Source organism: Rhineura floridana, chromosome 2 (genome assembly GCF_030035675.1).
Source record: "Rhineura floridana isolate rRhiFlo1 chromosome 2, rRhiFlo1.hap2, whole genome shotgun sequence".
Classification (NCBI taxonomy): Eukaryota; Metazoa; Chordata; class Lepidosauria; order Squamata; family Rhineuridae; genus Rhineura; species Rhineura floridana.
In genome coordinates, this window is record NC_084481.1 from 234771233 (window position 1) to 234913113 (window position 141881).

At 46.1% G+C, this 141881-nt stretch overlaps 6 protein-coding genes across 9 annotated transcripts; 3 read left to right on the forward strand and 3 right to left on the reverse strand.

Annotated features, from left to right (window-relative positions):
- Positions 1–6966: 6966 nt before the first annotated feature.
- Positions 6967–48657, forward strand: DNAAF2 (dynein axonemal assembly factor 2). Of its 2 annotated transcripts, XM_061612624.1 has the most exons (4): positions 6967–9198; positions 9304–9447; positions 43935–44081; positions 47359–48657. In XM_061612624.1, exons 1-4 carry the CDS (start codon positions 7093–7095, stop codon positions 47881–47883), a joined length of 2922 nt encoding a protein of 973 aa, XP_061468608.1. In that variant the 5' UTR covers positions 6967–7092; the 3' UTR covers positions 47884–48657. The 2 variants fall into 2 exon arrangements, with proteins under 2 accessions (XP_061468608.1, XP_061468606.1); XM_061612622.1 differs by having other exon boundaries at positions 6969–9447.
- A 1885-nt stretch (positions 48658–50542) lies between these two features.
- On the reverse strand, positions 50543–52702 carry MGAT2 (alpha-1,6-mannosyl-glycoprotein 2-beta-N-acetylglucosaminyltransferase). Its single transcript, XM_061612625.1, has one exon. It carries the CDS (start codon positions 52499–52501, stop codon positions 51152–51154), a length of 1350 nt encoding a protein of 449 aa, XP_061468609.1. The 5' UTR covers positions 52502–52702; the 3' UTR covers positions 50543–51151.
- Positions 52703–55684: 2982 nt separating this feature from the next.
- Positions 55685–64684, reverse strand: LRR1 (leucine rich repeat protein 1). The gene is made up of 4 exons (XM_061612626.1): positions 64104–64684; positions 59421–59519; positions 57998–58725; positions 55685–56672 (listed from the first exon to the last, which is right to left on the reverse strand). Exons 1-4 carry the CDS (start codon positions 64284–64286, stop codon positions 56432–56434), a joined length of 1251 nt encoding a protein of 416 aa, XP_061468610.1. The 5' UTR covers positions 64287–64684; the 3' UTR covers positions 55685–56431.
- Positions 64685–71010: 6326 nt separating this feature from the next.
- Positions 71011–72366, forward strand: LOC133377853 (small ribosomal subunit protein uS14). Its single transcript, XM_061612627.1, has 3 exons — positions 71011–71151; positions 71398–71497; positions 72228–72366. The coding sequence occupies exons 1-3, from the start codon at positions 71090–71092 to the stop codon at positions 72234–72236; spliced, it is 171 nt and encodes a 56-aa protein (XP_061468611.1). The 5' UTR covers positions 71011–71089; the 3' UTR covers positions 72237–72366.
- Positions 72367–76790: 4424 nt separating this feature from the next.
- On the forward strand, positions 76791–84901 carry LOC133377854 (zinc finger and SCAN domain-containing protein 23-like). Of its 3 annotated transcripts, XR_009760801.1 has the most exons (5): positions 76791–77104; positions 78528–79426; positions 80521–80635; positions 81761–82686; positions 84883–84901. XR_009760801.1 is itself a non-coding variant. In XM_061612628.1 (4 exons), the coding sequence occupies exons 2-4, from the start codon at positions 78626–78628 to the stop codon at positions 82465–82467; spliced, it is 1623 nt and encodes a 540-aa protein (XP_061468612.1). In that variant the 5' UTR covers positions 76791–77104; positions 78528–78625; the 3' UTR covers positions 82468–84876. The 3 variants fall into 3 exon arrangements, 2 of the variants coding, with proteins under 2 accessions (XP_061468612.1, XP_061468613.1); XM_061612628.1 differs by lacking the exon at positions 84883–84901 and having other exon boundaries at positions 81761–84876; XM_061612629.1 differs by lacking the exon at positions 84883–84901 and having other exon boundaries at positions 81764–84876.
- Positions 84902–90787: 5886 nt separating this feature from the next.
- On the reverse strand, positions 90788–92217 carry LOC133377855 (small ribosomal subunit protein uS14-like). The gene is made up of 3 exons (XM_061612630.1): positions 91994–92217; positions 91657–91756; positions 90788–90926 (listed from the first exon to the last, which is right to left on the reverse strand). The coding sequence occupies exons 1-3, from the start codon at positions 92200–92202 to the stop codon at positions 90918–90920; spliced, it is 318 nt and encodes a 105-aa protein (XP_061468614.1). The 5' UTR covers positions 92203–92217; the 3' UTR covers positions 90788–90917.
- Between the last annotated feature and the right edge of the window lie 49664 nt (positions 92218–141881).

Here is a 141881-nt window from a genome sequence, read left to right on the forward strand (position 1 = left end):
TTATCATCTTAGGAAACTATGAATATGACTCCTGAGAACCTTACTGATTCCAGTGGCGAAGGGACCAGTGGAAATATCCTCAGGACAAATATCTTCAAATCAGAAGAATATCCAAACAAATATGCTGCTTTTATGATACACACTGCAAACAATATATGTTAACAATCACTGCAAACCAAACAAATTAAAAGATAATATGCCTGAGAGGATGAAATCAGAATTCCTTTCACAATTAGAAAAGATAATAATCCTTGGAAAAACAGAAGTAAAAAAAGAGGAAGGCCAAACAAGAGATGGATTGATTCCATGAAGGAAGCCACAGACCTGAACTTACAAGATCTGAACAGGGTGGTTCATGTCCGATGCTCTTGAAGGTCGCTGATTCATAGGGTCGCCATAAGTCGTAGTCGACTTGGAGGCACATAACAACAGAGTGGTAAGGAGGTAGATGGGACTTGTCCCTGGCCCCTCTTTTGCTACCCAGAGGTGACGGACGACAGCTTCTCTGGAGGCAATCAGGCAGGATGTAGCTGGGAGGTGTCCCAGGTCCCTGTGTTCCCTCAGGGGGATGGTGCGTTCCATCAAGCCAGCTCTCCCTTTCTTCAATAGGATCAGGGTGGGAGGTAGCCGGGAAGCCACCCAGGACCCCCTCCGTTCCCTCGTAGCGGAGGCAACTCAGCTGCTAGCTGTGGCACCATGTGACACTTCACAGGGTGAGTTGACCCAGCAGTTCCAGGTTGACCAGATGTCCCATGAGTGGCCAGGCTATTTTTGTGTGTGGGGGGTGTTTTCTCCCCCCCCCGCCTTGTCAGCCCTTCTCAGCAGGGCAATCGCCAGGTCTGGGGGGAAAGGTGTTTTCCCACCATCGCCAATCTGTCTCAGAGGCCATACCTGTTCTAGAGCCCATGTGGCTAACCTACTGGTCTATATAAAATGTAAATGTACTGTCTTCAACTCGATTCCGTCTTATGGTGACCCACTTACAAGATCTGAACAGGGTGGTTCATGAGCATGACAGATGCTCTTGGAGGTCACTGATTCATAGGGTCGCCATAAGTCGTAGTCGATTTGGAGGCACATAACAACAACAACATGAGCTCTGGAGCTCGCTTTGCTCCCTGGTACACCAGGGACTTGCAAGTGATGAAACAGGGTAGCGTCATGGAAAGATCCAGATAATGGCTTAAAATATGCATATAATGTGCTGAAATCATTTACACATACTTATAAATAGGGTTTTCATGGTAAGCGCTATTCAGAGGGGGTTTACCATTGCCTTCCTCTTAGAGGCAGTGACTGGCCCAAGGTCACCCAGTGAGCTTCATGGCTGTCCAGGGATTTGAACCCTGGTCTCCCAGGTCGTAGTCCAACACCTTAACCAGTTATAGCAGAAGGAAGTAGGCTTGGTGGGAACATCGCTTAGGTTCTACACAACTGACAATTGGTACTTTTTAAAACCAAGTGAGTGCGTGCCCTTTTAAAAAATACCAACAACTGCCGAGTGCTCACTGTAATATGTGAGCTAGTTCACTGTTCTGAATCATTTGTTCAATTTCTTTATGGGACCAGTGTTGTTGACAGTTACTAATCATATACTCTGAATTTGCTGCCCCAAGTGCTTAAGTACTTTCAAGTGTGCTTATACTAAAATAGCACTTAAAACTAAGCCAGCAGGGCCGGGTGTGGAAGTTTAGCCCTACAACTGAAGTTAACAGAGGTAGTAAACTTAAAATAATAATTGGTTTAGGTCTTGCTGCTACTGCCCTTTCACTTCTAAATTAAATTGTGCACTGCTAAAAGTTCAAACTCTTATGGCTTTATGTCTACCTTACATATGCTTTAGTAATCCATACCCACAGAGGATAGTTATCTAGGACACAACCTTCAGAAAGAACTTCTGTTCACAGTAGAAATCTGAGTGGATTTCAAATGTTAATGACTGGGAAGGCTGCCCTCAGTACACAAGCTTTGTGGGAGACGGGGAAATAATGTGGTTACACTTGAAACTTCCTTGCAAACAAACGCTTACTCAGTGGGGGCTATGAGATTATTGTCCCATGTAAATGCTATACGTGAAGAACAAAGACCATTTTTGTGTAGATTTTTATGTAGCATCCACAGAAGAAGGAGGCATCATTACCTGAGAATTGTTGAAACAGAACATTAAAAGAAAAACCTAAAAAATCCAAACAGCCTAAGGGAAGACCATGCTGAGTGGGCAGAACAGAAAATAAAATAATAGAGTGTTAATCTCCCTGCTCTGTTCATAGGCGGATAAAAGAAAAATCAACTCATTTGAAATGTGGTGTTGGAGGAGAGCTTTGCAGACACCATGAACCGCAAATAAGACAAATAATTGGGTGTTAGAGCAAATTAAACCAGAACTATCATCAGAAGCTAAAATGATGAAACTGAGATTATCATACTTTGGAGACATCATGAGAAGACATGATTCATTATGTTGAAGGAAAAACTTTCCAGACCAAAGACTGTGGTCCAAAGGACAGAGGTTTATTGATCAATAATACAGATATGCCAGTGGCGCCAGTGGGAGAGGGGGTCCTTTCGAACCACACTAGATTCACTAGAAAAGACAACGATGCTGGGAAAAACAGAAGGGAGTAGAAAAAGAGGAAGGCCAAACAAGAGATGGATTGATTCCATAAAGGAAGCCACAGACCTGAACTTACAAGATCTGAACAGGGCGGTTCATGACAGATGAACTTGGAGGTCGCTGATTCATAGGGCTGCCATAAGTCATAATCGACTTGAAGGCACATAACAACAGCAATCTCCCTGCTCCAAAGCAGACCACAGAGGCACAACTGAGGAAAAAAGGCGACTTGGTTTAGCATCATCTCTATCCTGCCTGTCCTAGGCAACCCCCACTCCAAGAAACATTTGTTTAATCTCTCTGCTGCCTTCCAAGAATATGATTTTTACCAGCATGCTTCACATGACATATCAAAGTATAGTAAAATACAATAAATATTATTTGAAAGCAATAATTATGATAATATAATCCTGTATTATTAGAACTAGCAACACATCACAGCAACAGACCTAATCATGCTGAACTTCATTTTCATGGCAGTGTGGTTCTAAAAATGCTTAGTAAGGCTGGTGGGGAAAAAAATCAACTGAAGATCAAAAGCCATTTATTCAAGGTGGTGGTGGTGGCAGCACCCAATGGCTTAATATTACACCGCAGCTATGCATGATGGTAGTCCAGAAGCCTTTTCTCTGTAGCAGAGTGCCACCCAGGAAGATGGGAGAAGGGGGCCTTACTTTCCTTTGCCAGTCATTTTCTGCCTTAAGACTCCCCTCCTTCGCCTCAGCAGTATTCTGAATTGTGTTTGTGAAGATGGGAGTGGTAAAAGTAGCTGACAAAGGGCAAAGCACAACCTTGTCCCCCCCCCCCGCCCCAGTTCCAATGTTGCTTCACAACAGATAATGCGGCTTCTGTTCAACATGGCTGCAGCTGCAGGATAATATGCACCCTGTCCCTAAGCATTCCAAGCAGAATCTATGATGGTCCAGTGACTGAAGTTCCCTGAGATAAGAAACTCAAATTATGTGATGCTTAAAGGAGTTCTCTTTAAAGTTCAGCTGACTAGAGCAGGGATGGCTAACGTTTTTCAGGTTGAGGGATGCACTGATCCATGGTGAAGATGCTGGGGGCTGCATAGTCAATTTTGTTTTAAAAGTGCATTTTAGGGTCACAAAAACCTTTGGCATCATCAAATCACATCAGGGGATCTGTGGGAATGGTCAGTCATTTTTTAAAAAAATGGAAGTATTTTGGGAAGAGGGCGGCGTATGCAGGCCATGGGATGGTCATCCCAGCACTAGATATATATTAGTCATCCTCATTATAGGCATTCAGACATCAAATAAAGGCATTTTTATTTTACTCAGGATTGTATAGTTTGATAATGGTACATTTCATCTTTAGCAGCAATATTTGAATTAGTGTTTTACTGAGCTTTTCTTTTTACTGTTTGTTTGCTGTACATTGTCCTCCTTGGAAGGAAGGTGATTTATAAATATCCTAAATAAATAAATATCTATGGATAATTTGATATTGTGACTGGGAGGTCTGGTGTCAGTAGTTGGAATGGTCAGGCAGCTGCCACGGCTCAGTATGTCAGTGCCAACCAACTACTGCTGAGCTTTTAATATATATTATTGTAATTGCTCTTCCATCATATTCCCACATTCCTCTACTGGTCATAAAGTGGCAAAGAGTGAAAGCCTGGACATCCAAGTATGTTTATATCGCCCTTCAGTTATGTTCCGGGAGGCAGTTCACAAAAAACACACACAAATCCTAAAAGCAACAAATGCAGCACACAATAGGCAGCAGGATTAAAGTTGCATCTAAGAACTTTGGAAATGTTTTTAAAAGGTCTTTGCCCAGTTTCAAAAGATGCAAACCTCTGTTGACAGTTTTCTACAATTGGGGGGGCGGGCGCATCATTTTGAAGGCCCACTCTCTGGAAGCCAGCACATGCCTTGCCAATGATGGTGTGAGTACCCAGAGAATGTCCTCCACTGAAGATCTTAATGTACAGATAGGCACATAGGGAGGCAGGTGGTCCTTCAAAGGCCCTGGTCCTAAGCTATGAAGGGCTTTAAAAGGTCAAAACCACAAGTTTGAACTGGGCCTTGAAACAGACCAGGAGCAAGTGCTCTTGGTATAACAGACACACAATATCACAATGTCATTAATAATTTAGCAGTTGTGTTCTGCACTAACTGCAGTTTGAGTCTTCAAAGGGAGTTTCCACATAACATTTTATTGTGGTCAACCAACCATTTAAAAGTACACAACTGGATAAATACATAATCATAAAATCAAAAGAACAAAGGTGAGGATTTAAGAATCACTGAATGCCTAAGAGATATTACTACATTGAAAAATATTGCTACTTGATCAGTAATGAATTTATTGGATCCCTCAAGGAAAATGCTCAGAAGAGTCTCTAAGGACTGACTGGGAAACTACCTCATAAGGGGTTAGATTATACTTCTCTGACCCCTTGATAAAATCTACAATAAAAAAGTTCCAGCTGATTACATGGACAGCACCTATCCTTAACAGGAACTTTGGCAAATCTGCCCTCTTAACATCTTTGAGGGTAAAATGTGAAAACATGCCAGCAGAACAGCTCTTCTATACTTAGGTATTGTTAAAAAGTGTAGGTATGGCATACATTGATTAGAAGCAGATCAAGTGAGGCCCAGTGAGTCTAGTGAACAAGACCCATTTGGTAAGGCACGTAGCTCTTGGTTATTCATATCTCTTATTCTCTATTTAACAATGGATTTAGCTTGCATTGGGACCAAGGGCAAGAGATAAGGAGACAAACCAAGAGTACTCATTTTACCAATTAGCTCTCTTCCAAGCAGACATAAAAGAATCAAGTGGCACCTGATAAACCAGAGACAATGGAGAAGTGGAAGAACAATAATGAACAGAATATGTCCATGCTAAGCTGATGAATGAATTGAGTCCAGCTTCCAAACTGAGGGTAGCGTTAGCAACATCTTTGTGTGTACCCCATGTAGCTCTAAGAAAAAGGGACTGAGTTCCTTCTAGAAAAAATTTAAGCCCAGGGAACCAGATTGAGGCTCCATACAGAATCTGGCTGGTAACTTTTGCTTTATACACTTGTAAAGCCACTGGAACATACTTGCCTCCTTTTGTATAGAAAAACCTAAGGATTGCTTCGCCTGTGCGCTCAGCCTTTGCTAATTTAACGTGCACAGTACACTTGGAAAATGAAAAAAACCGAATCCCAATATATTTGTAAGAGTTTTAACTTGTGTCCACTCATGGACCGGGAGTATTTCATCTTCTTTTTGGAAAACATTGACCTTTGTTTATGCAGTTTATCTTTAGACATTCTTGCCTACAGTAATCTGTGAATCCTGTGAGCAGTCATCTAAGACCTATCCAAGCTTGTGACATTAAAATTGCATTGTCTGCACATAATAGGATACATACTTTGAAGAAGTTTTATTTAGGAGGATGAGCAGTTATGGAGCTCAAATTAATGGGCAGAAATGTATAAATTAAACAGTGGGGGCTAAGATGCAACCTGTGGAAGACACTATCTCACATAAATGACTGCTGTTGCTGCATTGCACCTGACCCAATGTACTTTGATACAAACTTTGGATCAGGAACAGCAGTCTCCTGTTCAGGGTCAACTGCTTCAGTTTGCTCCATAATCTTTCATGTGAGATCAGATCAAAAGCTGATTTTAAGTCTACAAAGTCTGTAAACAGCTTGCCTTTTTTCATTCTGTGTATTTCTCTACTAAGTGCAACAATACTAAACAGCAATCTAGAGTAGAACATCCTGATTAAACCCAATTTGTTTTTCCACCAGAATATTATCATCTCCATGTAAATGAGTGGTGGTTGCAAAAAAATGGCCACTACTGTCTTATGCAGGGGTTGCCAATTCTGGAGACGGGTTGAGTGCATGAGTGGGTAAGAGCATAAGAGCCCTCTGGATCAGGCCAATGTCGAGCATCCTGTTCACACAGTGGCCAACCAGACAGTGGGCAAAGATTCCCGCACTCGCTCTCGCTGGGCAGTGCCATGGAGCCCAATGCTCCACACCAGACCTCCCAGAGAAGGAGAAGCCACTAGTACAGTATTGCTCTGCCTCGGGAGGGCTGTGGGGAAGACTGGGGCAAGGAAGGCCCCAGGAGCATTGTGCCAACATGGAACTGGCCCTGATGACGGGAGAAGCCAAGGCAGAGCAAGGCCCCTACTCCAAGAACTTAGTAGACTGCTACAGGACTCGCCTTTTCAATTCTTGCGGGCAGGGAAGAGGCGCCGTTCTCTTGGGCCTAACATCTCCATGGCAACCAGACACGCAGCCGCCATCTTGTTAGGAACGTTTCTGTAGCAACAACCCCCACCCCCATCCCGGACGCTCGGAGGCCGCCGTTTGACTCCGTCTCCATAGCGACCGGCCGGCCATCCCTTTCCCTAAAACGGTGTTGAGGGGTCGCGGCGGCCCGACTCCCCTTTTTCTGTACCCGCCTCTGCGCGGCGTCTCTCGCCCCGGGAGCCATGACGGGCCGTACGAGCCTTGAGGACCTGCAGCTGACAGGGGATGAGGTGGAGCGCCTGACCAAGGCCTTCCAGGACGAAGGCTTCCGCAGCCTCTTCGCCGAGTACGCGGCCGAGCTGAACGACCCGGCTCAGCGGGCCATCTACGAGGCCGAGGTGGCGGCCCTGGAGCGCCAGCGGGGCGTCGAGGCCCGCTTTATCCACCCGGAGCCCGGCTGGGTGCTGCGGACGAGCCAGGCGGGCACCCGCCGGTGCTACCTCAACGTCTGCAGCAACCCGCAGGTGGGGCGGCCCGAGTCTCGGCCGGAGCCCGGCGGCAGCCGCTGGTCCCTTCCGCACTGCCTGGCGCCGGGTAGGGAGGAGCTGGGTCGTCGCCGCGACGGCCAGCGCGGGCCTCACCGCCTGGTCTACGACGTGGTCTTCCACCCGGAGGCCCTCCGCTTGGCGGCCCGCTCGCCCCGCTTCCGCCGCCTGGTGGACGACACGGCCCTGGAGGCGGTGGAGAATCACTTCTCGCCCGGCCTGGACCGCGCCAACGCCGTCCCTCTCCGCGGCACCAAGTACAAGGGCGTCCCGCACGCCACGCTGCTCCGGACGCCGCTCCCCGGGGGCGCCCAGGAGCCGCCAGACGGGGGAGAAGGAGACTCCCCGCTTCCCGCTTTCCCCACCCCGTACAGCTACCCGCCGCCCAAGCCGGCGAGCGAAGCGGCCCCCCCCTCGCGACCGCCGCCGCCCGCTGCCGCCACCACGCCGCGCTGGACCCTCCAGCACCGCTCTTACGTAGACCTGCAGGACTATCGCTACAGCCGAGACTCGGCGCCCAGCCCGGTGCCTCGCGAGCTGGTGGTGACCGTCGAGCTGCCCTTGCTCAGCTCCGCTGCCCAGGCCCAGCTGGAGATCCGCGAGCAGGAGCTGCAGCTGGACTCGCAGCGCCCCGCCGCCTACCGCCTGCGCCTCCCCTTGCCCTACGCGGTGGACGAGGGCAGCGGCCGGGCCACCTTCAACAAAGCCAGAAAGCAGCTGGTGGTGACGCTGCCCGTCCTGAGGAAGCCCGGCCCGGCATATCTCCCCAGCGACGAGGCCTCGCTAGAGAAAGAGGAGGAGGAGCAAGAGGAACCGGCGCCCTCGTCGGAAAGCGGCAGTTCAAATTCTTGCAAAGTTATGCAGGAAGACGCTGCCTCGATCCAGGCTGTGGAGAGCGCGGGCCTTCTCCAGGATACCGAGCAAGCGTCTCCTGTTACCCACGTGGAGGTATCGCCGGTGTGTGCCGTAAAAATAGCTCCGACCACTCCTGCGGCCGTTGCCTCAACGCGTCCGGGTGATACTTCCGATGTGCCCCAGTGTCCTGCTATGAGCAGCCCGGCGCCTCCTGAAGGCCACGTGCGGGCGGGCTCTAACACCTCCGAGCTTCCGCTGTGTGCTGTGGAAATCGTCCCGGCGGGTCCCTGCGTTGCTAACTGTAGCGCCGCTCCTCCAGTGTGCAAAGAGAATAGTCCTCCAGATGTTCCGCCATGTGCCAACGTTGGCAGTAGTAGTGCCCTGGATGTATCTGTTCGGCATGAAGGTATCGATTCGGTGTCCCCTGCTCCTTCCGTGCGTATTGACACCAAGGTAGAGCTTCCCGAACACTCCAGCACAACCGACCCTGCTACAGGAGTAAGTCAGATGCTTTCCTGCACCGACATGGATCTTAATAAAGGCCCCGATTTCACCAGCGCCGTGCCCCCACCATGCCCCAGCGACACCATGGCACCATGTGTGGACCTCTGCGACAGCATGGATCACTCTGTGGCAACCGCGTTGTGCCTTGACTGTTCTAATATAGATCAGAGGCCAGAGTTCTCTACAGGAAGGGACCTTACTGTGCCACTTGTGTCCCCCAATACCATCAGCCATGTGGAAGATTCTGTGCCTGCTCCACCGTGCCCCAGAAACAGAACCTCAGATTCTCCTCTGTTGTCCACCACAGGCCTCAGCCTTGACACAGATGCTCTCACAACCTCTGCTAGCTTCCTGGACTCTCCTGTGCGTGCTGCAAGCACAGCTCCCTTGTGCCCTCCTTTTCACTGCACTCAGGATGACAAGTCCTTGACCCTGCTGTTAGAGGTACCAGGCATTGTTCCCCAGAGCCTCATGGGGGAGGTAGGAACAAATTACTACAGGGTTAGTTTTTCCAGCAGAGACTCTGCTTCTTACATGTTCCTCTTGCAGTTTCCTCCAGAAAATAAACTGAGTCCTCCTGAGTTTGAACTTGACGTGTCCCTCAGTAATGCTGTCATCTCCCTCACCAAGTCTCCTGAGACCACTGGACTTTGGACAAAGTTGTACTTTGGCTCAAATGCTGATTCCTTGCAGGTAATTTACATTTCATATCACCCACCTGCAGAGTATAGCAGAATCCTTGTAAATGGTTATATTTCTGGTGTACTATTTATTTTGTTTTTATTTTGCTCTTCTACAGAACTTGGGGCACTGTATGCTCACTTGTTTTCCCATAATTTTATTCCCACAACAACACCTTGATCCAGTAAATTCAGTGACCTTCAGAATTCAGATCCAGTGACCTTCATGGCTGAGCAGGATTTGAATCTGGGTCTATGGAATTTGCTGCCACAAGTTGTAGTGATGGTCAGCAACTTGGACAGCTTTGAAAGAAGATTAGACAAATTCATGTTATCAATGGCTACTACTTATGGCTGTCTTTAGAGCCACTGTTGGGGCAGTGTGTCTCTGTATCCCAGTTTCTGGAAACCACAGGAGGGGAGAGTGTTTTTGTGCTCGGCAGGCCTGTAGTTGGGGAGGTGCTGGGGGACCCACCCCCCTAAAATACCCCCAATCGCCTGTCAAATTAATCATTAAATTTATTACAGGAGCCCCCCCCCCATCCCTCCCCCAACTTTTAGGCTGGCTGCATGCCTGGTACTCAAGTCCTGCTTGTGGGTCTCCCATTGGGACATCTGGTTGGCCTCTGTGAGAACAGGATTGTGGACTAGGTGGGCCACTGGCCTGATCCAGCAGGCTGTTCTTGCACCTGATGCTGAGGTTGAAGTGCTGTGGTGGTTTTCTTATTGTTCATAGCTATTACTTGTGGATGGCTCTTTGGGACCAAAATGTGTTGGGATGGGGTGATGATAAAAATTGCCCCCTCCCTTGGCTACGTATTGATGGCTACCTACACAACTCTTTTGGGGCTAATAGCTGCTGTTAAAGACAGTTTTTGTCAGGACTGCTGCAGGGCAGGAAAAAGTTAATCCCTTTATACCACAGCCCTTACAAAAATAGATGTTGGTGGTGGCCTGCGGCAGCTATTAAAAATAAATGTCTTATCTTCTTTTATATCTATCTCTTCTGGTTTGGCCCTAAGATTTTTGAGCAGGGGCTCTCCTGTTTTCATCTGATGTGCATCCCCATGAAGGTTAGAAACATGTAAGACAAACAAGCCTTTCAGCTTAGAGCATCTTCAGATTGTCAGTATTTTGTGGGAGGGATTTAAGTGCATGCTGGGAAATTTAGATTTGTGACAAAGTAGATTAAAGTGCTCTGTTGCCCCAGTGCAAGAAAACCACTTTATGAAAGAGCCACAAAAAGTCCATTTAGGAAAGTGACAGGGAAATGCATTGAAAAGTGTGGGGTGGATGAATGACTAACAGAAAGCCATATAAATGCCCCACAAGCAAATCAGGATGAATGCTTGTTGTTGTATAAGCTCCTTGCAAACGAATCAGAACAAGTGCTCAGTAAAGACTAGCTATAATCATTTGCTTAAGCTGTGTGCAAGAAAATTGGGATGAATGTGCAATAAATAGATCATATGGAGGAGCCCTTTGTGTTCACATTCTTGTCCTCTTGTCCCCAAAAAGGAGAGAATAGGATTGACTATTATGTTTATGTATTGCAGAGATTTAATATCCCACTAGCAGTTGTAAGACTGTCAGAGCTGCTTATAGTAATTAAAATATGCGAATAACAATAAAATTAATACAGGCGGGCCCTGCTTTACAAAGCGTTGCCTTTTGGCGTTCCACTAATGCGGCGGCTTTCAGTTAGGGAAAGTCCCCGCTTTAGGGTGCTTGTTCTGCTTTTACAGTGGTTTTTGCTCATCGCGCGCCATTTTCACGTCATTTTTGCGCAACGTGCACCATTATCTTCAATGGGTTCCGCTTTTCGGCAGTTTCCACTTTTCGGCAGCAGTCTGGAACGGAACCTGCCGTATAAGTGGGGCCCGCCTGTACTAAATTATTTTTTAAAAACCAGCAGCACCAACAACAGTCTCAGCATAAAATAAGTAAGAAACATCATTTAAAAAATGTCTTCACCTGACTCTGAAAGAGATAAATCTCTTGATCCCTGTCCATCATGGTTGGTAAAACCTAATAGGAGGGAATTGACTGAATGGGTCCAGGGAGTGGTCAGTGCCTCACTATGGGAAGGAATTATGCCCACTTCCTTAAAAGAGGCAGTGGTGTGGTCCCTCTTGAAGAGGTCCTCCCTGGATTCAGAGGTTTTGGAAAACTACAGTCCAGTCTTTAATATCCCCTTCCTGGGCAAGGTGATCAAGAGGGTGGTGGCTGGCCAGCTGCAGGAAGCTTATTATTATTATTTTTATCATTAATTTTTATTCAAATTTTCAAAAACAAAACAAAACAAAACAAAAATAATTAAACAATAAAATAAAATGTTGACTTCCGATTTGTCGCAGATCAGTTATACAATATATAACAATCCTGTCTCTTAATTTATATTACAAAATCACTTTCCTCCAGTAGTTATCTTAATTAATCATCAAATCTCATAAACATTACTTTATCCTTTCCACAAAAAGTCAAAGAGAGGTTTCAATTCCTTGAGAAATATATCTATCAATTTTTCTCCAAATAAACATGTCGATTAATCCATCTCATCAAATCTATTAGGTCCAATAATTTCAATAGCCATTCTTCCATTATCAATGTTAATTCCATCTTCCATCTTCAATAATCCTGTTAAGTCCAATAATTTCAGTAGCCATTCTTCCATTATCAATATCCCATAATAATCTTGCTGTCATAGCCATAGTCATATAATAAGAGTCTGATGGGAATTTCCTTTATCACAAATATTTCCTTGCCATCAATTCTGAATGTGTTGCTGAAATATTGTTGTAAAGTCATATCTCTGTTCTTCTTTTTTACGAAATGCACTGGCACATCTCTTGAGAGTTTTTCCATGGTCACATATCTGTAATTAATTCCATAGATTTTTTCTGTGTCAAGCTCCATCACATCATTCCAGTCCAGAAATTTATCCAAGACATTGATAGCTTTATCTCTAATATCTTCATTAATTTCTTCAGAGACAACGTTGAATTCCAAACAATAAATTTTATCTCTAATATCCATAAACTCCAAGTCTTTTTCTAGTTCCACATTTGTTCCAATCTCCAGGGCTTGCATCTTCCCTTTAATTTTTCTTTTTTTTTCATCTTCTAATGCTTGTCCAGTTGTATCTCTGATCTCATCAACCTCCTCTCTCACAAGATCCCCTATTTCTTTAAGCTCCTGCTTCATTTTGCCAAATTCAATTTTCATCTCCTGTCTACCCTGTCTCAGGGTTTGTTTCGTTATCTCAATCTCATCCATTATTTTCTGAAGCATAGTTACTTCCAGGATCTCAGCCACTTTCTTGATTGCCATTCTTAAAACCACGAAGAAAAACAACAACCACTTCTTATTCCAGCAACAATTGGGTTAATATTCCAAGCCTGATGACATCACAGTGTAGACAGCACAGCCTGCCTTATCTCTTATATGTTCAGGAATGCAAAACAAATTTAGTTCACAGCATCAAAACAGTTAGTGGCATCGTGAACAAGCAGATTCGTCAAAATGAAATAGACCAAAAAAAAATAGTCCCAGACATATAATACTCCAAAAGTTTATAAATCAGATTTATTTATTTTTTTTCTCCTCGGAATAGAAATCCCTCATCCGTTTGTATCTTTAAAATGCACAAATTCCAGGCCAGCTTTTTGCAATAATAACAAAGATAAGGTTTTTCAATTTCTTTCCTCCTTAATTTCGTGAATGAAAGAGAAGAGTTATAACTCACCCAGGGATTCTTTATAGCTGATTCATTGACAAATCTCTTTTTGCTGCAACAATTTAAACCAGATGATAAAAATAGAAAGAAGGATGCTTGCCTGTTAAAATCCGTTTTCCTTTGAAGAAAAGATAAACGTGTCGCTTAACCAGTTAGAGCTTGTTTGGAAGTCCGTCCGGCACTGCTGGCTGAACCTTCTCTCATAAACTAATGAAATCCAGTCCTCCCAACAAACACAGGCTTTTGTGGTTAATCTCTACGTTTCTCCCTGCCCGGGAGAAAGTCTTTACCAGTCAGAAAAAAAGTTCTGACTGATTTTAAAACTGAAAAAGCTTCCTCTGAGACGAGAGCTCGTCTCAAAGGCAGGCACAGCCGAACTCACCCTTCCCGGAAGTGCAGGAAGCTTATTATCTAGATCATTCCAGTCTGGTTTCTGGCCTTGTTTCGACATCAAAACAGCCTTGGTGGCCCTACTTGTTTACTTTTATTGGGAGAGAGGCAGGGGCAATGTGATCCTGTTGGTTCTCCTTGACCTCTCAGCAGCTTTTGACACCATTGACCATGGCATTCTTTTGGAGAGACTGAAGGAGGTGACAGTTGGAGGCACTGTATTACAGTGGTTCCGCTCTTACCTGCAGGGCCGCTATCCTGTAGAAAGTAGTACTGGGAGATTGTTGCTCAGCTCCATGGCTTTTGGGCTGTGGGGTCCCATAAGGATCCATTCTGTCTCCTATGTTATTTTACATCTGTCTGAAACCATTGAGAGCTGTCATCTGGGGATTTGGAGCATGGTGTCCTCAGTGTGTTGTTGACACGCAGCTCTGTCTCTCCATTCCATCTGAATTGGGAGAAGCTATGAAGGTTTTGGACAACTGTGTAGAAGCAGCAATGGACTGGATGACAGGCAATAAACTGAGGTGAATCCCGATGAGACAGAAGTGCTGTGGATGGGTGGTTCCAGTGTCTGGGAATTAAGTGTATAACCACTTCTGGAAGGGGTTGTACTTCCCTGAAGGAACAGGTTCATAGTCTGGAAGTACTCTTGGGATTCCAGCTTGTCACTAGAGCCCCAAGTGGCTTCTGTCGCTAGACATGTTTATGGCCAGCTCAGGCTGATTTTGCCAGCTATGGCCATTCCTGGACTGGGATAGTCTGGCCTCAGTTGGTCATGCTGTGGTGATTTTCAGTCTGGATTAATGTAATGCACTGTGTGTGGGGCTGCCCTTGAATACAGTCCAGAAGCAGCAGCTAGTACAGAATGTGGCTGCTAGGTTGGTAAGTGGGGCAGCCCAATGGGACATGTCACTGGTCCTGAAAGTGCTGCACTGGCTGCCAGTGAGCTACCGGGCCCAATTCAAGGTGTCAGTATTAGCATATAAACTGCTAAATGGATTGGGACCCAAGTACCTAAAAGAGCGCCTTCCACAGTTCAGCCATCTTGGACCCTCCAATTGGTAGATGAGGCCTTGTTGGTGGTGCTGCCTGGTCGGTGGTGACCTGTGACAGGGCCTTTTCAGTGGTGGCTTTCCAATTGTGGAATGCCCTCCCTAGTGAGTTGCATCTGTCTCCATCATTACTGAGTTTTAGGAAGAACTTTAAAACATACCTGTTTACTCAGGCATTGTTTGGCTGAAGGAGACTGTTCCTGGCAACCTGGAGGTCACAGTATGAAAGAAACTGGTGTTAGATATTTTCGTTGTTGTTCAGTTGTTTTGCTGATGTGTTTGCTGTCTTGGGCTCCTTCAGGAGGAAGGGTGGGATGTACATCTAATAAATAATAATAAATTACATAGGTGCCTTATAGAGAGCTTTCCATAAACAAGATGCCACCACAGAAAATACCTAAACCCTGAGCACTCTCCTCCCATCCTGCTCACCTCTGAAGGCAGGGGGACTCGGGGAAGGACCTCTGAGGATGATGTAATAGTTGAGCAAGCGTGTGTGGGAGAAAGGAAATTCCTCAGGAACCCAGGCTCAGGGCTTTACATCAGGAGTACATTTGATCTCCTTTGGACTGAGTTGGAGAATCATGGTCCCTGTTTCTGTCAAAACAGAAGCACTTCAGAGTCCTATATTGCATGCCTAACCCTAACTCCTTAAAGCAGCCTTTCCCAACCAGTGTGCCTCCAGATGCTGTTGGACCACAACTCCCATCAGCCTCAGCCAGCATTGCCAATGGCCAGGAAAGATGGGAATTGTGGTCCAATTACATCGGGAGGCACACTGGTTGGGAAAGGCTGCCTTAAAGAATGTCTTGCAGTAAGCCTTGTCCCTGAAGCTGCATTGCTACTGATGTAATCTGCTATAAAGTTTTTCTTCTCGAGGTCAACAGCAGAAGGTGTCCTCCCATTCCTGACACCTGTGTTGTCGTTTGGAGTTTCGTTGTCATGTTTGTCCGGAAACTGAGAAGTAACATAAAATGTGCCCCTTATCTGCTTTGACAGTCAGACTAGCTCAGTTTTCACTTTGTTCCTGGAAGGCAGCATTTCCTGTTATTACCAGCACCTTTGTGAAGAATCTTAGCAGCCTGAAAGCTCATGGAATCCGTAGACTGATTCTCTGTGGAGTTCTGATGCCTAGAACGTTACTTTGCATTGGGGGGAAAGCTAGTGTTAAAATTGCAGAGGAGAGACCGGATACAGGTTTAGCTTCCTTGCTAACCCCTATTGCTATACTTTTTTCCTTCTTGAAGAAAAATTCCCTTCCTTTTTCTACCACTCAGTCTGATCGTTGGGTCATTTCTTTTCCTTATAGGGTACTGATAGAACTATTCTGGATTGTAGGAGCCCTGAGTGCCTTCTGGCGAGGCAGAATCCACATTTGTCAGGACCCTGTGGCTCCAAAATACCACTTGCATTGCCATATAATGTAATATTTATGTGAGCGTTTGAATAAAGCATGACAATAGTAACTCAAATAAACCCTGTACTTTATATAGGGCTGTTTAGCAGGACACTTTCCCCTGTCAAGCTTGGCCTGCGAGGGTTGAGGGAGATAACAGTCTGGCCCACCAGTCTAGGAAACTAAGTCCTATCCAGTGCTTGGAATTGGTCTTGGAACCGCCAGTCAAGCTATTGTAATAAGGGAGCCACATGTTCCTCTTAATTGGCTCTAGTCAACAGTCTGGCCACACCTTTCTGGACCGGCCGAGGCTTCCAAACACTTTTCAAAGGCTAGTCCAGTTGCCGTGTAAGATGTGGGGTACCTTGAGCAGATCTGACCTCTCTAGGATGAGGTGCAGCTGGAATGTCAGGTGACGTTTGGCAAAGCCAACACCTGAACATCCAGGTTCAGAGCTGGATCTAGGAGCACCCCCAGAGTGCAAACCTGAGCTTTCAAGGAGAGTGAGACCTCATCCAAGACAGGCTGCTGCTTGCTTTTGATTTGACTGAGAGTGAAGTGACCAAATGAAGCCAGTGTTGTAAACTAGTAGAAGACAAGCAGAATAAGAATTTCTAAGCACATCGCCACCTATGAGCACACACCCAGAGCACACCCCCTTGTGGTGCTGCTCTGCACCATGTAAGAGTGCTGTTTATTATGTCACATTTGTTGTTGTTGTTTGGGCTTCTGTCTTGTTTCTGGCAGCAGACACCTATATTATTCTTACTCTGGTGTTTCTCTTGTGGCCTTGAACGATTCTCTCCCATGTTGGAGTTTAGCCCAGCATACTGTGGAGGGTCTTATCTTGTGGTGGGGTGTTCGTTGACCTTCTTTCTATTCTTGTCCTGTCTGCCTCTCCAACTGGGAAATTGTTTTGTGATTGAGCCCTCAATATGGAGTTTCCCCACTGCTATAGGCTGCGTCTTTTAGAGAGGCAATGTGACCTTTTATTCAGAGGTTACTTAAAGGCCAGGAGTTTGTTAAATAGGGTTTCAACAGATCATATGCCCTTTTGAGTAAAAATGTTTAAATTTTATTATCTCATCTAGTATGGATCATTGATGACAGGGAGGTAAAAAATAACTTTGGCATTTCTCTCAGAGGCTGGTGAAAGGTCATTAATCTAATGGTTTACAGAAACCATTAACTCCTTATGTCAGGCATTGCTGCAGGGTGTGAGGAGGACTACAAACTGGAGAAGATAAAATTGCAGATGACTGGTTTCAGTTCATCACATTTTTCAGCCAAGTAGTGCAACAAGCAAAGCAATTCTTTATTGAACAGACCATCTTCTACGTGAAGGCCCAGTGAGCAAGGACTGTGCAACGGTGACTCAGCTGTGCTCATGAATCTTTGCCTTCCATAGCCAGTGATGGGACGTGGGTCCTTATGTGAGTCGCTGGACCGGTTCTTGACGTGGTATTTATGGTTGCCATACATTTCAAAATAGCTGCATTTATTGGCTCTTATCACTTCTCTTCTGTGCTAAATATTTATTCAGCTAGTCTGCTCAGAACTTTTTTGTTGTTGAATTTTTAAGTAACTAATCTGTTGCCTCAAAGAAATCCTACTAATCTTTCTTTCCATGTTGGGGAATAATTGAAGTGAGAGGAGGCAGAGTCTTTGTTGTTGTTGTTGTTGTTATGTGCCTTCAAGTCGATTATGACTTATGGCAACCCTATGAATCAGCGACCTCGAAGAGCATCTGTCATGAACCACCCTGTTCAGATCTTGTAAGTTCAGGTCTGTGGCTTCTTTTATGGAATCAATCCATCTCCTGTTTGGCCTTCCTCTTTTTCTACTACCTTCTGTTTTTCTCAGCATTATTGTCTTTTCTAGTGAATAAGGTCTTCTCATTATGTGTCCAAAGTATGATGACCTCAGTTTCATAATTTTAGCTTCTAGTGACAGTACTGGTTTAAGACCTTAAAAATAATGCAGTGGCATCACTGTTGGAATCTATATAGGTGATACTGGTCATTCTTCCTCTGGGCCGCAGCCTTTCCCAACTAGTGGGCCACCAGATGTTGTTGGACCACAACTCCCATCAGCCTCAGCCAGCATTGCCAATGGTCAGGAAAGATGGGAATTGTGGTCCAACAACATCCGGTGGCCCACTAGTTGGGAAACGCTGCAGGAATACAAGCTTGTAGAAACACAGACAAGCAGAGTCCAAACATGAAGCCTTCAAGTAATGGTGCATTTTTAGAAGAAAAGCAAGGGTTTATTGAGTGACATTCTCACAGAGGAATGAGAGATTCAAGATTATCCATCTCTTGGTTGAAGAAACCAGGCACCTTTCTTGTTATAGTATAAATAATTCCAACAACAACTCTTCCCTTCTCTAGTCTCACCTCCAGCTGTCATATGGCAACTGGAAATGCTTCTTATGTTGGAGAACATATAGCACAGTGGGGAGGAGAGCCTGGCTGGGAGTCCAGAGTCTGTGAGTTCAAATCCCCGCTTGTGTCTCCTGGTGTCAAGGGCCAACTAAAGATCACCCCACAGTGAGTGGCTCAGGGGTTACGTGCCCTGCCACCTGTGCAGCCGTGGGCAAGCTGCATAGTCCCAAGGAGCCCAGTTGCCCCCCAGCTGGCAATTGCGGACAAGGAAGGGGCTGGCTTGTGCAGCTGTGGCAAGCTGAGCAGGCCCTAGCCAGCTGGGGAGGACTAGCCTCAGAGGGAGGCAATGGGAAACCCCCTCTGAATACCGCTTACCATGAAATCCCTATCCATAGGGTCTCCATAAGTCGGGATCGACTTGAATGCTGGCATTGCCCCAGCTGTTTTTTTTAAAAAAAAAAACCTTTGGGAAAGACTGCTTGGCCAATAGAACTCTGCTTGAATGTATTGGTGACTTCTGAAGTCAGCCTTCCCCAACCTGGTTTGGACTGCAATTTCCATCAGCCCCTAGTCAGCACCAGTAGTTCCTGGACACTGCAGATCTCTTCCAATTGCTGTTGCGCGTGAGCAGCTGAGAATTGTTGAAGAATGTGTTGGAGGTAGTTGTAATGAATACCAACCCTTGCAAAAAGGGATTAATAACACTAATTATTTAATGCAGAAATGGGAACTTGTTCAGTTTGATGATGACTCTTGGGAAAATTAGTCTGTATCATTGTATCTTTATTCCATAATTACTGTTGTTATTATTAGTTGATATGTGTATAAATTCCATATTTGCTGCTGTTGTTCTCTGACTGTCACCATTGCCCAATTCTTACTTTTTGGGAGAAGAGCTATTGGCAGGGTTCTGTCAGTATATGTTTATAGCTTTGTTTTTTGGTGGGAGTGTGGTGGTGTGGCGCGTGATGAGAGTATATGTGTCTGTGAATTGCGTGTGTGCTTAAGGTTTTATATTATGTGCCTGGGTGAGAGGTTTCAGGGTCAAGTGGGGAGATCTGTGGGGGCCCCAATTGGCGTGGTGACGGGTAGAGGGAGATATGGCGTTGTGAGGAAGTCTTGCCAGGTGAGGGGAACTCGGCCCAGGCAGTTAACGACTGTGCCTTGTTCCGGTCTTCCTCGCACCCACAGGTTTTTTGGTTGTCCTATCAGCCAGCTCTCAGATCTTCGGATGCTGCTCTTAAATGCCAGATCGGTACAAAATAAGATCTCCCTCAAACACGATTTAATTGTGGATGAGGGAGCCGATCTGACATGCATTACAGAGACCTGGGTGGGTGAGCAGGGAGGAGTTAGTCTCTCCCAGCTGTGCCCCCCGGGGTATCTGGTTCAGCATCAGGGTAGATCTGAGGGTCGGGGAGGGGTGGTGGCTGTGGTCTATAGGAGTTCCATCTCCCTCTCCAAGCACCCTGTCCATGTGGCTACTGGTTTGGAGTGCTTGCATCTTGTGTTGGGACAACGTGACAGATTGGGGATTCTGTTGGTGTACTGCCCACCCAGCTGCCCAACGGACTCCCTAACTGAGCTGACGGAGGTGGTCTCGGATGTAATGCTGAGATCCCCTAGACTTTTGGTGCTGGGGGATGTCAACATTCATGCCGAAGCCACCTTGTCTGGGGCGGCTCAGGACTTCATGGCTTCCATGACAACCATGGGGCTGTCTCAATATGCTGTTGGCCCAACACATACAGCAGGACACACTCTGGATTTAATTTTTGCCACTGGACAGGGAGATGGTGATCTGAATGTAGGGAACTTTACATCGGTCCCTTTGTCATGGACAGATCACCGCTTGTTGAGGTTTAGACTTACAGCGACCTCTTCCCTCTGCAAGGGTGGGGGACCCATTAAGATGGTCCGCCCCCAGAGACTAATGATTCCTGAGGATTTTCAAAGGGCTCTGGGGAGTTTTTCGGTCGAAAAGGCTGGTGCTCCTGTCGAAGCCCTGGTGGAACTGTGGAATGCAGAAATGACCCCGGCGGTTGACACGATCGCCCCTGTGCGCCCTCTTCGGTGTAGAGCTCATGCAGCTCCATGGCATACTTTGGAGCTGAGAGCGATGAAACAGCATAGGAGACGGCTTGAGTGCAGATGGAGGCAAACTCCTGATGGATGCAATCATGCACTGGTAAGTGCCTATACTTAGTTGTACTTGGGGGCAGTGAAGGCAGCAAAGAAGCAACACTTTGCTGCCACCATTAAATCATCTATCTGCCGTCCAGCGGAGCTTTTTAAAATTGTCCGAGGGCTATTACATTCTGGCCCTACGGACATGATGGAGTCATCGCAAGCGCGCTGTAATGAATTTGCTAGGCACTTCCAGGATAAAATCTCTTGCATCCGCCAGGACTTAGACTCCAATGTTGTAGCAGTAGAATTGAATGAGGTGTCCAGCACACAGTCTTGTCCTAATTTTTTGGATGAGTTTCAGTTGGTACAGCTTGAGGACGTTGACAGGGTGCTTGGACTGGTGCGTGCAACCACTTCTAGGTTGGATCCTTGCCCTTCTTGGCTAATAAAAGCTAGCAGGAATGGAACAGCCGGCTGGGCCAGGGCAGTGATTAATGCTTCATTGAGGGAGGGAGTGGTCCCTAGCCTCCTGAAAGAGGCAATAGTAAGACCACTTCTGAAGAAATCGTTCCTGGACCCAGAAAATCTTCACAACTATAGGCCGGTAGCTAATGTTCTGTTCCTGGGCAAGGTCCTGGAACGAGTGGTTGCCGACCAGCTCCAGACACTTTTGGATGAAACCGATTATCTGGATCCATTTCAGTTGGGTTTTAGACCCGGTTTTGGCACGGAGACAGCCTTGGTCGCCCTGTATGATGACCTTTGTCGGGAGACAGACAGGGGGAGTGTGACCCTGCTGATTCTCCTTGATCTCTCAGCGGCTTTTGATACCATCGACCATGGTATCCTTCTGGGACGACTCTCTGATCTGGGAGTGGGCGGTACTGTGTGGCAGTGGTTCCGCTCCTACTTGGTGGGTCGTCTCCAGAGAGTAGTACTTGGGGAGCACTGCTCGAAGCCCTGGGACCTCCAGTATGGAGTCCTGCAGGGGTCAGTTCTGTCCCCATGCTTTTTAATATCTATATGAAGCCTCTGGGTGCGGTCATCAGGAGTTTTGGAGTGCGTTGCCATCAGTACGCTGATGACACGCAGCTCTACTTCTCCTTTTCATCTTTTTCAGGTGAGTCTGTCGACTTGCTGAACCGATGTCTAGCTGCGACAATGGACTGGATGAGAGCTAACAAACTGAGGCTTAATCCAGACAAGACTGAGATGCTGCTGGTGGGTGGTTCTCCTGACAGAATGGTGGATGTTCGACCTGTTCTGGATGGGGTTACACTCCCCCTGAATGAACAGGTTCGTAGCTTGGGAGTCCTTTTAGACCCATCCCTGTCACTTGAGACTCAGATAGCCTCGGTGGCTCAGGGTGCTTTTTACCAACTTCGGCTGGTGGCCCAGCTATGCCCCTATCTGGACAGAGAGAACCTCGCTTCAGTAGTTCATGTGCTAGTAACCTCGAAATTAGATTACTGCAATGCACTCTACGTGGGGCTGCCTCTGAAGACGGTCCGGAAACTGCAGCTTGTGCAGAATGCAGCGGCCAGACTATTAACGGGGACCAGACGGTCCAACCATATAACACTGATTCTGGCCCGCCTGCACTGGCTGCCTATTTGTTTCCGGGCCCGGTTCAAAGTGCTGGTTTTAACCTACAAAGCCCTACACGGCACTGAACCACAATACCTGTTGGAACGCCTTCCCCGATATGAACCTGCCCGTACACTACGCTCATCATCAAAGACCCTCCTCTGAGTTCCTACATATAGGGAAGCTCGGAGGGTGGCAACGCGGAAAAGGGCTTTTTCTGTGGTGGCCCCCGAACTGTGGAACGACCTCCCAGAGGAGATACGCCTGGCGCCAACATTACTGTCTTTTCGGCGCCTGGTTAAAACTTTCCTCTTTGCCCAGGCATTTTAATACGTTTAGTATGCGCTGACATTGTTTTAATCTTTTTAACATTTTAAATTTTTAATGTGTTTTATATTGTTACATATTTATTGTATTTTTGATGTTTTCTTGTTCTTGTGAACCGCCCAGAGAGCTTCGGCTATGGGGCGGTCTATAAGTTTAATGAAATAAATAAATAAATAAATATGTGGAATTTGGAGGGGAAAGGATTCTACTCCCTACAAAAAAGATAATAACTAAGCCCCAGGCAGCCTACATTTTAAGGAGTGTTTTCAACATTTCTTAGGGTGTCAATTAAATGTCCCTTAGCTTAAAAGAAGGCCAGAGTCTTTGACACAGATAATGAGCAGAAAGTACCAAAGGACTATCACATTTTCTCCCAGGACATTATGTGCTATGCTATCCATAGATTAGTTGAAATGGTGAGCAGATGCTCTTTTAATGACTGGATAACCTAATTCTCCCAAGAAAATCATAGTCTTTTGGATCATTTGGAACTCATCCAGTCTCCTGCCCAAATGCAATACTATCCAACTGTAAGTCCTTCACCTATCAGAAAACAATGTGTCACAATGGCCTTGTTTGTACATAACAGTTAGGGATGAAGCTTGAACTCACAAACTCCACCCCCTTCCCTCCCGCAGTGTTGTTTTGAGGAGGAGATCAGAAGCGTAAGCTTCTTTTTTTGACTAGCTGCAGTTTGCAGAACCTGGACAAACCATGGTTAGCCTTAACCATAGTTTAATCGAGGGGTTGCCGTTGTGGTGGTCATGGGTGCCATTGGAGGCAGTAAGTCTCTGAATACCAGTTGCTGGGAATCACAGGTGGGGAGAATGTTGTTGCACTCAGGTCCTGCTTTCAGACTTCCCACTGGGCACCTAGCTGGCCGCTGTGAGAACAGAATGCTGGACTACATGGGCCACTGGCTTGATCCAGCAGGTGCTTCTGATGTTCACGTGCATAGAGGTCCCCACCCCTGCTGAAATTAGACTTGAAAGAAGCATTCTATGGTCAGTAGAATAGGTTGAGTTATGTGTTTGGTTGTAGTGTGTATGTGGTGCTCAGAAGTTTCTCCAGTTTGCAGATATGCCCACAAGCCCAGAAAGGTTTAATCCAACAAGCTAATTTCAGAACTTGGGTTATGAAGCAGACTGCGGTGGGGAAGAATACAAGCCCTAGTTTTATTCCAGTAGTTTAGGCAGCATACAGACAATCATGTCTTTGCTTATTAAGCTGAGGTACGTATGAACTTTTTGCCTGCACACACAGCCCCCTGTGATGTATGGCACTCACGCTAGAAATCTAATTAACCAGGGTTTTTTATTTTGTCTGAACTGAGAAACTACGGCTTTGGAACAAGCCAGGACACCAACCCATCTCCAAATCATGGCTTAAGACCCTGGCTTGTTCTGAAGTTGGTAATCATAATGGGAAGCTATGGTTAATTAGAGTCTTCCTGGTTTAATTTCCACTTGTGGAGAAGGAGAAGCAAAGGGGCTTTGTGCATAGGGAAAAGGCTTGTGCTTATCTTGGCTTTATATCTGTGCCATTGAGTTTTGCAAGAGGTGCTTGCTTACAGAGCAAGAGAGCCAATCCCCCATCTGGAAGGGGAAGACTAAAAATTCTTCTGTTTTAAACTTCTTTATTTCTTTTCTGTATTATACAAGAATTATGACTGCACATGAACAAGGAAATACAGATTCACTAAAACAACAAGTTTGTGCTCATCTACATGAAAACCTTTCACAAATAATCCAAGAAAAAAACCCACCCTCTTCTTACATAACCCAAATTGTGGCTTGCAGTTTTATCTAGCACATGTCTTTAGTAATATTAAAATAAATATATAAATACCATTATACTCATTTAACTTGCATGTTATAGAGTGGTGCACATGGCAACCCAAAATATTTTGGTTTTCCCTGTGCCTTGCTATGTTTCTGTGGTGTGAGAGTTTTTCCGTGATCATTGGCTTCTGTATTGGGTGCTCCATAGATTACATGCTAGCCTAGTTGTTTCTTTCCAAAACTGAGCAATTTCAAGTTTTGCTGGTAACAGCAAAAATGCCAAATCTTGGTGGTTTCCAAATGAGTGGAGAAATGCCAGCTGGATTGATGTTGGCACTTGGATGTTTAAGGGATTCTCCATGGTGAAACATGATTTATTCTTAAAAAAGAGAAAAAAGTGTTGCTCTTGTTATCACCACCACATAGGCAATGAAGTTACTCGCTCTGTATATTCTCTCCAGCAAGCATGGGTTGATTTTTAGGGATGTGAGAGGCATTGTGCATAAATATTTTAAAGGATGATTCCTTTTCATTTACACATGGTGGCACTGGGACCATGTGTCAGTCTTCAGCTGTGTGGAGTTCCTCTGTGTTTACTTTTCAAGCTCCAGCTGAACCAGGCATACATTTAAGGGTACAGTGAACCCGATCTTTCATGTACCAAACCTTTAGAATGCCAGTTGGAAGATCAGAGAGAGAGAGAGAGAGAGAATCATAGAGTTGGAAGGGGCCTATAAGCCCATCAAGTCCAACCCGCTGCTCAATGCAGGAATCCAAACTAAAGCATACCCAACAGGTGTCTGTTCAGCTGCCTCTTGAATGTCTCCAGTGTTGGAAAGCCCACCACCTCCCTAGGTCATTGGTTCCATTGTTGTACCGCTGTAACAGTTAGGAAGTTTTTCCTGATGTTCAGCCAAAATCTGGCTTCCTGCAACGTGAGCCCATTATTCCATGTCCTGCACTCTGGGATGATCAAGAACAGATCCTGGCCCTCCTGTGTGTGTGGCAACCTTTCAAATACTTGAAGAGTGCTAGAATATCTCCCCTCAGTTTTCTCTTCCCAAGGTTAAACATGCCCAGTTCTTTCAGTCTCTCCTCATAGGGCTTTGTTTCTAGTTCCTTGATCATCCTTATTGCCCTCCTCTGAACCTGACCCAGTTTGTCTTCATCCTTCTTAAAGGGTGGTGTCCAGAACTGGACTCCGGATGAGGCCTAACCTGTGCCAAATAGAGGAGAACCAATACTTCTGTTAATGCAGCCTAAAATAGCATTTGCCATTTTTGCAGCCACAATCACATTGTTGGCTCATGTTCAGCTTGTGATCAACAACAATCTCAAGATTGTTCTCTCATGTCGTATTGCTGAGCCAAGTATCTCCCATCTTATAACTATGTATTTGGTTTCTTTTTCCTAGGTGTAGTACTTTGCACTTTTTCCTGTTAAATTTAATTCTGTTGTTTTCAGCCCAGTGCTTCAGCCTATGAAGATCCCTTTTTTGTAGCTATCCCTTCCAATTTTATATCAATTGCAAATCTGAAAAGGGTTCCCTGCACTTCCTCATCCAAGTCATTAATGAAAATGTGGTAGAGCGTTGGACTGAGGACCGAGCCATGTGGTACCCCACTTGTTACTTCCCCCCAGTTTGCCAAGGAACCCTTGATAAGCACTCTTTGAGTACGATTCTGGAGCCAACTGTGGATCCACCTGATAGTTGTTCCATCCAGCCCACATTTAGCTAGCTTGCTAATCAGAATATCATGGGGCACTTTGTCAAAAGCTTTGCTAAAGCTGAAATATATTTTCCAAAATAATAGTCAGTGGTTCCAAGAGTTCTTCAGTCAGTTCCTTCAATACCCTAGGATGAGTTCATCAGGCCCTGTATATTTGAACTCGTTCAAAGTGATTGGGTATTCCTTGACCATATGTCTATCAAGCTCAAGTTACAATCCTGCCCCTTCAACTTTGCATTTCCCAGGAGGGTCATAGACCTTCTTTTGGGAGAAGACTGAGCCAAAGTAGGAATTGAGCACTGCTGCCTTTTCTTTGTCATCTGTTGTTATTTTGCCATCCTCATTGAGTACCTCTACCAGCGTTTCTTTTCTCTGTCTTTTACTATAGACGTACCAGAAGAATGCTTTTTTGTTGCTTTTAGCATCGCTAGCCTCAGCTCATTCTCAGCTTTAGCCTTCCTGACTCCATCTTTGCAATTCCATGCTACCTCTCTGTACTCTTCCTTTGTGGCCCGACCTTCCTTCCACTTTCTGTATGTGTCCTTTTTCTCCAGGTCATTTCTAAGCTTTCTGTGAAGCCACGCTGGCTTCTTCTTCTGTCTTCCCCCTTTTTTCCTTGATGGAATTGTTTGCCATTGTGCCTTTAGAATTTCCTCTTTTAGAAACTCCCACCCATCTTGGACTCCTTTTCTCATTAAGGTCACTTACCATGGAACCTTATCATAGTTCTGAGTTTATTAAAATCAGCTTTCCTGAAGTCCAGGGTATGTGTATGGCTACCTCAGCTTTTGCTTCCTTTAAAATCAAGAACTCTCATATAGCATGGTCACTTTCTCCCAGAGTTTCTGTAACTGCCACTCATCCACCAAGTCATCTCTGTTGGTTAGAATCAAGTCAAGGATAGCTGATTCTCTGGTTGCTTCCTCCACTTTCTGTAGGAGAAAGTTAACTCCAACACAAGTCATGAATTTCTTGGAGGGGCCGTGTTTGGCAGAATTTGTCTTCCAACAGATTTTGGAGTAATTGAAGTCCCCCATCATGCCTCCTTGTAACGTTGGCAATTTGCCTTGCAAAAGTTTCATCTTGTCTTGGTTGGGTGGTTGGTAATAGACTCCAACCACCATGTTCCTTTTATTCTTTCCCCATTTATTTTAATCCAGATACTCTTGGTGGAGGTACCAAGCTCATCATCCTGTATTTCTGTGCAGGGATATATATTTTTAAGATATAGAGCGACTCTGCCTCCTTTTCTATTCCTTCTGTTCTTTTTGAACAAGTTATATCCTTCAATCGCTGTGTTCCAGTCATGGGAGTCATGCCACCAAGTTTTAGTTTTACCTATCAAGGCATATTTACTTTCCTGTATTAAGAGTTCAAGTTCGTCCTGTTTGTTTCCCATAGGCATTAGTATACACACACATTCTTCCCAGTCCTTGTGAGGTGCAACCCATCACTTGCCAGCAATCCATTTTCCAGGAAACACAGCCCATGGTCCCAGAATCCAAATCTCTCACGTCAGCACCACCTTCGTAGCCAGTCATTCACCCGGAGTATTTTTCTTTCCGTTTCCACTCCTAAGTACCAGAAGGATGGATGAGAAAACTATCTGGACTCCAAAGTGGTTGAGTTTCCTTCCCAGAGCTTCAAAGTCTGCTGTGATTTCTTTGTAGCTCTGCTTGGCAGTATCATTCTTTCCCACATGGAAGAGCAGAAAGGGATATCTGTCAGTGGGTCTTATGAGTGATGGCAACCCTTCCATCACATCTCTAATTTGTCCTCCAGGAAGGCAGCATACCTGGTGAGTCCATGGATCTTCTAGGCATAGTTGGTTTCCAATCCCATGCAGTAGGAAGTCTCTCACCAGTATTACTCTTCTTTTTGTCGTGGGGCATGGTTTCATTGCCTCTGCTTGACTGAGCTTTAGCCTCTCATGTGCTATTGTGTGGGGTTTCCTGTAATTCTTCCACTGCAGACTGGCCTCTAGTCTCATCCTCAAGTGCCTGGAAGCGGTTCTGTAGTTCCACTGGTGTTGGATGTCTTGTCGCTCTTCTGCTCCTCACTGTCACCCTTTTCCATGGAGTTTCCTCCACTTCATTGTAGCTCTCCACAACAGTCTCCTCTTCCACTTCAACATGCTGTTGGCCTTCCACCTCCTGTACTTCTCTTTGCTGTTGTTGTTCCATCATTCTATCTAAGAACTCTTAATCTCATGCTCTTCAGTGTGGCCTCCTGCCATTCCAGGCCCCTCAACTTTTTCTTACAATAGTGCCACCAGCTTGCACTTGTTGCACATGTACGCCATGTTGTTCTCAGGCAAGAAAGCAAACATTGCACACCTTGCAGGTCACCACCACCACCACCCGTCCATAGTCGCTACTGCCTTTTCTTTCTCTCTTCCTACTTGTATTGGAATGGCCTGTGCTTTGTCCTGCCCTTCTTCAGGGTAAATAGGAGAGTCCTACTGGTATATGGTGCACCATACAAGTGAAAAAATGTTAGGGACCTGCCCCTTAACCTCCGCTGTCAAACTCCTGTTAACTCTCTCTGTTCGCTCACTTCCTGAAAGCTGGCTTGCTTGTATATCCTGTGGACCAGCTGGCACAGCTCCCTCTGCGCTGCTCAGGAGTCAGGAAACAGAATGAAAATTCGCAGCCCACATGGCTGCGCCTAGTTGCACACAACAGCTGTCAGGCCATGCCCCTTCCAATCAAACTGCTGTGGATCCCTCAGAATACACGACCACAGTATACAGCTTCAGAGCCCTCTTTCTCTGTCTCTTCCTCCCTACAACTCTTCTGCCAAACTCTGCCAGATATTTAAATTGATTCAAAAGCAGATGGTCCTTCCATGTATTTGTATTTCAACAATGATGTAATAGACAAGTGGGTTCCAAGCCATTTGGAAGCTGGGGTGTATAAGCAATGAATCCTCCTTGGTTAAGTAATGCCCAGGTTGTTGTTTTTTAAAATAAACTACATCCACAGCGTTTAATCATTTTTAATACCCACTGTCCCAAATCAGCATTAGTAATCTGAATGGATTTACAGTGGGCTGTTAGGATGGTCATATTTGATGCTAGGTTTGCTCTGCAGCTATTCTGTACTTTGGATAACAATAATGTTAGACTCCTGAGTAAGCTTAGTTGTCAGGAGAGGTCCTCTTACAGGTCAGTAACCGGTTAGGAGTAGGAATAAATGGACTGTTCTCCCACTGGAGGGAGAAAGTGGAAATCCCCCAAGGATGGGTATCTGTTCCCATACTTTTCCCCCCAATGGGCCACGTCAAAACTGCTGAGGGTTTTGGCAGATTTGTGCCTGTTGTCTCAGTTACAGTGCACTGTGCTAGATGCTGCACAACTTTTAATTGTATTTTTGCTGTATTGTATTTTACTGCATTCCATAGAATTCAGATAGTAATGCAGTAAAATATAATATACGAAATAAGAGGCAATAAAATACTGTTAATAAAATACTATTAAAAATAAATAGAAATCTTTAATGCAGACATCCCGTGGACCACCTGAATAAAGCTTGTGGACCACTGATGATCCACGGACCACAGTTTAGGAACCACTGATCTAGAGTTAGCGGTGAGCAGTGAGATAGCTAAGCTTGCTGATGACACCAGATTGTTCAAACGAAAAGGATTGTAAGGAGCTGCAAAAGAATATCTCCAAACCAGGTGAATGGGCAGTAAAATGGCAAATGCAACTCATTGTAAGCAAGTGTAAAGTTATGCACATTGGGGCAAAAAAAATAAAAATAAAATTCACATAGGCTAATGGGGTGTGAACCAGTGGTGACTAACCAGAAACGAAATCTTGCAGTGGATAGCTCAATGAAGATGCCAGCCTAGTGTGCAGAGGCTTTGAAAAAGGGACATTCCATGTTAGGGATAATTAGGAAAGGGATTAAAAGACAACTGTCAATTATCATAATCTCCTTATACACATCTTTGTTCCACCCACACTTGGAATACTGTGTACGGTTCTAGTCACCTCATCTCCAAAAGGATGTTGTAGGTCTGGAAAAGGTTCAGGAAGAAGCAACCGGAAAGATCAAAGGGATGGAGCAACTCCCCTATGAGGAAAGATTGCAGCATTTGGGGCTTTTTAGTTTAGTTTAGAGAAAAGGGTAGTAAGGGGGGGCGTAATAGAGGTGCATAATAGTCATGATGTGTTTTTCACCCTCTCTCATAATACCAGAATCTGGGGCCATCCAGTGATGTTGAATGTTAGAAGTTTCAGAAAAGAATGTACTCCTTCACGCAGCACATTTGCTGCCTCAAGATGTAGTGATGGTTGTCAGCTTGATGTCTTTTAAAAGAGGACTAGACAGATTCATGGAAGAGCAGGCTCTCAGTGGCTAACGGTGCCAATAACCATGTTCTGCCTCCACTGTTGGAGGTAATATGCCTCTGTACAGTACAGTAGGGCCCCGCTTATATGGCGGGCTCCGTTCCGGACCCCCGCCGTAAAGCAGAAAACGCTGTAAAGCGGAACCCCATTGACTTTAATGGGCCGCGTTGCGCGAAAATGACGTGAAAACGTCGCAAAACGTCGCAAAAGGGGAAAAAAAACCTTTAAAATTGAAAACGAAAGGCGCCGCATCAGCGGGACGCTGTAAAGCAGGGCCCTACTGTATACCAATTGCTGGGAATCTCAAATAGGGAGAATGCTGCTGCACGCTGGTTCTGCTTAAGGGCCTCCCATAGGGGCATCTGTCTAGTGCGCCACTGTGAGAATACGATGCTGGGCTAGATGGGTCTTTGGTGTGATCCTGCAGGGCTTATGCTGCTGCCTTTGTGGGTTTCATTAAAAGCTGTTTCATTTGGAATGCCATAGAAAATAGTCTACAACATGAATGCCTAATACTTAGTTCTCAACATTGATTCACCTTTTCTCAGCGTTTGTTTCTTTGTGACATCCACTGTCATTCTGAATTGTGTCACTGCAGAACTCGAAGACAGCGGTACAGCCAGAACCCCTTTTCTAATTGCTTTCTACATTGTAGTTGCACTCAGTTGTGGCTTTTTATTGTGCCAGATAAACGTGCTAATAAGCGTTTTGCCGTTCTTTTATGCCTTTTATCTGATAAAGTTAGTGGGAGGCTAGAATTAAGAAGTTTAATCTTGGTCACATATTGCTTTTAATGGTGGCAGTCTGTCCGTACCAAGAAAGAACATGTTTCCTCATCCTTTCATGTTCTTTTTTTTGAAAATGCATTAAGCAGTGGCAAGCAGTTTAGCAGGCATATTTTTCCAGCACTTATTTATTTATAACAAAGAAATTATACTACTTAATATTAGAAAAATCCCTAAGTGGTTCACATAAAAACAGTAAAAATACAGCAATAACAGTCGACAAAATTTCCTTAAAAGCAAAACAACAGTATATATTACAAATAAAACTGAGCAATATACAATATAGAGAATTAAAAAAAATTGATTGTTTGCATAAACGTTTATGTTTCTAGGGAAATTTAAAAGTCATAACTGTCTCCACCTCATGAATTAACTGAAGGAGGTCATTCTGTAGGACAGGTGTTATCACTGAGAAGGTCTACTCTTGTGTTGCTACCAAATGACAATCTGCTGGTCAGTGAACAACCAGCAAGGTCTCCTGAGAAGTTCATAAATGCTAGCTTGCTCTGTGCTAGGGATGGTGGTCTGCTGGTATCCTGGTAGGATATTATATGTCAACAACAAGACATTGACCTTTTTGCTCAGTAAGTAATAGCCAGCTGGTGCAGATTTTTCAGCACTATAGACAACACACTGCAGACCTTTCAACACTTATGACTACTGGTTTGGGTTAGGTTTTTGATTATTTCCCCCCTTTCTTTCTTAATCTAACTTTAATACCAGTCATTGGTGACTTTGCATGAATAATATATGAAAATGTCAAAGAGTGATGGTCATTTTTGCAGCTCCAGAATGAAGTTATTACTATTAAGCAAGGGAGAACCAATTGATGACCTCTGCACTCTTGCATGTGTGCTCTCTCTTGTTCTTTATGTCAAAATAGATTTTTGTGTTGCTTGCTGACACACTTGTTCTGCATATTTTTCTATCTAGCCTGGAGATTCTCAGGCCTGTACATTCCTTAGCTAATTCTTTTGATCTGAGGTGTTCCAGAAGATATTAGAGTTCTGAGCCATAAAGAGCTCAAGTCAAATCCAGCACTTCGAATTGGGCTTAGAAATGTACAGGCAGCTACTGTAGCAGAATTGGTGTTACATGATCTGTTCACCTCGAACCTGTCAACAGTTGGGCAGTGTATTATGCACCAATTGAAGCTTCTGAACCATTCTCACAGGCAGCCCCACATAACACAGATATCAATAGTCCAATCTTGAGGTTACCAGGGCATAGATAGGTGTAGCCAAGTTATTCCTATCCAGATAGAGTTGTAGTTGGGCCACCAGCCGGCGCTGCATGCCACTGAGGCCACCTGTGCCTCAAGGGACAGCAGTGGATCTAGGAGAACCGTCAGACGACATGTGACTCCATTTAGAGCAGGCCACACACCACTCAGCCAGACAGAGGAACCACCTCCTAACAGCATCTCAGCCTTGTCTGGATTAAACTTCAGTTTATTGGCCACTCATCCAGTACATAATTGCAAGCAAGGACTGTCTCAGCCATCCACTGCCTCACCTGCCGAAGATCAGAAGGAGAAATAGACTTGCATGCCATCAGCATACTGATGACAACACACTCCAAAACTCCATATGACCTCACTCAGCGCTCTCGTGTAGATGTTAAACAACATGGGGGACAGAACCCACCCCCCTGGGACCCCATACTGGAGATCTGAACCACCTTTTGGAACCAGCCTTCCAAGTAGGAGCAGAACCACTGCAATGTGGTGCTCCTAATACCCAACTCACATAATTGCGCCAGAAGGATACCATGGTTAATGGTACCATAAGCCATTGAAAGATCATAGAGGATCAACAGTCGCACTGCCTTGTCTCCCGTCCCAGGTCATCTAACAGGGTGACCAGTTTCCATACCAAAGCCAGGCCTGAATCCCAGTGGAAATGGATCTACAAAATCTGTCTCCTTCAAGAATACCTGGATCTGGTTAGGAACATTTGCTGCTGGTCTAAAGTTGTTAAGATCTTCTGAAGTAATATTGGAGTGACATTAACAACACTGGATTGGGACAATCATGTGCAACTTTTTAAAAGCTCCATTTAAATCTGTTTAAAGTGTTTATAAATCTGTTCCCCCCTCCTATTTTTTATATAGCAAATTAGTTTAAAAAGGAAAAAACAGACTCTAGACAATCAAAAAGCAGAAAACACGTTAGAGTAACAATGCCTCTCTGATAGCTGTTTTGAGCATGAGCATGCCTCTTTCCCCAAATAAATCTATTTGTCTAGCTGGTATCCTCCCTAATGTGGATCAGAGTAGCCATTTCTTCTATTTTGTATGCTGGAATTTCCCTGATGAAATTAAATTCACATTTCCACATTTTGCCATCAAATTTTATTTATTTAGTTTATTTCAAAGCACTTTTATCCTGCCTTTTTATTTTATTTATTCAAAGCAGCCAACAAAAAACTGACATTAGCACATAAAACTGTTTAAAACACATTGTAAAATGCAAAACAGCTGTTTTAAAACATTGGCACAAACAAACCAGAGATAAAAGTCAGAAAAACAGTCCCAGCATGCTGTTACTAATTATTTTCAGTGTGTTATAATTTTTCTTTTAAGTAGTTGACCTTTGCTTTGGATGTTTGCTGTAGTACATTGTTCTCCCTGTTTATTTTGCTGCAGCAGACCTAACATAGCTTCCCTGCTGGAAATGCTGTGGTTTGTAAATCTATTTAATCTAAACATATTTGTCAAAGCACAGAGGTAACAAAGATATAATTGGGAATAGAATATTTATTGTAACATTATATTAGAAAATGGGAATGACAGGATTAAATAAATCTTGGATAATTGCAAGGCATTTTGCCATTTGGATACATTGCAGAAACTAGAATAAAGAACAGAAAATAATTTTTTGGGGGGGAAAAACCCCTCTCCATTATTTTTTTTCTGATTTAATTGCTGATAAAAAGCAACCCCATTTGCCATCTTTCTTGTATAGGAACCTTGTGTCACAGATTAAGCTGCTGAAAGCCTTTCTGGAGTTATCTAAATTCTGGCCATTGCTAATACCTCAAACATAGAAGACTCACACACACACTTGACTTTTGTACTATCATGGAGACTTTAGCTGATTTCTGCTGCTCTAGGATTTGAGAAAAAGCCAAGGAGGTTTTGAGATATGTAGATCTAGGTTTCTGTTGAACCTGCTGCATGAATTCTCCATAAAGGGACCGTCACTTAATTTACATCCCGCACATGGCCTACTTTTAAAATGCCTGCAGTTTCCTTGAGTGAAGCTTTCAATTCTAATAACTTGGCACTGGATTTTATTCATAAAAGGGGCAAATATGGTTTTGTTGGCTTTGCAAGAGCAGCAGCAGCAGCAGCTTATTTACAGTTGGTGGTGATGCACAAAGATACTTCCTCCTCCAAAGACTACTGTGAACCTGAAATATGCTTTATTAGCGGTTTTATTTAATGTCTACTGAGCAACAATATTAAACCATTTGGTGTTATAGTGGCTTTTGTCCAATGTTCTCCATATGCCCAATAAACCCAGTTGTTTTCAGTGGCTTGCTTCTGAGTGATATTTCATCTCTTCATTGGGCTCCATGTGGCTGATGGATTTGTTAATATTATGTGTTATTTCTGGGCTGGATATGCATTTATTTTTGCTGGTTTTATTAAAGTAACTATATTAGACCTGTGGTTCCCAAACGTTTTTCTCTCACAGACCACTTGAAAATTGCTTAGGGTCTTGGAGGACCACTTCATGATTTTTCTACCTGTTACAGCAATTGTAATTTCAAAGAATTCAAATTACAGTTCCGTAAAATACAGTACAGAAAATAAAAGCAGCAATCAAAATCAAAATCATTATGAATATTTGGTGCAGTGGATGTGCCATGTCTCATCTTCAGCCACAATCCAGACACACTGTGGACCACCTGAATGAAGCTTGCGGAGCACTGATGGTCCACGGACCACTGTCTGGGAACCCCTGTATTAGACACGTTATTACTAAGTATCTTATTACTGTTGAAGGTTGTGTTTTTATTAGTGTGTAAGCCACCTTGAAAGAGTTCTGCTCATAAAATAAATAAAAAATAAAATAAAATAAAATAAAATAATACATTGGAGTGACATGTTCCAAGGGCACACGTGTGGGTTTTGTTAACTCTTCAACTTGGGCAACGGTGGTTTAATGTTACGAGATGAGTCTGGGCAAGCCTTGGAGTCGTGTGCTCTTCTCTCCTCCGGAGCAGTCGTGAGGAGATTGGAAGCTCTTGCTTTTGTTTTCAGCTAGCTGGAATCACTCATCTTGTTTGAACTGAAATCTGTGATTACGGAAACTAGCCAGAACCATAAATTGTGTGTTGAAAGAGGCTTGTTTCCCTGAACTGTAGTTAATACCATGGCCCATTTGTTTGGCTTTGGACAAACCAAGTAACCATGGTTATTTGCAAACAGAAGTAAATGTTTCTTGATTTCCTCCTCATGTCTGCACTGGAGGAAGAGAGGGAAGGGGTGCACATGAGCCCTCAGGTTTGTGCCTGTCACGGTAAACTATAGTGTTAGCATAATGCATGAACTAGGCCAGCATGTGACCCATCTCTTCCACTGTTGTGCAGAGAGAGCATGGTCCCAAATAAAGATAGTGTGAATAACTTCTGTGTAGTTTGCTTCATCAGTGAACCTGGGTGCTTTACTTTAGCTTCAAAGGCCAGGTTCCAAAAAACTCCTTGGTGCCTCTGTTGGGCATTGCTGTGTTTGATCTTCTAGCTGGAACTCTGTGGTCTTCATCCGAGGCATCTGTCAACAGTGTCCTTAGCTTGAGGAAGTGCGAAGCCCTAAGGCCCTTGGACTCCAGGCCAAAGCATACGTTTATCTGTAATTCAGAAAACACCTCTTCACCTTTGGATGCCATGAATTTGCACATTTTCATTGCTAAAACGTTCAGAATTCATTATACATTAGCAAAGCAATACAATCCGATTTCCAGTTTTGTGTTTGGGAGGTGAGGTCCAGCTTTGGGTGTCAGTCAGGCAATAAGCCCATGTGAACAACCAATTGCACTTGTGCAACATTTTAAGCTGCTGTTGTTTTAATGTATTAGTCCATTCAAAAAACAATTATTTGATATATTGTATTTATTGGTTGTTTTTTGTAGCACACCTTGTGAGGGGTTATAGCTTATAAGATGAGCATTTTTACATTGGGTTTTAAATTGTTTTTAAAAGATGTGTTTTAAATTTGTATATTTGTTTTTAATGTTTTTAGTTACTGTAAACCGCCCAGAGAGCTTCGACTATGGGGTGGTATAGAAAGAAAGAAAGAAAGAAAGAAAGAAAGAAAGAAAGAAAAGTGGGACTGCCAACAAAGTCTTGTACCATGGAGGGCTCCTGTTCAGTTTTCTAGCCAGGAGTAAGATTATCTAGATCCATTTCAGTCTGGCTTCAGGCTGGGTATGGGATGGAGACAGAGACAGCTTTGGTTGCCTTGGTGGACAACCTATGCCAAGAACTGGACATGGGGAGTGTGTCTTTGTTGGTTCTGCTGGATCTCGCAGCAGCTTTCAATACCATCAACCACAGTATCCTTCTGGGCTGCCTCAGTGGGATGGGATTTGGGGGCACTGTTTTACAGTGGCTCCATTCCTTTCTGGAGGGGTGAGCCTGGAAGGTGGTGCTGGGGGATTCCTGTTCGACGCCTTAGCTGCTGGCCTGTGGAATCCCTCAGGGTTCTGTCCAGTCCCCCATGCTATTTAACATATGCATGAAACCGCTGGAAGAGGTTGTCTGGACTGTAGGGTCCTGTGCCACCAGCATGCTGATGACACCCAGCTCTATTTCTCTTTTCCACCTAAAGCCAAGTAAGCTGTTTCAGTTCTAAACCAGTGTCTGTTAGCTGTTATTATTCTTGAGCTGAGGGCGGCAAACAAAAACACTAAAAACATTCTAAAACATCTTAAAAACAGACATTAAAACATATCAAGCAAAGCATCTTTAAAAACATGGTTTAAAAAAAACTTTAAAAAATCTTAAAAAGCAATTCCAACACAGATGCAGACTGGATTGGATGAGGGCAAACAAACTGACGCTTAATCCAGACAAGACAGAGGTGTTCCTGGTCAGTGGGAAGGCAGAACAGGGAATGGGGATTAAACATATTCTGGATGGGGTTACACTCCCCCTGAAAACATAGGCTCGCAGTTTGGGTGTACTCCTGGACTCATTCCTGGTTTCCACAGTGGCCAAGAGTGCATTTGCACAGTTAAAACTAGTGTGCCAACTGTGCCATGCCTGGAGGTGTCTGATCTAGCCACAGTGATACATGCCTTAGTCACATCCTGTTTGGCTTACTCTAACGCACTGTACGTGGGGATGCCGTTGAAGAATGTTCAGAAACTTCATCTGGTCAAACGAGCCACAGCCAGGTTGCTAACTGGGGCTGGTTACAGTGAGCACATGTCTCCCTTGTTACAGCAGCTCCACTGGCTACTGGTCTGTTTCTGAGCAAAATTCGAAGTACTGGTTATGCTCTGTAAAGCCCTATACTGCTTGGGTCCAGGCTATCTGAAGGACTGCGTTCCCGTATGAGCCTGTCTGAGCCCTGAAATTGTTGGGAGAGGCCTGTCTCTTGGTGCCGCCACCCTCCCAGGCATGTCTTTTTTTTTTTTTTTTTACAATAATTTTTATTCAAATTTTCATAAAACATACAAGACAAAATCATAAAACATTCAAAGACAAAAAACAAAACAAAACAAAAATGATTAAACAAAAAATAAAATAAAATGTTGACTTCCCATTTGTCACAGATCAAATCAGTTATAGGTCTACAATATATAACAATCCTGTCTCTTAAATTATATTATAAAATCACTTTCCTCCAGTAGTTATCTTAATTAATCATCAAATCTCATAAACATTTCTTTATTCTTTCCACAAAAAGTCAAAGAGAGGTTTCAATTCTTTAAGAAATATATCTATCAATTTTCCTCCAAATAAACATGTCGATTAATCCATCTCGTTAATAATAATAATAATCTTATTGTCATAACCATAGTCCAAATAAACATTTCGATTAATCCATCTCATCAAAATCTGTTAGGTCCAATAATTTCAATAGCCATTATTCCATTATCCCTATTAATTCCATCTTCCATCTTCAGTAGTCCTGTTAAGTCCAGTAATTTCAGTGTCCAATCTTCCATTATCAGTATTCCATAATAATCTTGCTGTCATAGCCATAGTCATATAATAAGAGTCTGATGGGAATTTCCTCTATCCCAAATATTTCCTTGCCATCAATTCTGAATAAGTTGCTGAAATATTGTTGTAAAGTCATATCTCTGTTCTTCTTTTTTACAAAATGCACTGGCTCATCTCTTGAGAGTTTTTCCATTGTCACATGGCTGCAGTTAATTCCATAGATTTTCTCTATATCAAACTCCATCACGTCATTCCAGTCCAGAAGATTATCCAAACAGTAGATTTTATTTCTAATATCCATAAACTCCAGATCTTTTTCCAATTCCACATTTATTCCAATCTCCAGAGCTTGTATCTTCCCTTTATTTTTTCTTTTCTTCTCATCTCTGTTCTCATTCTCCTCTCTCACAGGATCCCCTATTTCTTTAAGCTCCTGCGTCATTTTGCTCAGTTCAATTTTCAGCTCCTTACTGCCCTGTCGCAGGGTTTGTTTCGTTATCTCAATCTCATCCATTATTTTCTGAAACATAATTACTTCCAGATTCTCAGCCACTTTCTTGATTGCCATTTTTAAAACCACGAAAACAAAGCAAAACAAAAATAAAGAAGAACCACTTCTTATTTCAGCAACAATTGGATTAATATTCCAGGCTTGATGACATCACAGTATGAACAGAGCAGCCTGCCTTATCTCTCTATGTTCAAGAATACAAAACAAATTTAGTTCCCAGCATCAAAACAGTTAGTGGCGTCGTGAAGAAGCAGATTCGTCAAAATAAAATAGACCAAAAAGAGAATAGTCCCAGACAATATAATGTTCCTCGGAATAGAAATCCCTCTTCTGTTTATATCTTTAGAATGCACATCCAGGACAGCTTTTTGCAACAAAAACAGAGATAAGCTGTTAATTTCGTGAGTAACAGAGAAGAGTTATAGCTCACCCAGAAGTTCTCCAAAGCCGATCAATCTGACAAATCTCCTTTTGCTGCAACAATTTAAACCAAGTAAAGAAAATAATAGAAAGAAGGGTGCTTGCCTGTTAGTCTGTTTTCTCTTTGAAGAAAAGATAAACGTATCGCATTAAACAGATAGAGCATGTTCGGAAGTCCGTCCGGCATTGCTGGCTGGACCTTTTTTCATAAATTAATGAAATCCAGTCCTCCCAACAAAAACAGGCTTTTGAGGTTGATCTCTACGTTTCTCCCTGCCCAGGAGAAATTTCATCAGTCAAAAAAAAAAAAGTTCTGACTGATTTATATCTGAATAAGCTTCTTTTGAGGCGGGAGCCCGTCTCAAAAGCAGGCACAAGCGAAGTCACCCTTCCCGGAAGTCGTCCCTCCCAGGCATGTCTGATGGGAACGCAGGAGAGGGCCTTCTCGGTGACTTCCCCCAGGCTCTGGAACTCCCTTTCTAGTGAGGTTAGACTGACTGCCTCCCAGTTGCCTTGTCAGCAGGTGAAGACTTTTCAATTCCAACAGGCTTTTGGGAACTGACTGCAAGGGCTATTAAGAGGGTGCTGCTTTATTGATTTTGTTTTTAATCACTACGTTTTAAATGGTTTAAATTCTGAGGTTTACTTACATTTTAATTTTCTAAATGTTTTACTTATATGTTTTTAGCTGTATTTAATTTTTGTAAGCCGCCTTGAGTCCCAATTCTGGGGAAAAGATGGGATATAAATAAATAACAAGGCATGCTTTCTGTCAGGATACTGTGTCCCATTCCCCCTCCCACCTCGTTTTCCCTTTTGTTCCTCTCTCCTTTCACGGTTGGTCAGCATTCCTCATTGGGCTGTTTTTGGTGTTCCTCCCTCCCCCTTTTAGGATTTTTTCCTAAAGGTTTTTTAATATCCCCGCAAACCTTGGGGTTCCTCCCCAGCCTGGTGACATCTTCCTCTCATGCATGGATGGTACTCTTTTGGTTACGTAAGAATCTACACTTGGAGGATGACTTTCCTCTTGGTATACATCAGGGGTGGGGAACCTTTGGCCCTTGAGATGATGCTGAACTGCAACTCCCCTCAGGTCCAGCAAGCGTGGCCAGTGGCCAGGGATGATGAGAGTTGTACATCAGCAACATCTGGAGGGCCAAAGGTCCCCTACACCTGGTATAAATAATGCAACATATTTTCCAGTCCATAAGTGGTTTGTCTTTACTATGTTGTGAAGAGGAAGCTGGCATCCTTAAAACACAGCTGAAAGGGTTTTCATTGGTTATTCATGGAAGCAACAAGCAGGTACCTTAATGGAAATTAGTTTAAGCTGCTAGAACATGCACCCTTGACTAGCTAGATTCTCAAGGAAACAATTAAAGGGTGGGAGGGTGTTCTGTTATCCCCATTTTACAGAAGGACTTGAGGGGAAGTTACTCTGCTGGGGCATTATGCAGATGAAGACCTCCTTCTTACCCTTACGGTCCTAAAATAATGTAACACCCACTCTTTTTTTGTGCCATGCCTTAAGCTGAGAGTTTTATTGCTTTTTTGGTTTCAAAACGGAGGGAAACCATCTGCCTTCAGCCAGTGTGAGCGTTGTGGATAGGAGTGACGTTGGTCCAATTCCTTGCTCAGTGTTGGAGCTCATGGGGTGGCCTTAGTGGAGAGACTGACTTGCCCAAGTGACCCCCTGGGCTTGTTTGCAAGGCTGAAAAATAATTCCAAATGTCTCGGAGGAAGAAGAATGGGGCATAAATGTAAGTGTGGAGGGAGATTTCCTTTGGATGTAGATGTGGTCTAGCTGAAGCAGTAGAGTGGGAGGTGCCTGAGCTCTTGTGGTTAGAGGTGTTGCAGCTGGAAAAGCTTCACAGCTTGAAGTAGTCCTTTTGTTTTAGAATTGTTAGGTGCATATTCACTTCTAGGATTGCCAGCCACATTCCCTGATAGAGGTTCTGTCTCATTAAGAGCAATCAGTTAATTTATATTTCTGTCCCACTGTTCAGACAGAAAATGACTCCCAGGGCAGCTCGCAGCAATTAAAATTGAATAGGCATTGCTGCTTGCAAGCACTCTGTGTAAATGAAAAATGAGAGAAATAAGGGTTAAAGATGAGATACAAGAGGGAAGAGCAACAAAAGAGGCAACAACTGTATTATCGCATGTAAGCTTTTGTGGACCAGAGTCCACTTCATCAGATGTGCGAAGTATTACCCTGACGGGAAGTGGGGGACGTGGAGGTCCCAGATAATGCCAGAACAAACAAGTGAGCTCCTGACAAGCATTTTTGCCTCCATTTGGAGTTAGGCTGCTATTCCCTTGTTGGTGTTTCTGCTGAGATGGAGGTGGTGCAGACACAGGCCCATAGCCAAGGGGGGCTGCCCCCCTAAAATATTTCTCCCCCACCTAAATCTTTTTACAAAAAATAAATAATTAAATATATTACAGATTTTTTTCTCCCCCCCTACTTTTTGGGGGGGGGTTGCCCCCCCCCCAGGAACTTTTAGCCTGTGCAGCCAGCTACCCTGCAGCTTTTGGTCGTTTTGCCAGAAGTAGAGGCCAGACTGACCTACATGCCCCCTCTACAGTTGCAGGCTAGCTGACTGTGCAGTAGTAATCCCACTTCCAGGCAGGTGGAGCTTTTTGGGACGTGGGGATGTAGCGACTGGGAAAGCAGCTGCACTTTTACATCTTTCAAAGGCACTAAGCTGCTGCCAGGGGTGCAGTGACGAACCGATTTCCCCCTGCACGAGTGCCCAGCCGCTTTTTGCTCAAGAGGGCAAGCAGCGCACGGCAAAAGAAGGCAGCGTAAATCTTGTCTCCTGCTGGTAAAATCCATCATCGCGCACAAAACCATCTTAGTCCAACCGACAAAAGTTGCTTCTGCAATAGCCCATATTGGGCTGATGGTTTCATCTGCTTCCCCCACCCCCTGGTGCCAAAAAATGTATTTGTGAAACAGAAAAATCCTTAGGTTTCCAAAGGATGAAATAGGGTGCGTGGTTGTGTGCATGTATGTCAGATACATATTCTGGATCCAACTCATTGCTAAGGGTGGCTCATTTATAAGAGCTGTAGCCATAGTTTTTGCAATGCAAGAAACGTCAGATTAACAACCTTAAAGACACATTGCGTGTACCCTACAGAGGCCTTCTCTTCCTGTTTATCTAATGGGGTGTGTTCTCACTCCCTTCAGCATTTGAAATACTTGTACTAATTTCTGACAGAGCAGTTTTAATCATATATATTTTAGAATAACAACTCTAGAAGAAATGTTCCTGAAATTTGAAGCCTCAGCTGAACTAGAGTTACAGTCCATGAGGTGTCGGTAAATTTCCAGTGAAAAACCTGTAGCAATGAAGACCTTTTCAGAGTAGACCTGGAAACTCGCAGTTCAGCTGGCAATCCGCTGGTCGTCTTTGGCAAGTTGCTGTCTCTTGCCCAAAGGGTTGCCAATTTCTGTTTCTGACAAGAGCTCCTGTGTCTTGAATAACTATGTGACAAGCAGAAATTCACCTCATGTACTCCATGTACAAAAGCTTCATCTGTGGACTTTGTCTTTGCCACACAGTTGTAAAAGGCACAGCAGTTAAGTCAGAGGGAAAAAAGTTGACAAGTCTTCATGGCCTCTATTTTTGCTGTGTTTAATTGCTAGTAAATATATTTTGGGGCCGAGTTAGCACAGTGCTTTTACTTCCTAAGTCTTGCTTAGAGGCCTTTAAAAATTTATACAACCTAGAATAGAATTGGCCTTTTTAAAATCGACAATATTTTAATACCCTTCTTCAATTATTTAAATAACAATAAATCTTTTCATAGGAGGGGGGGAGTTGGATGTGCTCTTTTGCTGTAATTTCAGGTTTTTACCTTTGTTCCTACCCTTGTTTTTAATGTTTGTTTTTGTAAGTCGCTTTGAGTTCACCTTTTTGGGGGGGAAAAGTGTGGCTAATGAATATAATAATTAAACCATTCTATTTAGAATTTCAAGGCTGTGAACAATTAGCTGTATCACAGCATAAATACAATAATAAAACAGATAAAATTCTTAATCATGAACACTTACACAGAATTAACATGCCTGAGTGAGCAAAAATGTTTTAGTCTCGTGCCAAAACGATTGTGATGTGGAGGGAGGGCATTCCAGAGTTCAGGTGGCACTGCCAAGAAAGCCTTTTCTTTTGTTGTTGTCACATGGCATCCCTCTGACAGAGGCATCTGAAGAAAGGCCTTGGCAAAAAGATCTTAATGGCAGAAAAAGGAAAACAAACAATCCATCCTGGCCTGCCCTGGTGCTGCTGAAGCTTTCGCTAGCGTAAGGAACACCATCATCTGACAAGGTCTTCATACATCACGTTGCTGGTTTCAAGGAGCTGCTGGAGAAGCTGGCAACCCTGTTCTGTTTTGTTTAAGTATATGTTGCTTTGAAAAAAATGTTTGAAAAGTGGGGCAGAAATAATTTAAATAAATAAAGCATCACTTTGTTGACTAATGCCAAGTCTGTTAGCTCATGATGATGTCCGCATCTTCTTTCTGGGTCACTGATCCAATTGGCCATCCCTTACGTTCTGGTAAAGGGCACCGTAGCTGAAAGTCTGAGCCTTTTCCTTTGCCTTTTTTAAAGGGAAGGAGGGCACTGGTGATTGGAGTAGCTTTGATGTGCCTCAGGACTGGCGTTTTTGTTTTTTTAATCTGAAGGGAAGGTTTAATTGTTGCATTTGTCTGTTCCCCCCCAGGAAAGGTGGTTCGTCACTGAAGACAATGTGGATGCATTTCTGGGCAGCCTTCCGAGCATGTCTTGTTCCAGCCAGTCCGAGATGGAACATCAGCCATTAATTGAGGTGTTGGATGTCTCAGAGGGCAAAAGTCAGATCAGATTAAAGGTAAAACATTGTTCAGCAGGCCTGCCTTATCATCCACGTATAACAGTGGAGCAACCAGTCACTATGGTGGCTGTCTCCAGTTCCATTTGCCCAACGCCTTGTTTGGATATTTTTTCAAATTTGTTCCGTTTGATGAGCATGCACACTGATTTTGAGAGCTGTACACACAATGTGTCACACGTTCTGTGTCTCAGTAAGATCACCATGCTTCTGTTAAAAATTTAACAGTTTAGCTTCAACTCAATTGAGGACCAGCAGCACTGAGTTTAGACTGCATAGACTTGAAGGCACACGTGCACACAAGCACACACACCTAGGGAGATTTAGGTTAAGCATGAGAGAGAGTTCCTAAGTGCCCCTACACTTGGTTATGAAACAGATCATTGTGTACTTGGAGAAAGATCTTCTGCACATCTAAGGTCAGACTTTGGTTGTCTTCTTGTGGGTCTAGGAAAATGGTAGTGATTTGTGAAGCTCTTTTGGAGAGTGTAGACTTACTGTCCTCTACTATACTTGCAAAGAAAAAAAGTCCAAAATTGAATATAAAGAGAGACAGCAAAGTAGCATCTGGCTGGAGTGATGCCTGATTTTTAACATAGATTATTTAAGAATTACATGGTCCTGTGTGGAGGTATCTCAATAGTTGTTTTGAGGTAGCTGCTATAGCAAATGGGTTCAACGTGTTTGGCCCCAGATAGGTCCGTTTCCCATTACAGCACGAGGGTTTTTAGGGCGTCGCTCTCGGATCCTGACCGCCTCCCAACTTAGTCTGAGGAGCTATCACAACATCTTCACAATTTGTAAATAAGTTTTTTTAAAAAAATTATAGGACATACATAAACCCAATAAGAAACTATTAAAAATGGCAGAGAATCAGTTCTAATCTCTCCTTGAAAAAGCCCAAGCACTGTGTGACTCTGAACATTACACTTGCAAATATTACTTAAATCATCATGTGTCTCAGCCAGCTTTTATCTCTGATCAGACTCTGAAAGTTCAGGGCTGCAGTGTGGACTTTGCTCCTGGGGGTGGTGTGGGAGGTGCACTCAGTTTAATTGCCTGCATGTAATGAAGTGAAAGGTAGAGCAAACCTCCCTATTTGGAGCCTAGCTCTGCTTTCAAATTCCACGTGGATGGTTTCTGATTCTCCTACTGCATATTAAAATAATGTCTCACGCTTTGTGTGTGTTATGCTGTCAATATGTAGCTTCCATGTAAAGGCTCATAAGCTGTACTGCATTTATACCTTCTCTCATTTCTTGGTCTGGTATCTGGTATTTGTTAGCTGGTGAAAATTTGCCAACTGCAGTGAATGTCAATATTTGGTATTTTAATAACTGAAAGGAGAAATCTTTTGAATGGCAAATATAGCCTATACCAGAACTTCGTTGTTGGTATCAAGGTGGTGTACTTGCCCTTATTTTTGCCAGTCCTCTTCTGGACCGAGGACAGATTTCCATAAACAGGTACAAATGTTCAGGCAGAAGCATGGATTTACTCCCCAGTTGTATGTTCCTTTGGGATGACTTGGTGGATAGAGGCCACACACTGTTGACTCTGGCCAAGTCACATCTTTGGGGTTGGCAATGTTGGCTCATGACTTGAGGAGGATTAGCCTTTCTCTGTGGAATAGCAGCTTGGCTGCCTTGCTTGAGTCAGCTAGAGCTACGTATTCAGGGGACATCTTCTGTGGTGCACCTCTTCTCCACATGTGGCGCTCTGGGTTCTGGGTTGCAGATGGCCCTTTCATGTGGGACAAGGGTTTTAGATGCTTCTTCCTCTCTCCCTGCTGAAGCAGAGGCTTCTGCACAAGGCGGTATAAAGGCCCTTCAGCTGGGAGAGGAAGACAAGCAAGGAAGGGAAATGGGCAGATTTAGTGTCGACATCAGTTGCAGATGGCACTGTATCCTGGATTGCACAAAGCCAGAAATATCAGGGAAGATGGCCACTTGGGGCTCATTTCCTGGCTCCTCTGCAGATTTGTTCCTTGCACTGTGTCTTAGAGGACTGTTGTCATGAGCCTCGTGGAAAACTCTTGGCAGGGCTAGTCTGAAGTGGCGGTGGCTGGGGATTCAGGGGAGGGGCTCAGTGGTCTGGACACGGTGGATGAGGATGTAGGAGTGGAGCCCAGTAGTCTGCCCATTGACAACCCCTCCCCTGAGGTAGATGTTGCCCTTAGAGGCCGATCGGCAGCTGAGCCCGCCTCATGAGGCAGGTCTGCTTGCAGCTCAGGAGGGAAGGCTGGAGGCGCTGCACCTGTCACCATGGATGTGTTGTTGGTGGTGCAGGCACAAAAACAGAGCCCATTAGACAACCTACCTGTGGGAGTGCCCACCTGCTGGCCCAGTCCCGAGCTGAGAGAAAAGGCCCGCAGAAGGAGCGCCCACCCAGTCCTTTCTTGAGGGGATTCAGGAGGCGTGCCAAATGATGCGTCTTTGCCCGAGTAGCCCTGCCACTTTGTGCCTTGTAGTCATGCTAGATCTTGTAAGCTGAGGACAATTGCTTTATTTGGTTATGAAAATGAGAGCAGATCTGAAGTCTCTTGAACAGTACAGACCTTGGCCTGGCCTGCTGCAACGGGTAGCCTTGGAGGACGACAGACACAGGGACCTGGCCTGACCCTGATTGGCGGCTTGCGGGCTTTGGCAGGGAGGGATCTTTGAGGATTTCGACCCAACCCTTCTCCTCAACAGTAAGGTGCCGAGACTTAAAACATCCCCATGCCCTAGTGAGTCTATCAAAATATCCACCAAATAATTAAATAGTAATTAAAAAGAACCAGTTAGTGCAGCGCTTAGGAAAGGCCAGGCACACCTACAGCTTCCTGGCTACTATTTATTATTTACTGAATTTATAGCCCAGGGCAGCTAGACCCACAACTCTTCCCAGAAGCATGCAGAGTCCACGTGAGCCCCAGGCGTTGGGTAAACACAGCTCTGTGACAAGCACCAGGCATTTTGCACAGCCCAGCCAGAATCCTTTCCCCCTGGTTCAAGCACACAGTGTGCAGCATCAGCCCCCTGGCAGGCCTCCTGCAGCCTGGCCTCTCAGCAAGTCTCCGGTGCTTTGTTGACCAGCTTCTGCCGTGTGGCTTGTGAAAGCCTCCCAAAACTGTGTACAGGAAACACGGCAGCAAGGCATGAAGACAGGGACACCCGTTTGGGAGGAAACCCTAGTTGTTCCTGTTTGCTGGCTGAGCCTGCTGTCAGCAGTAGTTTTCTACCTTTAGCCTACAGCCGTAACAAATTCCCCTCTGCCCTCCTTTTTATTTTAACAGGCACAGGAGCAGAACAGCTTTAAACGTGACAAAATAGAAGGAAGAGTTAATCCCCAGAGAGAGGATGGTGGACAAGAAAACGGCAGTGAACTCTCAACAGATGCAGAAAGCTGCCCCATGCAAGGTGAAACAGCTTCACACTCGCTGATATCCATGGAAACAATGGGCCAAGTTGGCGGGGGATTGGGCCATTGTTTGGAGCTTGACCCCAGCGACCCCAACTTGGCAAGGCCTGAGAAAGTGCAGATAAGAGGGTTTCATGAGTCAGAACTTGCTTTCACAACCAGCAAAAGAGCCACATCCACAGCACATGCTGAGCTTCATTGCGGGGACCCTGCCCAAACCGGAGGGGGAGAGGATGCACGTTCAGAGTCAGCACAGAACAATCATGACCTGGGCAGTAGGCCGGCTCCCCCTGTGTTAAAGGAAACAGACATGCAGAATGGAAGTGTGCAGTATATTCGCCATCACACAACGCACTGTGTGGTCACCTTTGAGAATACTTTGTTGTATGAACTGGATTAATGCATCCATGCTAAGCTCTTGGCTCTGCAGCTACCAAAAAATTGTTTCATGTTTTGCATTTCCTCTAAAGAGCACAGGAAAGAAAAGATGTTGCAGAAAGCCATCCATGAGTCGAGGCATCCCACGTGCTCATTCACTGCTATTTTGGAGATTTCAAAGGTTTAGAGCGGGGTAGCCAACATGGTGCCCTCCACGCGTTGTTGGACTGTAGTTCCCATTACCCCCAGCCAGTGGTCAGGAATAATGGGAGATGTCATCCGGCATCATCTGAAGGCACCGTGTTAGCTACCCTTGGTTTAGTGTTCAGTTTGTTGCTGAATTTCAAAAAGAAACGAGCCATTAAGTCAAGCAGACTTTACAGTCAAGCACAAAATTCTGTTCTGGTGAGTAGGTAGAAGAGATGGGCTGTGGGTAGGCTGCATCTTCATCTGTGGAGATATGAAGAAGCCTTTTGCGTGGACACATAACCATGATTAAACCAGGAAGTCTCTTAATCCATTTCTCATTTCATATTTACTAGGAAACTACAATTACCAGCTTTAGAATGAGGCAGGATCCTAAACCAGGGTTTGAAGTTTGTTTAAAACCCTAGCTTGTTCTGAAGCCCGTAGTTTGTTTCCTGGTTCAGATTCTGAAATGGGGAACCATTGTTAAGAAACTTCTTGCACCACTAAGAAAGGAGCGAAGAGGTTGAATGCATGGGCACAAATGCTGAATAATCTCGTCTTAATAAACTGAGCCATGCTCCTGAGCAAGGCCTAGTCACGCTTTCAAGGTTTGTGTGGGTGATATTTCATAGTGCTTTCATTCTAACTTTCCCTCCAGCATTTCCACCTCTTCTCAACTGATTGGGAAACAGAATCCGACCATTTCAAGTGTCCCTCTCAAAAGCCTCTGGAAGCTACCTTGCATGGTACAGAGGCTTGTGCTGCCACCATTACTTTCAGGTGTGAATTTATATTGCTCATCTTTTGGGAGCCCCTTTCACACTTCCTGCAGCCAGGTAGGAGGGAAAAAAATAGCAGCACCAACGGTGCAAAAACTTTTTTTCTTGGTGGATGCTGAAATCTACTTTCTCCACCTTATGTGTACACTTAAGTGTCATCTGGTCTTCAAAACCCATTTAATGCTCCAGGAAGCTGCAATGTGTTGCAACTATCTTGGGAAATCCCTTACATGCTTGTGGAGAGACTTATCAAAGCACTCAAGTCTTCCTAAAACTCATGCAACTTCCACACCATCTATTGTGTCATAGTCAGATTGTAAATTGCATTCACTGGAAGTGAATCCCATTCATTTTAATGGAATTGATTTCAAAGTAGACATGCCTTAAGTGGTCCACCTACGCAGTCCCATTCTCATCATGTGACACACAATAGCCAGCACCACAAACAGCTATGAGGATCTGTTCCTGCCAATTATTGAATTTGAAGGTAACAAAATTAAAGCTGTCCAACTTTAAACCAAGCTGCTCTAAGTTTCAATGTAGAAACATCTGTTTTCTGTCAACCAAACTCTTTTTCACAGTTCAAAGCCTATTCTACAACTTCTGTTAAATTTGCATACCATAGCTAGCCTGGGGGCCTTTTGAATTGTTTGCACTTTATAGGGATATTTAATTAACAGGTACCATGAAGCTACTATTAAGCACTATGTTTTATTGTTTTAAATGGTCCCCCGTCGAACGGTGTCAGCCCTGACAGCTCCTCACATTTGGCTGGATTGTACCTGTTTTCTCAGTCCAACAGATTTCAGGAGAATTCTCAATTAAGACTTGCTTGAAAATAGATCTGCACTCTTCAATCCATTAAATTAGAAGCTCTGTAAATTTTGAAATGGAGCGGGAGAAGAACCAAATGAAGTCTTTCCTCTTTTGTAACCTTAAATGCATTTGCATCCCAGAAAATCAAAGTCTGGAACACTCCACAGTAATTATTTTAGACATAATTCGGTAGCTTCCAATAATGGGATTATCCTATGAAATCTAGGATCATACTAAAATTCACCAGTAAAGTGTTTTTGGTGCAGTTCTAGTGGATGCCTTAGAGATGAATTTGGCATCTCCTGGTTTCCTGCTACTACTGTGTGTATTACTACACAGTAATATACATCTGTGCCTTTGTTGTAATTTGGGCATGTAAATAGATTTTATCTTCAGTGCATTTTCCAAGAAAGGGCCCAATCTCCTGGGAAGTTCTTTTGCATGAGGCCCATTTACTCTATGGAGCTTGTGCTGGAAAACATCCTGATAGATTGAACGCTAGCACTGAACACATGGTTCAATTAAATCTGTGCTATTCCACCAAGAAAGGCTTCTGAAGGTTACTGAGCCTCTACTACAGATGCAGAATATGCTCTTAATTAGTATTTCTCTTCTCCATATGCTGTTTTGGGGCTTTTACCTCTCAAATTTTGTACTCTTTCTTCTTCCAGCCCTATTTTTAATTGTTCATTGAAATGAGCTGCCTCACCTGAAAGCTGAATGGTTTCACTAACAGGAGGTAAATGGTTGCAGTTGTTTTCAGTTCCAGGTCTTAAAATATTGAGTTGTTAATGAACTTTGTTACTGCAATGTCATCATTTCCATGTTTACACTTTTCTTTTAAATTTGTACTATGAAAGTTAAAATTGATTGTTCCCAATCACCAGCAGGGTCATATTACAAAAACATGAACTTTTATTTTGGCAGAACTAAAAAAAGAGTTGCGTATTTCTACATTAAAGTGAAAAGAAACGGATTTCCAACTTTCTCATAATAAGCACATAACGAATAAATGCTTTTGCAGATATTAAGGTACTAAATTTCAAGCAAGACTGTACAGGATTATGGAATACTGAATGACAGCAGATTCTCTTCATTATGATAAACAATGGGGGGGGAGTTAAAAAGCCAATTAAGGGCTAAACTTTTTAAAACAAAGTCTTTGGGGAAGTGAACCTGTTGTTTTAGGAACATTTCCCATCTGCTGTCTTGATATTCAGACGTTTAGAAAGAAAAAGGAATTTGGGGTGGTTGAAAGCGTCAAACACTTTATAAAAAGGCCTAGATAAAAATCTTCAATTTCCCAGTAAATAAGTAGCATTTTTATTGTTAACATTTGCCTAAAGAACCTTTCTGCCTCAAAAACAACCGCCATATGACACTTTTTAGAATAACCACTGTTCATATTAAAGCAGAAACCAATCAATAAATTTCCTTTTTTTTGATCTTTGTAAGAGACAGGACAGGCCCAGCTGAGAATGAAAAAGGCTCCATGTTGTCATTCTCTCACTGCAGTCTTCGATAACTTTTGCAGAGTTCATGGTCCCGAATGTCACCCCAGCCCCCATTTTTCACATGGGGGCTTAGGGGGGCCACGGAGTACCTCTTGCTGATAGTCATGGTTTCAGGAAACAGGTACTGTTGGTTGCTGTTTAACAGCGAGTCAATTTTGGCACTCTGGACAGAGGGTTGGCAAGATTTCTTGTGATGCATGCCACAGTCGCCGGTGTGGAAGACCCGGGGGATCTCAGGGACCAGCACCTTCCAGAACCGGGGCAGGCAGCTGACAGTCAAGTGTTGCAGGGTCCAGTCCCAGTTGTAGTCGTCGTAGGTGCAGAAGGCATCGGTGCAGGCGATCAGCTGCTGGTAGGTGTCCCGGGCAAAGGCCATACCCATGTTGTGCTCCGTGGACTTCCACGTCTTGAGCTCCACCTTATCAGCCCGAGCAGCAAAGCTGCCGCGCACTGTGGCATAGGTGCCCAGCGAGAGCACCTGGCACTCAGGGCAGTCCTGCTGGCGCACAGCCCAGAGGCGCTGCAGGACCTGGTAGAAGTCGGGGGCCAGGTAGTGGTCCTCCTCCAGGAAGAGGACCAGGCCTGGGTGCTCCCGCAGGGCCCGCACCCGCTCCCAGACGAAGTGCAGCTTCCACCACCAGTGGTGCTTGGTCTGGGCGAAGGAGGCCTCACGGTAGTGGCCAAAGCCGTCCGGGTACTGGGCGTTGAGGCAGCCGAGGCGCAGCGCCTCCGCCTGGCCCACGTCGCGCGGGCAGTCCCGCAGGTCCGTGCCCGGGAACTCGCCTGGGTAGAGCTGCAGGCTGAAGGGGAAGAAGACCTGCAGGACGGCGCAGAAGTCCACCGAGGCGGCCAGCGCGTTCAGCTCGGCGGACCACACGTCGTGGCTGAGCACCAGCAGCACCTTCTCCACGCCGGGGGCGCGCCGCAGCGAGGCCAGCAGCAGCCGGAGGTGCTCGGCGCGCTCGTGCACCTGCACCACCACCGCCACCGCTTCTGATGCCGGGCCCGGCCGCCAGCGCGCCTCGTTGCGCACCGGCTGGTCGAAGTTGAGCCGGTAGACCAGCGAGCGGTAGTGCAGCGTCCGGTTCAGCCCCAGCGCCGCCGCCTCTTCCCGCGGGGGCCACGCCGAGGACGAGTTGGAGAGCCGCCCGCGGGCAGGAAGGCTGCTGCTGCTGGCCACGGCCGGCGGCAGAGGCTGGTCTCCCGGGGGTGGCGGCGGCGGCGGTTCCTCCCGCTTGCCGCCGGCCTCGCCCGCGCCTCCCCAAAGCGCCAGGGCACAAGCGCCGGCGCCCAAGGCCAGCAGCAGCGCCAGCACTTTGCGCTTGTAGATGCGGAGCCTCATGGTCCCGTCCCGTCCGGTCCTCCTCGCCCTACTCCGCCTCCCACACTCTCACTACCTGCGGCGACGGCGGCGGCTTCGAGCCGGGCCCGGCGCGGCCCTCAACGCCTCGGGGCGCATCAGCGGAGCAGCCGGGCGGCCAACGTTCCCCGCCGCCGCCGCGCGCGCATCCCCTCCTGCTGCCTTCACTCAGGCGGGCGCGAAAGTGGCGAGAGGGAGGCCAGTCCCTCCCTCCGCGGGCTCAGCGGCGCGCCCGGATGCGGAGCGAGCGGAGGAGGGACGCCAGCGGCCCCGCCCCGGACGCACAAGCAGGGAGGCCACGCTCCGCCCCGCCCCGCCTCCTGCTGCTGCAGCGGCGGCGCCGCCTCTGCCTCCTTCCACGTGCCGCTTCCGGGAGCACCGGCAGGATCTGCCCCGTCGTGCCGCGATGGAGAATGGGGCGCCCGAGTCCTGATGGCGGTCTTCTGTCCACCTTTCAGGGCGCCTCCGTAGCATGCCGTCACCGCGGGTTGCTGGCGTAGCTTGCCTCGAGGTCGCATGCACGAGGCTAAAGGCGCCAGGCCGTGCACGGGCCGCCATTCCGCAGGCTGAGCTGCATTTTGAGCTGGGATAGATCATCTTAACTACGCAATTCCCGCCCCCTCCCATTTCATTAATCAAGCGCAAACACTAACTTTACTTTTAAATTCGTGGCGGATCGGGGGAGCGCGCACAGTGCAAGAGGCCCCTCCTCTTGTTCTTGAACTTTTCCACTTGTAACGAAGAAAAGGTCCCTGACTTTGCAGATTTCCTCCTCCCTCCCACTCAGTTTTCCTTTTGTGTTGTGTTCCGCACACATCCGGAATAAGGACCTGGTTGGGTGGAAAAGGGAGACTAGGACAAGACTGGAGGAGTGCGTGAGCTCCATAGAAGGAAGTAGGAAGGGCCCTAACTGGGAAGGTTTGGGGAGTTCAGCCCATATCGTCGTGGGCATCACTGTATGGTTTGGCTCTCCAGAGTGGATCAGGTATAAATTACAGTTCCGCCTTTCCTTTTGAAAGTTTATGACTAAAAAAAGGTCCTATGCAACTCTGAATCCCGTCTACTTTTCCCCTCTGCAAGCACAGATATGTCCTTGGCAGAAATTCAGCAGAGCACTCTCCAGCCCCCACGCTGTTCACCATCTCAGCAGAGCAGCAGGTGCTGAGAGTTGCCCTGAAACCCAAAAAAAGAAGCAGGGAAGATGGAGAGTGAACCAGGAATTTTTAAGCCTTGGGGTGGGGACTAGAGGCAGATGCTGGAGGTGGAAATAAGCTAGGCAGCCCCTTTATTTATTTATATCCCACCCTTCCTCCCAGTAGGAGCCCAGGGCGGCAAACAAAAGCACCCTGAATCATCATAAAAACAGACTCTAAAATGTATTAAAACAAATCTTAAAAAAGCTTTAAAAACACCTTTAAAAAGCAATGTAGGCGGCCACTTGGCAGGGTCCACATTGCCTTCTGGGCAACCTTCTAGGTGGCATATGCTGGGGGGGGGCAGGGGTGGAGCCAGTGCTTTCTCGGTGACAGCACTGGCACCTCTTTTTTTGCTGCCCTTGGCAACCATTTTTTTTTGCAGGCATCCATGACACTTTTATCACAATCTCCTTTTTTATATATATCAAAAAATCACTGGCAATGGTCAAATTTTACATCTTAGGTAACAAGAAGTATCGTCAGGGTTGAAGGACACGTTCTAGCCAGCCAAAGCACCTAAGACCCCAGTACCCTCCCAATGTTTCCCACTCCCTCTTTCAGCAGCCCCAGGCATGGGGCCAATGGCAATTGGAAATCAAATCCTCTGGAGGGCACCAGATTGGTGAAGGCTGCAGTGTAGAAATTTCACAAGCTGAGACTAGGTAGGAAAATGCAAGATTGCATGGCCCGCCATTAGATGCAGGTGAGCACTCAATAAGGAGATCTCAGCTAGAGGGGAGTGTGCAGAAGCCAGAGAACGAACTACAAGGTGAGGGGTGCCCAGTTTGCCATCAAGTTCCCTGTAGGGAATTTACGAAACCAAACCAGCTGTAGTGTGGAACTGGCTGTGTGGAGCAGCTGACTGACGCCACTGCAAGTAGCCTTGGTGCCTGACCGTAACAGCAAGCCTAGAGTGAGAGACTAGGGTAATGTCAGCAGTTTTGCTCCAGGATCCCTCCTTGTTGCAAGTTTGTGGGTACACTGAGAGGCAGGGTGTGGGTCAGAAGGAGAAGCAGTTGATACTGGCCTATATTTATTAGTCGTTTGCATTAATGTAATATTTGTATATGTGGTTGAGTTGTCCATTTAAGCGTTTTGTCCACCACTTAGATATTTTTTTAAATATTAAGCAGTATAGAAATTATATAGTAAGGACCCACCTCTCTTCAGAAGCAGCTCACAGACAAATATTAAGTTTTATGTTATGAACTGTTATGACCTAAATTTTCCACACCTTAATGTCCGCCATTGCTTCACTGTCTTAAAATTACACTCCTATCTTATCGCATGCTTAGATAACAAAAGCCATCTTAGGTACATTACATATTAAAGCCATTTGACCTGCTTATCGGAAAAAAGCTAGCACCCCACCCCACTTTTCCATTATCTGTGTTTCTGCTCCCACTTGCAGCATATTAGTATTTTGGTACAAGAGTTGTATCTCAGCAGTTTGCCTATATACTGCATACACACACGCACGCTGCCAGGTCAATGGGTTTCTTACAGTCGTGATAAGACATTACTCACTGTACATTGTGAATTTATAACTCTTCACAGTTCCGAAGAACAGATCAGTGAATGGAAATACAGATAGCATCAGTGTGTTTCTAAAGACCAGTCCCATTTAAGATTAATCACTGCAGCACAAGTCCAAACCGTTTCAGAATCTTTGTATCTATACACGAGAGGGTTTTGGCCATTAATAATGCAAAGCTGCTTCATATGATGCACTCTGCACTTAGGAACAAGTTTCTTGAATGTAGAGCACACCTTTTATAGTAAAATCCAGGCTGACGGGCTCACTCCTTTCTCATTCCTGTATCATTATGCACATGCATTTGATACATGGAAAATCAGTTCCAGCATATAACTTTTAACATATAAAGGGGCCATCACAGTAACTTGTTCTCAATCACGTTACAATTTTGCATCAATCCTTCAATAGTGACAGTAAACAGAACTACTTGAATAAGCATGGCAGACTTTCATTTGACAAATTTTATATAAAGGTATAAAAATTGCACAAAGTTTGCACTGATTTTTTCTTAAACTCATAATACTGTTGTGTTCAGAGTAAGCACCATTTCAGGGAACAGTTCTTAAAACACTGCTGAAATAACTTGGGAGCTTTTCAGAACGAATCCAAGAGTGTGGCCTGCTGTCCAGAGAGACATATTTTCTTGCTCCACTGCAGCCAATCTTCTGGACTTATTTTGAACACCAGCTGTTTTAAATCAGAAAAGCACCACTAATCATTTTTAAAGTGGGAACAGTGACCTTATATGGAAGGAGAAAAGCAGGTTCTCACTTAGAAACACGACTTTAGGAGTCCTCCAGCTGTTCCCATTCATAGCATCAGACAGCTGTAACATAGGAACATAGACTTGGCATCGTAACAGAACCTGTAGCCCTCACACAAAGAGTTTCCCTGAACTATGACAGTCATGAGAGTGTTAGACAAAACAGGCAGCCTCCTCTAAACCAAGATGCATTCTATTTAGAAGCCAAGCCTGCATTCCTTCCTCTTTCTGGATGATAAAAAAAGGAAAGGTCTAAGAGACAGTTTGCAGATCTGTTGGCTCTGTAATGCCTCTGTAGTGCTCCATCATTGCTTTCGATAGCAGACAGAACTCAAGACAGTGTGTGTCTTCTGCTTCCGATGCTGGCTGAAGCTGCTCAGACCACACAGTGTGTCTGCTTAAGGTCACCGGATGCTTTACAGATGCCTATCCAGAAACTGGGAATAGCAAGTCAGAGAGCAGAAGTAGCGGAGGATTGGGGCTGCTGTGCCTCCCATATTATCCACAAGGACAACTGTGTGTGCCACCCTGTGGAGATTCATGGTCACTGTTGTCTGAATGAAGGAACTCAGGCAGGCCTGCCCGCACTGACAGCTCTTTGACATCTCCAGATCGTAACAGAGGTGAGAAGGAAGGATGTGGCAGCTATAAGGAAGCCTATGAAGGAGAACAAGGTGTGGATGTAAATACACAGTTCATGTTGAGTGCATATTAAATGCAGAGGGCCGTATCCAAAGGAGCATTAAGGAATGCACCCTGTCAGCGCAAGGATTTCTGCTTGTGCAATGGCACTTTCCCTCCTCCCCCACACTAAATCTGTTCTAGGGGTTTCCCCAACCCTCTGGAGCACATGGGTGTGGGGTGTGCGCAAGGGGAGAAGTTTAATACATATGGGGAGCTTCCACAAGTACAAAAGTAGTCCTCCATGAGTTGGAGGTTAACTGGGACAGAGGCAGCACACTTATGACACTGCCCTCACCCTCATCTGATAACTGACTATAATGCCCAAAGGCGGCTATTGTCTCAGCCTTTGGCCCCAACCTATATTTATAAATTTTATATCACACACTTCCAAAGTAGCCCAGGGTGACAGGATAATGTGAAGATAATTCACGCCGTTGTTATCAGGCAGTTGTAACAGACAGGTTACAGAGATAAAGTGTTGTGCTCCAAACGCTTTGAAAGCTGAAAGGCACAACATAAATGCCAGCATCTGTAAGACTGAGAAGAGGGTAACGGGAACAGAAAAGGAGACAGTTCTAGAAAATGAAGCCCCACCATCTGACCCACAGGAAGTTTCTCCTGTAGGTTCTTTTCAGCAGACATTGTTGGCATGTTAACTTCTCACCGTCACCTTACAGTGAAAATCTTGCTTAAAAAAAATTAAGGCCAGTACGTAGAGCAGGGGTGGGGAAGCATATGTTGTTGGGCTGCAACCCCCATCATCCATAAGCAGTGGCTCTTCTGATTGGGACTGATGGGGACTGCAGTCCAGCATCTAGAGCGCAACAGGCTCCATCCCTGAACTTCAGAGGCATTTTCACTTTTTTAATGAACAGTTTTATACATTATTTTGGAAAGCCTGTCTCAAATGTAGTATGTCATCATGGGGCGGCTACTTTTGAAAGCAACAAGCCCTGAGTCTCCTCAAGCATTACAGATCGACTTGTCATTCCTTGGATCCTGGCCTAGGCTTCTCAGGAAGCCATACTCTGTCCCACATTTCAGTAGCCTTACTCATACCACAGAGTTCATTCCAGCAAGAAGCTATTGTACAACAGAACTGCTAACATCTGCCATAGATGGCAGTGACTGAGGGCACGATCTACTGGAAATTTCACTCCTGAACTGTACCTGCTTCCTCTACATTACAATTGTACCTCATATTCAGCAATAACGTTGCTGTTTTGGAATGTTTTAATTTTGAATATGGGAAAGATTAATCACCCCTGGGATTCAAAGCCAACCCCTTCCATCTTTACCTGTAATTGATCGTTGCTCTGGCAGAATATTCTAATAAAGTCAATGGTATTTTTAGCTGCATGTCAGGAACAAGTGGCTTGGGCTGCTCAAATGGATTGCCAAACAGATCCAGGCTCTCGAGGGAGAGTTTTGCAAAATCACTGGGTAAAAACGGGAGCTTATTACGAGCCACAAACAAGAAGCGAAGCTGACTCAGTTGACCAAACCTGAATGGCAGCCTAATTAGTTCATTGTCATCCAACTTCAACTGAATGAGCTCCCGTAACTGGCAGAACTGTGCTGGAAGTGCTTTGATTTTATTCTGGCTGAGATCCAGAGACTGGAGTGACTTTTGGAGGGTGGAGTTACAGAGAGCCACACTGAAGGACTCCAGGTGGTTGTCTTGTAGATTCAACTCCTGAAGGCAAACAAGATCCCCAATAGTTGCCGGCAACTTTTTAATATGGTTGTGGCTCAAGTCCAGTTTCTGGAGGCTTTTCAGGCACAGCATACGCATATCAATGCGGGCTAATCTGCAGTAAGAGGCTTGGAGATGTTCTAGAGTGTGCGGGAAATTCCGGGTTAACGGATAATCCTTCCTTGAGGTTATGGTCATCTTCGTCTTTGGTTTCTCCACTTCAGAAGCCTTCGGTGGGACCAAGGTAGACAGTGGTAAGGTCTCCTCATTGGTGCTGCGGTCAGCCAGCTTCACTGCAGACAGGAAAGTCTTCAGCTGACTGACATTTGCCTGTAGCCAAACAGTGCACAATGATAATCACCATTTGCAGGTCCAAAGGTTTTTGTAAAAATGCTAGCACTTCCTGAATCATGACACAAACATGTGGGTGAGCATCAGGTAGTAGTTAGCCTTTGGAAAGCAGAAGGGTAAAGCCCAATGCAGTTTTCTCTAGCACTGACTCCATCAGAATTAAACAACATTGTCACAGGGACATAATGTTGCTCCAATATTAGACAAGGCCCATAAGAATAGAACATAACTACTGAAAAAACATTGCTGTAAAGTACAAAGCTTAACATTAAAAAAGCCTGATTAAAACTATGAGAAAAATGTTATTTACCTCATTCTACAATGATGCAAATCTAAAACATGCTGGCTAGCATCAGTATTGCTGAAAGGTATTTTAAGCTGTAGAATATAGCTCCCAATCTGTTCACTAGTTAAAGAAATGAAATATATATTGAATAAATGAAATGCATACATGCATTTTTTGCTTCTTTCAGTGTCAGATAGCCAAGAGATGAATGTCAAAGAGGCTAATAAGCTAATTTTCCCAAATGTAAATTTGCCAGCTGAGACAGATTTGTAGAGGTTGGGGCAGCACATCTTCCTCATGGCCCACGTTGGGTTGCCAAGACACCACCCTTGTTTGGCAAGTACATGCAGTTAGAAGACCAGCTGTTGCCTCAGGCCAGATGCCATACCTTGCTGAGACAGATATCCACTGCTGGCTCCTTCAACCGTATGGTGGCTTTTCCTTCCTCCACGAACTTCGTAAAAAGTTGTCCTATGTTCTCTCTCAACTGTTTTTAAAAGGAAAAGAACACAATAGAACCATGGGCCTATGAGTAAACATTTCCCAAAACAAGCCACCTGTCCAAGCACTATAATAAGAGTCTACCAACCAGATGTTCAGACCTAAAAATAAGACAAGGGATTTACAGTCTATTCAATTTGTAAGGCTCCCTGTGATTGGCCAGTCTTGGAGACAGACAGCTGATCCAGACAGATTGCCGGCCTGATTCAACAAGTCTATTCTTAGATATCAGTTGTGCAGTGACTAACATAGGTCTTGTTATTTCAGTAGATCTACTCTTGAGTAAAACTTAGTTGAGCACAGCACCATGTTAATAATTTAGAACAGTGGTGGGGAGCCTGTGGTTCTCCAGATGTTGAAGGACTGCAATTCCTATCGTCCCACACGATTGACCATGGTGGCTGGGGCTGATGGGAGATGGAGTCCAACAGCATCTGCAGGCCCAAAGGTTCTTCATCCCTGATTTAGAACCAAGCATACAGAATAAAATTCCCTTAGTTTTCAAAATTCAAATTATTCATTGTCTTCCATGGAAAAAAATCACTGTCTGCTACTAAAGCATTCTTGCCTAACAAGAAATTTTAAAAACTGGACATACACTCCTAATTAGGACCATGAACAAATCCGTCTTTCCCAGCTATCACTTTTTTGAAATAAGCCCAGAAGACACCTTTTCTGCATGCATCATACAAAACGTGCACCTCAGGAGCTCCTTCTAACGGTCTGACTCAAGTGATGAACAGGTGTTGCAGGGAATTAATTTTACCTTTGTCCAGTAGGTTAATTTCCACACACACACCTCTGTATCCTCCTTCCAGGCACATCCCAGACAGGCAAAAACACTTAAGGGGTCTAGAGGTTCCTCATCCCAGGCCTAGGGCGTGGTCCACAATAGGTGGGGAACCCATAATCCTCCAGATGTCATTGTGCTCCCGTCAGCTTCAGCTAGCATAGCCAGTGGTCAAGGATGATGAGAGTTGTAGTTGTGCACCTAGAGGGCCACAGATTCTCTACCTCTGGTCAAAATGCACATGATGTAGCCATGTTTCTAAAGCCAAGCAGGTCTGGGTTTGGTTAGTGCCTGGATAGACCACCTGGGAACCCTGTATATACTGCCTTGAATTCCCTCATGGAAAAAAGATCCACCCTCGCTTCCTCTCCTTCTGGAGGGGGGAGAGGAGGAAGGGCAGAATATAAATTTAATAAAGAAACTGCAGCCCATTAGCTGCCTGGCCAAATTCAAGGTGCTGGTTTTGGTGTACAAAGCCCTATACAGCTTAGGACCAATTCCCAGTCAATCACGGCGCTCTACAGGTGAGGCCTCCTGCAGATACCATCTTATCAGGTCCATTCTGCACAACATAAGAAGCAGACCTTTACAGTATTGGCACCTACCCTTTGGAATTCCCTCCCCTTAAGTATTAGACAGGTGCCATCTCTCTTATCTTTTTGGAGCCTACTGAAGACCTTCTTCTTTCAACAAGCCTTTTAAGTAGAGACCTTATCCCAGTCTGTGCTGGAGTTGCTTCTTAATAAGTTTTGTAAAGATGTTTTTAAAGATATTTTAATGTTTCAAGTCTCTTGCTTTCAAGATGTTGTAGCATGCTTTTAGTGTTTTTGCTTGCCACTCTGGGCCCCATCTGGGAAGAAGGGTGGTATATAATAATAATAATAATAATATAAATCAAGAAAATGCACACTTGTTGCTTTGCTCAGTTTTGCCTCTGGCCCCATCCACCCCTGATATGTGGCCCCCTGAAAGTTGTCCTGAAGGGGGAATGTGGCCCTTGAGCTGAAAAAGGTTCAAGATCTTGATTGTGAGAAAGTGGTGTTCTGATTGCTTCCAAGGCCTCACCATCCTGGCCGGTTTCAAACCTGGTAGGGCAGGCAAGGAAGGGCTTCTACCTTTCATGCTGCTCACCCACCCACCCACCCCGCTATAAGGCTGGGGATCTCCCGGACCCCACATTAACTTTGGAAAGAAGCAAGTTATCTTTTTGCCCTTGGAACAGACTCTTCCTTTTCTTACCCCTCCCCCAAGAGAAAAATATCATCATCATCATCATATAATCATGCCACAGCTTAAATGCTGTTGTACTGGCTTCCAGGCAGGAAAGTGAACTGATTGATTTGCACTTTAGATGTTTATTTATAAAAATATTTATATACTGCCCTGTCAGAAAACATCAAGGTGGTATACAGCAAGGTTAAAAAAACATTCACCACATGGACTACTTGACAGCTACTGAGGGTCTTGGTGAACCACTGAATGATTTCTCTGCCTGTTGTAGCAATCTTACTGTGTTGAGTTAGGTGCTGTACTCAGCCTAGAGAAGGGGTTCCCAAACTAGTCTACCGACCACGAGTGATCCACAAGCTTCATTCAGGAGGTCCATCGCACAGCCACATTAAACATCCATGGAGAATCTGAGTGGCATATTTACTGCTTCTCTTATTTCTTATATTGCATTTTTATATATTTTTCTTCTGGGAGGAAGGGCGGAACATAAATTAAAGAAATAAACGCAGTGAGAGAATGCCGCAGTGGAATAGCTGGAGTGTGGGCGCGGTTCGAAACGACTGGGGAGCATCATAGAAGGCGGCCAGAGACTGGATATGGTCTCCCCCCTCACCTCGGCGAGTAACTTGGACACAGCTTGGATGGTCGGGGGGGTTGGGGAGTACTGGCCTGGTGGGTGCTCAGACCCACGCCTCCGGTGGCTGCTGGCATTCTCCATTGCTGGTTCTCACGGTGGCTGGGTGGGGGGATAACGGGATATTTTGGCACTTTAGGTGGTCCTGTCTGGAAGTGGGGGGACTTTACTTGAGTCCTGGCAGGAGGGAGGCATGTGCTTGGCAGAGAAGGTTCTTGTGGGGAGGGTGGAAGGCCACGTTATCGAGAGGCTAGGTGGCAGATGCTGGAGGGGTACGAGGCGCAGGCCATGCCAGCTTAGGGGAACAAGGGATAGATGCATAATATCCATCCCCTGTTCCGGGCCTGCGCACCACCAGAAGACAACTGGGAGATGTACGACTCCACCCAATCTTCGACTGCTGTTGTGTAACGCCAGGTCTGTGGTGCAAAAAACATTGCTCATCCATGACATGATCATGGATGAGCATGCAGACCTGGTGTGCATTACGGAGACCTGGCTGGATGAAGCGGCAGCACCTGTGCTTGAGGCCATATGTCCAGCGGGTTTCCGATATGCACAGCAGCCAAGGATTGGTAGGCGGGGAGGGGGAGTGGCAGTCATTTATCGGGAGTCCTTGAGTTTTGCCAGACTCCCTCTCCACGAGACCAAGTTTGTTGACTGCATGTACTGGAGGTTGGGCCCTAAGGGCAGTTTAGGGATTCTTCTTGTGTACCGCCCACCCCCCTACACAAATGACTCCCTGACCGAGGTGCTCGAGGTCATCTCGAGCGTGCGGATTCTCTCCCCTGACCTCTTAGTCTTGGGGGATTTTAACCTGCATGCTGAGACTGCTCTCATAGGAGCTCCTCGGGGTTTCATGGAAACCATGACTTCCTGGGAACTGCACCTTTGTAATTTTGGACCCACCCATGTAGCCGGTCATGCTCTCGACCTTGTGTTTGTCTCGGGAGGGGAAGGAAGTGCTCTGAAAATGGGGGCTGTTTCTCTGAACCCCGTGTCATGGTCAGATCACTATCTGGTGAACATGGACTTCTCACTGCCACATACCCTCCGCAGGGGTAAGGGACCCATTAAGATGGTCTGCCCCAGACGCCTGATGGAGCCAAAAGGATTCCTGAATGCGCTGGGAGATGTGGAGCTGTCAGAAAGTCGCCCAGTCGAAACCTTGGTGACGGAGTGGAATAGGGAGATCACCAGGGCAATAGACTGGGTGGCTCCAAAACGTCCTCTCCCACTGAATAGAACTCAGATTGCACCCTGGTATACACCACGCTTACGGGGCCTGAGGCAGGAGGTGAGACGACTAGAGCGCCGGTGGCGGAAATCTCGTTCTGACGGCGATCGGACACTTGTTAGAGCAGCAATAGCTGCCTATCAAGTGGCAACGAAGGCAACGAAGAGAGAATTCTTTGCTGCCTCCATTGCGTCTGCAGTGTTGTCCCAGGAGGTTGTTCCAAGTGGTCCGAAGCCTGTTCGGTCTGGTTGCACAGGAACCCTTGGAACATTCTAAAGCCTCCTGTGACAAATTTGCCAAGCAGTTTGCTGATAAAATCGAGCGCCTGAAGAGCTCGATTCCGTAAGCCGTGGACACAGGTAGTGGGCCAGAGCTGGCCAATCGCATTCCGGTCCGGTGGGATCGGTTTCAGCCCCTTCCCTCTGAGGAAGTGGACAAGGTGCTCTCTAATGTGAGGCCAACCACGTGCTTGCTTGACCCTTGCCCTACACGGCTCATTGTGAGCTGCAAAGAGAAATTGAGCGAAGGGATCAAGGCAGTGGTGAATGCTTCCTTGGAAGAGGGTGCAATGCCATTAGCCCTCAAGGAGGCAATAATAAAGCCCATTCTGAAAAAGTCCTCCTTGGATCCCCAAGAGTTGAACAACTTTCGCCCTTCCTCCTCCCTCGCGGCGCCTCACCTGGTACTTGGTCCCAGGGCGGTGACGGGCGGTGCTGACCAGGAGCCAGGCGCCGCCTCCTCCTCCTCCTCCTCCGGGCGGCTTCCCGAGGGCGACCACAGCCCTGACGGAGCGCCCCGGCCCCCGGAGCCCCGCCGAGGGCAGCAGGCGGCTCACCACCGACACCTCGCACGGCAGCCGCATCTCCGGAGATGGCCAAACCAAGCCAAGCCAGAACAGCCCGGCCTGCTTCTCCTCAGGCCCGCCGAGCCTGGGCGCCTCAGCCGTCGAGGTTAAACTGAGGGGGGGGGAAACAAAATCTTCCCGCCTCCTGCGCGCGCACCCCGCTGAGGAGTAGGGGAAAGGAGGGACCTTCACGCTCCTGTCGCTTCCGCGGAGGGGCTGCCTTTCGAGCTGCCTGCCTCATGGAGCCCTGGCCCGCTGCCCGCGCGGCGAGGGCCTCCTGCTTTAGATCCGCTTCTCCCTTCTAGTGTCGTATATGGGTTCATTTCGCGTTCTCTCGACATAGTCCGGAGATGCGTGGGAGGGTTGCTGAGGGAGAAGGGTGTGACAGGCGGTGGAGATAGTCGCCTCAGCTTATCCGAGGCCCCCTTGAGCAGGTGAAGAGCAATACCCCGTTCCATATACAGAGATAGGAAAACGTTAGAGGCGCTCACGCGCTGAGTGACAACGAGTCTAGCCCTTGGCAAAACCCCTCTACGGTTTGCAATGAAACTTAAGAGTGGAAAGTCTTTTCAGTTTTTCAGAAAAAAAGTGCAAATAAAGACCTGAACTTGCAAGATCTGAACAGGATGATTCACGACAGATGCTATTGGTGGTCGCTGATTCATAGGGTTGCCATAAGTCGTAATCGACCTGAAGGCACATAACAAAAAGACTACAGCGTTTGATTTTTTAAAAATGAAATAAGTCCATATTCTTTTGCTATCTCTCTACTTTGTTGTTGTTATATGCCTTCAAGTCGATTACGACTTATGGCAACCTTATGAATCAGCGACGTGCAACAGCATCTGTTATAAACTACCCTGTTCAGATCTTGTAAGTTCAGGTCTGTGGCTTCCCGTATGGAATCAATCCATCTCTTGTTTGGCCTTCCTCTTTTACTACTCCCTTCTGTTTTCCCCAGCATTATTGTCTTTTCTAGTGAATCATGTGTGCTCATTATGTGTCCAAAGTATGATAACCTCAGTTTCATCATTTTAGCTTCTAGTGACAGTTCTGTTTTAATTTGTTCTAACACCCAGTTATTTGTCTTTTTCGCAGTCCATGGTATGTGCAAAGCTCTCCTTCAAAACCACATTTCAAATGAGTTGATTTTTCTCTTATCCGCTTTTTTCACTGTCCAACTTTCACATCCACACATAGAAATCGGAAATACCATGGTCTGATGGTGACTTTCGCATTGTCTTTTGAGTTTCCTACAACCTCCATCTATTGCCCTCTTGCAGTGGATGATGGTATAGCTCCCTCTGTAAGCACTGTATTTACCTCCAATACTAGCAACACTATATTTATATTCACTAATAGGCAAAAAACCTTGCGGTTTAAGAACATACCTATAGCTCACAGCTATTCTATCAAACTTTAAAAAGCAGGGAAATTGGGCAGCTATAGTGAATGCACCAGGGGAGCAGGAGACCTGAACTCCTCTCTGAGATATTGGACTGCCCTACAAAGTTGTCAAAATGCAAACACAATTTGGGCTGGTCTTTCACAGTCCAATCCACTTGCTGTGTAGCGTGGAAGAATTTGGTAACATGTGCCTCTGAGCATATGGTGAGTGGTGGCAACACTTGCCATCTCCACAGATAGAGAATTATATTTTTGTATGTTTGCTGGTGTTCTTCTTACTTTGCTTCTTTCCTGTGTTATTAATGTTTCTACAGAGAATCTACACTAGAAAATTTTATTTCCCTCATTATTCATCCCAGAAATCTGTGTCAAATTTATTTTTATTAATTTCAAAGCCTTTTTATTGGTCAGTGTCATATGATGGTGAAGACAGCCTTTTGTGTTTCAAATTGGAGGTTATGTTCTATTTCTATTTTGGGTGGATTAACAGTGGAATTTGGACCTGCAGTTTGATGAAAAATCAGACTGATTCCAATATATTGCTACTTCAGCAATGACTCTAGCTGTTGGAAAAAAGAGGATGCATATTTTCAGCCTGCTATGTTTAAACCACTTCATTTAAGGGAAGGTGAGCACAGTCAATTGAAAACATAGAGCACACCTAGCATTTTGCTAGAATATATTTCACCTCCCACTGTTTTATCTTGTGCAAATTGAGACACTCCTGATGTCCACTGGAGACTATTCTGCAGAAGTCAGTGCCATTAATCCACAATTATGTTTGGAGTTTTTTTAGTATAAATTTTGCAAAGAGTTGCTGTACTTCACATATTCACAGAAATAGAAACAAAAGAAAATGATTTCCTATAGGAAACATCACTAAAATTGCGAAGGAAATCAGACATATTCAAAGTGACAATCTCAACTATATCAACTGTCTTAATAATGTTGCTTCCTCCCTGCTAAAACAAGATCAGCACAGCACATGTCTTCTTTCTATTCTTTGGGCTGATTGCAGGTGTTGCCACCACTCACCATATGCTCAGAGGCATGTTACCAAATTCTTCCAAGCTACACAGGAAGTGGATTGGACTGTGAAAGACCAACCCAAATGGTGTTTGCATTTTGACCAATTTGTAGGGCAGTCCAGTATCTCAGAGAGGAGTTCAGGTCTCCTGCTCCCCTGGTGCATTCACTATAGCTGCCCAATTTCCCTGCTTTTTAAAGTTTGATAGAATAGCTGTGAGCTATAGGTATGTTCTTAAACCGCAAGGTTTTTTGCCTATTAGTGAATTTCCCTGCTTTTTAATCCGGGAGGTAAGAAATGGGATCCTGTCCAAGTTTGCTGAGAGTGGATCGATCATTTGCATGCTTATTGAGTTCAATGGGATTTACTCCCCTGCAATCATGCTTAGGATAGGTGAAACTGACCACAGAGGATGGGGAGGGGAGGAGGAGGAGGAGAGGAAATGCAGAGGGGAGGACTGGGAGGGGAGGAGGCAGGATGGAGAGGGGAGGAGAAGGACAGGTTTGATCATTTGCATGTTTATTAAATTCAGTGTGATTTACTCCCGTGCAATCATGCTTAGGATAGGTAAAACTGACCAGGGGAGGGAAGGAGGGAGGGAGGCCTGGAGAGGGCAGGGGAGGACAAAGGGAGAGGAGAGGAGAGGGGGAAAGCAGGTCTGATCATTTGCATGCTTATTTTCAATGGGATTTCTATGCAATCTTGGTTAGGATAGGAAACACTGACCATGGGGGAGGAGGAGTGGGAGTGGGAAGGAGCATATTGGAGGGGGGCAAAGGAAGGTGGAGGGGAGGGCAGGTTTGATCATTTGCATGCTTATAGAGTTCAATGGTATTTACTTCCATGCAATCATGTTTAAGATAGGTAAAACTGACCATGGGGAGGAGGAAGGGGAGGAGGGGGAAGGAAGGGGAAAGAGGGGATTGGAAGGGGATGGGGAGGGAGGGGCAAAGGAAGGGGGAGGGAAGGGGCAAGAGGAGGGGATAGGAGGAAAGAGAAGGGAGGGTGGGTTTGATCATTTGCATATTTTTTGAGTTCAGTGGGATTTGTTTCTATGCAATCATGTTTGAAAATGAAAATGGACTGCCTTCAAGTCAATCCCCACCTATTGCGACCCTTTGAATAGGGTTTTCATGGTAAACGGTATTCAGAGGTGATTTCATCATTGCCTTCCTCTGAGGCTGAGAGGCAGTGACTGGCCCAAGGTCACCCAGTGAGCTTTATGGCTGTGTGGGGATTCGAACCCTGGTCTCCCAGGTCGTAGTCCAACACTGACCCAGGGAAGGGGCAGGGAGTGAGAGGGGAGGAGATTGGGTGGGTGGGCACTGGGCAGAAGGGAAGCCCCTTTCCTTTCCAAAAGGAAAACATTGTAAACAGAATCATTCTTTTTCAGGCTTTCCCCCACCTTTTTATTCTACAGCGGGCACATGTCGCCTCCCACCCAAATTTAAACCAAAGCTTTCCCTGGCCACATCCACACCAGGCCTTTATTTCACTTTGGACAGTCATGGCTTCTCTGAAAGAATCCTGGGAAGTGTAGTTAGTGAAGGGTGCTGAGAGTTGCTAGGAGACGCCCTGTTCCCCTCACAGACCTTCAATCAGAGTGGCTGACTGTTAAACCATTCTCTCAGGGGAATAGGAGTCTCTTAGCACCCTTCACAAACTACACTTCCCAGGATTCTTTGAGGGAAGCCATGACTGTCTCACATGAAATCAAAGTCTGGTGTGGGTGTGGCCCTCTGATCAGGCAAGCCCAGCAGCTGTGAGGCTTTTAGAACTCTGACAGTTGGTTCTTACTGAGCATGCCCCGCGTTATAATAGGCTTCCAGCCAAAATTTCTTAAATTAATTAAAAATCAGCCAGGCATTTTTTAAACTTTTAAACTGCAGCAGATGAAGGTCAGAGTATGGGGCAACATCAGTATTAAGATTACAGGTACTCTGTGAACATGGCTGATTTTTAATGAATTTCAACAGATTATGAGAACAGAGAAAAAAGTCCAAAAAGGCTCTGAGGTTTTTCTCTCTCTTTTTACACTTTGAACTGTCTATTCTCTCTGACTGTTTTGTGTATCGCCATGAAAATTGACAGGGTTGTTAAGCAAGTGTTTCTGAGTTCAGGACTATAAGTTATGTAAGGTTTTGTTTTGAAATGAGCTTATGGGAAGCCTCAGAATGGCATGGGGGTATTTTCAATTTAACATTGCAGAATGTGAAAAATCCCCGCTGGCTATAGTATACAGCCACTATTGTGGCTGTATAATGTTGCATGAGTTTTAATTAATTAAATTAGAGGGGTTGCATTTAGTGAGGTGGTGAAAAAGTATATTAAAAAATAATACTTCAAAATTAATTGTCATTAGAAGCCTCTGTGTTGCAGTGCCTTTTACCCCCTTCAGCTGGTGTTGCAACTGCAACCCTATCTGGATATGGATGGCTTGGCATGCAGGTCAAGCAACTTTGGCTGACCGGGTGTACTCCAGATGTCGCTAAACTAAAGCTCCCATCATCCCTGACTATCGGCCATGCTGTCTGAGGCTTGTGGGAGTTCAACAAGATCTGGAGGGCCACAGATGATCCCCAACCATGTTGTATGTAGTCACTAGGGCTCACTGCAGGAGGCTTAAGGTTGCCTGAAAGCCACATACACCCTTCGATCCTCCCCTAACTTATGTGGCTTATTCGGCAAAGGCCTTCTGTACATGGCTCAGATCTTTTCACAAATGGCAATAAGCCACTGGAAACAATGGTACAATACTGGATGTATGGCTAATCACTTCGGGAGATGTGCCAGACATTGCTTACAGTTAAAAGTGTTGCTTACAGCCCCAAATGTAGGAATGCTGATATTGGTATCATGCCTTATGTTGACCTCGGCATGCAACAATCCAGGATTGTTCCCCACTGCCCTGTGCTGGAATCCTGGGGAAGACACAACTACCTTTATATAGCAGGGAGCTACGAAACTTCCCCATCCTAAGGCACTTTTGTGCCCGCCTTATTCTCTGGACTGCAATAACAACAACAACACCACATTAATGACAGGTGTCACTGCAGCCTCCGTGTCAAAGCAAGGCAACTGGAACAAATGCCTTATCGGTGCTGTGGATGTTCAGGGTGTGTCGCCAACACAGCTACTGCTCTGGAAGCTGGACCCACAACGTAGGCCGGGTTCGCTTGAGCCCTGTGTCCTTTTGTTAATACTCTCTTGTGCTAGTAACTTGCACTCACTGACACACACCTGCGGCCCTCGGATGCGTGGAAGCCCTTTCCCCTAATAATGCATCACAAATCATCCTATGCGCACAGTCAAGCCGTGCAAGACGTTCCCCGACGGATCGCGGTCGGTCTCCGGCATGGTGCTTCTGCAGCGGCTTCGGCCGCCGCACTGACCCCTGCTGGCGGCTGGGGGGAATTAAGCGCGGCCCGGACGGCAGTGCCCGCTCTCGCCAGGAGGGAGCAGTCGCGCAGCGCACAGGGACCAGTCCAATTACCCAGAGACGATGCCCAAAAAATACATAAAATCGACCATGAAACAAAAACAAAACCCACCGCAAAAGCAGAGCAAGAAAAAGTAAATAAATAAAATCCCTTCCTCAGTAACAATCAAGAGTCGCCCGCCGAGGCGGCCCGCTACTACGGCCAAAGCCTCTCCGCGGGCGGTGCATCGCAGAAGGGAGGAATGAGCCGGCCGTGGGGCAAGGAGGCCACCCGCTTCTTGACTTTTGCCCGCCGCAGAAAGGGGCTTAGGGTTAGCAGGGCCACCCCTGCCTCGCTCGCTCCGCCCGTTCCCGCCGGCGGAGGGGCCTGCGAGGAGCCCGCAGCTGCCCGGCGCAGTTTATTGATTAATTAATAATTGGTTATTATTTTCGGGCGCAAAAGAGTCTGGGTCTCGCTGTCTTGCCCAGGTAAGGCTGCAGCGGCTATTCACAGGCGCGATCCCACTACTGATCGGCACGGGAGTTTTGACCTGCTCCGTCTCCGACCTGGGCCGGTTCACCCCTCCTTGGGCAACCTGGTGGCCCCCGGCTCCCCGAGGATCACCATATTGATGCCGAACTTAGTGCGGACACCCGATCGGCATAGCCCACAGCAACCCCGAACTCCTGAGCTCAAGCGATCCGCCAGCCTCAGCCTCCGTAGTCGCTGGATTACAGGCACGCGCCACCGCGCCCGGCTGCGAGGAGTCGCCGCGCGGGCCTTTTCAGGGGCGAGCCGCCCGTGACGTCATGCTGAGGCAGGGCTGGAATAGGAGGCGGCGGCAGGCCTCGTGGCCGCGCGGGGCACGCCGGGAGCGCCCGCCGGGGTTCATCTGCGCGTGCGCGGGGCGACTGGGCCTTTCTTGCGCGCGAGGCGGCCGGGCCTTTCTTGCGCGCGAGGCGGCCGAGATGGGTCACCAGCAGCTCTACTGGAGCCACCCGCGGAAGTTCGGGCAGGGGTCCCGCTCCTGGTGGGTGGGGGCGAGCGGAGGGAGGGGGGAGCGGGGGCGAGCGGAGGGAGGGGGGAGCGGGGGCGAGCGGAGGGAGCGGGGGCGCCTCCGCCGCTCGTCATTCCTCTCGGAGAGGCCGGTGGGGGTGAGGGAGGGGCGCTTTCCGCCAGGCGCGTCTTATGGGGGGCTGGGAGGTGTCGGAGCGGCCCTTCGGGGGGTCGAGGCTCCCCTCCCGCCACTCACCCGGCCCTCCTCCTCTCCCCGCAGCCGCGTGTGCTCGAGCCGCCACGGCCTGATCCGCAAGTACGGGCTCAACATGTGCCGGCAGTGCTTCCGCCAGTACGCCAAGGACATCGGCTTCATCAAGGTGAGCGCGGGCCGGGTGCGGGCGGGCCGAGAGATGCGAGGGCCGCTCGTGGCCCCCGGAGGCAAGGCAAGGCGCGTGCACGCGAGCCCACGGGGAGGCCTCGCGCCCAGGCTCACTCTTCTCTCCTCCTCCCCCCCTTTGGCTTGTTTCTTGTGGGGCCCGTGACGGCCCCGCCCCCCCTTGCTTAACCCCACGCAGGGCCCGGAGGCGCCGGTGCCAGACGCTTGCCGCTCTCCAGCCCTCAAAAGGGAGCGTCGCCCAGCTGTGAGCCTCAGCCGCGGGGGGAACGCACCCTTTGAGCCCGCGTCTGTAAAGGGATGGGGGGAGTTGCAGTCAGACAGCATCAGGAGGTCTCCACGTTAGCTACTCCTGAAGCAGAGGATTGCCCTGGTTACTGTCTCTGGCCGGTGAAAGCAGGAATCCAGTGGCGTCCTCATTGGAGCAGAGAATTGGGCCACAGGCAGCCACGGGCCCACATTAACACTGAAGGCAGCGTTCAGTGCTTGCCCTGCTCCAAGCAGATCCGGTGAAGTTAACAGACATGGCTAACTCATTGATTCCTAAGTTCACTAATTTCAGCAGGGAGTTAGTTGAATGACACCCTCAGAATCCAAATTTGTGATGCCGTTTTGGATGATGTCATAGCAGGATCCGAGGCGACAAGATGATGCAGGCTGGGCAAGGAAGCTCCTTAGGTAGCAACGCTAACTGTCTGGCTCTTTCCTTTCAGTTGGATTAAGCGCCTGGCTACCACGATGGCTTGAAGAGGACTGCAGACTTGGAAGCTTTGGCCTGATGAGCCTCCCCTGCCAGACATGCTTTTGTGTACATAAAAATAAATAGGGTTTTGTTTGCCCTAATTCCCAGCCCCCGCTGCTGCTTGTTCATTGGATGTGACACACAAATATTACATGATGTTTTGACACACTTATGTACAGCCTGAGCTTTGATGGTGATGGTCAGGACAAGTGGTGTTTGTGTGGGCCGCAAACCAGCACTGTACGTAATTAGAGGAACTGGGATGATGTCCTGACGGAGGGGACAGAGGTGAGACCCATCACCCAAAGGGGCCCCACTACTAGACATCCTTTGCATAAGCCAATATGTGACTAGATCTTTAGAGAACAATCTGAGGCCTCCTGGATTATATTGGTAACCATCTTCTCGATCATGTGCTCATATTCTATTCCTACATGAATAGAAATCCTTGGCTCTTTTGACAAAACCAACACTTCCCGCTGGGATGATGTCCTGAGGGAGGGGATGGTGGAGGTAAGTTCCATCACCCAAAGGGCTCCCACTTGTCATCTGGTGGCCCTACATCCTTTAACCCTGTTATGAGCTAGGCGTTGTTCAGGGACCTGAACTGACTTGTTCCCAGTTTTGGTTCAATGAACTCTTGGCACTTTCTTGTGTAGGGGGAGAGAATTAAAACTGCCTCTTAGTTAACAAAGACTCTCCTCTATTTCCTCACTGCTCTTTTTCTACATGGTTGCTTCTCCTACCCTTCTCACTCCTCTCTCTTGGGTTCTTCTGCAGGAGCGCACGTTGCAATACAGCTTACTTTAGTAAGTTTGCACAATTTTCTGGAATTGACAGGTGGAGCCAATAGCAAATGACTCAGAGGTCCTGTTTGCCTGAAGCAGGATGTTTTCACCTTCAGCATCACATTTCAGTGCTTCACTCAGAGCTCTTCTTTGTTACCAGCTTGATAAAAAACACACACGCCGCTTTCCTCAGATACCAAAGCAGATGTCTTCCAGCCCTCAGTGTCAAAATGAGAGGTTGGGTCTTCGTTTTGACCGCACTATGCTGTAGAGCCTACTCACAGGTGCAAACCCACCCTGCATGGGAGCTTTTGCCTGCTCTGTCTCCAGCCATAACAACATAAGAGCCCTGAAGATGGATCAGGCCAGTGGCCCACCTAGTCCAGCATCCTGTTCTCACAGTGGCCAACCAGATGTCGCAGTGGGAAGCCCACAAGCAAACCCTGAGCACAACATCATTTCCCACGATACCCAGCAACTGGTATTCAGTGACATACTGCCTCTCACAGTGGAGGTAGAGCGCAGCCATTGTGGCTAGCTTTATCCAATTGAGAGCCTGGGCTGGCTCATTCCTCTTTGTGCAAGCTGGTGCTCCCTTATTCCCAAAGAGCAATCATGTTGATGCTGTCCTTAGCAAGGATGCCAACGGAGCTTAGCTCGATACTGCTCAGGGAATCCTTTGCCTCTAAAGGAGCCACATCCACCAGCTGGCAGGTATTCTCCAGGCTTCCATTTTTATCTCGGTAAGGTGGTGTGTGCAAGAGCCAGTAGACTGCAGCAAAGCAAAAAATCCTGCCTGCAATTCAGTCAGCAGTGTTTAGACCCCAAGGGGGAGTCTAGCGGTTAATGTTGACACAGACTTGTCTGGGCTGAAGGCAGCTAGGAAGCGATTTTCTCAAATGCAAGCAGGGTGGGGGGCAGTGAGTATTTCAGTAACGAGGGGAAAATACTTTGCAGATGCTCTGAGAGAATGGGTAAAACAGGCAAGGAGCAATGCCACTTGACCATTTTAATTCTACGTCTGAATACTGTTAAAATGAGCAGCTGCGTCCCTGGCTCCACTAGAAGAACTACTGGGAGGTGGAATTCCCCTACTGCTCAGCATAAACCCTCCTTCCCCAGAGACCAAGTTGATGCTTAGCTGACCAGGAGCACCTGGAACTCCTGAGCAAAAGTTAATTCCTCCAGGTTCGGCCTTCTAAGCTGTGACCATCTTGCCCAGCTGTTTCCGTGGCATCCAAGCCAGTTTTAGATTCTGTAGAAATTTGAGAGTATCTGTTTCAATAAAATTCACTAGTATTGTTTTGGATTTTACCATGCATGTACAGCAGGATTCATTTCTATATAAAGTGTTGCAGGTGGGGTCTATGCACATTGGGGCACAAATCAGAAGTACTTTTTAGGTGAGTGCCTAGTACCTAAATAGGAGAGCCAGTGTGGCATAGCGGTTAGAGTCCTGGACTACGACCTGGGAGACCAGGGTTCGAATCTCCACACAGCCATGAAGCTCACTGGGTGACCTTGGGCCAGTCACTGCCTCTCAGCCTCAGAGGGAGGCAATGGTAAACCCCCTCTGAATATCTCTTACCATGAAAACCCTATTCATAGGGTCGCCATAAGTCAGAATCGACTTGAAGGCAGTCCACTTTCATTTTGTACCTAAATATCTATAAACTACTTAATAGGATTGATATTTCTGGCCTGTATGTTCAAAAGCTTCTCTTTCACAATGGCTGGAAATTATGTCTTTGACATGAGGACAAACCTCTTAAATGTTAAAAGTTTTTTTTAAAATACGGTTAAGGTCACAGGAAACAAGGATGTGGAAAGATGCACAAAACTGTATAGACTCAAATAGACTGAAGCACAGCAATAGCTTGTGAGTTCTGCTTGGAAGCCAGTTTTTTTTCCTCCTAAGGCAGATGTAAAAGCTGCCTGTAGATAATAATGGCGAGATGCAGGCTTTTGGTGGAGCTGTGAGCAAGCAGCCAACTATCCTTCCCCCCCCCCAAACAAAATTTAGCAAAAAGAGGAGTCCTTCAGGTCCTACTGTGGTGCTAGTTACTAAGCATTTAAAATTACAAGGTATCTGCGCTAAGGTTAGCAGAGAACAAAGCATTTGCATATGTTTATAAATAATATATTTAAGCCCATTATTCCATGTCCTGCACTCTGGGATGATGGAGAAGAGATTCTGGCTGCCCTCTCTGTGACAACTTTTCATGTACTTGAAGAGTGCGATCATATCTCCCCTCAGTCTTCTCTTCTCAAGGCTAATCATGCCCAGTTCTTTCAGTCTCTCCTCGTGGGGCTTTGTTTCCAGTCCCTTGATCATTGTTCCCTCCTCTGAGCCTGTTCCAGTTTGTCTGCATCCTTTTTGGAGTGCGGAGACCAGAACTGGATGTAGTACTCAAGATGAGGCCTAACCAGTGCTGAATAGAGGGGAAATAGTACTTCACGCGATTTGGAAACTATACTTCTGTTAATGCAGCTTAATATATCATTTGCCTTTTTTGCAGCCACATCACACTGTTGGCTCATATTCAGCTTTTGATCACTGACAATTCCAAAATCCTTCTCACATGTCGTACTGCTGAGCCAAGTATTCCCCATCTTATAACTGCATTTGGTTTCTTTTTCTTAAGTGTAGAACTTTGCATTTATCCCTGTTGAATTTCATTCTGTTGTTTTCAGCCCAATGCTCCAGCCTATCAAGGTCCCTTTGAGTGTTGTTTCTGTCTTCCATAGTATTAGCTGTGCCCCCCAATTTTATATCATCTGCAAATTTGATAAGCATGCTCTGTCTTTTGTCTTTTTTGCAGTCCATGGCATGCGCAAAGCTCTCTTCCAACACCACATTTCAAATGAGTTGATTGTTCTCTTACCTGCTTTTTTCACTGTCCAACTTTCACATCCATACACAGAGATTGGGAATACCATTGTCTGAATGATCCTGACTTTGGTGTTCAGTGATACATCTTTGCATTTGAGGACCTTTTCTAGTTCTCTCAAAGCTGCCCTCCCCAGTCCTAGCCTTCTTCTGATTTCTTGACTATTGTCTCCATTTGGGTTAATGACTGTGCCGAGGTATTGATAATCCTTGACAAGTTCAATGTCCTCGTTGTCAACTTTAAAGTTGCATAAATCTTCTGTTGTCATTACTTTAGTCTTTTTGATGTTCAGCTGTAGTCCTGCTTTTGTACTTTCCTCTTTAACTTTCATCAGCATTCGTTTCAAATCATTACTGGTTTCTGCTAGTAGTATGGTATCGTCTGCATATCTTAAATTATTGATATTTCTCCCTCCCATTTTCACACCTCCTTCATCTTGGTCCAATCCTGCTTTCCGTATGATATGTTCTGTGTATAGGTTAAACAAATAGGGTGATAAAATGCACTCCTATCTCACACCCTTTCCGATGGGTAACCAATCGGTTTCTCCATATTCTGTCCTTACAGTAGCCTCCTGTGCAGAGTATAGGTTGCTCAGATGCTGTCGCTCCCCATTTCTTTTAAATACTTAAATTTTAAATACTCTTAAAATACTTAAATCCATTCATTTCAAAGGGCCTACTCTGAGTAGGGTTGACAGTGGATACCGCCTATTGTTTAAACAAGTAATTTTGATTATTTATGCCCCACTTTGCTTTCTGAGTGATAACCCAAAGTCCCCCGCGGTGGGGACAGTCCGGATTCCTGCGTGGTCTTCTAGAGGCAAGTTTCATCCGCCCTGGGCGAAGGGTAAAGAAAAGGGGGGGGCTCTCAGTGAGTCCGGAAGTTCAGTTCCAGACGCCACACCTTCGGCCCCTCTTGCCTTTTCTTACCTCTAGGCGAAGCGATGGGGAAGGCGCTTTGGGGGCTCAACAGCGCCGCCGCCGCCGCCGCCAAAGAGCTGGAGTCGGGGAGGGGGCGTGCAAAGGGCGCTGCAGGGAACGCGTTGCAAAGAGGGGAGGAAGAGCGCTCAGGGCTGCCTGGAAAATCCAGCCCCTGCCCCGTCCCGCATGTCTGCCCCGAGGCGGCCCCAGAGGCCATCTCTGCAGCAGCAGCAGCTCCTCTGGCAGGTGTGTGGGGCGGGGGGGGGCTTTGCATTGGGGGTGGGGGAAGGGACCCGCACCCTTGGGAACCCTACTGGGGGGAGGGGGCGACTGTCAGTCTGTCTGCTCCGCCTCCACTAGGGAGATGCACAGGAAGGGGTGGGGGGCGGAGAGAGGCATCTCCAAGAAAATGGGTCCGGCGAGAGGGCCCCACAGTTGCAGGGAACTCCGAGCCGCAGCCCGTGGGCGTCTTCGCAGCCGAAGCCCCCCCCCCGGTCCTGACCCCGCGCCCCCTCCCCGCCGCTAGGGGCGCTTGGTGGGCCCAGCGGGATCTCTACTCCTCCCCCCCCCCCGGCCCCGCCAGGGCGGACAAAGCAGAGGCAGCTCCACACAGCCCCCCCTCGCCCTAAAGGGCAGGAACATCGCTGCGGCCTTTTCTAGGGAGCAGCAGGGGCACAACCCAAGCGAGAGCATCCACCCGTCCTTGCAGACCTTCCGGGGCTAAGAGACAGCCTGACTCTCATATGGAGAGGCAAACGCTGGATCCTCTGGGTGGCCCTTTTTTGTCTCCTCGCTCTCCCCTTCTTATTCTGTCATGCTAGGGTTGATGGACTTAGGGTTGCCAGGCTCAGGGCCTCAGACTGATCCTGTATCTTTAGGAGAAGAGAAAGTCAGCCAAGTGCAGGTGTTCTTGCAACCCTGTAATGGGAAAAACCACAAGGTGGGATTCTCCCTTCCCCCTGCACAACTTTTAAAGAAACAGAAGATCTCTTGGAGGCAGCAACCAAGTCATTCTGTATCTTTAAAAGTTGTGCAGGGGGAAGGGAGAATTCCACCTTGTGGTTTTTCCCATTACAGGGTTGCAAAAACACCTGCACTTGGCTGACTTTCTCTTCTTCTAAAGATACAGGATCAGTCTCAGGACAGGAACCTGGCAACCCTAGTCATGGCCCAGATTTTTTTCTTTGGGGGCAGGCAGATATGAAAATACTCTCCAGATGTAAGGTTTCATAAAAAGACCCCTGCATTCTAAAACAAACTTTTCATATTTAGCAGAGCCCTGGGTAAAGGGAGCCAGCGTGGTGTAGTGCTTAGAGCATCAGACTGGAATGTGGGAGTCCGGGGTTCAAATCCCCACTGAGCTATGAAGTTTGCTGGGTGACCAGTCTCTCAGCCTAGTCTACCTCGCAGGGTTGTTGTGAGGAAAAAGTGGAGAGGGGGAGAACTAGGTACGCCAGCTTGAGCTCTTTGGAGAGGAGGACACAAACGTAATGATGATAAATAAAGATCTGGCTACACTTACAAAATACGAGTATGTTTTACAAACCCACTTATCTGAATATAATGTAGATGTACGTATGGTACAGGCAGGCTGTTTATAAAGAAACGGTGGCAGCTCTGCCTGGGGTTGGCCACACATTTGCGTTCATTCTCTCTCTCCTGTTCCCAGGCGGACGCTCAGCACAGCTGTCCACATTGCTGACATTTATTCCAGAGGGGTTGGGGTTTTTTTGGTAGTGCAGCATAACGTTTTGACAACACCCAAAGATGAAAATGGAGGAACAAGACGCCTCAGGCCACGCACAAAGGGAGGCATCGGAGGGAGCAGGAAAAGGCCTCTGTGGACTCCAGGATGCTGTAGACTGCAAGCCCAAGATGGAGGAAGAAAGGAAGCCCCCCGCAGCAATGCATTCTGGGGATGGTGAGGGGTCGCCTAGGGAAGCAGCTCCGCGTCAGGTGAAAGATGAGCCAGAAGAGGGGTTGGCCTGTCAGTGGGAATCTCAGTGGCAGGACTTCTTGAAGGCTGTGGAGCCCCCTCAGCTGGGGCCAGACATGCCACCGTCACCTGAGGAGTACGCTCCGTGGGGAGACACGAAAGCCTTCCTGGCCTCCTTTGAGCAAGTGGCTGAAGCCTGCCGGTGGCCCAGAGAAGAGTGGGTGGCTCGACTCTTGCCGGCCCTCCGTGGGGAAGCAGAGGTGGCCTTCAGCACGTTGGAGGGCAGAGACAGAGAGGACTATGGGAAGGTGAAGATGGCCCTCTTGCGAAGAGACGCCATCAGCAGGGAGAAGAGCCGCCAGCACTTCCGACGCTTCTGCTACTGGGAGGCCAAGGGCCCACGGGCCGCATACAGGCGACTCCAGGAGCTTTGCCGTCAGTGGCTGACGGTCGAGAGACACACCAAGGAGCAGATTCTGGAGCTGCTGATCCTGGAGCAGTTCCTGATTGTCCTGCCGCCAGAGATCCAGAGCTGGGTGAGGGAGCGTGGCCCTGAGACCTGCTCCCAGGCAGTGGCTGTGGCCGAGGATTTCCTACTCAGACAGCGAGAGGCGGAGAGACCTGGAAACCAGGTGATTTCATGTTGATGTTCCTTTGCGGCACAGGGCTCGTGGTGGACCTTAAGGGCCCTGGTCCAGAAAACACACCCTCTGTGCTTATGTTTGGGTACAGCTGCGCCCACCGTCTTGCCTGGTCCTGACAGTTACTTCCAGATTCGATATTAGGGTTGCCCCAAATCTATATGCTCAAGTTTGCATTGTGTCCCTATTTTTCCTTCCTATAGGTAGGAGAGCCTTTTCAGGAGGCTACAAGATGCATCCGCTGAGGGCACCTGCCTTATTTCATTTATTAGTTTGTTACTTAAATTTGCATGCTGCTTTTTCGTAAAAATATGCTCAAAGCAGCTCACAACCAAACGACAGAAGGGCAACTTTGTACATCTTTACAATAGCAAATAGTCATTTCGAAACATAACACGACGCTTCAACATATAATTATGTTGATTATATAAACATAAAATGTTATAATGTTTATATGATCAGCTTGAGTTATGTGTTGAATTGTTGTGTCCTGTTTCAAAACTACTATGTGGTATTATAAACAACAAACTATCCATCATTAAAACATATTAATTAATAACAAGTGTAATAAATATTCTAATACAATCACAGGTCAACAATAACATAGACAGCAGCTATTAAAAAACCCTAGGAGCTAAAAATGTAAAGCATACAGTTTGTAACAGCTTCAGCCTCTGGTCTCCATCTAGCCAAGTTTTCCTAGTCGAAAGGCGTGAAGTTGCCTTAGATCACTCTTACCAGATCCCTCTCTACTTGGACCAGTTGCATGTGGAGGGGGTGGGGAATAATCAGGCCCCCCCAGGAGGGTCCTACAAGGTGTATATGTTTCTAAAGGCAAATGCAGTCTGTGTTTGTGCCTCCTATGCGGCAAGTTTCGTTTAACTTGTTGCTGATTTTATTGTAATTTTATTGTAATATTGTATTTTAATCTTGTTTTGTTCACCGCCCAGAGAGCTATTCGCTATGGGCGGTTTAAAAATGAAATAAATGAAATGAAATGAAAATGAAGTGCAGGCTGTGAGAGAGAACTGGGCCTTCAGAGCAAAGGTTTCCTGGTCTGAAAGGGTTCCTTGCTGCTGTTGCAGGTGGCATTTGAGGAGGTGGCTGTGAATTTCTCTGAGGCAGAACGTACTCCAGCTGGTATGGAACAGGGGTTGCTGTATATTGAAACGAAGGAGGAGGAGGAGGCCTGCATGTTGGGTAAGATGGGATCCCTCACGCCTGAGTTCCTGCTGGTCTGATTTCAGCAGGAGTCCCTCCTTTCTCTTCAGAAAGCTCAGGAGATGCTCTAACCTTAGAATAGCCAGGCTTTTTTTGGGGGGGGGGTGTTTCTAAGTAAACAGAGTGGGGGCAGGAAGACAGTCCGGAAACACTTCAGGGTTTTGTCCAGGGCCCTAGAAAGTGCTCCTTTCCTGCTGTTCCTTCTGTTTCCTCTGGTGTTCCAGTTGCAGGGAGTGTGCACGCATCAAGGCTGCCCTGAGATGCCCCAGTCCCTCAGGGTAGCCGGGGCTAGAGAGTGGCCTGACACCTCTGCAAGCCAGCACCACCAAGATATTTACCCAGCTCTGCTGCGACCTCTCGGCACTCAGAAATCAGAAGCTCCACCACTGCCGAGAGGCCCCGGGTTGACCTGGAGAGACCGGCTGGCCTCAGCATGGGAAGCGGGTGCGAGGAGAGGTCAGGGCTGCCTGTCAGAGGCAAAAACATACAGAGGCCGCAAGGAGAGGAGGCAGAAACTGGCAAAGTACCAAAATGGAACCGCTGCTGCCTGGCCTAGCAATCTAATGCAGCATAGCGCAACAGGCAGCTGCTGTTGTTGAAGGAACGTGGAGGAGCCAGCAGCAAGTCTGCCCCGGGGCTTCCATCAGAAATGAGCCCGAGGGGCTGGGAGAGCTGGAAGAAGAGAGCTCTACCCACCTGGCTGTTCCTTGCAATAAAAAGATGCATACCTGTATTACTGATCTCTTGTCCATGAGTCCTGGGGGGGGGGGAGGGATATAGACTTTACAGGGTGGCTCGCACTCAGCCAGTGATTAACCCAGACTGCAGGTAGCAGAGAGGCATTTGATCGCTTTTAGCTTGTTTATGGTAAGATACCGAGGGCAAGACGCTTGTGTATTCTCTTTTGTCTTGCTCAGAGTTGAGATTCTTAGAAAAACAGGCCCCTCGCAGCTCCCTCTGTGATCTTGCTCCTGCTGTTCCTTTGAAGGGAATGTGTTCTCACTGTCTATCATCTGAATTGTTTTTATTCCCCTATTTTCAAATTCTTATTTTTTTTCCTCTAGCACAGGGAATGAGTCATTTGGGATTATCTCATTTCTTAAGCAGGCAAAGAGTGGATGACCATACATGAGAGGGAGAGATTCGCGGCAGAAGATTCAGACCAAGCAGGGTCACGTGGGGTGTCCGTGTGGAAAGCGGAAGATGATGTGCCCCAGTGTTGCTTGCAGGAAAATGCTTCAGTCAGTCAGGAGAGTCAGCTCAGGACCTTCACAGGGGGTGATGCAGATGGATCTGTACCTTATGGGGGAGATTACAAGACCCTTATTGTAACTGCAGTCCAGACAGAAATTGGCACTGGGAAGAAACGGAATCCTTGCAGAGCTCACGGGAAAAGTTTTGGTCAGAGCTCCAGCATGCTTAAGAGCCGGCGTACAGGAGGAAAAGCACACAAGTGCTTGGTTTGTGGGAAATTCTTTCTTTCCAGCTCAAAGCTCATCATTCACCAGAGGACCCACACTGGGGAGAAGCCGTATGAATGTTCATCTTGTGGGAAAACATTCCGGTCCAGCTCAGTGCTTTACCGTCACCAGAGGATCCACACTGGAGAGAAGCCGCATAAATGCCCTGTCTGCGGGAGGAGATTCAGTAGCAATTCAAACCTTAATCGACATCAGAGAATCCACACAGGGGAGAAACCGTACAAGTGTTCGGAATGTGGGAAAAGCTTCATCCAGAGAGCCAACCTGAATAAGCATCATAAAATCCACACGGTGGATGGGAAGAGTGGGGAAAATTTCAGTATGAGCTGAAACCTCACTGTGTGTGACATGTTTGAGCACATGAGAAAGCCATTTAAAAGATGGGATTGTGCAAAGACACGTTTCAGAGGATTATTTCAGAAAAGGACACACAAAGTAATCCCTGCCATCAATTTGTCAAACAATCCCAGAGGTCTCTTGAACTGCTTCCTGTTCTGGATGCTTTGATGAAGTGTAGGATATAGCATGGGGACAAGGGGGGGCACAACAGTGAGTGCTATCCACTTACAGCTTACAGTTGCTGACTATTTGGGAGCATGGCTGGCAAGATTCACCTTGTGACTTTTTGCATGAAGACATTTGCATCCGCTTGCATTAGCTGTCTAATAAATGAGGCCTTGGTTTGGGTGCAATACAAGATTGACAGCTGCCAGGCATGGTCTATTTTTGGCAGTGTTTGGGGCTATATTGTATGCCATTATGGCATAAAAGTGAGATATTTTAGGTGTAAAAATGTAATTTCAGCTGCACCCTGAATGGGAAAAATACTTCTTTTTACATACTTTTTCCTATTTTAATACTGTCTTTCTTCAAAATGTCACCCAAGGCAGTTCAGAGTCTAAACAAGTTCCTCTTTTTTTGAGCGAAAGAGAGGAGCCCACCAATAACATGGAAAAAAGCAACAGGCAAAGTCAGTGGTCGATGCAATTGCAATGTAACCAATAGTTCCCAACGTGTTTCAGTATTTAAATCTGGGAAAATCATCCAGCAGTTAGATAAGGGAAGACTGCTGCTCAGTGGCAGAGCTCCTGCTTTGCATGCAGCAGGTCCCAAGTTCAATCCCTGGCGTCTCTACACAGGGCTGGGAATAGACTCCCTGCCTGAAACCCTGGAGAACTGCTGCGAGTCCCTGTAGACAGTACTGGTCTAGGTGGGCCAGTGGGTCTGATTCAGTATAGGGCAGCTTCCTGGACATGAAATTGAGGGAGTCTCCAGAGATCTAGAAGGCTGCTCAGGGACACAGCTCTTCAGTGAATGAAATATTAGATGGATGCAGCAGCTTCTCTATTGATGTGAACACTTCCCCCTGACAGATGTTCATGCAGTATGTGTCAGGAACTATTTATTAAATTGCAGTTGCAGCTTACCCAGTCATATTTTTTCCTCGTGGTTTGACTACAGTTTCACTTTAAAAGCTTCCGTGTGACCTCTAAGAATGTTGTTTTTAAAACAATGGATTGTCTACTCTGAGTGGGATTAATGCGGCTGCAGCCCAGTGTTTCTGACCTACTTTTTAAAATAACCCTAGAGCTTAGATAGGCAGCCTATCTGCCAACACAGGATACAAGTGGCAGCCATGAACTGTTACCCTAAAGTGGATGATATACTACGGCAAGGAAGGGGAGCCTGTGACCCTCCAGGTGTTGTTCATCTTCCATCAGCCCCAACCAGCATGGCCTATGTCAGGAGCGGGAAACCATTGGCTCTTCAGACATTGCTGAACTACTACTCTCATCAGGCCCAGCAAGCATGGCCAATGGACAGGGATGATGGGAGTTGTAGTTCAGCAACATCTGGAGGGCCAAAGGATCCAGACACCTGGCCTATTGTCAGGGATGATGGTCCAACAAAATCTGAAGGGCCACAGATTCCTCACCCCTGTACTAAGGGAAACCAAAAGTGAGCCTTCTAAAATCAGAAGTGATTGGTGGTGGGACGGGGGAAGAGAGAAAAGCATAGGAATGTGGTAGTGGTGAACTTCCCAGGGACACCTGGGTGGCCAGAGCTGGTGATGGACTGGATGGATGTTGGCCTGCTGCTGGAAAGCAGTTCTTTGATTCTCCTTTGGAAGGGGCATTTTCATTAGTCCTCTACCAACAGAATAATCCTATCTCTGGAGCAAAGCACCAACAAGGCCCAGTTCAAATGAGCAAGGACTGGACTCGCTGAACATTTTATCTTAATGAGAATTGGTTGAAATAACTGGTTGGTTGGTTTCCTCCAAAGAAGGGTTTCCAGTCCCCAAATATAACCAATTCTCACCCAAGGATGATCCGAAGGATAGAAATCTGCAGGTAGCTCTTTCAATGTGTGGTTGGCTCCTTTGTTGTCTGCGAATTGTAAGGGATCTGTGGTGGGGCAGGGTGAACTAGTGGATCCTTCATTCTATTATACATAGGTTAGGCTTACATGGCTAGGTGGAGTCATTGGGTGCCAGAGACAGGAAAACATACTTCTTTCAAGGGAAGTTCTCATTGTCAAGGAGAAACCCGGTGGCAAGAGGAAGGAGAGAACAAAATCCACAACTTGCTTCCTAGGAGGGCCTCGCTAGGTAAAAGGTGTGACCAGCCACCCTCTGTGGGGAGAAAGGCCCAGACAACAACACACATAATTTAAGAGTGGACTGACTGGGGCTTTGTTTCCCCCCCTTGGGCTCTTATGGGATTCTTCTTCTCTTTATTCCAGCAGGTAGCAGGTGATGAATTTGGTATCAAGAACAAAATAGAAGCCAATGGCATGTCACCAGAAAGAGGCACGCCTGAGGAACTAAAAGAGAATTTTGGTAATCAAGACAGACCAATGAAGCAAGAGGCAAATGACATCAGGGAGAGGTGAATCTATTACTTATCAAGGTGGAGATTTAGATGAAATTTCAGTCCCACAGGGAGAACAAAAAGAAAAGAGAACACACACATGCCTCAGTGCTTGATGGAGAATCCACAAAGGGGAGCAACTACATAAATGCTTGGAAGTTGGAGAGACATTCAGAGCACAAATCTTGCCAGATATCAAAGAATACATGCAGGTGAGAAACCATATAAATGCTTGGAGTGTAGAAAGAGCATTGGTTGGAAAATATACTTTACTAAGCACCAGAGAATTCATACAGGAGAGAAACCGTATACATGTTCAGAATGTAAGAAGAGCTTTTGTCATCATTCAAACTTTAAAAAACAACAGAGGAGACTTATAAATGCTTTGAGTGTAGAAAGGGCTTAAGTCACATCTAACAATCAACACAAAAGGGGAAAACACCCTATAGGCTGAGGTCAACAGATGGGGGGGGAGTATTTTCAGTAACCCAGTTTTATGAGGCAGGGAAAGTAGTTATATGACAAAGGGCCTTTTAAGTGTTCACCCCTGATATGTGGAACGTTCCATCTAAGGTTCTGTAAATCACTGGTGGGTTTGATTGTGTATTTTTCATGGGTGGTTTTGACTGAATTACTTTCATTATTTGAATAATTTAATTATATACTTTTATGTAAATTGTTTCTGGGATCCTTCTGGATTGAAAAGTTAAGTCAGTAGATATATAAAAATACAACATAGGAAAAATCAGATAAATTGAGCTTTTTGCACTGACAAAGCAATTTCAGTCTTCATCTTGTTAGAAGGCAGGGCCTCCTACGAGCAAATACCCTGTAGGAATGGTTCAATTTTAGAAAATGTTTTTGTGTGAATGGTGCCTAGTTTTATATCATGGAAACTATATAAGTTATGGTGGAGGAAATATGAATCAATACAGAGAAGAAACTGATGAAGAGAAATATTTCAAAAGCATCTTTTCCACCATCATCTAATTGATTTGTGAATTGGTACACAAAAAGTTTCATCCCAAAATGTATTTAACATGAACAAATAAAATGCAAAACATTTATTTGTTTAAGCCCATTTATGAATTACTTTCTGTGAAACATCTCAAAGCAATTAAAATAGTAATATCAGCAGTAAAAATATATGACATTTTCCTGTATAAAAACAAGACAATTTGATATATAAAATAATTCAATATATAAAAAACAATTCACATCCAGTGCAGATACAGTTGTTGTTATGTGCCTTCAGGTTGATTATGACTTATGGCAACCCTATGAATCAGTGACCTCCAGTAGCATCTGTTATAAACCAGATCTTGTAAGTTCAGGTCTGTGGCTTCCTTTATGGAATCAATTCATCTCTTGTTTGGCCTTCCTCTTTTTCTACTCCTGTTTTTCCCAGCATTATGGTCTTTTCTAGTGAATCATGTCTTTTCATTATGTGTCCAAAGTATGATAACCTCAGTTTCATCATTTTAGCTTCTAGTGATAGTTCTGGTTTAATTTGTTCTAACACCCAGTTATTTGTCTTTTTTGCAGTCCATGGTATCCGCAAAGCTCTCCTCAAACACCACATTTCAAATGAGCTGATTTTTCTCTTATCCGCCTTTTTCACTGTCCAACTTTCACATCCATCCATAGAGATCGGGAATACCATGGTCTGAATGATCCTGACTTTGGTATTCAGTGATACATCTTGAGGACCTTTTCTAGTTCTCTCATAGCTGCCCTCCCCAGTCCTAGCCTTCTTCTGATTTCTTGACTGTTGTCTCCATTTTGGTTAAGGACTGTGGTTAAGGACTTTGGTTAAGGATAATCCTTGACAAGTTCAATGTCCTCAATGGTACTTGTCTAGTAGGTAACAGAAGGGGGTTGGTTCGAAAGCTTAGGTGACTCTATCCTAAAGGCCTGATTCTTCCATAACATGGAACAGGCCTCCTGATGAGATGGTATCTGCAGGACGCCTTCTCCTGCAGAGCACAGTGGTCAGTTGGGTATATAAGGGCTGAGATTATCTTTTAGGTATCCTGGTCTGACGGGAGCTGTGGAGGATCCGGTTCAGAACAAATCCTCCCCACCGCCTGCCGGTAGGATAAAGACAAAAAATGACAGTAGAACTCATGAACATCCCACTGAATATTGGAAGATTCTGGACATACAAAAGAAAGCACGTCTTTGCATAATTAAACTGCAGAATTTACTCCCACAAGAGGCAGTAATGGCCACCAACTTGGGTTTCTTGGAGGATATGGCTACTAGCCATGATGGCTATGCTCTGCCTCCTTGGTTGGAGGCAGTATGTTTCTGAATACCAGTTGCTGGGAATGGCAGGAGAGTGTATCTGATTGGCCACTATGTGCACAGGATGCTGAACTAGATGGGCCATTGGCCTGATCCGGCAGGCCCTTCTGTACAGAACCAGCACCATGAATTTAGCCAGCAGCTAATTGGCAGCCAGTGCAATTCTTTCAGCAGCAGCATAAGATCGTCTGTCCGCTGAGCAGTCAAGCTGCTGCATTTTGCAGCAGCTGCAGTTTCCGGGCGAGCCCCATGTGCAGCTTTACAGAAAGCTCATTGCAGTAGTTCCATCACATGGACCACAGTGCTGAGGCTATTCTGGTCCAGAAACGGCTAGAGCTGCCTTACCCGCCAAAGCTGGGGAAAAGGCATGAAATACTGAGACTACCTATTAAGGCGACACAAAATGCATGAAGTACAATATAACATTTACACATAATTCCACGTGGCACCAATGAGGTCCTAAACACGGTTAAGAACACAATATTATAGTCAAGATCCATCCCCGATTGGTGGGCTGTGGTGGCGTTTCCAGGGACACTGGGTGGCTGTGTCTTGTCATTTCCCCATCATTTTTGTATTTTCTACCTGTGTAGAACTCCTGGGCTGAGCATGCAATGGATATGGCAACTGTTCTGCTGGCATAGCGGGGCGATAAAACTGCTCCCAGGATAATGTGAGTATAAAATTGCTCTGTGTAACTCCTGCTAATGAGTGAAAGGTGAGATACAATACAGACTCAAAATTCACTGGACCAAAGCTGGATTAAAGGTTAGAATGCTCAAATGCTACCAGCTGTGAAGACTTGTATGAAATGAGGGAGCTCATTGTGGTAGTTTGAACGGTATAGTCTTTGATTAAGGTATAGTCCAGTGGAGTGAGCGTGGAATCTGTTTCACACATCAGCACCATGTGGTATATGTGGATGTTGTACTTTGTGTCACTGTAATAGGTAGTCAAATACCAGTTTATACTGTGTGATATTACACGCTTAATTCATGAAAGATAAGGCAATCAATCAATGGCTACTGGTCACAAGGGCTGTGTTCTACCACCACTGTTGGGAGGCGGTATGCTTCTGAATGCCAGTTGCTGGAAATCACAAGTGGGCGCCCTGTTGCATCCTGCTTGTGGGCTTCCCTTTGGGGCATCTAGCTGGCAAATGGGAGAACAGGATGCTGGACCACATGAGCCAATGGCCTGATCAAGCAGGCTCTCGTTGGTTCATGTTAGATACATTTAGGGATGGACTTCTCTGTATACCAAGTCAGTTGTCTTTACACTTTTTTTGACTTGTAAACCAAGTTTGGTGCTGCTTGTCAGATAAATAACCTAATATCTAGTTAAATCTGTATATAAAATTACTGCACTGTGGTTGCTCTGCTGACTGATTAGGCTGTTTTTCCTTATAATATTTCCAGCTACAAACTAGAATAGTTTTCAAATTAAACTACGCGGTCAAAAACATAACTTTTTTTTTTAATTAAGTGACCTACTTCTTGTGTCGTTATAACACATCTGTAATTTTTTAACATATATGAGCTTCCATTCACAGCATCTATCTTGGTCCCACCTATTCCAACTTAGAGCGAGTCTCCAAGATCCCGTCTATTTTTCTCAGCCCCTCTACACAATATCCTTTTTTGAACAGTAGGTGCTAGGGATTGAACCAGGAATACTCTGCGTGCAAAGAATGTGCTGTTCCAGAGGGTCCCAAACTGTGGTCCACAGCATGTCCACATTCAATATTCATATTGGTTTTTTCAGTGTTTTTATTGCATCTTTGGAATGCAAATTTGTGATACAGTAAAATACAAGGTGAGAAATATAAAAACAATAAAAATTAGAAATCACACAACACCGCACATTACAATTGCTACACCAGGCAGAAAAATCATTAAGTGGTCCACCAAGGTCAGCAATTTTCAAGTGATCCATGGGAAAATGTTTGGGAACCCCTGCTGTTCCATTTTGGGTAAATAGGAGAGGACTACTTGTGGTCTTTAAGGCATTATTCTTGGAAACATAATGCCACTCTTTCCCTAACAGCAAAGGTTTTCAGATCCTCCAGCCAACTGTGTGCAGCTAGAGGGAATCTAGACCTCCCATCTTATAACATAAGATGTTCTATGAGAATGTTTGTCGATTGGCATTGTGCTACCTGTTGTGTTTATCTTTAACGTTCCCTAGAAATTATAATGCTGAACCATTGTTTATTTATTATTTGATTTATATCCCGCCCTTCTTCCCAGCAGGAGCCCATTACTGAGCACATGCCTTGCACCTATTGGAGGAAAACCAGCATAATGATGTTCAGGAGTGTTAATCTTGATTTTTCAACACGAAAGCTCTGTTCAAGGGTGTTATATAGTCTTTTGATTAATTCATATGAAATGGGGCTTAGCCAATTATGTTCTTGTGTAGAAAACAGGTGGTCATTTTGAAGAGACCTATCACTGCCATGCTTCAGGATGTTCGTAATTCCCAGTTCCAGGATCCTGCTGTTGGTACCCGCTTTGTGCTATGTGATGGTGGTAGCCCTCCCTCCCCAACCAGGGCCTGAATAAGGATAGTAAGTGCCACCTGCAGGATACTCATTCTCTGTGTCTTCAGCTAAGAAACTTAGGGTAGACAAAAGAAATCAACTTCCCTCTCAAGTTAACAGGTTTTGAAAACACATGCTGAAATGAACGAGATGCCGTCCACAATAGCGACATAGTAAAACGGAGAAAGGCAAATGTTATCATTGATAACGAAGTGCAGAATTCTTTTTAGGAAAGGCTTGCATTTTTTGGTAAGAATTAAAGTGTAAAAGAAAATTGTTCAGAGATACAGGCACTGGTGCCTACACCCCTGAAAAACCTTTTTGGGCAGAATACAAGGTTGCCAAGCAGACTTCCACTCCTGCAGTGGGATGTTGTCTTCCCTCTGCTGCCCACCGGGCACCTCCAAAATCTGTTGGCCCTCTAACCCTCCAGAGCAGATTTTGGAGGGTGCCAAAAGGGTTGCAGACAAGGAGACAGTAAAGCCCTGTTGCCTGAGTGGAAATCGGTCCTGCTTGCAGAAGGACAGGTTTGGATACAACCCGCAGAACGTATAAAATAACGGGAAGTGTTGGTTTTGTCAAAAGAGCCAAGGATTTCTATTCATGTAGGAATAGAATATGAGCACATGATCGAGAAGATGGTTACCAATATAATCCAGGAGGCCTCAGATTGTTCTCTAAAGATCTAGTCACATATTGGCTTATGCAAAGGATGTCTAGTAGTGGGGCCCCTTTGGGTGATGGGTCTCACCTCTGTCCCCTCCGTCAGGACATCATCCCAGTTCCTCTAATTACGTACAGTGCTGGTTTGCGGCCCACACAAACACCACTTGTCCTGACCATCACCATCAAAGCTCAGGCTGTACATAAGTGTGTCAAACATCATGTAATATTTGTGTGTCACATCCAATGAACAAGCAGCAGCGGGGGCTGGGAATTAGGGCAAACAAAACCCTATTTATTTTTATGTACACAAAAGCATGTCTGGCAGGGGAGGCTCATCAGGCCAAAGCTTCCAAGTCTGCAGTCCTCTTCAAGCCATCGTGGTAGCCAGGCGCTTAATCCAACTGAAAGGAAAGAGCCAGACAGTTAGCGTTGCTACCTAAGGAGCTTCCTTGCCCAGCCTGCATCATTTTCTTGCTTCGGATCCTGCTATGATATCATCCGAAACGACATCACAAATTTGGATTCTGAAGGTGCCATTCAACTAAGTCTTTGCTGAAATTAATGAACTTAGGAATTAATGAGTTAGCCACGTCTGTTAACTTCACCGGATCTGCTCGGAGCAGGACAAGCACTGAACGCTGCCTTCAGTGTTAATGTGGGCCCGTGGCTGCCTGTGGCCCAATTCTCTGCTCCAATGAGGACGCCACTGGATTCCTGCTTTCACCGGCCAGAGACAGTAACCAGGGCAATCCTCTGCTTCAGGAGTAGCTAACGTGGAGACCTCCTGATGCTGTCTGACTGCAACTCCCCCCATCCCTTTACAGACGCGGGCTCAAAGGGTGCGTTCCCCCCGCGGCTGAGGCTCACAGCTGGGCGACGCTCCCTTTTGAGGGCTGGAGAGCGGCAAGCGTCTGGCACCGGCGCCTCCGGGCCCTGCGTGGGGTTAAGCAAGGGGGGGCGGGGCCGTCACGGGCCCCACAAGAAACAAGCCAAAGGGGGGGAGGAGGAGAGAAGAGTGAGCCTGGGCGCGAGGCCTCCCCGTGGGCTCGCGTGCACGCGCCTTGCCTTGCCTCCGGGGGCCACGAGCGGCCCTCGCATCTCTCGGCCCGCCCGCACCCGGCCCGCGCTCACCTTGATGAAGCCGATGTCCTTGGCGTACTGGCGGAAGCACTGCCGGCACATGTTGAGCCCGTACTTGCGGATCAGGCCGTGGCGGCTCGAGCACACGCGGCTGCGGGGAGAGGAGGAGGGCCGGGTGAGTGGCGGGAGGGGAGCCTCGACCCCCCGAAGGGCCGCTCCGACACCTCCCAGCCCCCCATAAGACGCGCCTGGCGGAAAGCGCCCCTCCCTCACCCCCACCGGCCTCTCCGAGAGGAATGACGAGCGGCGGAGGCGCCCCCGCTCCCCCCCGCTCCCCCCTCCCTCCGCTCGCCCCCGCTTCCCCCTCCCTCCGCTCGTCCCCACCCACCAGGAGCGGGACCCCTGCCCGAACTTCCGCGGGTGGCTCCAGTAGAGCTGCTGGTGACCCATCTCGGCCGCCTCGCGCGCAGGAAAGGCCCAGTCGCCCCGCGCACGCGCAGATGAACCCCGGCGGGCGCTCCCGGCGTGCCCCGCGCGGCCACGAGGCCTGCCACCGCCTCCTCCTCCGGCCCCGCCTCCTCGTCCCTGCCTCAGCATGACGTCACGGGCGGCTCGCCCCTGAAAAGGCCCGCGCGGCGACTCTTCGCAGCCGGGCGCGGTGGCGCGTGCCTGTAATCCAGCGACTACGGAGGCTGAGGCTGGCGGATCGCTTGAGCTCAGGAGTTCGGGGTTGCTGTGGGCTATGCCGATCGGGTGTCCGCACTAAGTTCGGCATCAATATGGTGATCCTCGGGGAGCCGGGGGCCACCAGGTTGCCCAAGGAGGGGTGAACCGGCCCAGGTCGGAGACGGAGCAGGTCAAAACTCCCGTGCCGATCAGTAGTGGGATCGCGCCTGTGAATAGCCGCTGCAGCCTTACCTGGGCAAGACAGCGAGACCCAGACTCTTTTGCGCCCGAAAATAATAACCAATTATTAATTAATCAATAAACTGCGCCGGGCAGCTGCGGGCTCCTCGCAGGCCCCTCCGCCGGCGGGAACGGGCGGAGCGAGCGAGGCAGGGGTGGCCCTGCTAACCCTAAGCCCCTTTCTGCGGCGGGCAAAAGTCAAGAAGCGGGTGGCCTCCTTGCCCCACGGCCGGCTCATTCCTCCCTTCTGCGATGCACCGCCCGCGGAGAGGCTTTGGCCGTAGTAGCGGGCCGCCTCGGCGGGCGACTCTTGATTGTTACTGAGGAAGGGATTTTATTTATTTACTTTTTCTTGCTCTGCTTTTGCGGTGGGTTTTGTTTTTGTTTCATGGTCGATTTTATGTATTTTTTGGGCATCGTCTCTGGGTAATTGGACTGGTCCCTGTGCGCTGCGCGACTGCTCCCTCCTGGCGAGAGCGGGCACTGCCGTCCGGGCCGCGCTTAATTCCCCCCAGCCGCCAGCAGGGGTCAGTGCGGCGGCCGAAGCCGCTGCAGAAGCACCATGCCGGAGACCGACCGCGATCCGTCGGGGAACGTCTTGCACGGCTTGACTGTGCGCATAGGATGATTTGTGATGCATTATTAGGGGAAAGGGCTTCCACGCATCCGAGGGCCGCAGGTGTGTGTCAGTGAGTGCAAGTTACTAGCACAAGAGAGTATTAACAAAAGGACACAGGGCTCAAGCGAACCCGGCCTACGTTGTGGGTCCAGCTTCCAGAGCAGTAGCTGTGTTGGCGACACACCCTGAACATCCACAGCACCGATAAGGCATTTGTTCCAGTTGCCTTGCTTTGACACGGAGGCTGCAGTGACACCTGTCATTAATGTGGTGTTGTTGTTGTTATTGCAGTCCAGAGAATAAGGCGGGCACAAAAGTGCCTTAGGATGGGGAAGTTTCGTAGCTCCCTGCTATAAAGGTAGTTGTGTCTGGTGGAAGCCGGAGAATGAGAGAATTGCTGTGACTCCGGCTGAGAGCTCTTGGTCATCAACACACCTCTTAAGAATCGTATCTTGTGGGGAAAGCGAGCATATCAGCACTATTTCCTCCAAAGTAGTTTTTGGGTTTTTTTAGATCCTTAAACTCAGTGGAAGTGAAATAAACTCATAGAGAGGGGGAAAAACTCTTTTAGGATCTGTTTTTAGGATATTTTAGTTGTAAAATTATATACAATTTAATAACACACCTCGGGGTAGATGACAACGCTCACCTATATTTATAGTTTATTTATTTATCATTAGGAAAAAATATTGGCTTCCCCACCCCCCAAAAAATGCTATTTTAGGCTGCATTCACAGAAGTATAGTTTCCAAATCGTGTGATGTATCATTTCCCCTCTATTTGGCACTGGTTAGGCCTCATCTGGAGTGCTGCGTCTGGGCACCGTAATTTAAGAAGGATGTACGCAAACTGGAACGGGTTCAGAGGAGGGCAACAAGGATGATCAGGGGACTAGAAACAAAGCCCTATGAGGAGAGACTGAAAGAACTGGGCATGTTTAGCCTTGAGAAGAGAAGACTGAGGGGAGATAGGAGAGCACTCTTCAAGAAAGATTGCCACACAGTGGAGGGCCAGGATCTCTTCTCGATCATCCCAGAGTGTAGGACACGGAATAATGGGCTCAAGTTACAGGAAGCCAGATTTTGGCTGAACATCAGGAGAAAAAATGCTAACTTTTAGAGCGGTATGACAGTGGAACTAATGATCTAGGGAGATGGTGGGCTCTCCAGTGCTGGAGGCCTTCAAGAAGCAATTGGACAGCCACCTGTTGGATTTATTTTAGTTTGGATTCCTGCACTGAGCAGGGGGTTGGACTTGATGGCCTTAGAGGTCCCATCCAACTCTGCTCTTCTGTAATTCTATGGAAAGTTCCCTGTCTGAAACCCTAGAGAGCTGCTCCCAGTCAGTGTAAACCATACTGAGCTGGATGACCCAATGGTCTCACTCGGTATAAGGCAGCTTCCTATTTGGCAACGGGATAGCTCCCTCTGCTGCACCTGAAGGGCAGGCTTGTTTAGGAGGCACGTGACAGGTCACATGACACAAACAGAGCTCTCATCTCCAGCAGAGGGAAGGGTTTAGGAGGATTTCCAGGGGAACTGCCGCTGCTGACCCCCCTCCAGTATCTGCCACCTGTGGCCCATTGCCCCCCTCTGCCTAATGGCAAAGCCAGCTGTGGTGGGAAGGGAAGGAGGGCTGGGTCGGGTGTGTCAAGTTTCACTAAAAAAGTGAGTTATGTGGAGGCATTTGATGGAAGAAAGAGATGGCCTCACACAGGTGTTTTCAAGGAAGCATTTCTATGCTGAAGTGGCAGCAAGCAGTGGAGGCGGCTGGCTCTGATGTCAGTGGGGCAGTGAATCCGCTCCAGGTTTAAGTGTGAATTTCCAAGGAGAGCTGTCCAAAGTTCTGAAAGCAATTTGGGCTGCTCTTGAAAGTTCAGACTAAAACCTGGAGTGGATTCACTGCCGCACTAGCATCAGAACCACCAGCCTGCACAGGGAGGAAGGGAGGAGTCTTCTGAGGGAACAGGAGGTCTTGAGATAGCTGAGGGTGGAGGAGATGAAGGAGCAACGGGTTGGGATTAGAATAAGCAAACTTGCATGTTTAAGGGATATTTGGGAAATATCCCATGTACCTGTTTACCGGTGATGTAACTTCCTAAAGGGTGGAGTTAGCTGACTTTCTCTTCCTCCTCCTTTGTCTGGGATTTTTGCATATTCTCCATTAAGCCTGAGGAGAGTGTAGCATGCACATGCTCCTCTCCAAGATGACAATTATCATGGACTGAGACTTCTACTTTTCTTTCACTTAGCTAGAGCTTATGTTTCCTGAACATATGAAAGGTTGTGAGTAAGCATTCTCTATATTTTACTTAAGAAGATTGTGTCTGTAATTATTTGTGTCTGAAGGAAAGAGTGGACTAGTTGATTCTCATCCCGCTGCTGGCATTTATATCTCTGCTAAGAAAGAGGACCATGAAACTATTTTTATTTCACACATATTTGTAAAATACCATGTGTGGAGAGGGGAGGGGCCAAGCCCATAGAGCGGAATATTTATTTGTTTTATTTATATCCCGCTCTTCCTTCCAGAAGGGGCCCAGGGTAGCAAGCAAAAACACTAAATGCACTTTAAAACATGTTAAAAACAAAAGACTTTAAAACATATTAAAACAAAACATGTTTTAAAAACATGCATAAAGAAAGCATCTTTCACAAAACCAGCTTTTAAAACGTCTTAAAAATCAATTCTAGCACACACTCAGACTGGGATAAGGTCTCTACTTACAAGGCTTGTTGAAGGAGGAAGGTCATCAATAGGTGCTGAAAAGATAGCAGAGATAGCGCCTCTTAAAAATTCCATATCTGCCCCCCTTCTCCCCACTTTGATTGTGAAGGCCAAGGAGGAGTTCTTGGCGAATCAGAATATTGCATCCAGCATTTTACACCCTGGTTGGCCCCATGATCTCACATGCCCTGTGCTTCGTGAATTACTTTCAACAGCAGAATCAATATTCAGTGCAGGGAAATATAAACATTAGGCTAATGGTCAAATAGCTATTTTAATTTGGAACAGGCAAAATGGAGGCATCTGTTATCCATGGCAATAAATATTCTGTAGACGACGCATGCTGGGTAAATAATCCCATGCAGATGCATATGTTGAACTGAAATTAAATGAAATCATCAGAAAGCAAGCTTCTGTATTTTGTCTTTTAAATCCCGATGCCTGACTTTTGAAGCTAGGTGGCAGACTGGTCACACGGCTAGGGATGCTTTTCAGCGTGAGGGTTTCAGCAGGTGGTTAAAAGGTCCGGCACATGGATGCTCCGCTTGAGTAGATGTCAGGCTACAGATCTGTGTTGCTCGGTATTGTCCACACTGACTTGTAAATGGGTGCCCACAGACTTCTGACAGGCGTCCTCAATAAGGGTGTTGTAGAGCTTTGAAAAGGTTCAGAAAAGGGCAACCTGGTTTACGCTGACTGGAATCGGCTCTCCAGGGTTTCAGGCAGAAATCTCTCCCAGAGCTACCTGGGAATGCGAGAGATTGTGCCTGGGACCTTCTGCATGCAAACCAGGTGTTCTACTGCTGAGAGGAGGAGGAGATTGCATGTAGATACCAGGGCTGTGGAGTCGGTACACCAAACCTTCAACAACGACTCCGACTCCTCTATTTTTCTACTGTCCGACTCCACCCAAAATTGCTTCTTGTCAATCAAAATATATTTGGAAGTCGGAGTTGGTACATTTCTACCGACTCCGACTCCTCCCAAAATTGCTCCCGACTCTGACTCCGACTCTACCCAAAATTGCTCCCGACTCCGACTCCACGACTCCGACTCCACAGCCCTGGTAGACACCTCGCAGGTAGACAAAATGGAGTGTATAAAATGATGCATGGTGTGGAGAAAGCAGAGAGTGAAAAAGTTTCCTCCCTCTCTCCTAACACTAGAACTCGTGGACATCCAATGACCCAAAATGTTGGAAGATTCAGAACAAACAGCCCTTCTTCACACAGCGCATAGTTAAACTATGGAATTTGCTCCCACAAGAGGCAGTGATGGCCACCAACTGGGATGGCTTTAAAAGAGGGTTAGCCAAAGTTTTGGAGGAAAAGGCTATCAGTGGCTACTAGCCACGATGGCTGTGGTCTGCCTCCTTAGTCGGAGGAAGCATGTTTCCGAATACCAGTTGCAAGAAACTGCAGGAGGGGAGACTGCTCTTTCACTTACGTCCTGCTTGCGGGCTTCTGATGGGCATCTGGTTGGCCACTGTGAGAACAGAGTGCTGAACTAGATGGGCCACTGCCCTGATCCAGCAGGCTGTTCTTACGTTCTTAAAATGAGATACTCTATGTCCCGGTGTACTCATTTACAATGCTTGCAGGCTGATTTTTAGGGGGAATGTTTCCAGTTTTATATTGCCTGGACCAGCCACTGGCTCAGGTGTTGAGAAAATAACACGCATGCCGCTCAGTAAACAGCCAGTGCTCTCTCCGTTCCAAAGAGCGGAGGCCATTGCTGAGTTTTCCCAAACATGGCATCCTCCTCGTATTTTGGAGTACAACTCACATCAGCCCCAGCCTGCGCAGCTGTGCTGATGAGAGCTGTACTCCACAACACCTGGAGGGTGCCATACTGGGGGAAACTGCAATAGCGAAATGGATGGAGACTATGCTTTGCCTGCAGAAGATCTCAGGGTCTGTCCCTGACATCTGCGTTTAACAGTATTGGTGAAAGGGACTCTTGCACAGGAGAGCTACTGTCAGATCAGAGAGCTGTGGGCTTGATGGCACTTGACGGTCAACATGGTATTTCATTTATTTGTAAGATTTCTTACCTGCCTTTCACCCTAAGCTCCTAGAATGCACAAGTAAATGTGAGTAAAACAGTTACAATGATAAAAACAAGTAAAAGGGGATTATATGAGATCTAAATGGAACCCTGGCCATTAATCTGGTCACTGCATTTCAGACCAGTTGAAATTTTCAAACTGTCTTCCAGGGCAACCCCACATAGAGTGCATTGCAGTAGTCCAGTCCAGAGGTTCCCAGAGCATGAAGATAGCATGCAAAATTCACTCTGCACGTTGGCGCTGCAAACAGGTTTTCGGGGTCTGGTTTATCCTGGATTGTCAAAAATACTTTCCTTTTCCCACCCCACCCCCTGAAAAAAAGCATTGCCTTGATGTGCCTGGATAACAAGTGAAGGCACAATCGGAAAGTCACCGGCTTGCTTTGGCGTTGCATGGGGTAATGCAGGCTGTGCCTCTTGGTAAAACATTTTTTTTGTTTTGGATTATCATCAGACATCACGGGGTCTTTAGTTCTCTCTGGTTGTTTGAAAGAATGTATTTATCTCCGACAACATTTATTTATGGCAGGCAAGAAAACCTACTTAAATCACATCATTTCCATAACTGAATATTTATGGAAGCAGCAACTGGATGCCTGCTCCTTGATTAAACTGAAAACCCTTCACTCACTTTATATAAATGTTTACTTGTCGGGGACTAAAATTGTCTTTAAACAAACTTGAAATCAAATTGATGTAATAAATTTGGGGGCCGAAAGGGACTGTTGGTAAAGAATGTACTTGTTTATGTGTGTGAACCGACTACCTTGCTCCAGTTCATGTTGTCTTTTAGTCATGCTGGCCAGACTGAACCTCCACATCTAGGGGCAGTCTACTTCTGTATACAAGTTGCTAGGGACATATAAAGTGGGGAGGGCTGTCCCACTTGTGAGCTTCTGGCCGGACAGTTCTGAAAATAGGAAAATGGTCTAGATCAGGGATGAGGAACCATTTTCAGCCTGAGGGCCGTATTCTGTTCTGGGCAACCTTCCAAGGGCCACATCCAAGTGGTGGGTGGAGCCAGAGAAAAATGTGGGCAGAGCAACAAATGCAAAGTTCTTTTTTTTTATAGTAGGCTCATTTCTGCACACATCCCTCTCTATCCTCCATCTAGACATGTAAGAGCAGTGCTTTTTCTGTAAATAAATAAATAAATGTGGTGTCGGTAGTCATATCTTGATAAAAGTACTGTGGGTGCCAGCACAAAATGGCTGCCACTGCAAGGTGGGGAAAAAAGAGGTGCCAGAGTACTCTGGCACGCACGCACACAAAGCCCCCAGTAAGAGTCAAAAGTTCAAGGACATCTTCAAGCCAGCCAAAATTATTTGAGGAGGGTGTGAAGTAGCATCAGTGAGGGGTATGGCCTGGGAAGAGTTCTGAGGCCTGGGTAGAGAGGCCGCGAGGGCCGCATTTGGCCCCTGGATTTGTGGTTCCCCTTCTCTGGCAGTGGAATCCGCTCCAGGTGTTAGTCTGCACATAGCTGTCCAAGGTGTTGAAGCAGCTCCTTGAATGTTCGGACTAAAACCCAGATTGGATTCCACCTCCGCTCTGACATGGAGCCACTAGCTGGCACTGCACCTTGGCCTCATCCTGCAGGATTCGTCTTCTAGCCATGGACTTCCCTGCAATGGCCATGGGATGACAGGGTGTGCTTCCCTGAGAGGTGTGCCTCATTTTTCTCTCTTGGCCTCCTTTTGTAGGTAGGCAATGGCCTTTTTGAACCAACAGGTGTTTGGGGAACAGAGCTTTCTGTAGCTTTCAATTATAGCTGTAAACACAAACAATACTTTATCACAAATCAATTAATCAATTAATTAATTAATTAAATTTGTATACCACCCCATAGCTGAAGCTTTCTGGGTGGTTTACAACAACTTTTAACGGGCTTAAGGATAAATTCTCCCGAGCATGTGCAGACCATCTTTCGGTTCTGTAGGAAACTCTTCCTTGTCCAGCCAGAGACTGTCTGAGCATGCTGGTATTCTGGGCTTCACATATACCCTGCCAGATAGGGAGTCTGGAGCATGGTAGGCAGTCATTCAAGCAGGCAAGGGTTGGACTCTGCTCGGATGTGGCAAGCTGATTTATATGCCAGCAGCTGGAAGAGCGGCACACAAACGTTCATAACAAAACTGATCCGGATGCAACTTGCACCAGTCATTAAAGGGGAGTAGGATACATGCATTCACCTGCACAGCACACTATATCACTCATATAGTCACCTCCATGTAGCAAATATGCAGGTTTTGGATTCTCTCATTTTCTCATTTTTCCACTCTTGAGTTCTCCACATTTCCAGGTAAGTTTGCATTTTCTAGAAAGTCCTCATGAAAATTGATTGGCGTTTTAGTGCTAATTTTCCTGAATCTGTACATCTTTATGGAATTTTGTCTAATACAACATTTTTGCAAGCCACGTTCCCCTAATACAATGCATTTCTGTATGTTATTTTTTCCACAACTATATGCTTTGATAGAATCATAGAGTTGGAAGGGGCCTTGTAGGCCATCGAGTCCAACCCCCTGCTCACAGCAGGAAATCCACAGCTAGAGCATCTCCCACAGATAGCTGTCCAGCCTCTGCTTGAAGACGTCCAGCGAAGGGGATCCCACCACCTCCCTAGGCAGTCGGTTCCATTGCTGAACTGCCCTTACTGTCAAGAAGTTCCTTCTAATGTCCAATCTGAATCTACGCTCCTGCAACTTAAAACCATTAGACCTAGTCCTACCCTCTGGGGCAGCAGAGAACAAATCTGTACCCTCCTCTATGTGACAGCCCTTCAGGTACTTAAAGAGTGCAATCATGTCACCCCTCAGCCTTCTCTTCACCAGACTGAACATGCCAAGTTCCTTCAACCTTTCCTCATAAGACTTGTTCTCCATACCGGCTATCATCCTTGTCGCCCTCTTCTGAACCCGCTCTAACTTGTCTATATCTTTCTTAAAATGAGGCGCCCAGAACTGAACGCAGTATTCCAGATGAGGCCTGACTAATGCAGAATATAGTGGGACTATTACTTCCCTCGACCTGGAAACTATAGCTCTGTTTATGCAGCCCAAAACCGCGTTTGCCTTTTTTGCCGCAGCATCACACTGCTGGGTCATGTTCAACTTGCGATCCACTACAATTCCAAGGTCCTTCTCACACGCACTACTGCTAAGCCGGGTATTTCCCATCCTGTACCCGTGCATTTTGTTTTTGTGGCCTAAATGCAGAATCCTGCATTTGTCTTTATTGAATGTCATTTTATTAATTTCAGCCCAATTTTCTAGTCTATCCAGGTCCCTTTGGATTTTATTCCTGTCTTCCATTGTGTTAGCTATCCCTCCCAGTTTCTTATCATCCGCAAACTTCATAAGGCTTCCCTCCACCCCATCATCTAAGTCACTGATAAAAATGTTGAAGAGTATCGGCCCCAGGACAGAACCCTGTGGCACTCCACTCGAGACCTCCTTCCAGTCCGAAGCAGAGCCACCGACGACCACTCTTTGAGTACGGTTTTCCAACCAGTTGTGAATCCACCTGACAGTATTTCCATGTAGTCCGCATTTGACTAGTTTGCTAATCAAAAGGTCGTGGGGGACTTTGTCAAACGCCTTGCTGAAATCTAGATAGATGACATCTACAGCATTTCCACCATCCGCTAAGCTAGTGACCCGATCAAAAAAAGAGATGAGATTAGTTTGACAGGATTTTTTCTTGACAAACCCATGCTGGTTCCTACTAATCACAGCATTGTCATCTAGATAGTTGCCAATGGACTCTTTTATTATCTGTTCTAATATCTTCCCCGATATTGAAGTCAGACTGACCGGCCTGTAATTCCCCGGATCTTCTTTTTTACCCTTTTTAAAGAGCGGGACGACGTTTGCCCATCTCCAATCCTCCGGCACCTCTCCCGTTCTCCAGGATTTCTCAAAGATGATGGCAAGAGGTTCCGAGAGTACATCCGCAAGTTCCTTCAATACTCTGGGATGCAGTTCATCAGGCCCTGGAGATTTGAACTCATTTAGGTTAACTAGGTATTTCCTGACTATCTCCTTATCAATCTCGAACTGCAATCCCGACCCCTTACTGAGATTGCTACCGATGCAAGGTTGCACACTGTTCCCTATTTGGGAGAAAACGGAGGCAAAATAGGCGTTGAGCAGTTCTGCCTTTTCCTCGTTATCTGTCAACATTTTGCCATCCTCATTGAGCAGCAGTCCCACCGTTTCCTTGGTCTTTCTCTTGCTTCGAACATATCTGAAAAACCCCTTTTTGTTGTTCCTCGCTTCCCTTGCCAGCCTCAGCTCATTCTGGGTTTTAGCTTTCCTTACGCTATTCCTGCAAGCCCGAGCCGCTCGTCGGTACTCTTCCTTGGTGATGCGTCCTTCCTTCCATTCTTTATACATGCTCTTTTCCCCACGGTATGGGCATTTTTGTCCACATTACTTGGCTGAAGAACTTCCATTAAGAAGTTCAGAACAGGGTGAATTTCGAAGGATGGCTCACCTTTAAGCGGGAACTGCATCAAATTTATCCCCCACCCCCACTTCCATGTAAAACCTTTATGCGTTCTTGTGCAATCTGACATGTTGCGCTTGCACATCAGGAACCAAAATGGTGCTGATGATGACTCCATTTCACGAGGACATATTGTTGGCCCTTCTCTAAAGGCAGCTGCATTTCCCCCCTTTACTAGTTTTCTGAGCCAGTGTGGCATAGTGGTTAAGGTGTTGGACTACGACCTGGGAGGCCAGGGTTCGAATCCCCACACAGCCATGAAGCTCGCTGGGTGACCTTGGGCCAGTCACTGCCTCTCAGCCTCAGAGGAAGGCAATGGTAAACCTCCTCTGAATGCCTCTTACCATGAAATCCCTATTCGTAGGGTCGTCGTAAGTTGGAATCGACTTGAAGGCAGTCCATTTCATTTTCATTTTTCAGTTTCCTGAGCATCTGCAAGACTTGTCAAGCTGCAGTTGTTAAAGAAATATGGCTCCTTCGTAAAAGCATGTGGGAAGAGATGCCTAACATTTGGCTGTCAAGAAGTGATTGCCTTTATACGTGATGTTCTACTTACATTATTTTCAACACAGTCAGTTTCTTGGGTCTGACTCATGTGACTCTCAAGCATGTGGGGGGAATTCTTTGGAACAGCTATGCACGTTTGCTTCCTTGCTTTGCCTGTCCTGCTCATGTGAATGGTTACCAAACCTGCTGATTACACATTATTATGCTGATCCATGAGTCTCCACATGCAATCCTGGTGTGATATTTTGGAGCTTCTGTCCAGAGTTTGTTGCATGCCACGGGGGAGATTTTGCACTGTACTTTTAATAATTTTCATTACTTGGGAGAATTAGCAAGAACCACTGAAACCCAATTTGGGTTTAAAAACTAGGAAAGGCTGCAGCTCAGTGGTAGAGCGCATGCTTTGCATGGCAACACTCCCAGGTTTGGTCCTTGAGCTGCTGCCAGCCAGTGTCAAAAACACTGAGCTAGCTGGACCAATGGTCTGGTACAGGAGAAAGCAGCTTCTGTTTTCCTAGGAGAAAATGTTTATTTGTTTACAGAATGAAAAAGAAGGTAAGTAAGTAAAATGATATTGTGGCTTAATATGTCAAGTGCAATATTCTGAAAGCAGATACACTGGCAGCTTGTTATAATGCAGGATGCCCCTGCGTTATAGGGGTCCTGCATTAGAATGAAGGCCGCAGTACTATATACAGTATTTACTCACACAGTGGGGAGGAGAGCCTGGCTGGGAGTCCAGAGCCTGTGAGTTCAAATCCCCGCTCGTGTCTCCTGGGCATCAAGGGCCAGGTAAAGATCACCCCACAGGGAGTGGCTCAGGGGTTATGTGCCCTGCCACCTGTTCAGCTGTGGGCAAGTGGCATAGTCCCAAGGAGCTGAGCTGCCCCCCAGCTGGCAGTTGCGGACAAAACCACAAGGTGGAATTCTCCCTTCCCCCTGCACAACTTTTAAAGATACAAAAGACCTCTTGGCCCAGCCTCCAAGAGGTCTTCTGTATCTTTAAAAGTTGTGCAGGGGGAAGGGAGAATTCCTCCTTGTGGTTTTTCTCATTACAGAGTTGCAAGAACACCTGCACTTGACTGACTTTCTCTTCTCCTAAAGATACAGGATCAGTCTCAGGGATTGAACCTGGCAACCCTACTATAGGAGGATCAATTTGCCTCTGAAGAAGACGTTTGGGGCTTCCAAGCTTATTACCTTGAAATATTGTAATTTGCTTGGTTTTCTAACATGTTGATGAGCTCTCATCCGTGCTGGCTATAAATGGAAATGGACTGCCTTCAAGTCGATCCCAACTTATGGTGACCCTACGAATAGAGATTTCATGGTAAGCAGTATTCAGAGGGGGTTTGCCATTGCCTCCCTCTGAGGCTAGTCCTCCCCAGATGGCTAGGGCCTGCTCAGCTTGCCACAGCTGCACAAGCCAGCCCCTTCCTTGTCCGCAACTGCCAACTGGGGGGCAACTGGGCTCCTTGGGACTATGTAGCTTGCCCACGGCTGCACAGGTGGCAGGCATGTAACCTGCTGTAGCTGATGGGAATTATAGTCCAAAAAATCTGGAGGGCACCAGGTTGGCAAAGGCAAACCTTTAGGGTGATGGGTTTCAAGGGCTGCTGATACAAAGCAATACCTGTGCCTTTTTTTTGCAGTTCCCACATCTACAAGTTATTGATTTATTACCAATGATTGTTATAAATCGTGTTATGAATAATAATTATAAAACAATATGCTGAATGCAAAAACTATATACTGATTAGGGTTCACAAGACCAATAAAATGTATTACCTTTGTTATGAACATTGGCTGGTCTTCATAGAGTATACAAAGTTTAAAGTTACACAGAGGTCTTTCTAGGATAGTGTTTCTGGTGGATCAGAGATACAACATAAAACACAAGGAGAGCCTGACTGCTGGATCAGGCCAGAGGCTCATCTAGTCCAGGATCCTGTTCTCAAAGTGGCCAACCAGATGCCCCAATGGGAAACCCGCGAGGAGGACCTGAGCGCAATGGCACTCCACTTGTGATTCTCAGCCACTGGTATTCAGAGGCGATACTGTTGGAGGCATAGCATAACTGTTGTGGCTAGTAGCCACTGAAAACCTTATCCTCCATGAATTTGTACAATCATGGCTACAAGTAGCAGGGAAAACACACTTATTCGCAGAGCTTGGAAAAGTTACTTTCTTGAATTACAACTCCCATCAGCCCCAGCCAGCATGGCGACTGGATTGGGTTGATGGGAGTTGTAGTTCAAAAAAGTAACTTTTCCAAGCTCTGCTTATTGGGACAATGAAAACTGCATTAAAAATCCCCGCAAAGTCTTCAGTCTTCTAGATTATTAACAGATGCATCTTAAAAAAACAAAACACTTGGCAATGCATTCATCACCATCATCATTTTACGCACTGCCATCAGTGTAGAACGCAGATGCTGTGAGAAACGTAGCTGAGAAGTGGGTCAGGTTCCAAATGAGGAACTGAAATCCCTCCTGTCCCTCCAGTCTAAAGTGCTTCGTATTTTTCTTCAAAGAAAAATAGACAAAAAAATAAAAATGTGAAAGTCACTTACAGGAACAGTCTTTTTAATTAAAACTAGTCAACATGAATAGACTAAAGGAATGTTCTTTAACCTTGGGGCCTCTGAGGTTGTTGGAAGCCAACTCCTATCCTCCCTAACCATTGGCTATGCTGGCTGAGGATGATGGGAGTTGGAAGTAAACAACAATATCTGGGGACTCAAATTTCAAGAACACTGGCCTAAAGGGGGCAAATCTAGGGCTGGCACCAGAGGGTGGCCAGGTGGGGCCCTGGCTGAGGGCCCCTGTGGCCCAGAAAGGCCCCTGAAGGACCCCTCAGGGTGGAAGGGTAGGGCTCCTGTTGCATGATCTGCATCAGCATCAACTCCTGGCTGTGCCACTGATTGCAGAGAGGGAGCTGCCAGCCCCCCCTTACAAACCGCGTAGGCCCATGATGCCTGTCCACATGCCCCAACTACCTTTCCTGTTTTAGTGTATGCTGTGCATGCTGCACACACATACCTGCCCTCAACCAGGATGGTGGCGGAGGCTTCCCTAAGGGGCTGACACCCCTGCTTCCATCTTAGTTGATGGCAGGCATGTCTGTGTGTAGCAAAGTGTGCCATCAACCAAGATGGTGGCAAGGGCACCAGCCCTTTAGGAAAGCCCCTGCTGCCATGGGAGAGGTGGGTGTTGAGGCGATGGGAGAAGTAGGTGTGGCGTGTGGGCGGGTGCTGCGGGCCCGGGGCAGGCTGGTGCCCAAGGGCCAGGTCATGCCTGGCGCTGGCCCTGGGTACATCCAACTAACTTCTATTCAGAAAACCCACTGAAATTACTGGAGCAACATTAGTCAAGTCTTAATTTCAGTGGAAGTGAAATTCAGAGGAAAGCAATGGTTAACCACCTCTGAATACCTCTTACCACGAAAACCCTATGGACAGAGTATTCAAAATGCAACACGAGATAGTGCTGGAAGATGAGACCCCCAGGTCAGAAGGCACTCACCGAGCTACTGGGGAAGAACAATGGACAAGTACGAGTAGCGATGTGACTAATGACGCAGCTGGGTCAAAGCCGAAAGGAAGCCCAGAGGCTGATGCGCACAGATGCGAAAGGAGAGTGCGGAGTTGTACGACACACACAATAGGAACATGGAACATGAGAAGCATGAACCAGGGAAAGTTAGAAATTGTCAGACAAGAAATGGAGCGTATCAACATTACAATACTTAGCATGAGTGAATTAAAATGGACTGGAATGGGACATTTTCAATCAGGCAACTACAAAATATTTTATGCAGGAAACGAGAAATTAAGAAGAAACGGGGTTGCTTTAATAGCGAGAAGTGATGTAGCAAAAGTAATTAGGATCTTTAACGCAAGGTCTGAATGAGTGATAGCAATGAGATTAAATAAGAAACCTATCAACATAACCGTCATCCAAGTCTACTCTCCAACGGCAAACGCAGAAGAAGAGGAATTGGAGGGATTTTACGCAGAAGTACAGGAAGAAATTCATCATACACCAAAACAAGATGTGCTGATGGGGGACTGGAATGCAAAAGTAGGGAACAGAGAAGAATTAGGAATTGTAGGGAAATGGGGCTTAGGAGACAGAAATGAGCAGGAGAAAGACTTATTGAATTCTGTGAAGCCAATGACTTGTTTCTCGTAAACACATTTTTTGAGCAACCGAAAAGACGACTGTACACGTGGACATCACCAAATGGTCAATATAGGAATCAAATTGATTATATAATTGGTAGCAGAAGATGGAGAAGTTCCATACGTTCTGAGAAAACAAGACCAGGAGCAGACTCCGTCGAAAACCAGGTAAAACTAAAGAACAACAACAAAGCAATCATAATGCCAAAATACAATTTAAATAACATCCTAGAAGAATATAAAGATCAAATAAGGAACAGATTCGAGGCTTTAAACTTAGTTGACAGAGAACCAGAAGAACTACGGATTGAAGTCAGAGACATTATCAGGGAAGAATGCAAAAAGACAATACCTCTAGTTAAAAAAAGGGAAAGACCTCAATGGATGACTGACAAAACCCTCAAAATGGTTCAAGAAAGAAAGAAAGCAAAAGCAAAAGGAGATAGACTATGCAATCCTATACAGGCCTACTCAGAAGGAAGCCCCATTGACTTCAATGAGACTTAACTCCTTGGCAGTGGCGGCTGGTGGCTCCATGTCGGTGGGGCAGTGGAATCTCAAAGTACCTTGGACAGCTCCCTGAGAGTTTGGACTAAAACCTGGAATGGATTCCACTGCCCCACCGACATGGAGCTGCCAGTGTCCCTCAGTCTTTGTTTCAATGGGATATAAGGAAATTTCAGTGGCGCTTATTCAGGGGAATGTTTTGCTGGGTCCTGCCCATTATGCACAAATTTGACTGATGACTTCCTGTGCATTGTAGTTGCAGTTGCAGTAGATGACCCTTACATGATTTTTTTAATGGTCTGGGATGCTGATAAATGCACACTGCAATTTCCTGTACATAAGAGCAGAGTAAGAAATTCCAGTTAACTGTTAATATTTCTAATGGCATTAAGAGCAAATGATTTAGAGGGGGAGGAAGGGAGAAGGCATATTTCAGGTTTATAAAAGAACCAGAAAGTTGTCCTGTACCTTTTAGGAGCTGGCTAGCTATAGATATCCCCAGTTTTGCTTATGATTTTCAGGATAAGTTGTGAGTACGCCTTTGGCTTTCATTTGCAATGAGCAAATTTCTCCTTCAGTAGTGGTATGCCAGTTTCAAAATAAGAACCTGGACCATTATTAAATCCGAGTAAGCCTTTTTTCATCCTTGGCATTAAGCTCTTAGATTCATTGATCCATAATTTTTGGGTTAGTGGTCAATTTTGTTATTCCTGAGCGAATGTTGAATAGAGTGGAATAGATCTTATCACAGCTCATATTCATTGAGTCGAGCACAATACCTTGTCAAGGACTGCCAGTTGATTGAGGAAGTTTTAGTCGATATAATCATCTGCCTTTTAATGGATTCACCTTGTCACTTCTCTTTACTTCTTTAAAAGGTATCTGGATATTGTTCATTCTCTTGCTGCGCAGCTGCTGAACATTAATGTGCATTCAGCGAGCCTGATTACCTCTCATATGACAAGGGCAACACTACCCACATCTGTTAATTGTGCATGGGATCTTCATTTAGGGTCACTGGGGATGCACACACATGAACATCAGATGGTGGCCCAGTTTGCACATAATGCTGAACCATGGGTAATGTTAACCATAGTTAATAAACTATAGTTGAAGCTGAGGGGTCTGGCAGATGATTACTTAAGCCTTGGTTTGGTATGTCACAGGAGAGAGTTAAAAGCACCAGTGAGAGCAGCCAAGTCTTGAGAGTGGTTTGAATTTTTTCCTGTTCTTCATGCTTTTGGGTGGTGGTGATGGCTTTTTAAGCATAAGGAGGAGGTCTAGGTTTACATGCAACACTAAGCTCTGGATAATATTAACTAAGGTTAATTCACTAATAGGCAAAAAAAACCTTGCGGTTTAAGAATGTACCTATAGCCCACAGATATTTCAACCAAACTTTAAAAAGCTGGGAAATTGGGCAGCTATAGTGAATGCACCAGGGGAGCAGGAGACCTGACCTCCTCTCTGAGATATTGTACTGCCCTACAAATTTGTCAAAATGCAAACACCATTTATGTTGGTCTTTCACAGTCCAATCCACTTCCTGTGTAGCTTGGAAGAATTTGGTAACATGTGCCTCATAATACAAAAATAACCGTGGTTTAGTGTTATGTGCCAACCAGGCCAGTAGCTAAAATTTGCTAAGAGGCTTCTTTTTGAGCATTTAATGGCGAGGCTAAGTCCAACCTGCCAGGAAACCTCTAAATAGCAGGTTAAGAACAGTAACTTTTCCCCCAACTTGTATCATGAGAGAGAACACAAGAAGTGCCTGGCTCCTGGATCAGACTAAAGGCTAGCATCTTATTTTTACCACAGTAGCCCGACAATGTAATAGCACTGTCCCACTGTTGCTCCCCAGCAAATGGTATTTGGTGGCACTCTGCTTCAGAGGATGGGCATTCCATTTAGCCATCCTGACTGATAGACCGGTCTTCCACTATTTTATCTGTTCTTCTTTTCAAGGCCTCCAGGGGCCAAATTACATGTGACTAATTTCATAAATGCGATTAATGTTTATCTTTTAAAAATGCAAATAGCAGCTTGAGGTATATGAGATTCCCCTTCTTCACCCTGTGGCCATGATGTCATTGGCATGATGTCAATGGCCTGATGTTGTTGGACTACAACTCCCATCACCCCTGGAGCCACTGGTTCTGCTGGCTGGGGCTGATGGGAATTGGAGTCCAGCAACCTTATCTGGAAGACCACAGGTTTCCTTGATCTGCTCTATATCCTCAGTACTGCTCTGGGCTCCCCAGTGGCTACTGTCTACATTTTTAAAAACCAGGATCACATCCATACCATATAGGGAAAGCTTGCCTATACCACTTTAACTGTCATGGCTTCCCCCAAAGAATCCTGGGAACTGTATTTTGTTAAGGGCACTGGGAATTGTAGTTCTGTGAGGGGCAAAGTACATTCCCCAGGATTCTTTGGGAAAAGCCATGTGCTTTAACTGTATGATGGTATGTGCGCAGCCTAAGAAACAGAATAATACCTTTCTCCCCACACCACACATATTTTGCCCCTCTGGACTCCTTTTGGGAGGAAGGGTGAGACATCAATTTAATAAATGAACAAATATTTTGCATAGTGTAGAGCGGCAGATTAAGATATGCTGAAGCCCTGATCTATGCCAATAAGAGGCCGTATAACAAATCTAACTAAGGCATAATTATGTAAAACTTGAGATTCAGCATTTATATTTTGGGTGTATATTCAGAGGCCCCGCATAAAATGAGGTTCTAAACTGTAGCTTATTTGGCTTGCACATGAATCCGGCCCTGGTGGAGTATAACATCAGCGGACGTAGAGAGCAGCCGGGTGGAAAGTCCAGAGTTAGGAGCAGAAGGGAGCTTGAGACCAGACACAGCTGCTTTGGAGGACCGCAGTCCTGGGCTCACCAGCTCAGCTGTGCTGAGTTTGTCATCCGGATGAAGTGTGAGGCCAGCAGACATCTCTTTCCAGACAGATGCTCACAGGAAAACCGTTCTCTTTTTTAATCCAGAGGGGCCAGAGCAGATTGATTTATGATTTTTAACAAGCATGGGCAAGTAAGGGGATCCTACTGATATGGACTTGGAGAGATTAGAAGGTATTCATCATAATTAAGGTGCCTGAGCGACTGGTCCGGTGCTTGGCTAAGTGATTACACAGCCAAGGAAAAAAGCCGTCTGTGCAGCTCCAGGTACTCAAAGGACAGTTTAGATGCGGCGTCTAAATGTTTGAAGCCAGATGGGAAGCAGAGGACTGGGAGAAAGGGCCTGACGAGGAATAATAAAAATCAGCTGTGGAGGACTGCAGACCGGTGCCCCTTGATCACAGGCCATGCAAAGAGCGAAGGTGCCTAATGGGCACAGGGGAATATCAGGCTGCTGGGACCATTTTTCTTGGGGCGGACAAACATCATCTTCTCGCCAAAGGTCAGCATTGCTCACCAGGCACAAGAACTGACGGCAGAGAGAACGGAACCACCTCCAGTACTGGAGGTAGTACTTAGCCATCATGCCTCATCCTCCATGAGTTTGTCTAATCCCCTTACTGCGTAGACAATACTAAGCCAGACAGAAGTCGGTTCCTATATGAGGCATCTTCCTATGTTCCTACTCCGAGGGACAGCCTCTCCCTGCATGATCCTATCCGAACCTTGCATTTGTCATCTGAAGCCCTTCTTTGCGTGGCCCCTCCAAGCAAGGTGCATAGGGTGGAAACGTGCCTTTTCAGTGGTGGCTGCACGAACGTGGAATGCTCTCCCCAGAGAGATCGCCTGGCACCATCATTACCAGCTTTTAGGCTCCAGGTAAAGAAGATTCCTGTTTACCCAGGGAATCGTTTGCGGAATGGAAAACTATGACTTTCTACATGTCTACTTAGAAGGAGGGGAAAGGTCATGCGGGCACCTGCTTGGATCAGGCCCTGGCTGAGAGCCAGGAAGGGGTTGAAACTCCTGTATAAGTTCTGAGTCTGAGCTGCTTCCTTGCTGAAGCAACAGCTCTTGTTCTAAGCTCTAGCCCTCCTGGAGTCAGAAAAACAACGAACCATTATGAGTCAATCCCAACCTCTCCTGAAGTTCAGATGCAGCTCATTCTGACTGTTGGACCCCTGCACGGCCCTCCTTGGTACCAGTCAGGGCTGTGGTCATCCAGGGTCTCGGGGGGTCTTAGACCCCTTCCTTTTTTGGGAGCAGGGTCCCTATGTCTCCAGCATCCTAGGAGCCAATCAGCATGAAAGGAGAGTGTGTTAGCTACCAAGAAGAGTCCTCTAACATGCTTCCCTGTCCCTTCCTGCTGACTGGAGCCAATCAGAGTGAGAGGAGGTGAGTCAGCCATTGAGAAGACTCTTCTGAGTAGCTAACTCTCTCCCCTTTCATGCAAATTGGCTCCTAGGGACCTCTGTTGTGGTCGCCTCATCTCAAAAAGGATATTATAGAGTTGGAAAAGGTTCAGAAGAGGGCAACCAGAATGATCAAGGGGATGGAGCGACTCCCTTACGAGGAAAGGTTGCAGCATTTGGGGCTTTTTAGTTTAGAGAAAAGGCGGGTCAGAGGAGACATGATAGAAGTGTATAAAATTATGCATGGCATTGAGAAAGTGGATAGAGAAAAGTTCTTCTCCCTCTCTCATAATACTAGAACTCGTGGACATTCAAAGAAGCTGAATGTTGGAAGATTCAGGACAGACAAAAGGAAGTACTTCTTTACTCAGCGCATAGTTAAACTATGGAATTTGCTCCCACAAGATGCAGTAATGGCCACCAGCTTGGATGGCTTTAAAAGAAGATTAGACAAATTCATGGAGGACAGGGCTTTCAATGGCTACTAGCCATGATGGCTGTGCTCTGCCACCCTAGTCAGAGGCAGCATGCTTCTGAAAACCAGTTGCCGGAAGCCTCAGGAGGGGAGAGTGTTCTTGCACTCGGGTCCTGCTTGCGGGCTTTCCCCAGGCACCTGGTTGGCCACTGTGAGAACAGGATGCTGGACTAGATGGGCCACTGGCCTGATCCAGCAGGCTCTTCTTATGTTCTTAAGGATCTCATTCTCAACCCAGCAGTGAAAGAAAAAGGGGGGAGGAAGGTATGGCTGTGACTATCATGAAGGGACCCTGCACTTCTGAATTTGCCACTACACTACTGCTATCAGTCCCTTCTTTCCCAAGGCTTACCTTGGGCTCCACAATTTCTATGGTTCAGGGACGAGAAACATTCAGCTGGAGGGCCACATTCCCTTATGGGCAACTTTCTGGAGGCCACATGCCAGCAGTGGGTGGAGCCATAGGCAAAAAGTGGGTGGGGCAAAACAGCAGGGGACATCGCAGCCATGTAAAATTCAGAGGCACAAACAAAATACATGCGTACACGTAACACACCCACACACCCCTCTCTGTTTCAGATGCAGGGCAGACAAAAGAAAGTACTTCCTTGCACAGTGTAGTGGGCCGCAAACCTTTATTCTCGTGGACCACCTGAAAATTTGGGGTGTGTGTGTCTTGGTGGATGATGTGATGATTTTTCTGCCTGTTTGTAGCAATTGCAGTTCCATAGAATACAAACTGTGATACAATATAAGAAATGAAGGAAGCAATGAATATACAGTTAAAATCAATATGTATTTTCTGTGCGACGGATGGTGCCCTCTCCCATCTTCAGCCACAGATCCACAGAGACACTGCAGACCACCTGAATGAAGCTCGCGGACCATTTGTGGTCCACGGACCACAGTTTGGGAACCCCTGATACAATGCGCAGTTAAAATATGGAATCCGCTCCCACAAGATGTAGGAATGGCCACCAACTTGGATGGCTGTAAAAGAGGATTAAACAAATTCAGCGGCTATGCTCTGACTCAGCTTTCGGAGGAAGTGTGCCCATAAATACCAGCTGCTGGAAACTGCAAGAGGGGTGAGTGCTGGTCTGCTTGCAGGCTTCCCATTGGGGCATCTGGCTGGCCACTGAGAGGAAAGGACAGTGGACTCGATGGGCCACTGGCCTGATCCAGCAGGCTCTTCTTACATTCTTCTGTTATTCAGGCAAGCAAGAAGCATTTTCACGGTTCAAGAATACATTCCACCCAAGCAAAAGCACTCACGGGGGGTCATGGAATGAAGCCAGAGAGGGGCACAGCCTCTGGGGAGGACATTTGGCCAAGTGGAGGTCCAGAGGGCCTCACCTCTAGTCCAGCTAATGCATGAGGAAGCCAATGTGTGCCGTCTTGGATCTGGCGACCCTGGAGAAACTGTTCTGTCAAGATGAGATGACACGTCTGGATCCAGCGCATAGGCACTGCCTTCAGGTGCAGTCGGGCTTGCTGCTTTGTAGGGCCGGATCCAGAACAAGAGGCATCCTGCTACTTCCAGGATAACACATGGCCACTTTGGATCAGAAGCCCTGCGGAAGTTTTGCTATACAGTCTTAAGCAGATAACTTCAAAGAAATATAAATTATTACTGCATGGTCACTCCTGCATTCTTGGAAGTGCGGGGTGGTGGAAATCAATCTTTATAACTGGAAATCTTTATGGCTCCCTTTATTACAAAGCCTTTCTCAGGCAAAGAAATGAAATGAGTTACGCGAAGGGGGAGGGGAGGAGAGGAGGCATGAATGGCACTGACTGACCACATCCAAGGAATTGCATGAAGGAGGAGGGGGTCGAGGGTCAGCTCTTGCCACTTCTCCCCAAGGTCAGAGCAAATGGAATGGTCAGTGCTCTCACCTGGTGATTTTACTATCTGCCTCCTATCAACCTGGCTCTTAGCCCTTTCATTTATTCTAATATGGCATATCACGCCTGCATCTTTTGGCAAACAGCTAGTTCTTGCTGAACCACAGAGGGCAAAATATACAGGAACTGCAGGCAGCAAACCAGTCTCTCAACAGCACCAAGGCACTTAGTCATTCTATGGGCCCTTTCTGCTTTTCTTGCAACAAGCAGATTAATGCAGCTGCGACGAACCTGGCCATCACCTCGGTGCTTTCTCCTTGCTGACACATGGCCAAGTTGAGTAGAGTCTGAATGGACACCACTGGGTTCATACACAGAAGGGTATCAATTCTCTCACTTCAAAAGACTCCCAATCTAAAGACTAAAAATGGTGATCCTGGCTTTGCCTGTCTTGTGTCTGTTTCACTTTCTCCAAGGATTTCTATACACATTGCCTAGGCTAGGGCCTTTAAATAATTGGCAAAGCTGCTGAGGTCTTGCATAATGTGCTTGCAAGACCTCAGATGCCACCTCTCCAGGAGCTCATGCCTTGCAAAGTTTATCTTTGCAAATGTGGAGTGTTAAATTTGCTGCTCCAGAGTGGCTTAGATAACTAAGACTGACAATCTGATAGGCAGCTCTTGAAGGCCCTGGTTTTCCTTGCATTACTTTCATTGCATCAAGTAACGTGGACCGGACGGGGTGGAAGACTGAAAGGAAGGGACAGCACTTGTATTGCTCTTTTGCATTGTCAAAAGCTGGCAGCTGCGCATAATTCTCCCATTTCTCTTGGCAACCACGACTTGTGAGTTTTGCTCCTGGGACGAACAACATTTTGGAGTCAAAGAATGGTCACAAAACTCTTCATCAGGTTTGGTGATCTGCGGTCTTTGTCTCAACTCCTCCATCGCCAAGGCCTCCATGGTCACCTTTCCCCATTTATCCTTTCAGGGCTGCTCAGTTAGGGGTGGGCAAATATGTCCATTTCAGTTTCTCTCATCCCCCCCCCATTTTTCTAATCGTAGGTTCAGTTCAGTTCTCCACATTTCCATATCAGTTTGCAATTTTGTTCCTCATGGAAATTTGTCAGCAGTTTTGTGCAAGCTTCTTCTACAACACACCTTTTTGCATGCAATTTTGCCTGTTATACACATTTTTGGCAAAGCAATTCCCCCTAATATTATGCATTTGTGTACGCTATCGTCATTGTTGAATGCATATCTATGCACCCTTGACTCTAGTATAGGCAGAGCTTGGAAAAGTAACTTTTCCAAGCTCTGAGTATATGCATTTATGTACAGATTTCTTGGCTGGAGAACTGCATTGCAAAATCTGAAGAAGTGCTCATGTCAAAGGATGGCTGTGTTCTGGTTTGCATGTTCTTTTGGAAAGTACAAAGTAGGTAAGTTCACATTTAAATGCGAATTGAACTGAATTTCTCCCCCACCCTTATCAGTGTTGTAGCTTTGCGCTAAATACTGTGCAAGGGATGGTGAGACACTCTGCTCCTGGCTGGTGTAGAAAATCTATGCTTAGCCCCTGGAATGAGGTGCTTGCTGTTAGTAAACAGAGGCCTGGACATCTGGGTGACTCCCAGGCTGGATTACAGCAACGAGCTCTACCTGGGGCTGCCTTTGGAGCTGGTTCAGAAAGTCCAACTAGTGCAGAATGCTGCTGGTCACCTCTTGAGAGGTCTGAGTCAGCATGCCTGGGTGTTGCTTATCTGGAAACACCTGTGTGTGGGCTGCCAGTTCACTTCCATGCCCGATCCAAAGTGCTGGTTTTGACCTTCAAAGCCCTGAGCAGCCTGGGTCCTGATTATCTCAGGAGGAGGGTGCTTCAAATTCCAGAGTGGCCTCCGCAAGGAGCGGGGCCTTTGCATCGTGGCCCCAGTACTTTGGAGCGGCTTTTTCTGAGAGAAACCTCCTCCCACTTCAGTGCAAGTGGTTTGTGTGGCTCCTTATCATGGAGAAAAGGATTAAGCTGCAGAATTTTTAAATGATATGTCTATTTATTATTACATATCTACCTCACTTTTCTCCAATGAGCTCAATATGGTGCACATGTTCTCCTCGCCATTTACTCAAGGTGACATACATGGTTTCCTTCCTTCACATTTTATTCCCACAACAACCCTGTGAGGTAGGTTAGACTGAGAGGCATCGACTGGCATTTTCCTGCCACTTTCCTTATTTCAAAAAGTCCAGTGCAGGAGTATTGTGGCCAAGGCCATTGGAATCAGACTCAGATCCACTGGTGTATTTCTCTCCATAATGTTTAATGAAAAACTTCAGTTTAGAGCACTTCATGGATCAGCTTACAGGTCACACAGGATTCTGCATCTCCACACAGCATAACTAGACATAACTACTCAAAGCTAAGATGCTGTCATAGCAATTATACGCTCCACCCCACAACCTTAAGTAGGTTTGGGTGCACTCTTTCTTCTTGCATGAGGAAGGTGTCACAGAACAGGAATGCATGTGCAAGTGAGCGTGCCTCCTAGTTGGAAAAGAGGGGACCAGCTGAGCTTGCCAGTGCTTTTGTCTGCTTGTCTGGGGTGATGGCAGCAGCAGCGGCATCTCATCGAGACCCTCCCACTCTCGAGGAGGTGCGCATGGCAGCTGTGGCTTGGGTGAAGAGGGGGAGTGGAGGGGAGGAGAAGAGGCTGGCTCCTGGCATTCCCTCTGTTGTAACTACAACTTAGGGGGAGGAGCTGTCCCTGTCCAAAGTGCTGAAGCATCAGATCAGGTTTAATTGTACAGACTGAATTTGCCGATGTTTGATCGAATCCCACTCAAAAATATCAACAGTCTGGAATCAGCCAAAATCTCTTTCCTGGATAACAACTGTATTAAAAATGATCTGGTCCTGGAACAGATCTTTTGTGACCCTGTTGTTTCCCCTTTCTCCATTATGAAAAGTGATGGCCATTGTTTGTCTCCTGCTTTAGAGAGATATGTTGAACCCCTGTCTGCTTGCAGGCTTCCTAACCGGGCATCTGGCTGCCCCTTCTGGACTAGATGGGCCCCCTTTGGCCTGATCCAACAACTGGGCTCTTATGTTCTCTCCCATGTCATTCTGGCCTATGCCTGTATAAGTCTGTGGTCTGTTTTAGGAACCTTCCATTGGGGTCTTTGCCAATGGCTTCCTGGAAACCTGCATGTGCAGGATTAAAAGTGCAATGATGGGTTAGAGATTACAGAAGTCTTCTTTGCAGGTGATTCATAAATCTGGCACAGTAGGAAGAAGGGAACTATTTCCTGTACCTTTAACAGATCTGGCCAGGTGGAAACAGAAAATGTTATTGAGTAAAAGAGGGTGGTAGACTTGGGCCTGGGATACTACGGTTCAAATCCCCTACTCAGCCACAAAACTGATTGGGTGACCTTGGGCCAGTCACTCTCAGACTACACTGCCACAGAGGACCACGTTGGGAAGGGCCAAAGCTCAGTGGCAGAGCATCTGCCTTGCATGCAGAAGGCTCCAAATTCAATCCCTGATGGCATCTCCACGTAGGGCTGGGACGGACTCCTGCTTGAAACCCTGGGGAACACTGCCAGTCAGTGTAGACAATACTGAGCTAAATGGCAGTGTCCTATATTTCTTCCTATGCTTGTTTTGAGGATAAAACGTGGAGGGAAAGAGAGTGCTCTTACACTCAGGTCCTGCTTGTGCGCTTCCCATGAGCATCTGGTTGGCCACTATGAGAACAGGATGGGCCACTGGCCTGATCCACCAGGTTCTTCTTATCTTCTTGCCTTCATGCAGGACACATTTAGCATCACATGTGAAAAGGGTGTCATGGGAGTGCTTATGGTCTCTAAATAACCATACCTGTCCTCCCCACATGCGTGATTAGTGGCCAGAAATTCTTGGCAGGCTTTGGTTAGTTATAGCACCAAACAGGCCCTGCTTATCTGGCCTAGCCAATGACAACGCACAGGTAATGTGGGGAATTATGATCCTTGTAAAATGATGCATAGGTAAATCATTCATTAGGACACATTCACTCAGGCAATAGTTTACTGTGAAACACCCCCCTTGCATTATTATTCCTCACACCCTCAGCTTTTCAAAAACAGCTCACTGTTGCTGTACTTAAAACTCTTGTTAGAAAACCAAATCAATTCCAAAGGGCTTGAACAGCACACGCTTGCTAGTAAATGAGACGTCATTGAAATGACAAGTGCCCATTAACGTCAATGGTCACTACTAATCCGGGATAATAGAAATGTCAAATTCAATTTATTTTCAAGGAACAAACTCTTTAACGCTACCTTGGACACACTCACCACAATCTGTTTTTCTCTCTCTGTCTCTCCAAATCTCTTTCTTGAGAGTGAATGCAGGGCGGGTTGAGAAACAACGGTTTGTTTGCCTGTGGAGGTGGCTGGCGGGAAACCCTTTATCTGTGGCAGCAGAGAGCACAGAGGATGGTACTGAAATGCTTCTGGTGCCAAGCACCAGCCAATTATGGTGAAACATGCGCACCACCACAGGCAGTGCCAGAGGCATGCTCAAGCCATCCTGATATCCTGGAGAAAACCCAGATTTTCTGGTCCTTGACAAATAACTGGGTGTTAGAACAAATATGAAACTGAGGTTATCATACTTTGGACACATCATGAGAAGACATGATTCACTAGAAAAGATAATAATGCTGGGAAAAACAGAAGGGAGTAGAAAAAGAGGAAGACCAAACAAGAGATGGATTGATTCCATAAAGGAAGCCATAGACCTGAACTTACAAGATCTGAACAGGGTGGTTCACGACAGATGCTTTTGGAGGTCACTGATTCATAGGGTCACCATAAGCCATAGTCGACTTGAAGGCACATAACAACAACGATAAATCACTATGGGTTGTATGCAACTAAGTCCTGCTCAGAGTAGACCCACTGAAGTCAGTGGTCACGACTAATGTAGGTCCATTGGTTTCCAGTGGTCTACTCTGAATAGGACTTAGTTGGATGACAACAGAAGGGCCTATTGGATCAGGCCACTGGCCCACCTACTCCCGCATCCTGTCCTCATAGTTGCCAACCAGATGCCCCAATGGGAAGCCTGAAAGCAGGACCTGAGCCCAAGAGCACTCTCTACTCCTGCAGTTTCCAGCAACTGGTATTTGGCAGCATACTACCTCTGACTATGGAGGCAGAGCATAGCCGTCATGGCTAATAGACATTGATACCCTCCATTAATCTTTAAGTACTTGAAAGGTTGCCACACAGAGAAGGGCCGGGATCTCTTCTCAATCGTCCCAGAGTGCAGGACACAGAATAATGGGCTCAAGTTGCAGGAAGCCAGATTTCGACTGGACATCTGGAAAAACCTCCTAGCTGTTAGAGCCATACGACAATGGAACCAATTACCTAGGGAGGTGGTGGGCTCTCCGACACTGGAGGCCTTCAAGAGGTTGCTGGACAGCCATCTGTCGGGAATGCTTTGATTTGGATTCCTGCATTGAGCAGGGGGTTGGACTGGATGGCCTTTTAGGCCCCTTTCAACTCTACTATTCTATGATTCTATGATCTCTTTTAAAGCCATCCAGGTTGGTGGCCATCAATGCTTCTTGTGGGAACAAACGCCATAGTTTAACTATGCGCTGTGTGGCAAAGTACTTTCTTTTGTCTATCCTGAATCTTTCATCAACATTCAGCTTCTATCATGTCACCTCTTCCTCGCCTTCTCTCTAACCTAAAAAACCCAGATGCTGCAACCTTTTTGAGGAATGCTCATAGGGGACGAATGCAACCCTTACCTCCCTTTTGGGTATGTGCCTTAACACAGCATGGTATGTGCATGCATCTGCCACTACTGAAAACAAATGGTGCTTTCAGATGGGGGGTTAATTTGCACATTAGTCTTGGAGGTCAGGATGGAAATTTCAGTTCTCTCGGGTTGTCATTTTTCCAGACTTAAATTCAGTTCTCCATTTTTCTGCATCAATCTGTAATATTTTTTTTTAAAAAAAACCTATGTTAATTTTTCCTGATAAACATATTTTTTTATGCTGCTTTAACAAACGTACACATTTTTGCCAGCAACATCTCCTAATATAATGCATTTTTGTATGTTATTTTCATGAATTTGTGAAATTTCCCCTAATACATGAATTTCCTCTAATATATGAACTTTTTGTAAACGATCTTTGCCTGGAGAAGTGCATCACAACATTTGGGTAAGTGTGGATTTTGAAGGACGGCACAGTTTCTGTTCTCTCATGTTTTGGAAAGTGCAGATTTGATAGATTTGGCTTTAAATGCAAACCCAATCAAATTTCTCTCACATCCCTAGTTGCAAAGCCTTTTTAAATCAAACATGCACACTTTCTCTCTCTCTTACACACACACTCACAGTAATGATAGGGTTGTTACCAGAGGTTAAAAGTTGCCTCTTTTCTGAAGTAAAAGGAGCAGTGCCTTTGTGCATACTTACATGTAGGCTCTAATATTTAATTGTTGATATAACAGGAGTGAGAGTGTACAATCAATGAGTTGATGCTCCTGGAGAACAATCACACAGAATGTGATCCATGATGGTGGAGTGAGTTTGGAATAAAGTGGTAGACAAGGTGCTTGCGATGATGTGGTCAGCAACGTGTCCTCTCCACCCTTGCCCTTCTTGGCTTATTAAAGCTTGCTGAGGGGGTCTGACCGAGTGGATCCAGGGTGTGATCAATGCATCATTGTGGGAGGGAGTGGTTCCAGCCACCATGAAAGAGGCGGTGATTCGACCGCTCTTGAAAAAGCCCACCCTGGATCCATTGGTCTGCGACAATTACCGACCGGTTGTAAATACCCCCTTCTTAGGGAAGATGATTGAGAGGGTTGTGACACAGCAATTGCAAGTACTCTTGGATGAAACATTATCTTGACCCATTCCAGTCTGGGTTCAGGCCTGGTTATGGGACTAAGTCAGCCTTGGTCGCCCTGAAGGATGACCTTTATTGGGAGAAGGACAGGGGGAGCGTGACCCTGTTACTCTTACTTGATCTCTCAGCAGCTTTTGATACCATTGACCATGGTATCCTTCTGGGCAGACTTGATGAGATGGGTATTGGAGGAACTGTTTTACAGTGGTTCTGATCCTATCTCCAAGGTCGTTTTCAGAGAATAGTATTGGGTGATTATCTTTCGGCCCCCTGGCAGTTGTGCTGTGGGGTGCCGCACAGTACTATCTTGTCCCTCATGTTGTTTAACATCTATATGAAGCCCTTGGGAGTGGACTTCAGGAGATTTTGGGTGAGGTGTCAGCAGTATGCTGATGATACCCAGCTCTATTTCTCTGTAACATCTGAATTGGGACAAGCCGTGCAAGCCCTGGACCAGTGCCTGGATTTGGTGGTGGGCTGGATGAGGGCCAATAAACTGAGTCTGAATCCTAGAAAGACGAAGATGCTGTGGGTTGGTGGTTCCTGAGTTCAGATAATTGGTCAGTTGCTTGCTTTGGATGGGATCGTACTCCCTCTGAAAGAGCAGGCCAATAGTCTGGGGGTGCTCCTGGATCCATCTTTGTCACTAGAGGCCCAGGTGACCTCAGTGTCTAGGAGTGCTTTTTACCAGCTTTGGCTGGTAAGACAGCTGCAGCCGTTTCTGGACTGGGATAGCCTGACCTCCAGGGTGGATTACTGTAATGAGCTCTATGTTGGGCTGCCCTTGAGGTTGGTCTGGAAGCTGCGTCTGGTGCAAAATGTGGCGGCGAGACTGTTCACTGGGCAGGGTATCGCCAACATGTCACCCCGCTCCTGAAAGAATTGCACTGGCTGCCCATTTGCTACCAGGCCAAGTTCAAGGTTCTAGTTTTGGTGTACAAAGCCCTATACAGCTTGGGACCAGGATACCTGAAAGACCATCATATACCCAATCAATCACTGCACTCTGCAGGTGAAGACCTCCTCCAGATACCACCTTATCAGGAGGTCCATTCCGTACAACATAGGAAACGGGCCTTTAGTGTGGCGGCACCTACCCTGTGGAATTAGACAGATGCCACCTCTGTTATCATTTCAGCGCCTACTGAAGACCTTCCTCTTTCAACAAGCCTTTTAAGTTGAGTCCTTATCCCAGTCTGCATCTGTGTTGGAATTGCTTTTTGACATGTTTTTAAATCTTTTTTTAAAAAAACTGTCTTGAAAGCTTTTAAAAAATGTTTTTAAAGATGTTTTGTTTTAATGTATTTTAAAGTCTGTTTTTATGATGTTTTAAGTGTTTTTAGTGCTTTTGTCCTGGGCTCCTGCTGGTAGGAAGGGCGGGATATAAATCAAGTAAATAAATTTATTTATTTATTTATTTATTATGAAATTTGTTAGTCGCCCATCTGGCTGGATAACCAGCCACTCTGGGTGACGTACATGATAAAACAGTATATAAAACAGTTAAAAATTTAAAAACACAGTAAAACTAGCCCATTCCAAAAGCCTGCCTAAAAAACCAGGTCTTCAGGATCCGGCAGAAGCTCATTATAGACGGGGCATGGCGTAGATCTTTTGGGAGAGAATTCCATAGGGTGGGGGCCACAATTGAGAAGGCCCTCTCTCGAGTCCTCACCAGTCTAGCTGTTTTGACCGGTGGGATCCAGAGAAGGTCTTCTGAGGCTGATCTTGTTGAGTGGCATCCCTGTCGATGCTGGAGGCGCTCCTTCAAATAAGTTGGGCCACAACCGTATAGGGTTTTAAAGGTTAAGACCAACACCTTGAATTGGGCTCGGTACACAACCGGTAACCAATGCAACTCCTTCAACACAGGAGTGATGTGATCTCTACGGTGGCCGCCTGTAATCAGACGCGCCACTGCATTTTGTACCAGCTGTAACTTCCGAACCGTTTTCAAGGGTAACCCCACGTAGAGCGCATTACAGTAGTCTAGGCGAGTGGTGATCAGGGCATGTACCACCGGTGGGAGCAGATGATTGGGAAGGTAGGGGCGTAGCCTCCGTATCAGATGGAGTTGATACAGAGCTGCCCGACTCACAGCCGAAACTTGAGCCTCCATGGACAGCTGGGAGTCAAGAATGACCCCCAGGCTATGGACCTGGTCTTTCAGGGGCAGTCGTACCCCGTTAAGCACCAGGTCTATATCTCCCAGCCTTCCCTTGTCTCCCACAAACAGCACCTCAGTTTTGTCAGGATTCATCTTCAGCTTATTCCTTCCCATCCAGCCACTCACTGACTCCAGACATTTGGACGTTTACCATCAGCTTGATTCTCTCTCCCAGTCTATCTTTGCAGCTCATGATGAGCCACGAAGGGCAAGGATCAAGTAGGCAGGTGGTCGGCTTTAACGCTGAAAGCACCTTGTCCACTTCCTCAGAGGGAAGAAGCTGAAACCGATCCCACGCCACCGAAGCAACACTGATCACCTCTGGCTCACTCCCTGTATCCACAGTGTACGGAATATCGCTTTTAATACGATCAATTTTATCCGCAAAGTGTTTAGCAAACTCATCACAGGAGACCTTATCATGTTCCCGCAGTACCGGAGCAACTGGACCGACCAGGCTCCGGACCACTTGGAACAGTCTCCTGGGACAGCACTCTGCAGATGCAATACAGGCAGCATAAAAATCCTTTTTTGTTGCCCTTATTGCCACATGATAGGCTGCAGTAGCGGCTCTAACCAGTGTTCAATCGTCCTCAGAGCGAGACTTTCGCCACCGGCGCTCTAGCCGTCTCACCTCCCGCCTCAGAGTTCACAACCGTGGGGTAAACCACGGTGCCGTCTGAGTTCTGTTAAGGGGGAGAGGGCATTTTGGGGCCACTCAGTTCAGTGCCCCGGTGATCGCGGCATTCCAGCCCTCCACCAGGGCCTCAGCCGAGTGGCTGTTTGCTTGCTCCAAAGTATCCCCAAGCGCATTCAAGAATCCATCTGGCTCCATCAGACGCCTGGGGCGGACCATCTTAATGGGCCCTTCAAATAAATAAATAACCCTCTCCCACCTATTCTAATCAGTGTCTCTGCCTGTGTGGGTGATTGCAGGGGGGGGAGCAAGGGTGAGAGAACAGGGGCTTATCTAGATACTCCCAGTGAGCTGGTGGGCAGGTAAGATTTCAGGCAGAGGCTTTGCAGCTCCCAGTCTGAGGTCACATCTGCACCATACACTGGAAGCACATTGAGAGCACACGGTTTCCCTCCAGGAATCCTGGGAACTTTAGTTTATCCTTCACAGAGCTGCAACTCTAATGTCTGAATACAAAAATATATACTTGAAATGTATGGTGTGGATGTGAGCTCAATGCTGCCTTTCAAAGGCATCACTTCCACTTTCAGCCCAACCATAGCATTTCTGGTGTGTGACTGAATCCATCCCACAAAACCCTGCCAGCCTGCAGGTGACCCAAGGATTCAGCTCAGCCTCTGTCCTAGTACACAACATACGATGCGTACCTTGACGGCTCCTCCTCTTCCTCCCACTTTCTGCCACATCAGAACTTCCTTGCTCTCCAAGGGTGTCGTCACAATCTGTGCAGGATAAGCGTTAAAGGATGAGAAGCGCTAAAAATGACAAAGCAAATGTCTGGATTCCCCCTGCCCGCCCCTCGTGTCAGGCTTAGGTGGGCAACACAGCCAGTTCCAGACAAGACTGTTAGGAGTTAAAGACACAGTGAAGCCGGTAATGGACAGCGCTTGGCAGAAACGCCCAAGGTCAGGCTGCAGCTGTAACTGATAAGTGAAGCAGCAATGAAAAGGCTTCAATGAGCACACAGAGGTGTGGGGGTAATAGGAAAGCATTATAGAGTTGGTTGGTGAGCAAGAGACGGAGCGCGGTGTGAAAACAGTAAAGTTTTGTTTTCTTAAAGACGTGGCTGATGGTCTATTATTTCGGTTGGCGACTGGCACTGATAAGCAAGCTAAAATGCTACTGGACTCTACTGGTTATACTGGTTAATAGGTGCTGCACTCTACAAGGGTTATGGGCCCAGTTCCAAACCAGTAACACCCAGTTAAAACCAGTGAGCAAGCTTGTGCTACGCCGGACAACCAAAGGAAGCTGAGCCAGAGAGCTGGTGATCTGTGGGAGAGCGGCAAAGCAGCGGCAGAGGATTGTGTTGCCAGGAAACCAAAGTGATAAGGAAGTCTGCGAGAATGGCTGGAGTAACTTTGGCTGGCATTCCACTGGAACGTCTCTCGGAACGAAATTACTCATGCTGGTGGCTGCGGATGCAAGCCTATCTAAACAGAGAAGATTTATGGAAAGTAATTGACCAACAACCCCCCTCCGTTCCACCACCTGCTGAATGGCTACGCTTGGATGAAAGAGCGAAGTCATTAATTATCTTGGCTGTTGGAGACTCGCAACTACTGCTTCTAAGAGGTAAAGAAACTGCTAATGAAATGTGGACTGCTTTAAGAGCATACTATGTTCAAGAAACAGCTAGCAGTAGAATAAGTCTTGCGAGAAAACTATACAGAATGCAGCTAACTGACGAAGTAACTATGTCAGAACACTTAATGAACATTACAAGCCTGTTTGTAGAATTACAAGAAAGGGGAGTGGAACACTCTGAAACGCAGCAGATTTATATCACTCTTTCAACACTTAATGACTCTTGGAATCCTGTTATCAGCGCACTTGAAGCGATGCCCGATTCTGGACTTTCGTTTCGATATGTTGCAGACAAACTAAAGCAAGAGTGGGAGAGAAGAAAAGAAACAAAACAAAGGCAAGAGGGACGGAACGAAAGGAGTGAAAGAAAAGAAAAGACTGAGATAAAGGCTTTTGGGACTAAAGCTTGTTACAACTGCGGCTCCTTGCATCATTTAAGGCGGGACTGTGACTTACTGAGCAGGAGGGGGGATGGAAGAAAACCCTCACACGTGCAGTTGGTGAGTGCAAAGACAAAGAATGAAAAAGACTTTGTAAACAGAGACAATAGTTTGTGGGTCCTGGACTCAGGTTCCACCCATTCACTAATAAAAGATAAAAGTCTATTTAAAACAATGGTGCCAGCTAATGAAGACGTGAGTTTAGCTGATGGCACTAAACAACAGGTGATGGGTAAGGGTACTGTACAGTTATGTGCTTTACAAACAATAATGACAAATGTTTTATTTGTGCCTAATTTAACTAACAACATTCTGTCAGTTTCAAAACTATTGCAAATGAATTATAGTGTGTTATTTAGTAACAAGAAATGTGAAATAATGAAAAGGGGAAAGGTGTGCCTAAAAGGATATTGTAAGGAAGGCATGTTCTATGTAAATGTAAACCCTGCAATACAAGCCTCACTAGTAACGCATAAGAAAACACATGATAAATGTATCCATGAATGGCACCAAAGGCTGGGGCATGTAAATTATGAGACTGTGAAAAAGGCAGAGCAATTCAGTGCTGATGTACAACTTAAAGACTGCAAGCAATACATGCAGTGTGAAGTATGTCAGCAGACAAAGGCCACTGTAGCTCCAATTAACAAAGTAGCTGAAAGAAATACAGATAAGCCTTATCAGACAATACATGTTGATTTAGCGGGACCATTTCCCAAAACAAAAGGTGGTGCTAGATATTTTCTCGTGATTGTTGACGGTTTTTCAAGATTTTGTCATGTAAAGTTATTGAAAACAAAAGATGAGGCTGCAGAGCAATTAAAACGTTTTCTAAACAGAGTAGAAGTGCAGCATGGTACACAGGTGCAACAGATTAGATCTGACCAGGGCGGGGAGTTCACAGGAAAGTCCCTGGAAGAATATTTTGAAAAGAAAGGAATAAATCATGCTGTAACCGCCCCGTTTTCTCCACATCAGAACGGGACAGCAGAAAGGAAAAACAAAACATTGCAGGATGCAATGAGAGCAATGTTAAAGGATTCAGGCCTTGATCAATCTTTCTGGGGAGAAAGTTTAATGTATGCTGCTTATATTCAAAACAGAGTACTGCATAGAACTATTGCCATGTCACCATATGAACTGTTGTACAAAAGAAAGCCCAGACTACTACACATACTGAGATTTGGTTCCCCATGCTGGGTGCATGTTCCCAAGGGAAAGAGAAAGGGAAAATTGGCTCCCAGAGCGAAAAAGGGATATGTGTTGGGGTTTCAACATGTGAATTACCGTGTGTGGGTTCCACAGGATGGTAGTGTAACACTCAGCAGGAGTGTTAGAACACAAGAACAAGACTCAGAGAACCACAAAACATATGTAAATCTAGATTGCAGTGACACAAATGGCATAAATGCAACAGAGCCTGCTCAACAAATAAAACAGGAAAGGGAAGAAACAAAACAGGAGATAGAGACAAGCAGCTCTGATTCCAGTAGCAGTGCATCAAGCACAGACACAGAAACAGAACAGGAACAAGAAACAGAAACATTAAGGAGGTCAACAAGACAAAACAAAGGGAAACCGCCAGAACGTTTCCAAGTATCAGCCGTACAGGGTGAGACAAACAATGAGGAAAACAAACAGTGCAAAGTAATAACAGACAGTGATACTCTGTTCATCAATAGCATAAGAGAATGAATGGCAAAGTATGCTCAAGAAGGTGACAGTGACTGTGCATATATGTGTTAAATGTGTAAAGAATGTAGAAAAGTGAAAAATGCCTGAAGACTGTACAAAGTAAAAAGCAAATGTATGTAACAAAGGAAATGTATAATTGTACTGTGAAAAAAAATGTAAAATTGTAACTTGAAACGTCTGTCTGGAAGGTGGGGGCTGTCAGGCTTAGGTGGGCAACACAGCCAGTTCCAGACAAGACTGTTAGGAGTTAAAGACACAGTGAAGCCGGTAATTGACAGCACTTGGCAGAAACGCCCAAGGTTATACTGGTAAATAGGTGCTGCACTCTACACCTCGTTGGACTCAATGAGAAATTCAGAGGCATCATCTTCTCAAATTGCTCAGCAGCGCAGGATCCCGAGTCGAATCTGGTCCCGACCCTTTTCTGGATGGACGCCTTTGCCATTTGCACTCCCACCAGGCAGCAGACGGAAGGGATGTGCTAGGTCAAATTAACGACACTTCATTTCGGGGCAAATCCACATGGCAGACTGATTTCTGCCTTTACCTTCCAGTTTCTCTCCCAGGACTGGAAGAATTAAGGCTGCCTAATAATGCGTGAGACAGACTTCTTTTCATCGCTCTGCAGATATACGGCCACCCAAATGGCTAATTTACCCGTAAAATTTTGGTGAACGAATCAATCAGGTGTTCAAAAAGGAATGCTTGGGTGGGTGAGCTTGGGGCTGTCTGGAAAACATTTGTGTAGTACACATTTAGCATCACTCAGCACAGTTTGGTGTCTGAACAAAAAAAAAGTCTGCAACCTGCCGGGTGGAACCTGGTGGAGGGTGGAGCCCTCTGGGTCAGGGGTGGGGCTCAGAGCGACAACTCCTTGAAAGTTCAGACTAAGGTTCATCCAGACGGAGTGGGATAATCCAAGTTTTCCATACCCGCTCTGTCAGCTGAGAGTCCTCACTTGCCCCTTTTCCCGCTCCTTTCCCGCTTTTTGCTGATATTAAAAACACGCTTTTTTACCGGCCGCACACGCAGCCCGAACATGCGGCATCTTCTCGCTTTTTTCCTGTCCATGCCCCCGACACATCCCACTATGTTCTGATTCGTTGGGAAAATATGACGTCTGCTCCCCTCTCCCCTTCCACTGCTATCAGTTCTGCACATGCGTGCTTGAACGCGGAAGCGCGAAAGTTTGAATTTCCTGTGGGCGCAATGGAGGTCATGGCCCAAACCAAATTTGGAGGAGGGGGCCACGAGTCCTCCCGTAGCCTGTGGGGCCCTGGGCAAAATCATAGGTGGCTGATGAAAGGGCGGCGGGCAGCACAAAGAACCCACTCAGGCAGGGGATTCGCACCTCCCCCCTAAAAGCCGGGAGCACGCCTGCTTCACAGGTGATGAGCCGGGATCGGGCAGCACAAGGAATTCACTCAGGGGATTCAAACCTCCCGCCAAAGCACCTCACACAAACCCGATTCACAGCTGATGAGCAGAGAGGGGGGAAACTGTCCAGCCACTCATCTGGGGATGGGGGGTGCCCCAAGAGCGGGAAGCGGCTTACGAGGCTGCACGGCTACAAAGGAGAAAAAGACACCACAGCCCACCCAGCTTCTCATCGCACACAAACAACACCTATGGTTACGGTGTCCCCCACTTTACACCATGTCTGCTTGGCAAGTCTTGCAGAACTGCGCATTCGTGGTAAACCAGAATAGTTATTCCATTTGGCAAGCGAGTTCTTGGATATTTCCCGTTTCAGCTTGCCAAACACTCCCTCTGGTTACAGTTAGCCATAAGTCAGGATCGCAGCTAATTCCGTTGCTATGGGCAAAAGGCTATAGCTCTGTGACAGAGCACCTATAGCAGCATATCTGCTTGGCAAGTCTCGCAGAAATGCGCATTCGTGGTAAAGCAGAAAAGTTACTCCATTTAGCAAGCGGCTTCTTGGATATTTCCCTTTTCGGCTTGCCAAACACTCCCTATTGCAGCCATTTATAAGCCCCTGCAAGTACATCATAATTTGGGCGCAAAAGTTATTTGTGTTTCCCCTTCCAGTTTCCCCTTCCTTCTGCTGCTTTCACAAATATGCTTTCTTGCATTTCTGCAATCACGTTAATCCAAAACGGTTAAACAGCTTTTCCACCATGACTTCCTGCTTCTGCGCAAACCTGCATTTCTGCACCTGCGCAGTATATCCAACAGCACTGATTGGCCACGTTTTCCCGGGCGACGTTTCCACACAAGCGCAAACGTGCAAAGGACGGGATTGGCTGGAAAAGAGGAGGGGGATTGGGGAACTGCCCCAGGACCGCCCATGCAACAGCGTCATCTCTTAAATCCGCAGTATTGCGTCCAAGCGGCCGAAGGAACCGCGGATGATTCACGCTTTTAAAAAGTGTATCGCATTTTCCGCAGTTGTGCGAAAGCGGATTTAACCACGCGAAAATGCACTTTTGCACTCGGCGTCATCAGGACGACCAAAAAATAATGAGAACACAAAGCGGTCATGTCACACATTTTGCAGTCATCTGGATGAGCCCTAAAATCCAGAGCAGATTCACTGCTGCATCGACATGGAGCCGCTGGCTGCCACTGGTCTGGCCTGGGGGTGGAGCTCATTGTTTTGGGGCCGTGTAGGATGCAAAACTCAAAATGAAGCACAAATGGACAAGTGGGAAAATCTTTGGCTTTGGCCCAGGGATGAATGTTTTCATCTGGCTGGAAGGTGCTTTCAACGCCGAGAATCCCTCCGGATGGAAGACAGAGGTAGGCAGGCAGGGGTGTGTGTAGAAAGATACATTTTACATGTGTTGCTCCTCCCAACTTTGCTTCCGGCCCCCCTCACCACTGGCATGTGGCCCCTGGAAGGTTGCCCAGAAGGGAAGAGGCCCTCAGGGTGAAAAAGGCCGCCTTCCCTGCCCCTGCGCTGGTCCTTGCTTGTCTAGCAAAGGGCTCAAAGCAATACACCAAATCTGGCTCCCAGCCACCTTCCTCCCTTCCCTGGGTTAGCTGACAGTCCAAAGTGCACTTTGGCGTGATTGACTGTTGCAGTAGCTGGCAGATATCAGGAGCCAATGCCGGCACTTTTATATCACATCCATTTGAACACAGGAATACCATATGGAGGCCTTGGTCTTTGTTTGTCCCCAGTGGCTTCCCCGGTTCAAACTCTCCTCTTCTCCTTCTAGACGTCAAGCACTGTCTGAAACAAGGAACTGTCTGTCACAAAACCAGCCAACACATCTGAGGGAATGTGGCTTTTCAAGCATCCCAGCAGGATGGAAACCTGCTGCTTCACAGGACTACACAGGAGTTTGTAAAGTGGCAAATTAAATTTAATAAGCTTAAATCACCACCTAGAGCGAGGAAGACCACCTCTTGATGCAGAACGATTGCATTTCAGAGAGAGTTTGCTGCATTTCTAGCTCTGTGGTCCACTTCAGATGCAAGAGGGAATCCTAGCTTGTCTTTTAAGCCACAGTGAGTGCAGGACTCTTATGCTTCACTCCTCTTTCATGACTGTGAGGAGCAGATCAGAAAATTTTGCTTCTATTTTAAACAAACCACAGTCCCCTCTGATGTCCAAACTCAGGCATCTGGGTTTTTAAAAAACTCTAGATAGCGAGACCCCCTTTAAGATGCACACCTTAATGTGGTGAGGGGGTTTGAGAGTGTTGAAGAAGCTGAGGACAATGCCATTGGGAGTCTAGACCAAGAGGCTAGACTCCTAGCAGGGGCACCAAAGGAAGAATGGTCAAAGCTGAGACACCAGACTAAGATGCATCCAAACTCAGAGGAAGGCAATGGTAAACCACCTCTGAATATCTCTTACCATGAAAACCCGGTGAACAGAGTATCCAAAATGCAACACGAGATAGTGCTGGAAGATGAGACCCCCAGGTCAGAAGGCATTCACCGAGCTACTGGGGAAGAACAAAGGACAAGTACGAGTAGCGCTGTAACTAATGACGCAGCTGGGTCAAAGCCGAAAGGAAGCCCAGAGGCTGATGCGCACAGATGCGAAAGGAGAGTGCGGAGTTGTACGACACACACAATAGGAACATGGAACGTGAGAAGCATGAACCAGGGAAAGTTAGAAATTGTCAAACAAGAAATGGAATGCATCAACATTACAATACTTGGTGTGAGTGAATTAAAATGGACAGGAATGGGACATTTTCAATCAGGCAACTACAAAATATTTTATGCAGGAAACGAGAAATCAAGAAGAAACGGGGTTGCTTTAATAGTGAGAAGTGATGTAGCAAAAGCAATTAGGACTACAACGCAAGGTCTGAGCGAATGATATCAATGAGATTAAATGGGAAACCTATTAACATAATAATCATCCAAGTCTACGCTCCAATATCAAACACAGAAGAAGACGAATTGGAGAGATTTTATGCAGAAGTACAGGAGGAAATTGATCACACACCAAAACAAGATATGATGATAATTATGGGGGACTGGAATGCAAAAGTAGGGAACAGAGAAGAACTAGGAATTGTGGGGAAATGGGGCTTAGGTGACAGAAATGAATCAGGAGAAAGACTTATTGAATTCTGTGAAGCCAATGATTTGTTTCTTGCCAACACATTTTTTGAGCAACCAAAAAGACGACTGTACACGTGGACATCACCAGATGGTCAATATAGGAATCAAATTGATTATATAATTGGAAACAGAAGATGGAGAAGTTCCATACTTTCTGCGAAAACAAGACCAGGAGCAGACTGCAGTACAGATCATGAACTGGTCGTATCGAAAATCAGAGTAAAGCTAAAGAAGAACAACAAAGGACTCATAATGCCAAAATACAATTTAAATAACATCCCAGAAGAATATAAAGATCAAATAAGGAACAGGTTTGAGGCTTCAAACTTAGTTGACAGAGAACCAGAAGAACTATGGACTGAAGTCAGGGACATTATCAGGGAAGAATGCAAAAAGACAATACCTCTTGTTAAAAAGAGAGAAAGACCTCAATGGATGACTGAAGAAACTCTTAAAATGGTTAAAGAGAGAAGGAAAGCAAAAGCAAAAAGAGATAGAAACACGGTCAGAACCCTAAGTGCAACTATACAACGACTAGAACGTAGGGACAAAGAAAACTATTACAATAGTTACTGTATAGAAATAGAAAAGGACAACAAAATGGGAAGAACAAGAGCCCTGTTCCAAAAGATTAGAGAAATGAAAGGGAAATTTAAACCACGAGTAGGGATGTTGAATAATTAACAGGGAAACACACTGACTGACCGAGATGAAATAAAAGGAAGATGGAAGCAATACACTGAAGAACTCTATAAAAGAGATGCCAGGATGACAGATTCATTCACGGAGGAACCGTATGATGAAGAACCAGAAATTTTAGAATGTGAGGTGAAAGCTGCTCTTAAAATTCTTGGAAGAAACAAATCACCAGGAACAGATGGCATACCAATAGAATTGCTACAAGCTACTGAGACTGAATCTGTCCAAATTTTGACAAAAATTTGTCAAGAAATATGGAAAACTAAACAATGGCCCACAAACTGGAAGCGTTCCATACATATCCCACTTCCAAAAAAAGGGGATCCCAGAGAATGCAGTAATTACCGAACTATAGCCTTAATATCCCATGCAAGTAAAGTAATGCTCAAGATTCTACAACAAAGGCTCTTGCCATATGTGGAGCGAGAAATGGCAGATGTCCAAGCTGGATTTAGAAAGGGAAGAGGCACCAGAGATCATATTGCAAACATACGTTGGATAATGGAACGGAGCAAGGAATTTCAGAAGAAAATCACCCTGTGCTTTATAGACTACAGCAAAGCCTCTGATTGTGTAGATCATGAAAAACTATGGAATGCTTTAAAAGAAATGGGGGTGCCACAGCATCTGATTGTCCTGATGCGCAACCTATACTCTGGACAAGAGGCTACTATAAGGACAGAATATGGAGAAACCGATTGGTTCCCCATCGGAAAGGGTGTGAGACAGGGGTGTATTTTATCACCCTATTTGTTTAATCTGTACGCAGAACATATCATACGGAAAGTGGGATTGGACCAAGGTGAAGGAGGTGTGAAAATTGGAGGGAGAAACATCAATAATTTAAGATATGCAGACGATACCATACTCTTAGCAGAAACCAGTAATGATTTGAAAAGAATGCTGATGAAAGTTAAAGAGGAAAGCACAAAAGCAGGACTACAGCTGAACGTCAAGAAGACTAAAGTAATGACAACAGAAGATTTATGTAACTTTACGGTTGACAATGAGGACATTGAACTTGTCAAGGATTATCAATACCTTGGCACAGTCATTAACCAAAATGGCGACAATAGTCAAGAAATCAGAAGAAAGCTAGGACTGGGTAGGACAGCTGTGAGAGAACTAGAAAAGGTCCTCAAATGCAAAGATGTATCACTGAACACCAAAGTCAGGATCATTCAGACCATGGTATTCCCAATCTCTATGTATGGATGTGAAAGTTGGGAGAGTGAAAAAGGCAGATAAGAGAAAAATCAACTCATTTGAAATGTGGTGCTGGAGGAGAGCTTTGCACATACGATGGACTGCGAAAAAGACAAATAATTGGGTGTTAGAACAAATTAAACCAGAACTGTCACTAGAAGCTAAAATAAGGAAACTGAGGTTATCATACTTTGGAGACATCATAAGAAGACCTGATTCACTAGGAAAGACAACAATGATGGGAAAAACAGAGGGGAGTAGAAAAAGAGGAAGGCCAAACAAGAGATGGATTGATTCCATAAAGGAAGCCACAGACCTGAACTTAGAAGATCTGAACAGGGTGGTTTATAACAGATGCTCTTGGAGGTCGCTGATTCATAGGGTTGCCATAAGTCATAGTCGACTTGAAGGCACATAACAACAACAAACAACAGGATAGCGAGAAGAGGCTGAACCAGGGTTTCAGTTCCTGGTTTGCTCACTAACCAACGTGTGTGTACCTGTGCAGAGTGTATCTATGCTACACATTTATATCACTTTTATTCCAGTTTAACTGGGATGTCTTCTGCCAAAGAAACCTGGCAACTGTAGTTTGGTGAAGGTGCTGAGAATTGTAAGACTGCTCACAGAACAACAGTTCCTTGTGGAGACTGAATAACTATTAAGTTCATTTTAATTCTGCACTGCAGATTCACAGTTCGTTTTTAAACAGGTAAGATCATTATTTGATAGCATGCTAAGGAGGATAGGCACAGAGGAAGCTGGCTAATACTGAATCAGACCATTGGTCCATCTTGCTCCATACTGTCTATACTGACAGGCCTACCTGGAGTTGCCGTACCAGGGAATGAACCTGGGAACTTCTGCATGCCAACCAGCTGCTCTGCCATTAAGCTGTCGTCCTTCCAGGAGGAATGGAAAGACCAATCAACTGCAGTTCTCCTTGAAGCCTTGAAGACAAGAAGCTTTTTTGAAAAAATAAAGACTCACTTTCTGAGGCTGCAACTGCAGCACTTAGATCTTGCAGTAAAGGCTGACTTCTCTGGCCAGCATTGTTACCATGGTGTCCTGGGCCTCTTTTTCTCCTCTAGGGCTGCCATGCAACTGACGGACTGCGTCCAGACAGCAGTTTGTTCCATTTTTGTGATGTTTCCTTACTTAATAATTTCTGCATTGTGTTTCATCTTTCACACAACGTAAAAGCTATTTCTGGAAATCTAGTGGAACATAGAATCATAAAATAGTAAAGTTGGAAGGGGCCTATAAGGCCATCAAGTCCAACCCCCCACTCAATGCAGGAATCCAAATCAAAGCATTCCTGACAGATGGCTGTCCAGCTGCCTCTTGAATGCCCCCAGTGTCGGAGAGCCCACTACCTCTCTAGGTCATTGGTTCCATTGTCATATGGCTCTAACAGTTAGGATGTTTTTCCTGATGTCCAGTCGAAATCTGGCTTCCTGCAACTTGAGCCCATTATTCCGTGTCCTGCACTCTGGGATGATCGAGAAGAGATCCCGGCTCTCCTCTGTGTGACAACCTTTCATGTACTTGAAGAGTGCTATCATATCTCCCCTCAGTCTTCTCTTCTCCAGGCTAAACATGCCCAGTTCTTTCAGTCTCTCCTCATAGGGCTTTGTTTCCAGTCCCCTGATCATGCTCGTTGCCCTCCTCTGAACCTGTTCCAGTTTATCTGCATCCTTCTTGAAGTGCAGAGACCAGAACTGGATGCAGTACTTATTTTATTTATTTTATTTTATTCAGCTTATATCCCGCCCGACTAGCAAACAGCTCTCTGGGCGGCAAACATAGAAACATATACAATAATAAAATTACAAGATCAATATAACAAATATAAAAGTACATCATCTAAAATACCAATTACAACATTTACATAAATAACTTAGATTAAAATGCCTCAGAGAAGAGAAAGGTTTTAACCTGGCGCCGAAAAGATAATAGTGTCGGCGCCAGGCGTACCTCCTCGGGGAGACTATTCCACAATTCGGGGGCCACCACTGAGAAGGCCCTAGATCTTGTTACTACCCTCCGGGCCTCCCTATGGGTCAGGACCCGGAGGAGGGCCTTCGTAGTAGACCGTAGTGTACGAGCCGGTTCATAACGGGAGAGGCGTTCCTGCAGGTATCGTGGTCCCGTGCCGTATAAGGCTTTATAGGTTAATACCAACACTTTGAATCTGGCCCGGTGGCATATTGGAAGCCAGTGCAGGTGAGCCAGAACAGGTGTTATATGCTCAGACCGCTTAGTTCTTGTTAGCAGTCTGGCCGCCGTATTTTGCACTAGCTGTAGCTTCCGAACCGTCTTCAGAGGTAGCCCTACGTAGAGCGCGTTGCAGTAGTCCAAACGTGAGGTTACCAGAGCATGAACCACTGATGTAAGGTCCTCCTTACTCAGATAGGGACGTAGCTGGGCTACCAACCGAAGTTGGTAAAACACATTCCGTGCCACCGAGGCTACATGGGCCTCGAGTGATAGGGAAGAGTCTAAAACGACTCCCAAACTACGAACCTGATCCTTTAGGGGGAGTGTAACCCCGTCCAGGACAGGGTATGTATCCACCATCTGACCAGAGAAACCATCCACCAGCAGCATCTCAGTCTTATCCGGATTGAGTCTCAGTTTGTTAGTTCTCATCCAGTCCATTGTCGCGTCCAGACAACGGTTCAGCACATCGACCGCCTCACCTGAAGAAGATGAAAAGGAGAAGTAGAGCTGCGTGTCATCAGCGTACTGATGACAACGCACTCCAAAACTCCGGATGACTGCACCCAACGGCTTCATATAGATATTAAAGAGCATGAGAGACAAGACCGAACCCTGCGGGACCCCATATTGGAGAACCCACGGGGTCGAGCAATGTTCCCCAAGTATTATCTTCTGGAGACGGCCCGCCAAGTAGGAGCGGAACCACTGCCAAGCAGTACCTCCAACACCCAACTCTGCAAGTCTCTCCAGAAGGATACCATGGTCGATGGTATCAAAAGCTGCTGAGAGATCAAGGAGAATCAACAGAGTTACACTCCCTCTGTCTCTCTCCCGATATAGGTCATCACACAGGGCGACCAAGGCCGTCTCAGTGCCAAAACCAGGTCTGAAACCCGACTGAAATGGATCTAGATAATCGGTTTCATCCAATAGCGCCTGGAGCTATTGTAGGTACTCAAGATGAGGCCTAACCAGTGCTGAATAGAGGGGAAATAATACTTCATGCAGTTTGGAAACTATACTTCTGTTAATGCAGCCTAAAATAGCATTTGCCTTTTTTGCAGTCACATCACGCTGTTGGCTCATATTCAGCTTGTGATCAATGACAATTCCAAGATCCTTCTCACATGTCGTATTGCTGAGCCAAGTATCCCCCATCTTATAACTGTGCATTTGGTTTCTTTTTCCTAAGTGTAGAACTTTGCATTTATCCCTGTTGAATTTCATTCCATTGTTTCAGCCCAATGCTCCAGCCTATCAAGCTCTCTTTGAATGTTCTTTCTGTCTTCCACGGTATTAGCTGGGCCTCCCGATTTTGTATCATCTGCAAATTTGATAAGCATGCTCTGTACCTCTTCATCCAAGTCGTTAATAACGTTAAATTTGGGGAGGTATACTGGCATATAGTTCTTTCCCATCATTTTCATGGGGGAAACAGAAGTGTGCATGTGTGGAAAAGGGGGGGGGAATGGCAACATGTTCACTGAAGTTCATTGTTGTGTCACACCACCACACTCACTAGTGTGAATGAAATTTAGCATGACATGGCAGTAGATCGGTCAAAAAGCCACAGTTCCAAAATGCAACAGATAATGCATTGTGAAAGGAATGTTAGAGTTTGGGACAGAAGGGCTACCATTATAATCAGTACAACTAATGCAATAAACCCCATGTTTGAATGCAGCCACGGTCTGAACTGCTGGGGTGAGGAGTGAGCTTTCAGGTAGTGCTTTAGCAACTTGGATGCAACGATGGCTGGTGGGTCCATGTCAGTGGGGCAGTGGAATCTGCTCCGGGTTTTAGTCAGAACCTACAAGGAGTTCATTGGAAGTTCAGACTAAAACCCAGAGTGGATTCCACTGCCCCACTGACATGGACCCACCAGCCAACACTGCGTGGTTCTACCCATGGGAGATCATACAAATTTGTGAAGCATTCCGCTGCCGGTGGGTCTCTTTCTAAAACCTTCTTGTTGTGAGTTAAGGTCAGAGCTGCTGCCTTCCGGCTGGCACCCATGGATAGCATTCCAGATGGCACCCACATGGGCACTAGAAGAAGATTGTGTGGGTCTTTAGATGATGAATGGCCAGATTTGGGGGGAATTCAGGCAACTGGTTAGTTTGGAATAAACAGCCCTCTTGGTGCCAGCAACGTGCAACATTTGATTATGCTGGCATCCCTGCTTTGCTGGTGCGGCATGTTTTTCTATGGGCCCCAGAAGGCTGGAAGGTTTATGACTTGCCTTTCAGCAGCAAGAGTAAAGTACATGAAGAAATAAAATTTAAAAAGAACAACACCTCTCACCTTTTGGGATCATTTAAATAAGCCACAACACTAATGAAAATTCAGCATTTATATAGTACACACAAGTGGGACCTGCAACTAAATGTTGCAGCGTGGAAAGCTCATGTTAGTGTGCCTGCCAGCCAGGCCCTTTCCCAGAATGCTGCATTCCATTCCATTCTATTCTGTCTCTCCCTCTGCCCAGTCAGTCAGCATTTTGTGCCCAATGAGCATGCTCAGTCTTCATTGGACTGTTTTTGGGTTTGCCTTCTTACACCCCTTCTGGGGTGACTGGTGGCTCATGTCAGTGGAACAGTGGACAGCTCCTTGAACCTTGGACAACTCTTTGAAAGTTGGACTAAAACCCGGAGTGGATTCCACTGCCCCACTGACATGGAGCCATCATCCACTGCTGTCCCTCATTTAAGATTCATTTCTGCTTCTCCAAATGTTGGGGTTATTATGGGCTTCCTCTAGCCTTATGGTCCTTGTGAGCTATCTAGTGTCACATAAGGTATGTAATAATAATTGATGGAGAGGTGTGAGGATTTTTCCACAGTAAAACACAAGCCATTTTTAAAAGAGCTTTTTGCCTTTCTCTTCCCATTTCTGAGAAGCCAGCCAGCGTGTTCTCGGTTAATGCAAACATCAGATAAGCAATCAGGAAGCCTACCAGTTATGATGGGTTATCTCATCAAAGCTCCTAATCAAGGAGTAGCCTCCAGAAGTAGACACAGTTGGCATACACAATCCCTCTGAGATCTACAGATGGGATCTACAGCTGAGATCTACAGATGGAATCTTTAGATAATAAAGAGCTATATAAGGCAGACAGCCCAGTATAGTTTACCATGCCTTATGCCTAGTCAGAAGAATGCTGCACTGTGTCTTTATGATCCACACACAACAATGGTAAGATAAGTACATTACTTACTGTACTGAAGAATAACGTAATGTGATGTATGACATGTACTGTTATGAATTGTAACATGATAGGTGTACATCCCTTGTAATGTGATGTGCATGATCTGAGATTCTGACTTTCTGGCTATGGCCACCAATAGCATTATTTATTTGTAATGAAGAAATTTATAAGTAAGAAAGAAAAAGAACATTATCAGAATTCCACTGTTGACTCTCCATTCATTTTCCTGATACCTCCAAAGACACAAGAATTCTTGGGTGTTGTCTCTAACCATTAAACCCGCCTATTCAGACAACTGCTGTTGGAATCATGCAGCTTAGGTGAGCTAACGTGTGAAATATATGGACTCTGAATAGCCAATGCGCAAAGGAAGAGAAAGTCAAAACTCCTGATCCTGTGCATTCACAAGAGAGGGAGGTAGTATTTCCAGTTTAGGGGTTTCCTTGAGCATGCTGATACCACCCTCTTAGTGGGTGGATGGCACCATTTTGGCTACATATGGATTAGCATTCAGATAATGGCTTTGCTATTAGTAGATAACAGGTGTTGCCAAAAGAGCACCCTTGGGTGCAACGGTGCCCTTGAGGTCTTCCCCTGCCACTGACCAGGCCTCTGAGCCCCACCTCCCATGCTGTCTTAGTCATGACATGGTGAAGGTGGTTATCCTTTTCTCCCTTGAAAAATATATAGAGTTAAAGGGGAAGATGGAAGCGTCTGTGCTTGCCCACTTCCTGTTTCAACTCTATGTGTTTTCAAGGCTCAGATTAATTACAGAATCTGGATACCTTGGCAAAACAAAGCGTGCATGCATGTGTCTTACTCAGGAGGAAGGGATGACCTGGGGGAGGGGGACAGAAATGACCAGAGGAGCTGGTGCCCACAACACTCGCTCAAAATCCAAATCTACCCACTGTTCTAAAAAGGATGGCAATCCTTGGATTAAAGAGGTTACATGTGTTTCCTATATATTATATCAGCAGGCCTAACAGCAACAAAGCAACTAAATATGATTGTTCCCAGACTGCTGTTGGAGGACAAGGAGCTGAGGATGAGGTATGAAGGCTTACTTAAAGCCCCACACCCCTGGTTCAGGTGAGATTTAACTGGGGATGACTTTTCACCCTCTCAGCCACTATCTGATGACACCAGGTCTCTGAATACTCTCCAGTTGTTTTGAAAAAAAAAAAGGAGAACTTATTGTTTGTAGAAAGCAATGAATAAATACAAATGCAAATGCAAATGATGATGATGATGATAGATGGATCTGTCAATTTAGGTTCTCATTTTCCCAATCTTAAATTCAGCTCTCCACATTTCTGCAGCAATTTGCATTTTAAAAACTCATGAAAATTCATTAGCATTTTAGTGTGAATTTCTCCTAATATACACATTTTTGTGTGCAATTCTGCCTAATAAACACATTTTAGCAAAACAGTTTTCCCTAATATGATGTATTTTTGTATGTTATTTTTGTGAATATATGCATTTTAATGCACACCTTACCTTGGCATAGAGATGGATTGGTTCCATAAAGGAAGCCACATACCTGAACTTACAAGATCTGAACAGGGTGGTTCATGACAGATGCTCTTGGAGGTCAATGATTCATAGGTTTGCCGTAAGTCGTAGTCGACTTGAAGGCATATAACCACCACCAAAACAAACGGTTGCTTGCTGCTGCTGCTGTGTGGCTCCTTTTTTAAATGAAAGTGTTGCTTAGCATGCTGAGAATACATAAAAAGGGCAGGGTGTGTATGTGCACCAGCTGTGAGTCCGATCTAAGTGTGATAAATGGGAAAAGACACTGAAAACCGTAGAGTTGAACCAGAATTGATCACCCATATCTGTCCCAGTCACTTTTCCAAACCCTGCCCAGCTGCTTCCTATTTATCACGCCGGAAGAAAAACTTCCAAGCACAGAGGAAAATGGGCTTGTATGAATTCATTTTGCACAGACGCCGAGACAGATCTATTTGGGAAGCCACCACAGCAGTGGAAGCCGCTGCACTAAATCTGACTATTCACAAGCTACCTTTGAGCTGTGGATAATGAGGTTCTCGGCAATGGACTGAGGACCAAAAGGCTATTCTTGTCTGCTGCGATGGAGTAAATCAGGAAGAAGCCCATGGACATCACGCAAATGACGCCGGCCGGGAGCTGGAAGCAGCTTAACTCCAGAAGCTTCCAGCTGTAATGAGATTTTGATCTCT

What these genes read in the sequence shown, in the direction of transcription:
- LRR1 (XM_061612626.1), bottom strand. Translation starts at nt 64,286, where the DNA reads ATGCGGCTGCCGTGCGAGGTGTCGGTGGTGAGCCGCCTGCTGCCCTCG. An exon ending in GCCCTGGGACCAAGTACCAG is followed by an intron (nt 59,520 to 64,103) that starts GTGAGGCGCCGC and finishes TTTTAAAAACAG; the next exon opens with TTGAGAGAGAACATAGGACA. An exon ending in AGAGCAACGATCAATTACAG is followed by an intron (nt 56,673 to 57,997) that starts GTAAAGATGGAA and finishes TCTCCTTCATAG; the next exon opens with GCTTCCTTATAGCTGCCACA.
- LOC133377855 (XM_061612630.1), bottom strand. Translation starts at nt 92,202, where the DNA reads ATGCTGAGGCAGGGACGAGGAGGCGGGGCCGGAGGAGGAGGCGGTGGC. An exon ending in GGGCAGGGGTCCCGCTCCTG is followed by an intron (nt 91,757 to 91,993) that starts GTGGGTGGGGAC and finishes CTCTCCCCGCAG; the next exon opens with CCGCGTGTGCTCGAGCCGCC.
- LOC133377854 (XM_061612628.1), top strand. Translation starts at nt 78,626, where the DNA reads ATGAAAATGGAGGAACAAGACGCCTCAGGCCACGCACAAAGGGAGGCA. An exon ending in CGGAGAGACCTGGAAACCAG is followed by an intron (nt 79,427 to 80,520) that starts GTGATTTCATGT and finishes CTGCTGTTGCAG; the next exon opens with GTGGCATTTGAGGAGGTGGC. An exon ending in GGAGGAGGCCTGCATGTTGG is followed by an intron (nt 80,636 to 81,760) that starts GTAAGATGGGAT and finishes TCATTTCTTAAG; the next exon opens with CAGGCAAAGAGTGGATGACC.
- DNAAF2 (XM_061612622.1), top strand. Translation starts at nt 7,093, where the DNA reads ATGACGGGCCGTACGAGCCTTGAGGACCTGCAGCTGACAGGGGATGAG. An exon ending in CAAATGCTGATTCCTTGCAG is followed by an intron (nt 9,448 to 43,934) that starts GTAATTTACATT and finishes GTTCCCCCCCAG; the next exon opens with GAAAGGTGGTTCGTCACTGA. An exon ending in AAAGTCAGATCAGATTAAAG is followed by an intron (nt 44,082 to 47,358) that starts GTAAAACATTGT and finishes TTATTTTAACAG; the next exon opens with GCACAGGAGCAGAACAGCTT.
- LOC133377853 (XM_061612627.1), top strand. Translation starts at nt 71,090, where the DNA reads ATGGGTCACCAGCAGCTCTACTGGAGCCACCCGCGGAAGTTCGGGCAG. An exon ending in GGGCAGGGGTCCCGCTCCTG is followed by an intron (nt 71,152 to 71,397) that starts GTGGGTGGGGGC and finishes CTCTCCCCGCAG; the next exon opens with CCGCGTGTGCTCGAGCCGCC.
- MGAT2 (XM_061612625.1), bottom strand. Translation starts at nt 52,501, where the DNA reads ATGAGGCTCCGCATCTACAAGCGCAAAGTGCTGGCGCTGCTGCTGGCC.